This window comes from Electrona antarctica (genome assembly GCF_951216825.1).
Source record: "Electrona antarctica genome assembly, chromosome: 16".
NCBI lineage: Eukaryota > Metazoa > Chordata > Actinopteri > Myctophiformes > Myctophidae > Electrona > Electrona antarctica.
Window position 1 is genome coordinate 34,682,655 of NC_136797.1, and position 116,444 is coordinate 34,799,098.

General features: G+C 40.9%; 8 protein-coding genes and 1 long non-coding RNA gene across 14 annotated transcripts; 5 read left to right on the forward strand and 4 right to left on the reverse strand.

Moving 5' to 3' along the window:
• Positions 1-1,098: 1,098 nt before the first annotated feature.
• On the forward strand, positions 1,099-6,398 carry LOC306940028 (serine/threonine-protein phosphatase PGAM5, mitochondrial-like). Its single transcript, XM_079524933.1, has 6 exons — positions 1,099-1,530; positions 2,311-2,483; positions 2,592-2,717; positions 4,229-4,314; positions 4,578-4,708; positions 4,816-6,398. Exons 1-6 carry the CDS (start codon positions 1,307-1,309, stop codon positions 4,964-4,966), a joined length of 891 nt encoding a protein of 296 aa, XP_079381059.1. The 5' UTR covers positions 1,099-1,306; the 3' UTR covers positions 4,967-6,398.
• A 1,676-nt stretch (positions 6,399-8,074) lies between these two features.
• LOC306940020 (ankyrin repeat and LEM domain-containing protein 2-like) lies at positions 8,075-16,434 on the reverse strand. Its single transcript, XM_079524915.1, has 12 exons — positions 16,354-16,434; positions 14,587-14,991; positions 13,996-14,130; positions 13,641-13,816; positions 13,228-13,416; positions 12,947-13,069; positions 12,710-12,776; positions 12,442-12,623; positions 11,794-11,912; positions 9,885-10,496; positions 9,273-9,404; positions 8,075-9,173 (listed from the first exon to the last, which is right to left on the reverse strand). The coding sequence occupies exons 2-12, from the start codon at positions 14,951-14,953 to the stop codon at positions 9,032-9,034; spliced, it is 2,244 nt and encodes a 747-aa protein (XP_079381041.1). The 5' UTR covers positions 14,954-14,991; positions 16,354-16,434; the 3' UTR covers positions 8,075-9,031.
• Positions 16,435-20,417: 3,983 nt separating this feature from the next.
• On the forward strand, positions 20,418-45,268 carry LOC306940023 (protein FAM222A-like). Of its 2 annotated transcripts, none has more exons than XM_079524926.1 (3): positions 20,418-20,650; positions 30,611-30,785; positions 43,839-45,268. In XM_079524926.1, exons 2-3 carry the CDS (start codon positions 30,656-30,658, stop codon positions 45,248-45,250), a joined length of 1,542 nt encoding a protein of 513 aa, XP_079381052.1. In that variant the 5' UTR covers positions 20,418-20,650; positions 30,611-30,655; the 3' UTR covers positions 45,251-45,268. The 2 variants fall into 2 exon arrangements, with proteins under 2 accessions (XP_079381052.1, XP_079381053.1); XM_079524927.1 differs by having other exon boundaries at positions 30,614-30,785.
• Positions 45,269-49,021: 3,753 nt separating this feature from the next.
• LOC306940030 (glycolipid transfer protein-like) lies at positions 49,022-54,709 on the reverse strand. Of its 2 annotated transcripts, none has more exons than XM_079524936.1 (5): positions 54,475-54,709; positions 53,965-54,023; positions 53,326-53,459; positions 52,763-52,913; positions 49,022-49,610 (listed from the first exon to the last, which is right to left on the reverse strand). In XM_079524936.1, exons 1-5 carry the CDS (start codon positions 54,575-54,577, stop codon positions 49,458-49,460), a joined length of 600 nt encoding a protein of 199 aa, XP_079381062.1. In that variant the 5' UTR covers positions 54,578-54,709; the 3' UTR covers positions 49,022-49,457. The 2 variants fall into 2 exon arrangements, with proteins under 2 accessions (XP_079381062.1, XP_079381061.1); XM_079524935.1 differs by lacking the exon at positions 49,022-49,610 and adding an exon at positions 50,232-51,378.
• Positions 54,710-56,161: 1,452 nt separating this feature from the next.
• On the reverse strand, positions 56,162-74,397 carry LOC306940019 (ARF GTPase-activating protein GIT2-like). Of its 4 annotated transcripts, none has more exons than XM_079524912.1 (21): positions 74,325-74,387; positions 74,059-74,116; positions 73,239-73,372; positions 72,914-73,026; positions 72,712-72,817; positions 71,845-71,931; positions 71,595-71,725; positions 71,317-71,411; positions 71,182-71,227; positions 70,882-70,930; positions 70,318-70,390; positions 70,121-70,218; positions 69,672-69,783; positions 69,357-69,508; positions 69,118-69,270; positions 67,305-67,514; positions 67,072-67,161; positions 66,241-66,323; positions 60,568-60,720; positions 57,177-57,240; positions 56,162-56,730 (listed from the first exon to the last, which is right to left on the reverse strand). In XM_079524912.1, the coding sequence occupies exons 2-21, from the start codon at positions 74,108-74,110 to the stop codon at positions 56,524-56,526; spliced, it is 2,208 nt and encodes a 735-aa protein (XP_079381038.1). In that variant the 5' UTR covers positions 74,111-74,116; positions 74,325-74,387; the 3' UTR covers positions 56,162-56,523. The 4 variants fall into 4 exon arrangements, with proteins under 4 accessions (XP_079381038.1, XP_079381037.1, XP_079381040.1 ...); XM_079524911.1 differs by having other exon boundaries at positions 70,882-70,933; positions 74,325-74,386; XM_079524914.1 differs by lacking the exon at positions 74,059-74,116 and having other exon boundaries at positions 70,882-70,933; positions 74,325-74,397.
• On the forward strand, positions 64,908-65,884 carry LOC306940032. The gene is made up of 2 exons (XR_013791964.1): positions 64,908-65,613; positions 65,844-65,884. It is a non-coding gene; the product is annotated as an uncharacterized lncRNA (long non-coding RNA).
• A 2,540-nt stretch (positions 74,398-76,937) lies between the features above and the next one.
• On the forward strand, positions 76,938-93,502 carry sgsm1b (small G protein signaling modulator 1b; the record flags this gene model as incomplete). The annotated part of the gene is made up of 24 exons (XM_079524001.1): positions 76,938-77,000; positions 80,320-80,395; positions 81,052-81,214; positions 82,543-82,695; positions 83,054-83,121; positions 83,397-83,539; positions 83,731-83,862; positions 84,023-84,147; positions 84,250-84,317; positions 84,921-85,084; positions 86,026-86,158; positions 86,622-86,748; positions 86,845-86,909; positions 87,391-87,536; positions 88,213-88,341; positions 88,793-88,963; positions 89,480-89,548; positions 89,809-91,113; positions 91,203-91,327; positions 91,796-91,878; positions 92,322-92,431; positions 92,510-92,606; positions 92,763-92,930; positions 93,323-93,502. 24 exons carry the CDS (start codon positions 76,938-76,940, stop codon positions 93,409-93,411), a joined length of 3,972 nt encoding a protein of 1,323 aa, XP_079380127.1. The 3' UTR covers positions 93,412-93,502.
• Positions 93,503-103,333: 9,831 nt separating this feature from the next.
• srsf9 (serine and arginine rich splicing factor 9) lies at positions 103,334-108,787 on the reverse strand. Its single transcript, XM_079523870.1, has 5 exons — positions 108,482-108,787; positions 105,532-105,818; positions 104,956-105,176; positions 104,334-104,506; positions 103,334-104,240 (listed from the first exon to the last, which is right to left on the reverse strand). Exons 2-5 carry the CDS (start codon positions 105,687-105,689, stop codon positions 103,977-103,979), a joined length of 816 nt encoding a protein of 271 aa, XP_079379996.1. The 5' UTR covers positions 105,690-105,818; positions 108,482-108,787; the 3' UTR covers positions 103,334-103,976.
• Positions 108,788-112,601: 3,814 nt separating this feature from the next.
• On the forward strand, positions 112,602-114,305 carry gal3st1b (galactose-3-O-sulfotransferase 1b). The gene is made up of 2 exons (XM_079524197.1): positions 112,602-112,687; positions 112,791-114,305. The coding sequence occupies exons 1-2, from the start codon at positions 112,638-112,640 to the stop codon at positions 113,941-113,943; spliced, it is 1,203 nt and encodes a 400-aa protein (XP_079380323.1). The 5' UTR covers positions 112,602-112,637; the 3' UTR covers positions 113,944-114,305.
• The last annotated feature ends 2,139 nt before the right edge of the window (positions 114,306-116,444 follow it).

Here is a 116,444-nt window from a genome sequence, read left to right on the forward strand (position 1 = left end):
CTTTTCATACATCTGATGAAGAACCTCCGTACGGAGAAACACAGAACAAAGTGCACGCATCAGTGTAGACTAGAGCACTGTTTCCCACCCATTTGTGTGTCACGGACACATTTCTATGGGCCATGGGTTACTTAAAACAAATCAAGAAAAACAATTATGATGATTCTGAATCTTAATTTCCTGATTGATTGACAGGTGCTCAGCCCTGCAGCACTGTGAGCTAGAAAAACACAAAAAAGAAAGCCTGGAGGACTTGTTTCCATTGTAGTCCTATGTTTAAATTCAGACATTTAAACACAAAGCATGCAGGACAAAATTACATTATAGATAAGTGCTTTTTTTAAACTTTCTTGTTTACTTTAGTTGCCATTGTAGCACTGGAAAGATTGTTCTCTAAATCTTAATCTAAACCTAAACCTAATCTAATCTAATCTAAACCTAAACCTAAACCTAAACCTAAACCTAACCTAAACTTAATCTAAACATGTCTATCATTATTGTTGCTCTTTTCAGATCATTGAATTCACCAATGCGGCTCCATGATGTAGAACAACTTGTTTCATCATTTTCACACACACCAGGTTCCAAACAGGAAAAAGGCTACAAGTTCTTTATTGAACAGTACCTGTTTGATTATGAAGGTAATGTGCTTGTCTTTTATTTTATTTTCGCTCTCATGGAAGCCAAGGTGCTAGGTTATAGGACATTCTGTTGTCTTTATGTTTATCAAAATATTTATAATGAATTTATTCTTCTTCCTGCTCCTTTTCGTCATAGGTGTATCAGATACTGTATGAAAGACAAATGAATTATGAAAGATATTAATTGTTATCTATTATGATTTGTACTGTATTGTGTTACACTATGTGCGAAATAAAATGAAATGAAATGAAATGAAATGTAAACAAGTCTTAAGTGCTGTTTCTGGTTTTATCCTCTTAGCAGATTTTGTATTGACCTGGCTGTACTTGTCTTTCCTTTAAACTGTACCCATTCTACAAACTGTTAATTACCAATTTCAATCAATGTGCCTAGAGGCCGTGACGCATTTGACCACTCCTTGTTCAATATACTCCTTGCAGGAAACGTATGCAACAGTGTTGTCAAGTATTTTGTTCTTTCCATCTTTCCGTACTTGTGTTAGTTTTTGTCAGGTTTTCTGTACTGTTTAAGTGCCTTAGCATACATACACAACATACAGCATTATTTCTTGGTAGCCAAGTTAACCTGCCGATAAACCAACGAGTTTTCTTCGCCAGGTAGTGATTTGACTTACTGCTTTGTTCGCCTTTTATATCTGGTTAGGATGCGAGTCACAGTGTTATCGAAGCTGATATGTGGACTTGCTGGAGGATCAGCTTTTCTTGTGACAGTAGCAGACTCCAAAGGATATCTTGAGAGACTGTGGTCAGGAGATACAAAAGGGGCAGCATTTACTAGTGTCCTGCAAGCTGCTCGGCCACCACAAACGGCAGCGCTTGACCACGTCGTGCCGTCTACTGGAGCTGCATGGGACAACAACTGGGATAAGTAAGCCAGATGCAATGAAACCTGACACTTGCTTCAGCGCCAGCGGGTATTTTGAAAGCTCTCTCTAGTTAAAGGGGGTGTTAAGTAATTTCTTTTTTCAAAATGTTAAATAACCGTTGATATTAGCCATTGCTAGGATGTTTTCTTTTATTTTTTATAACAGGGAATAGCCTAGGGCGCGGAGGGGGAGGAGATGTGAGGTCACAATTAACGAGGCTAGCTACGTGGGTCTCCCCATTTCTCCAGCTCTTTGTCTAAAAATATATTATCTGAATGATTTGATATCATCAAATGATTTGATATCATCATATTCCACAGAATACAGAAAATTAAGTAAAAAAAAAAAAAAAAAAACTAATATTGAAGCTGATAAATGATCTTTGTAGGGTCTCACCTGATTGTATAGAATTTAGAAAATATATTTTCTGTTTAATAAAGATAATAGATGTTACTGAACACACTACAGTATAGCCTTGGGTCAAGATAGGTCATATGTCCTATATAGGCCTACTATTAACAAATCACTACACTACACGGAATGGAATGGAATGGTTGAACTTTGCTTTGGGTACCTCTGTGATCAAGACTTGAAACAACTGTGTGTGTGTGTGTGTGTGGGGGGGGGGGGTCCACATTTTACAATTATTCTTTTTGTAGATAGCCCTATTTTCACTATTTGTTGTACAAAGAAGTAGAGGGTTTCAATGGTACTGGTACCGTTAATGAAACAAAAGTTAATCTCATTTAATGGTCACTTGTCCCCTGTCCCCTGTGTGACAGACGAGATCCACTCACAGTGCTGAATGGGAAGAAGAAGATAGCCCATGAAAGTACAGAAGAAGAAGAACTGGAGAAATGCAAGGCTAAAGCTACCCGTCACATCCTCTTAATAAGACACTCCCAGTACAATCTCAGTGGGACAGTGGACAAAGAAAGAATTCTTACTACTCTTGGTATGTCCTGTAGGCTCCCTGTATGTTTCTCTGGAACTGGACAATAAAGGCAAGCACTTGATTAATGACTTGATTAATGCAATAAACCATTATTGAATTTATTTACAGGCAGGGAGCAGGCAGAACTCACTGGTCAGCGATTGGCTGCACTGGGACTGAAGTATAACATCCTTGTTCACTCCACTATGACCCGTGCCACTGAAACCTCCTCCATCATCAGCATGTACCTACCAGGTCAGCATTCAAAAGGGCGGCCATAATCACACTTAACTTGCTGTAATTGTGTTGTTCAAATTAGGCCACATTTTCTTGTGTGATGAGATTATTTCCACAATTGTAACCGCTTGAACCCTAGCATCCCTATTCTGGGGGAACGTTTGCCTCCCAAAAATCGCAGATCTATAAGCTCACAAGGCAAATGGCTTCTTGGTTAGAGTGGGTGACAATGTTATCACACGTAAAGATGAAATTACCTACCTAGGTTCCATCCTGGAGGCTAATCTTTCCGGTGATAAAATGGCCACCAACGTAATCAAAAAGGTCAACCATAGAACAAGATTCCTTTACAGGATCTCCTCACTGGTCAACAAAAACACCTTGAAGACCTTAACAGGAGCCCTTGTACAGGGTTTCTTTGACTATGCATGCACCTCCTGGTACCACAGCACCTCAAAGGCCCTTAAAACCAGGCTCCAGACTTCCCAAAACAAACTGGTCAGGCTCCTACTTGACCTAGCCCCCCGAACCCACCTCACCCCTGCCCACTTCGACAGGCTGGAATGGCTTAGGGTCGACGACAGAGTACAGCATCTTGCAATGGGTCTGGTCCACAAGATTCGATACACCACCAAGATACCCATGTACCTGTCTAGATACTTCCTTAATGTTAACGAAGTCCACACCCACAACACCAGAGGGAGTGCAACGAACCATGTACAACCCAGATTCGGCACAAACAAGGGACTAAATTCTTTTCGCTCCTATGCCACCAAAATGTGGAACGCCCTACCAACTGTCATTAAGACATGCGAATCCCTTGACTCTTTCAAAACCGCTCTCAAAGGGCACCTACGGACGGCTGCAATTCGAAACTGGCCCCTGTAAAATCGGAATCCCTCAAACACGAACGCAAGGACAACACAAGAGACGGTCGCGGCCACACAGCCAACTCAAGGTATGGCCACTGAGCCGACTTGGGGACCCAACGCAAGGACAACACAAGAGACGGTCACGGCCACACAGCCAACTCAAGGTACGGCCACGGAGCCGACTTGGGGACCCAACGCAGCTCCTCCAAGGAAAACAAACAAATTAACGGAGCTAAACGTGAATCCCCCCCACCGCCCACCCCTTTTTTTCCCCTCACTGTATATGTTTCTTTTCCCTTTTTACCTCCTTTATGATGAATTCCTGTTCTGTCTATAGAAGTGTCTATTTGTACGTCTCTAAATGTTTTGATGATTTGAACATGGTGGACCCTATTGGAAACAAGTGTAATGCTTAATTGGGTCGTCCACTCACAGTTAACAGCCTTTGTATTGAGTTTGTGCTTGAAATGTACTGTAATTCTGCAAACTGTTAATAAATTCTTCAATCAATCAATCAATCAATCGCGTTGCAACGTGTTGTGATCTTAGATTTGGGAGATTATATTTGGTGTATAGGGAAAAAATAGCATACCATGAACTGAAGTGCAGTTATCCACTTATGCCCTGTAAATGATTTTATTTTATCTCCTGCCTCAGATGTTGAATCTGTGAGCTGTGACCTATTACGAGAGGGTGCACCCATTGAGCCAGTCCCACCCATATCTCGAAAGCCTGACTGTGTGGTGAGAAATTCTTCTTCTGTTTCCTCCCTTCTTAAGCGTGACTTGGTTGTGCATTGTGTCTCGCTGCTCTCGCACCGAAAATATAAGCTCACAAGTCACGACACGTCTCTCTGCGGTGTCGATCGGTTATTTTCGATACGAGACAACAGTGTGCAACCAAGTAAGTATAAACCAGGTAGAACATAGCAACTAGAAAACACAGAAACTAAATGCCAACAAAAGTGCTATCACGTTGAACACGATTGCTTAATTTATCGTTGCAGTACCACGAGGATGGGGCACGAATAGAAGCAGCTTTCCGACGGTACATTCACCGAGCAGATGTCAAGCAAACAGAAGACAGCCATGAAATAATTGTCTGCCATGCAAATGTCATTCGCTACTTCGTGTGCAGGTCAGTGCTTTCTGTCAAGAAGGGGACAGAATGTTGTTTGCCTCTTGGCATGATTTAGAATGAAATGATAACTTTGGATTCCCAACATATTCTTTCTTGCATTTCAGGGCTCTGCAGTTCCCCCCTGAGGGCTGGCTTCGATTGTGTCTTAACAATGGCAGTATCACCTGGCTCACCATTAGACCAAGTGGTAGGGTGGGTCTGAGGATGATGGGTGACTCTGGGTTCATGCCTCCTGATAAACTTACCCGTACGTGAAAATATTTTGGCTGTGGTCCGACTGATAACCCAAGAGATTGGGATCAGATTTGTTTTTTAATCAAACAGCAAAAAACACACAGGAGCCACATCCCCCTCTAGGATGAATACAGTACCTAACTACCTACCTATTCCTAGGTGGTTTCAAATGCAAATCAAATTTCTGATATTTCATTGAGGATGATGTTGCTTGACACAAATAGCAGCTCTACAAGCTCACAATTCATTGTGACACGTTGAGCTTGTAGATCTGCTATTTACGGTGAGCAACATCTTATACGAAAGAGTATGTAGTAAATTAAGCATTACCCACAGCAACGAATCTAGATAGGTCCGCCAGGTCGGCCATGTCTGAATAGCTACACAAAATTGATCCGATCACTATAAACAGTGAAGATACTCAGTCCTAAAGATCGTATTTGAGAAACAAATTGGATTTGCTTGCAGTTTGAACAAAGCCTTTATGTCACTGTTGACTACCTAAGACAGTGGTTTTCAAACTGTGGGTTGGGACTCCCAAGGGTACCCAGATGACAATAAAGTGACAATTTAAGAATTTAATACCTCTAAAATATAAATACGACCGATAAGACCATTATTGCATCAAAGGTATTCAACAAACTATACTAAAAATCTAACATTGGCCAAATTATATTACCTAAGGCAATATTGTGAAAATAGCTAATCTACAAGCTCACAACACCTTGATCAGCTATTTTCCACGATAATTATCTGTGGAACAGATAAGAGTCAAACAAAATGTAATGTCTCAACTCCTACAATTCCAAGTGCTTGTCAGGTTGGGGGGTCCCCAGTTCAAATATCATTATTTTGGGTGGTCGTGACTTCAAAAGTTTGAGAACCAATGTCTAGGATGTCATGAAAAGCCATATTTTTCTTTTGTAATATTGTGTTTGCACTGTTATTTTGAATGTTTTGTACGGATAAGCATTTTAGAATAATATATTTTTGCACAAATCCTGTCATGAGTTAACTTTGTCATCTATATAGAATCCAGTTTCTCGATCTGTTAATATTTTTCCAAGTTCATTATTTCTAAAGCCCAGTCCACACCAATGATTTGCAATGCAACCGCTGCAATTCCAGAGAGAATTTGCAGTTATCTGAATTGCCACATTTTGTGGATTCTGTTGCAAGTGGTTGCAAGGTGCAACCCGTTGCATACTTTCATTGCAAATCATTGGTGTGGACTGGGTTTAATACTCAAGATCCAAAATAAATATTTCCTCTATTTAAGTTTGTGATAAATATTCTCATACACTTCCCATACTAATCAAAAACCTGTTTTATTGTCTGACTTCGTCCAGAATCCATTTGTTTCTTCTTCTTTACATGAATGAAATGTTGTGCATACACATTACACAGTGGTGTTCTAAAACATAGCATATTCATCTTCTAGGCATATTATTCAGTCAGAATGGAGATTTGGTGAGGAATGCTTTGAGACTTGGCTCCCATTATTATATTGTAGTTATTGTCTCCACCAGGCCGAAGGCATGGGGAGAGAGTATATTTTGCACTCCGTCCGTGTGTGTGTGTGTGTGTGTGTCCTTCCGTCCGTCCGTTACCAGCTAATCTCCGGCACCGTTAACCCGGTTGATGCCAAACTTTGCACACACACTCCCTGGATGCCAACGATGAACCTCTGCCCCACATTTTCCAGAACGGCCTGTTATAGCGCCACCATGAGGCAGCTTTTCACATTTTTCTACCTAAAACTGCACCGATCTGCGTGAAACGTTGCATGCACACTCCCTAGAGGCCAAGGACAAACATTTGATCTGCATTTTCGCATCTGCCTTTTATAGCGCCACCAGGAGGCCGACTTTTGTAAAACACATTTTTTTATATTACTCCTTCAGATTCTGTCCAAAAATCGTTACACAGCATCTCTATGGTCATGTGCTCAAGTCGGATCTGTCCGATATTTCATATTCCATCCTAATTGGCTATAATTGGCTTTCACAGTTTGCAAGATTGCCCCGTTTTGAACAAAAGCCTCAAATCATGAACGCAGCGTGCAATTTACGTTAAATCTTTCACACATTTTCTTACTAGGCTGAGGAATATATCCCACCCTTTTCACATTGGCCTGTTATAGCGCCACCAACAGGTTGATTTTTGCAAAACACTTTTTTGGAACAAAATGCCTCAAATCATCCAATTGCCATCAAAGGCGTATGAAGAAATGGCACCCTTTTCACATTGGCCTATTATAGCGCCACCAGGAGGCCACAACCTGACCTGGCTTGGTGGAGACCTGTGCCCCGAGGGGCACTTTTTCTAGTTTTGAATTGTTTTCCACTTCTTCGTTTAATGTTCACCAATTCATTTTCTTGAAGTATTTGATATATCTGCCTGCAAAACTCTGTTCTCTTCCAGTTTTTGAGGCCCAGCTAGATTCTAGTGTAGATTCTGTCTTAACACGGAGCCTGCCAGAACCGTAGAAACCGTAGGATTAAATTAATCCCCTAGCCTGCCAGAACCGTAGACTTAAATTTTCCAGGATTTATATTCTTTAATCCATGTTTTGATCGGATCGAATAGTTAGCTGCCGTTCGTTAACATAACAGTCAAAGTGGGACAGTGGCCACGGCCATTTTGAAGATGCGCACGCATCCACTTGCACTCTATGGGCTGCTTTCAATGGCCCGTATCTCCGAATTGGCGCAATGAATGTCGTTTCTGGTGAAAACAAGTTTTTTCAACGGCCAACAGCAGGCGCTGTGATACTCGCGGTCAGGTTTTTTCACCACCGACCGAGAGAACAACAACCGGTTAAGACACCACACACAGCATTTTGTCATTGTGACATCCGGTTACGGATATTTGGCTCTTCAAAATAAGGGTTGTGTGCGATAAAACCTTGGAAATGCGCGATAGAGGGATTAATTAATCCTGGCGGGCAAACGGTTGTTAACACAAACATTGGCCAATAAGGGACCACCATTCTTGGTGACGTAACTAAGGTATTTCAAGGTTGGTATAAGGTCAATAATTGATTAGAGGCTAGCGCCCCTCACTTCACATGGGTGTGATTATTTTTTTTATTCCATGAACAAATAAATGAACAAATGTGAGGTGCAAATCAGTCATTTTTTATTTATAAAAGCTGCATAGTTGAGAACTCACCAGAACATGACACATTCCAAGAGACAAAAAACATACATTATGTCAAAATTATTCTACGTGCAAATATTATGGCTTTTAGAACATTGCAATTAGAAGTGCACAAATGTTGCACTGATTACCCAGTAGTGCAAGTATTAACTCAAATAATATCTTAAACCGAACTGTGCAAAAAAGAATAGCATAAATGTATTCAATAGTGTAAGAAATCATTTCAAAATATAGCCACAAATGGTAACAGGGTTATGGGGGTATGGATCAGGGTCAAAGCAGGCTTGTTTCTTACATGAACTTTCATGAATGTGAGCTGAAATTATGAGATGGGAAGGAGGATGGGTGTTTTATACAGTGTATGTGTGTCATCTGTGCTCATTATGACTTTGTGTATGTGTGTCTACAACACACTGTCAGATTGTCAGACACGAGATAATCCCAGTCACAAAGCAATCTTGAAAAATGAAAAAGAATGCACTGCACATTCTAGCTCTAATTAAAAGATTTAATATAAAAGTCGACGTTTTGGCAGCAAGGCAAGCTAAAGGGATCAAGGGTAAATACATTTATCGTCACAACTTAAGTGTGCTGCAGAAGCATTCTTTAGATTTCAGTTGAATTCCCCTGGTTGACGCCTTCTTCACCAAAGTACACAAACATAAATCAAATATCCAAAATGTAATTAAACTTTCCCAGTAAAATATGAAATGTCTGCACACCACTATCTGTGGGATAATGAGAAGCATACAGTAGTTTCAATGTTGAGTTTTGGCTAAACACAGAAGTAAATAAGACCTGCATTATAGTTTGCAGCAGGGAGAGGGAATGATGTGGCAGATGCTTCAACAATGATGGAGTCAGACGGTCAGTAAGACACATTGATTGTACGAAGCAAAACTAGCTATTAGTTATTAATTCTGTTCACTGCTGAGCCCTGCATGGTGAGTTGAGGGATACAATGCCACTTGGGGAGCTCAGGGATCTTGGATGCCATGGCGAGGTGATCCTCTGAGAAGTGAAATCCTTTTTCTTCATTAGGTTTTTTTGTATGGGACTTGGCCAGCTGAAAGAATAACATCCACAATACACTTGTTATTTACCAATGGTAGAGACAACAATAATAAATAAACTGTTCACATATTTCACAGCAAAAACAACACACCTAAGTCTATGTGTTGATGGATAAGCTTGAACAATCTTCTTCCACTTGATGATGAATGGGTAGCTCTTTGCAATAATCTTGACACCCTTAATCGCAGACAATACCTCATTGTCCAACTTCGTGGGGGAATCCCTGCCAGAAGCAAATCAGTTAAGTTAGGCAGTTTACTGTAGAGCTTTATTTTGTAATTATGTAATTATGATTCTTTTATTTTAAAAAAAGAATATCCACAAAAATCTCATTCTGGTAACATTAACTCACGAAAACATGAAAGGCTTTCAATTTAAACAAAATTATAGGCTTTATAACAAATGGATGGAGCAAATCGACACAGCACCCTAAGCTAATTTCATCATAATCCAAAACGGATATCTATGGTACATATGAATCATAAGCCCAAAATAAATAGAGGGTATGCGCATGCATAAAGTGAGTGGCAAAGTGAGTTTAACGTTGCTTAATGCAATCAAATAGGACATTTCTGTTTGGATGTATCGGCGGTCAATGCCAGAAAGTAGTTTTTTGCCACTCAGTAGGCATTCCCGCATAAATTCCGGGTATGATGATGATGACACGTGCCTGCTGTCTATATTGTACATCAAAAAGAATTACCCTTCAATGAACAGTGTCTGATTTGGGCTAGGTTGTGGTTTGAGAGGTGTGTACTCGCCGCCACTGTCTTCTATAGACTTGCAAGATGAATATGAAGAATCAGAGTTCTTCCTGTCTCTCTCATCCTCTCTGGATTCATCAACACTGTCCTCATCAGCAGTCAGATACTCCTCTGAAGAGGTGCTGGATAGATCCTCCTCTTTCTTCTGTTTTTCCCGGCTCCTCCCCCATGCTGTCCAGAAACTGACACTTGCCAAATCCAGGCCTTCTCTCTCACTCCCAGGAACACAGGTAGCCAGCTGGCCTTCAGCATGACCTGCCTTCTCTTGGTTGTCAAGTGAGTTTGAGCCATCCAGTAAATCAACGTTCTCAAACTCTTGTAGCAGATTGCGTACTGAAGACACAGAGTCATTTTCTGTTGTGTAAGACGATACGTGTTTCTTTCCAGTTAAAAGATTAACCTCCCCGGTGTTTTGGTGAGACATACTGTTGTCCTTCTTCTCTAGGTAGTCCTCCAGTCTGTTCAGTCCTTCATCAACTGATAAATCGACAAAACTGTCCAGGAAGTCCCAGTATTCTGCCCAAGGGTGGCCCAGCTTGTGTGCAATCTCCCTACAAAAAAGGCACACAAATATACACTATGGGTTCTACTAACATAAAGACACTAAGACAGTGGTGGAAAAAGTACTCAAAGTCTTTACTTAAGTGAAAGTATCAATATTGCAATATAGAACTATTCTAACTAAGTAAAAGTCCGTAATACAAAATGTACTTGAGTAAAAGTTGTAATGGCTATTTTAGAATGCCAAATAGACTGCCAAATATTATGCATTATTGTGTATTTCTCTGCCTTCCATTCAGTCAAATTGAAGCATTCTCATCAATGTGCTCAAACTGCAGCTGTCAATCTAACAGCTGACCGGACTTCTCCATGCTTACTATCACTATGTCAGCGAATGTGTACTTGTGTAACTATTTGTGTCGCCCTTATCTTTAGCACAGACCCTTATATGACCATTCAGTATAGCATCTCTGTTAAAACAAGACTATAAGAACTGTTTGAGAATGGGGTTGGGGAGGCTTGCGCCCGGAGGGGCTGCTGGAACAGGCAAGGAGGCCTGTTCCTCACTCTCTGTATATTGTTTCTCTGCTGAATCTTCTTAATACATTCTCAATACTTCACCCTGAAGAACTTTGTCATTCCTTCATCTTTGGAAGATTATTTAATCTACAACAAAGTACAAAAGTATTGGCATCCACAAGCTCACAATTGTGAGCTTGTAGACCGGCTATTTTCAGTAAATAGTAATAGTAATGTATTTGAAATTGGGAAATACTCAAGTATATAGTACAAATACCTCAAAATTGGCATTGGGTCCCATTTTTACAGTCTTTGGTATGACCCCAACCTCCCAGTTTCAGGGCGGACACTCTAACCACAAGGCCACTGTCTGGTTAGATTTCCATATATGGAGCTGACCTGTTCTGACATTCCAGATGTTGATCCCTCCCCACCCATCTTCGATGTCTCCCTTTTGACTGATACCTGTCCATTCAAACTCTAGACGCCCAAAAGTTATTAGCGCAGCCGCTTTACTTTACGTACTTACTTACTAATACACAACATGATAGAACACGAATATTGTGTTGGGCGATAAAGCAATGTACCGTAATTTATTTTATTTTTTATGTTCCAAATCAAGGTCAATATTATTCAATTGTATGAATGAGCCATCACCAAATTAATAGTTTGATGTGAAATATTCGTACTCTTTCTCTGATCTCATCACACACAATTGACACATAAGTGTCTGTATCTCAGAGAATGTACAATTGGAAAATGTGTACACACTCTCAAGAGTTATGAACACTGAGGATTTTGCTGTGTTGCTGTGCACTGAAGACTCACCTTCCCACACACTCCATTCCCCTGTCAGGGTCTGCTTTGAGTATAGTATGGAAATCCTTTGCTGGGTTCTCTGCTGGGTTCCGGTGTGGATTCTTCCACAGTTTATAAAACGCCTCTGCCTGAAAAACAGATAAATAGTCAAAGAGCTTAACCACTTGTCTTGAACCCCAGCATCCCTATTCTGTGGGCGGAACATTAGCCAAAGAATAGCAGATCTGCAAGTTCACAACGAGTGGCAACGTGACAGAAACCTCTCATGGAGCAGAAGGGCAAAAGACCACTTGATCTAGACTTTCGGTATGAGTACAGGCTCCTTGCCAAAAATATACAAGCACAGCTTGTAGATCTGCTATTTTTGGTGAATGTTTCCACCAGAATAGGGATGAGGGGGTTCAAGTGGTTACAGGTATATACAATAAATAATCCCAGTAAAAGAGCAGAACATTTTGCACACCTATACTGTAGATCGTCAGAGAGAACACCATGGATCGACCATCATAGAAGAAAAGACTCTGCACACACACACAGACCTTCATATAACCTGATAAAGGTCTACGTACAAAATTGCAAGTGAAGAAGACGCAAGTGTGTGGGAGTCCTTTCTTCTACAGTATAAACAATTTAAAATGTTTTCAGAGGTTAAACTACCTTTGAAGGAGAAATAGGTCCCACGTATGCTCGCAATGCCAGGATAGGATCGATTGGACTGCCTTTCGATTCATTATCCAGAGGGTGAAAGTCCTCCTTTAGTTGGCTTGATGAACATGGAAATCTAAACACAGGCTGGACACTGTTGTCTGTAGCCCTCAGTAGATGTAGATAGCACCGATCTAGATAGAAAACAGTTGAAATCCCTACTAATTCAGTAATTTGTTTTTACACACATACAATGTAATGACCCCCAACTCTACCTTACCTTCAAGGTATTCTTTAATTTGTTTCTTTAATATCGATGACGTTTTGTTTTTCCTATCACAAATCACCTGCAATTGCAATAACAGAACTATTCAAGGCTCTGTGTAGTGTACTGTAGTAAGTAAGCTGTGTATTTGTGTCTTAATGTATATCTCTTGTAACTGTTATAAAGCTTATATTGCTGTAAATGTATAGTCACGTTGATGTAATAGTTGTAGGTTATTTGATACATACTTACATCACAGGGCATTTGATTGTACTTATTCCTTCGCTGTTTGTCTGTGGTGGGATGGGAACATAGTATGTTGACCACTTCGTCGCTTCCAAATTTGCAGGCAATGTGAAGAGGTGTGTCGTTGTTCTGCAAAATACATAGCAGTAACCATTGATGATTATTATTTTATTTCTCAAAAACGCGGTTCTAGTGTTTCCGTTTCAACACACTAGATCAGGACTTTTGTCACAAATAATCCAACACCCACTCTACAGTAAAATAACGGGAGTTCCCACAATACTCACTGTTCTATCTGGTATATTGAGATACAGGTCTACAATATAGCAAATGCGCTTTTGAAGGACAGTCTCCTTGTCATCAGGATACATGCGTCTCATAAATGCTGGGTTCTCCAGTGTGTCCAAGAGCTCACGGACAATCCCAGGTTGATTCTCTTTGGCTGCTACGTGTAGGGAATTATAGTGACAACCTGTCTGTACAAGACAAAAATATTGGAAGCATACAATTTCCATGATATAATGGACACAGATTACAGGACCTCAGTAAAAATGGTGAGCACAATGATGCATTCATTTATTTCTGAATGTAGGAGAACATACCTATATTTTCCTAGTGATCAACACACAACCTTTGGTGAGGTGAGGTGTTTCTCAAGTCAGAGAGACTAGATTATGGAACGCTTTTGTTAACAACTTACATGTACAATTGTAGGGTTGTCTCCAGATCCTATAAGGTAGCGTGGGTTATCCCAGACAAGTTTCATAAAGGCTTTCTCGTCACCCTCCTTAACAGCTATTCTTAGCTTGCTTGTAAGGTCCTGAATTCGAGGGTTTGGGAATTCATTGGCCTTCTCCAAACTTTTGCATGATGTTCCTAAGCAAATGAATAGATAACATAACAATTGTAATGTATGTAAAGGTCAATTGAGAAATACTATCTGGGATTTATATAGCACTTTTCAGTACTCAAATACACTTTACATGTGTGGGGGCCAGGGCAGAGAACATTCAAAAAGGACAACTTGAGAAAAAATGTGTAACAGTGCACCATACCTGATTCCAGTGTATTCATCCCTTTGGAAAAGGCCTCTGCTTCCTCTCGTGTTGAAAAGGCTTTGAACCTTGCCCCTGGCATTGCTCCCATGACTTTAAGCGCTGTCTTCCTGCCCACATAGACATGGACCTTTTCTGAAAAAACAAAACAAAAAAAACATGGCTGTATTGGCGTTTGTCGGTTCCAAACGATTCAACAAACCCACTGATGCACCCAGACTAATGGCTGTACGCAGGCGAAAGAAACACAATGTGTATTCTTTTTGGTTTGCATATTCTACTTATCCTTTGATCAAGTGCATTCATACAAACAGTTATGAATGCACTTGATGCACCGATTGCACTTGAATGCACCGATTCACAGTTCCATAATTAAGCACTGGCCTAGAGAGACATGACCTTAGGTGCCCAAAACAATAATCCATTTAACCAATGAAGTATCAAAACGAATAATGCTAAATAATAACTACAATGATTATAATAATAATCAGAACATACACAAAACAGTTAAATGGCTTCTACAATGACCATGAACACACGTAATATCTACATGGGATAATAAGCGTAACAACATTACAGGATTGCTCTTACCATCTTTTGCTAAAGGCTCCTTCTCCCTTTGAGGGCATACACCATAATAGACCACTGTTGATTCTGTTGGCTTCTCCTCTCCCTCTTTACACAAAGCTCTACTGCTATCGCCATCAGCCTCCTCCACTGACCGATTTAATTTCAGGCTCTGGTCATAAGGCTCCTCTTCACCACTGTCGCATGACACTCCTTTTGAATGTTCATTAGCAAGGCTATCATCATTCTGCATCAGGGCTTGAGCCAACTTCCTCTCATAGGTGGTCCGTGTGGTTAAAGTTATTGGGCCGCATTTCAGTCCTGCTCCAAGCAATGACTCTCGTAACTGGTCTGCTGTCATGGATTGTAGTCTGCCAATGATGGTGTCCATGTTGCTAACAAGGCCTATGGGCGTCTCCGTTGTGGTACCTGTTGATAAGTCATTTTTTAATGTTCTGATTTTATTAATGTTACAGTATTAATAAAATACAAGCATTCCTGGTATGGTTCACCAAGATAAGAATGTTGTGATTTGATTGTCTAAGCTTAATTGTCTACCTGTTGAAGCCTATCTTCTATCCTAGCATCTCAACATGTGAACATAATATCAAAAGAATAAGAGATACAGGAAATATATAGGAATCTGTATGTAAATATAGTGGTGGCACACACAATTACGTGGGTATGGACAGCACTGCCATGTATTTTATTCAATGTCCTACATTACTAAATTACAAGAAAATAATCAATTTGAAATTGGCATCTGAGTAGACCATCTGAGTAAAATGATTAGGCTATATCCAAACTAAAAGAACCAGTCTAGTCTAGCCAACTCCAACCTCAACTAATTCAATCTAGGATTTATAAGAGAATGGATTGCAACCCCAACATTAGCCTGGAATTTTCTCCCCTTGATAGTAACCAGTAAGTACTGATAAAACATGGTAACGATAAGGTAGTTACTGAGTAAGATATTAAGTAGCCTGGCTACATTACATCCTGGGATGTGTTACCAGTGCGTAACCAGAACCACTGTTATGACTATTTCACAATCTCAATACTGTTAGGTACATAAACCATTGGTTCTCAATGTGCGGTCCGAGGACCCCCAGGGTCAGGGGTTATCCTTGGTGGGGTTCCAAGAGGTTGAACCTTTGGGGAACTTCCCAGCTAAATCAAATGGACCCTGTGTCTGTACAAATTTATTTCACTCACTTTTACAGTAATCATACAGTATCAAATGGATTAATGGACAGAAATACATATAGGCCTATATCAAACTGGGGGAGGCCGGAGGGGTTAAAATTGTTGAGAATCACACAGTTCACACTGCTGTCTAAACTGTGCTTCTGATTATACTCTGTGAATAACTGTAGACTACATGCTATGCTCCGACATGCTCCGACAATGCCTTTGCTATAACTGTCTGTGGTTGCCTTTGATACTTGCTATCTAAAGTGGTAAAGACAAGTATTATACTCTAGTATTATATGGTATATAGGCGATTCCTACTTTTAAAATCTGAGTTCTTTTGAAATGATTGGATATTTGGGGATATTTTGAGGATATTGGTCGTGATTGACTTGACGTCCATTTTCAGAATGTTTCATATTATAATTGTTATTCCAAAATCAAATAGATGGCATACCTATGTTGACAATGGTTATGTCTGGCCCGTCTGAGCAATGTGAAATAGGCCAGTCAACTATTTACCTTCAGAATCAGAATAAGCGTTTATATCTTCATCGTCTTTCATCGTCATTCGTATAGCAATATGAAAAAAATACTCACACACGAAAATATGAAGCCCTTTAAGTGCAGAAGCACTTGATTTCACCCTGATTTCTCCTTAGAAGATCCAGTACGTTCTGACCATAGAGGGTTCTAAGCACAACTTTTACAGTAAAAGGCGTGGTCAGAGTGTGGTGACTGGAGGTTGGTGCGTCACACCAACACTGGACTCGACTAGAAACGTCGGGTGGTCTGTAATTGGTTATCCATATGGCATAAAACTGTCTGTGTGTGCTTGCATCGGCTTGCATGTATGTGTGCGTTGAGAACCCCGTATACAGCTTTTCTTTATGCCAGATATGGGCACTGACTGAGCAATAAATAGAAACCAGCTAGGTTGCTGACCCGGGTTGGCGGGGTTGCCCGGGTTCTGTGACACGAGCTATGGGCAGATTGGACAGGAGTCATGCGGGTGCAATCATAACATGGATACGATGAAAAACAAGGCAGTCAGCCCATTTGAAAATGTGATGTCGTCATCAACAACAGTATTTGTATACACTGACAAAAATAGCCTACCGTACGGTATTTACACTTACAGCTTGGAGCTTTGGACTCATGTGTGTAATTAATGCATGTGCATGGTTTAGCCAGAGGGTGGCAGTGCTGCAACAGCGAGGAAGCATGTAACCATTGATGTAAGTTACTTCAACAAGAATTATTCATTCATATTGAAACAAATTGTCATTAGCGTTTTTGTTATTGTCTGTGAAGACCGTATGCAAATTAAAGGTGTGATATGATATTTTTGGCTATAACAAGACTTATTATTTTGTTAAAGCTGTAATCTATAGTTATTCTGATGGTAATTACCATGTTTGTTCAGTAGGCTAACAGTTGGGTCTCTCTTTAGTAAACAAACAAAACAAAAAAATAATACTGTATAGTGTACACTACAGAAATAGACCTATAACTCTATGGTGGTAGCCTAACAGGTGGGGTTCAAATTGCATCCAATCAGGAGAGAGAACCCCACAGCTTGTGTTCGAGTTCCAATTTCATCTTCACATTTTTTTTTTATTGTTTTTTTTTTATCACTCCAAGTTTCACTTGTTTATCCTAGTATACTTTATGAATTCTCACTACTGATTGGATGAAATTGATATCATATAGGGCAGGCTATAGGCTATATTAGGCCTGTCAAATGATTAAAGATTTTAATCGGATTAATCACCATTCGAAATATGTCCAAAATATGTAATTGTTTTCCTGTATTGTGGTAATGGAATGATAGGCCTAAATGACAGAAGGCGGATATATATTTAGCCTACGTATGTGTGTATGTATTATTCTTCTTTATAACAATCCAGTGTGGCAGGATGATGCTGCCTATGTAAATTGTGCAGCTTTTTATGGCAATAACCGACTTGTGTGTGTGTGTGTGTGTGTGTGTGTGTGTGTGTGTGTGTGTGTGTGTGTGTGTGTGTGTGTGTGTGTGTGTGTGTGTGTGTGTGTGTGTGTGTGTGTGTACAGTGTATCAATTATTATATCAAAGACATTTGGCTTGGCAAAGTCCTTATTTTCTAAAAAAAAACATCAGACAGAAGCGAGAGAAGAGAGAAGCTGCAACTGCAGGCATAAATAATTATGTTTGGAGTGTTTTCAGTTCTTAACCAAAACAGTCTTGTTGTTACTGATCAACTAATGATCATAATGCACATTCCAGATGGAGTGGGTAACAACCTCAGCCCATAGGGAAAAGTGTTCAGTTAATTTACTGTTCTTTCTTCGCCTTCTGGCACTTAGGTCTTGATGTCCTCATGAAGTTCTTCTAAACTAAACCATTAAAACTTTTTATTGAAGTTCCACAGTCACAGCCATGTGCTTCACCACATGTGGATTGATTAGTGGTGTGTGGTATAGGCAAAGTGTGCTTCGTATACAGACAGAGAATATGTCCCTCTGGCACAAGATCAAAGTGAATCCCATTTGATCTGTATTAATTAATTAGCGTGCTTTGCTATGCTTTGAGGTATCGCTGTGCCACAATCTGTGATAACCATAACCAACAGTCAAGAGAACGTTTCCCTTTATACCTATTCAGTTTTCAACACTGCATGGTTGGCATGGTAACCTCTGCCATCTGTGTAGCTTTCAAACTGAGGCATGACACTCAGGGGAGCTGTCAAGAAATCCTCTAATATTCCTTGTGACAGCAACTCTTATATTCATAGAATCAAAGATATTAGGCTACTGAACTGAACAGTGTGACAAGATCACACAGTTTGGTTAACCACTTTGTCCATATTTTGGGAATGTCATAGGTGAAATTGTTCAAAACCTTTATAGTATAGATTTACAAGCTCACATTGCATTGCTATGTGTTGTTATGATGTTGTAAATCAGCTATTTTTGAAAATGTTCAAAGAAATGTGAAAATTTGGCTTAAGCGTGTTTAATTCAGTGTTTTTTTGTGTCCAATGAGTGATGTGTTCAGTATGGTGAAGTTACTGTATCTGAGGAAATTTGAGGTTTGGGTCTGGTGTGGCTAGCCTACTATTGCATGTCTTTAGGGCTGCAAATATTGATGATTTCCATAGCGATTATTCTATCGAGATACTGGATATTTGAGAAGTGTATTTAGAAAATATATTGATTGATGATTAACCACGTTATTTTATGCTTTGTTACACAACAGTACAATAACTGATCTACAAAAACTCACAATGCAACACGGCTGATCTTTTGAAACGTTTCACATATTATGTCCAATAGGGATTGATTATTAATCGATTGGTGTATTAAATTAAATGATAGATTATTGTTTTTTTATTATTATTGTTTAATATGTCTGAGTAGGCTAAATAGGATATGAATTCAGGTCACATGCAGGATGCAGAACTCGAGGTGAGTGCAGACACGAAGCAGATGTGGACCTCCCTGTGCTCTGTTCAGCCACACAATGAGAGCTGTGCCATTTGGGCTCAAAAGATTATTAGTCACTAATAGTCAGGTTTCAAGTTGGATTAGCAAACAATGGTTGCAGAAGATAAACACACACACACACACACACACACACACACAGTCACACACACACACACACACACACACACACACACACACACACACACACACACACACACACACAGGTCAGGTGTGAGTTTTGTGCTGTCAGGACATTGCTTTATTATAGACTAGGGGTGAAATTGAAAATAAATGTATAAATAAATACAATACAATACAAAGATTAAATAAAGTTTTGTATTAAAGCTTGTGGCATCTCTGTGACCCAAATACAATAACATTTTATTTTAATTCTGTCCATTTACAGTCTGTAATTTGGTCCAGAATTCCTTTACTGATGTATGAGAACAGTGCACTTGTGTTGTAATTTGTATGGTGAACATGAACTATGCTTCCTTAATCCTTTATTAGCTGTAGCTCCTGTAACTCTGGTCAGGTCAGGGTCCCTGGGAGTCCCAGGACCATGTCAGGGACCCTGGGAGTCCCAGGACCAGGTCAGGGATCCTGGGAGTCCCAGGACCAGGTCAGGGTCCCTGGGAGTCCCAGGACCAGGTCAGGGACCCTGGGAGTCCCAGGACGGCAGGACCCCACGTTGAAAACCTGAGCTGTGTTCAGCATGAGGCATAAAACATGTGCAGAGTGATAGGCAAGTCTTAAAACATATTTGGGTATGATGGCGATGCATGTTTTAGTTGTGACATGCTGCACATGCAGCAAATGTACAATGATTGTGATTAACTTCTCTCAACTGTTCACTGGCGTCTGTGGCTATCCATTCCTTTGTGAGTGATGATGAAAAATATGATTTGCGACTGGCTGCTGCTACTGTAAAGTGTAAAGGAACCATCTAACTACAGTATTCCTTTAAAATGTTCCGCGAAGTAACAACGTGCTTACTTCGACGTAATTGGCATCACCGCGGTTGACGCCTTCTCTCTCAAATGATTGGCCGAGTCGTGGGAATATGCAAGTATACTCTTGATTGATTGGCCTGAAGCCGGTTTCAACAGCGCAGAGAACGCAGCAGTTCCACTCCGACATCACACTCGCTATACCCTACCGTCCGTGGTCGGCTGCCGAGAAGAGATGGAGGGACGTAAAATATAATCGTGAACATTTGCCTATTTTTCTTTTTTTATATTCACGTCGACAAAGTACACTTGATGGAATTGACCTCATCAATGGATAGTTCCACAGAGCTTTCCATCAAGCATCGGGATATCAGCGTTGGCGAGGTTGCTTTTGCAGAGGAAATACGCCTTCCGATCAGGAGAACAACCAATCAACCGTGGCGAACCAAAGATAAACAAGCCTTATGATAAGATAAAACTCTGTAAGAAATTGCTTATGTTCTACTTTTTACTACTTAGTTGCATTTCACGTTTCATTGTCAATGTCTGTGGTCATATTGCAAAAAGAAGGGGGTAAATGTATTATAGAAATGTATCGTTTGGTTTGCTATGCATGGAGATAGCAGGTGAATTACCATTGAATTTCATTATAATTCTATGTGCTCGAATAATGATAGCCCACTGAAGGTGCATCTGCATCATGCCAATAGATGACAGATTGATTTGGGGGAATCCCATGTTTACAAAGATCATGTAGCCTACTACAGTGTTGTGCGTTAATGTCTGGGTGGACAGAGCAGAGCAGCCCAGTACGCACTAATGGGTCGTAGGAGCGTCTCGCCCTTAGCCCACATTTGTTTTGTCCTGTTGTAGTAATGCGCTCTTGTGGGTTCGCATAAACGCAATCCAGGGAATAGACATTTGGACCAGCCTGCAGAAGCGACTAGAACAAATTTGCAATTGGGTTGCACTAAAACGTCTGCCCTGAAAATAGTTGGGCATATAATTATTCCCTATATGGTAGATTTTGTTCGATTTAGAGGGATGGGACCCCCACATAATCATTCCACGTTAGCAACATTGTTGAATAGTTGTTTGCTGTTGAATCCTTTGCCCGGTTTTGAATCGGACCTAATGCAAAAGATTCAAAAGGGTGACGTCTGACATAGTCCATTTGTCTGTATAGTGAGACGTGAATGGTTTTGTGACCGAGGTGCAGCTTGCAATAAAAGGAGGGCTTGTGTGTCAGAATCTCAGTGGTTACAGGAAACGCTTTGAAGTATATTATTGGCTCTTCAAAGCTGCCTCCGAAGGCTTAGCTTCCAATTCTATTGTCTAAGCCGGAGGTGGGATCATCGCACCTCATTGCACCGATGGCAGCCGAGGTTGAAGGTTGGCTGCAGCAGAGGGCCATATAGATTATAGGCCAGGTGTGAAATTCTATCCTGCATGCTTTCCTGTCTCTGTCAGATCATTTATTAGACAGAATGACGGGATGTCACAGCTTCCCACCAGAGGTTGACCATAAAGGAGAAAAGGGCTGCAATACATTATGCACCTCCACAGGCCCATTTGCCATTAGGCTACCTGACCCAAACTATAAACAACACAGGGAACGAGGGGGCATAAACATATAAATAACGGTCTTCCCCTCTTACATAGTATTATAGGGTTGCATCAAATATCGAATCAATCGTACGTTTGCTGAATGTAGCCTGATCATCTAAATTCCAATTAGCTAATACTTTCAAACATACCGGTATGTGTCCAATCCAGAGTTGTAATAGCAGACAGAGAATGACACCTGCCATGCCAGTTATGGTAGACGTCCTGCTTGTATTTGACAAAACGGACATTAATTACTCAGTGGGGGGCAATTACTCAAAACAAATCTAGTTTTCTCTACCCTTTTTATTAGTTATTACAACAATTGATATATTCAAGCTGTTTGTGCGATATGTGCTTTGTGGATCTGAGCCATGGCTCAAAGACTAATGCAGTCTTGTTTGAGACTGGTTGATAAGGTGTAATTACAAAATGTCATGTATGCCTATAGGTATCCACTATCCAGGGTTTCCCACTGATCTCCATCAGCTCTTTATCTCCATTTCCATGTAGACGTGGCTTGTCATCTGGCTGCCTTCTCCCATCAAACCTGAGTTATTAGTGATGCTAGCCTGTGATATAGCCTCTGCAGGCTCACTCAATTCAAAGTGATATTTCGTTATGCTACCTGCCATGACTATTATGTATTTTAAACTTAGCCACTAGGAAGGTCATGTTTAATGCAACTAGAGCCGGCCTAGATGTACCCCAAAACCTGTAACTAGTACTGTGAGTTTTGTGCCATTCAATGCTAAAGTGATTGTGCCATGCAATGCAGAAGTGATCTCTGAAAGAGATAGAGCCACAATAACTCTCCTCCAAGGGATAATGTCAGGACTTTGTTGCTAAGCAGTTCCTCCTGTGCGCCCATAGTAAGCACAGTTTTATCTACTAAGGCATGTCGTGTGTAATTACAGGCAGCCTGCCATCTTTTGAAATCTGCCTAATTGGTCTTTTCATTTTAATAGGATGAGGGGGCAGAGGGACAGGGGGTTAAGGGTGGGGGGTTAAGGACTACGTCATAGAGGTCAATTGGAGAGGGGTACAGACTGGCAGTCTTATTTAAGCTCAATTCATACTTTGGCGTGTGACGCTGTCATGCGATGGAGCATAAATGTGCCATTATAGGGCGTAGGTCTAGGCTATGTCATCTATGTTGTCTATGTTATGGTGCTCTGCCTCGTCTACCTCTCATGAATGATACATACTGTCTGATTGCATTTAATGCAATATCTGCAATCTGCTCTTAATCAGTCACAGGAGGCTATTCTTTATTAGGAGCAAAGCCCTTTCTCAGAGAATACATTGGTCTTTCCATAATGCTTCATATAGAGCTTAGTTATTTTAGTGTGGAAAAGAAGTTTGCTGCTGCCATCATGTAAGAGCCCTGCAGGGAGCATTTCCCCAATCATTCCTCTTGAGTTCTCTGTTTTATTAAAATTTGTAATGACTTGAAGGAATCATTGACCCTTAACAGCATAATGAACGGCCCTGCTTGTGCAGAGGAGAGGGCTTGGTGAGTGGGGGTGGGTATAAAGACAGGGTTGGTTGATAGTGAGAATCGTTCACATAGCTATAGCAAGCTATGTTCTCTTTTATGGAATACGTTATAGTAGTAGTATAGTTTAGCCTAAGAGCAATTAAAAACATTGTGCTATAGGTCTGGTGAAGTTAGTATACTGGCTAATAGTTCTTCTGTTTATTGTCACATCACAGGTTTGCAGCTCCCATCATTTGCTGTTTCAAAGGGAAGAAGTAGAGAGATACAAAGAAAGACAAACATTAAGGAAAACATGTCGTTCAAATATTCCTGATATTGATAAAGTGAAATATACGAGCAAGATAGATTTCAGACCTTAGATACATTTAAGAGATATACCAGTCAAATTTATGTTGTTTTCGATAACTACCTCAAACCTAGATTCTATCAAATTGCTTCCCAGAAAGGATCTGTCTGTCTGTTAAATGTTTATAAAGGTATGAGAGCTGTTCTCACCAATATCTATTCTATATGAAGATATTGATTGATTGGCTGACTTGCCCTTTGTCCATTTGCACTGGCAGCAATCAAAGTGAGGCCTAAACTAAATCTAATGAATGGAGCGAGCGACACTCAATATACGTACGTACAGCTTCTCTGAAATGAAATGAAATGAAATGAAATCTATATTTACCCAGGGTATCTGGGCTAAGCTCAAGAACTTGTTTCCAGCAAGGCCCTGCTCATAGAACACATTTCATCGTAGTGGTTGATGCCTTGTTCAAGGGCATTTCAGCGGTGGTAATTTTAACCTGTCGGACGGCTGGTTCGAACTGGGAACCTTCCGGTATCTAGACCGCGCCGCTATCCGTTCGGCCACCGCTGCCACATGAACCCACATGAACCTATCAGCTCATGAACCCAAAGGTTAGTCAGGGTGCCCTAGTTCGCACACGTATGATAATGATCAGATAAGACCATGTTTACTTCTTAATACTGACTGAGTGTCGTTAGACATCAACCCATGCAGAGCAGGCAGTGTTGATCTTACCTTGTTACTGTCTGAGTGCAAGGGCACATTTGAGTGAGTACAAGTCGCCCTACTCCTGACCAATGCTGTTTTGATTGTGCCTGGCTGGTCCAAGTTAATGGCTCCACATTCTTCTGCAGGGTTTAAAGTTAAGCATAAACACTTTAGAGAGTAATGCAACTTGTTGAACGACTGTATACACGTGTATGCATTATTGAAAGAAAAAATCCTTATTTTAAAACTTTCACTAGGCTTTCTGTAAATGGGAAGATGTTGTTGCATTGCAGTTTAATACTAAAGCAAATACTAGAAAGCCAAATATTGATTTATTTTACCTTAATAATGAGAGCAAATAGAGGCAGTTCCAGTAGATTAGGGAGCAAAAGAAAGGGACAGCCACAAATTGAATTCTACTACTGACAACAGTGACAGTATTTTCAACACACAGCACAATATTCCTTTCAATGAAAAACTCAGAGTGCTCATTATCATGGGCAGTGGTTAGTACTGGAAAGACAAAGACAGCCTAGTGGCAGGTTCCAGACTGAAAAAATAAAAAATAAAAATAACACAATGACAGTGCATTGTTAGTTATGCATTCCTGAATCTTGTGCGCTAATTATTTCTGCTCTAGTCTACGGGATGTGTGATGTGTCTGTAAACGTATGGAGAGAAAACAAATTATGATGACTATAATTTGATACTCTACTCAAAATACCTGTTTTACTGAAAGTAGCACAACCAAACCTGCTTCTCAGTGATACTGCATATCCCAACTGTCGATAAAAATGAATGACCAAAGGAGACAGTGTGGTGTATCAAACGCAGAAGCATGGATTTGACCCTCATTCCCCTGCAAATCGAACCTTGAATGTTACGTCTCTGGGAGTTTAGACTTTAGAGGCATAAGAGTCATTGTATTTATTTGATGTATTTTGAGCATTTGCATGAATTGTATAGAAAGCCCTGCTTAACACTGTTGTAATACCTTTTACAGGAGCTAATCTCAATGGAAATGAGTCTCATTGTTATCAGTGGCAGGCCTTGAGCGTGGTTATTGTGTAGGGCAGAGAGGCTCTGGGATGTTTGGATGTTCTGCATTTCAACCTTTGTGCCTTTGTATTTTCAGAGAGGGAGAACATAAGAGAGAAATCTAGGTCTCTCTTATATGGTGCTCTGATACCAATTATGCAAACTAATAGAGAATTTAACCAGGCTGGCTCTTATCATCCTAATCCGAGAGTAATAGAATCTATTAAAAATGTATGAGAGGGTGGGGGTAGCTGGTGTAGGCGAGTGTGTTGAGATGAACGCAACATCTCCAGCATTACTGCCTGCTTTCTAGGTCTGTCTGTCAGACTCACTTGTCTCCTGTATTACTCAATAGTACACTTTAAATAATAACACAAAATGCAATTGGCAATTGTATGCAGTTACGTTATTGTAATTATAGTTGCCCATTTTAGCCCCACAAAGTGAATTAAATGCTTTGTGTTTTTACTGTTGCTCAATATGCATTATTTATTGAAAGGATTGATTGAGACTCACAGCAAAATGCACCTCCGGAATTAGAATCATCTTTTGGTTTTTTATCAGCGAGAAGGCCTAAACTTTTAAAGGAAAATGCTATATAGAATATGGGGAACTGGGGCTTTGTTTTTTTCCCTGAGTGGCACAGGGGTATGTTTCCTGTCCACCCCTGTGGAGACTGGGATTTGAATCCTTCACAGTGCCATCTTGGCCGGACACTCCAGTGAACACAATTGGGGTGTTCGTGGGTGGGAAGCAGTTGGGGAAGTCATTTTCTGTTACTAGCGTATCCTACAGGTTGGTGGGGGTGCTGTTTAGCAGGGAGTGGAACTAAGAAGTATAGCGTGTTCCTCTGCATGCATTACGCCCTCCCTTTGAAACTCCTCATTGTCACTTTAACTTTAAGAAGTGGCTGGTGACTCCATGTATATAATATATCGGAACAGACACGTCTACTGTCTACCCCTTCCCAAGAGTCAAGAGTGAAGACCAAACAGTAGGGGCAGGGCATACATGGGCAAAAATCGAAATATAGTTTTGCTCCAGGACCCAAACAAAATGTAAGTGCCAAATAATTTCAAACACTGTCTCCTGGGCTACTCCAGCTCATACCCATGAGGCTGTTTAGTGGTAGAAGAAAGATTGTTGAAGGTCAGGCCCATGAGTAATTTGGAGCTTTTAGGAGGGTGTCATGCTTTAGCTTTACACATTTTTATGCCCCACTTTGATATGTTTACCACTATCTAAATATGTCTCTGCTGCATTTTGGGAGGAAGAAAGAGTGCTGCACTAGCCGGGTATTAGTGCATATGGCCAACTATTTTCCTCAGAAACGTGATTCAATTTCAGCCTAGATTGTCAGCCAAGGAAAGGGGACAAGACATTTTAAAGTGAATAGAAATAAAATCTTAACCCTAGAACACTAAACACGGTTAATGTTCACCCGGACAATTATATTTTTGTAATTTTCATAATGTTGCTGATTTCTGAGGTGGGTGGGTCTTTCGGTACCTTCATGATGCTCAGTAACATCATAGAAGGTAGGTTTGTTTCCCTGCCCACATCCCTGTTTTTTTCTACAGGCAGGTTGGGTGAATTTCATCCGTGTTTTGTGATGGAGTGATAGGGAAAGATCCCATACACCCACAATAGTTTTTTTTCCACTGGACCATTCTCACATGTCACAGGAATGGGTGGACCAAAGGAGAAGTTCCCAGCTCCATTTTTTAAGGAATAGTTTTGAGGGGCGCTAGCCCCTCCTATACACAGGTTTAATGTTTGTCTTTAGTTCAATGTTTGTTTTGTAAACGCATTGACAATGAATGGAAAATGTACGTCATAATGTGTCGTTTACGTCATATTGTCTCTTTATTGTTACAGTACATCAAGTTGCCATGTATGGCTGTACTTCAATATATTTTGATGAGAACATTTTACATTGGGTAAAATATACCTGTGTTTAGTGATGGTGTGACAAAAGTTATGTTTAGTGTTCTAGGGTTAAAATCTTTTACCTGAAGCCATTTATTTTGTATTTCAAAGAGAGATATGGTTGTTTATGTCTTATCAAAAGCTGTGTCAATGGTATTCTCTGAAGGTCCTTAGGGGTAGCCATCTGCTTTCTGTTAGTCTTCAGAGGAAGGATCAGTTTCCTGCCTATTTGAACGATCACAACCATCATCTAGTCTCTTCATCACTTCCCTTGTTGCTCCTGCACTGACCTTGTTATATCTTCTCATGCCTAGTCCTGTCCTGAGCCCAAGGATGACAATGGGTTATAAAATGAGACATTTTACGTTTCATGCCATTTTCCCAGAGACCCCAGAGTCTATCACTGATGGAAAGAGCCAATTTGTCTGCCAGAGCGTCATTATCAGAAAACCTTGGGAGACAAAAGATGGACTGCAGAGTGCAGGGTCCTTATCTCTCTGGCAGACCCTCAGTGAACCACATCATGTTTGATAACGCTGCTTATCAGCCACTCTGATGTCACCCCAAACTGGCAAGGATTGAATGTCCTTGCAGCTTAAACTTTGTCCTATTTTCCTATTATCCATGACTGTGGAAACCTTGCAGATGTTAGCTTATAGGAAATGGAAATTAAAGCTTTATAACGGTCACAGAAAAGTGCTGAAAGAGCTGAACAAATGGAGATTGTATCCCATCAGGAGCAAATTAAGATTTGCTGCTGTTCGAAATGTGGAAGGCTTTTTGGGTAGTGCAACAAAATGAGATACAATGCAACATGGCTTAACAGTTGGCACATTTGTGTGTTAGTAGCCTTATTTTAATTGAGCTATGCTTGTGACTGCCAGAGAATATTATCTTCTTACCATTGCATAAAACTGTCTGTAGTTACTTCTGTAGTTACTTATCACAAGCTGAATTGAGATATCAGTTTGCCAATTACAGTGGAAGAGACAGAATATAATAAAGTACCATACATCAAGGAATATAAGGCATGGAGCTTGCTTTTGTTGTGCAACACATTTTCTGGAGGGCGCCATCCAGCTCTCCAAAAAATGTGTTGCACAACAAATATGGCATCACAGAGATCTTAGCCCTGATACTGTCATTCCACTGTCTCACATTAATTTGATCTCAGGTCCCTTTGTCATTAGTCAGGAAAGGCAATTGTAAGCCCAAAGCCAAATAAATCCCTAAGACGTGTACAGACGTCCTGGGCACCCCCTGGTATACTTCATTAGGACGTGTACAGACAGCTTGGGCACAAAATGGGTTAAACAGTGGCCTCTCTTTGTGAATTCTAATGTCCCAACCTTGATTTATTTTCATATAGGAACAAATTGGAGGATAATGGAAGGTATTTTGACTCTCGTCTCATTTTTTGCCAGTAAAATACTGAATGCTTTTCCCTAGAGATACCTTTCCACTTTCCTCTGTTCTCTTTGCTTGTTCTGCTCATACCTCTTTTTGACAAATTGTGTAGTAATGGAAGGGTCGTTGTGAAATTGGTTTGCTTTTCAAAAGTCTGACTATACCAAGGCTTTTAGGTTGCCATATGTGTGTGATCAGATGAGAAAATCTGAGCAGTTTGAAGTGAGCTTGTCACTGAGGGGCAGAAGGGGTGGAAGCGTAAAGCCTGATTTATATTTGGTTGCGTGCTGGTGTTGTGAACTGAAAATATCCGATCTACAAGCTCACCAAGTCTTGCCGTGTGAGCTTGTAGATCGGCTATTTTCGGTGGCCAAAACCTGCATGCAACTAAGTGTAACTCAGCCTTAAGAAAAAAGGAAGTGAGAATAAAATAAAAAAACACTGTTCCTTTATTCTTTTGACATGGAGGTAATCATGTTTCTGCAGCTAGTCACTGAGCACTCTATCCTGTGGTTGACTCACTTAAGCTGCCCTCTGGTCCTTGAGGGAGAAAAGAAAACACTAGAAACAGACAAAAACGAATATGAGAGATGCAAAGGCAGTCTGGCAGCTGTGTGCTGCAGGCTCCTATTAGCTTACTTCAACAGAATGAAAGTAGTTTGTTTCAATGCAAGTGTATGAATTGCTCCCCCTAAGAGATAATCTTTTGATAGCATGGGTATGGCTTTGGCTGTAATATCTTTGCATAGTTTGCAGTTAGCAGCTGTCTATCTACAAGGGGCATCAATCAGGTAGTAGTAGTAGCAGTATGCCTGGTTTGAGATGGCCCTACTGTAGGTAGTTCTTTACATTTGCCATGCTAGCACATAGAATAGCTGACTCTATCAGATGATCAAAGGGGGTGTTGTAGATGCACTTATCTATGACAGGTTCAGATAATACGCAGCTCTCTATTTAGAATGATAGTCTCTCTCAGCACTGCTGAGAAGAGCCCGCAGCTCTGTCAGACATAGCCACTCATTACCTCTGACAATACTTAACTCTGCAAATAGCACAACCCGTTTTAGAGAACCTGCCACTTTTGGCTTTCACTGCTGATCAATACAGCTATCAATTCATACAGCAATTTAAGAAGCCCAGCGCTCCAGGCTAGGGAGAGATTGAAGGGCACAGCCTTACTGTAGGCTACAGAAGGCCTTGTAAATGATCTGTGTCACAGAAACTGACAGAACAAGGTTGAAAACGGGAAATTGCCATCATAACAACTAAGCATATGGAGGAAATGGAAACTCTATTAAATGATAATTACTTTGTAGCAGCTCACAGGGGGGGCTCCTCACTTTTAATAAGGTAAGCACCCTAAGTGGGTGCTTAGTTTTATGTAAGCTGTTTAATATCTACTTAAGACCTTGTATGATGAATAGTGAAACCGAAAATATATGATCTACAAGCTCACAATGCTTTCTTTGTGTGGTTAAGTAAAAGAGAGATCTTTTCAAGAGAATCTAATTTAATGCATCTGTGCATTAAATTAGTTTGTGGTTGAGTTGCAATATCACTCTTTTTATTTTAATCAACTTTTAAGGTCAGCATTCGGATGTTGGGGCCATAAAGTAGTCTCTCAAGCCAGAACTCTTCCACAATCGTCAAAACATACAGTGTTTGTACTTCCGCCTCGTAAAAGTCCCACAAAATAATCTGTCTAAAAATATTTCGAATTTGCATTTCTGCTAAACAGCAAGGTAGATAGGGTTCGACTAATTTGGGTTCCAGTAGGACTTTATGTGACTGCAAAGGCGAAATGGAAGTGGGGGAGGGGGGCATGCACTGTATTTCCTACTTATTCTCAGCACTTCCCATGTACAGACTGTGAGGTGGAAGCGTTTGAAAATTGTGTGAGCCAACAACTCTGTCTCGAGAGACTAGACGGAAAGTAACAGTTTCTTTCCTTTTACCCAGCAGGTTCCCTAAAGCTGTCAGCAGCTAGAGCCTCAGTGAGCCACTATGCTGGCATGCATCCAGAGACAACAGAACCTGGCATCCCAGCATCTGGTCTGCACTCCCAAAATCCTGGATGTCCCATCTCTACCACTGTCGCTACCTGTACAAACACCACAGCCCTGTGCTCACAAAGGTGAGGCCATATCAGATGATTTTTATAACCTAGACAAGACAGTGTCTGTCAGCACTGTGCAGTGACATTTATAGCTGTTGCTAGAATTGCTATACTATTTAGGATCTACAGCATATATTTTGTTATGTGATGAATAGCAAACAGCGATGTGTTGTGAGCTTTTCAAATTCTCATTACTTGCGCACAAGTACTGTAATCAGCTGCGTATGACGGTGTTGTCCACCGTATGTTGGTGTTGTCCACCGGCCAATAGGGGACCACCATTCTTGATGACGTAACTAAGGTATGTTTGGTTGATCGACTGTGTGTGTGTGTGTGTGTGTGTGTGTGTGTGTGTGTGTGTGTGTGTGTGTGTGTGTGTGTGTGTGCGTACGTACGTACGTGTGTGTGTGTGTGTGTGTGTACGTACGTGTGTATGTATATATGTATGTCAGGGTAAGAATGGTGGTCCCTCATTGGCTGTTGATGGGGACGTAACTAAGGTACGTTTCAAGGTTGGTATAAGGTCTAAAGGATTTAGAACAGCAGTTGTAATAGACATTAATTAGTAGCAGTACTTGCGCGGAATGCGCGCCCTGCTTGCGCACAAGTAGGCCATGTGGCCTACTTGTTTCCATTTGTGTACAAATGTACGGTTTGTCATTTCACAGAGACACGCGAACAAGGAAAGTGTTTAGCTCGACCTGGATTATGACTGTTGTAGAAAACCCTGTGCTGGCCTTTTTCTAAGTCTATATTTGCGTGAGCTTGATCATTTGCTAGTTGTCTTAGCATCTTTAATTTTATTAGGATTAGGATTATTTTAATGGTGATTGCACTAGAGACACAAGGTAGATAGATGCCACCTAACATCATGACCTATTCAGTAGACACCCTTTAATGATGGTGATTGCACTAGAGACACAAGGTAGATAGATGCCACCTAACATCATGACCTATTCAGTAGACACCCTTTCCCCCCTGAGTACGTATTAGCAACCTACATACACAGTGTGGTTGTTACCTCCTTCACCAGGCTGAAGGCAGAGAGGGAGATTATGTTTTCACTCCTGCCTGTCTGTGTGTCTGTTTGTCATGGGATAATCCCAGTTTCTTGTCCAAAAAGTACCTCTTTGCAACAGCAGGATAAAATATGATACAGATCTATGAATTGGTATACAGTATATACCACAACATAGCTTTTGTAATAGTTAATATTTATCAACCAAATTTCAGGAATAGGTTGCATCCCCTACATACGTATAGTTTACATGGCAATTGCAAACATTTCTTTGGTTGTACTGCAGTGGGACAATTGCTTTACCAATGTCCTTTTACATTGGGCTATGGTGATACGGTATGCATATCCTGAACAACCTGATCACCCATGATGTGCTAGAATACTAATGTGAGCTTTCTGTGCTAACGTTGATAATGTTGCCTGGGGCACCGATGGCCTAGTGGTTAAGGCGCATATAGGCTCTCTTTCAGCCTGATGGCGAGTCACAAGTCCTGACGGCCTTCGCTGCGTGTCGCATCAGTTTACTTTTGTGAGAACAGAGATATAGAGATAGGTCACATACAGATCGAGAGACAGAGACACAACTCTGTTCTAAAAGACTAGGGCCCTTCAGTGCCACACTATACAAATGGATTCAGGCCTAGTCAGTGCACTTTGGCTATACCCAGGCTGGAATTGAATTCTTGGAGAACAATGCCAAGCCACTTTGACATGCATGTAAAAAGACAAAAACAGATTGAGAGATATGTTTAGGAACATTTGATATCAACCTCTATAAACACCCTGTCCTTCCTGAAAATAATTACCTTTTTTTTTTCAATTGCACTGAAATATAAAACCACATGTGCACATATGGAGTCATGGACCATGTTCATGAATCATTCTTATTTAATGTGATATTTCATATCAAACCAGTGGTTCTCATTGTGATATTCTAAATATTATTAAAGTATTCATTTTGAGTTAGCCATTAGCCATTTTGAGTTAAGCTTCATCATGTACTTTTCCTTGGGTATGCAACTTGATACATCTTAACAGTATGACATCTTTTTGTGGACCTGAATGGTAAGAATAGATTAAAGATCATAATACCTAAGCTAGAGTAACACTTTTTAGCATAACGTCATCTATGATCTTCTTGGCATTTTATGGTTAATAGTGACAGGAAGATAAATAACCAACATCTTGCCTTATATCCTCAGCTGTGCTCAAATTTCAGAGGTCGACTTTCCTACATCCATTACCCCCATCTCTTCATTTCCACCCTGGGGGGAAATGCCCTTTTGTCTCTTCTTTTATTAAATATTAATTTGGAATCAGTGGAGCACTTGTCTACTAAACGCTAGAACAGAGGGGCCTAGTTTGCCTTAGGCAGAACCAGGAGCGCTTTTCTCATCCTGTTTACCTGCAGGGCCCATTCTCCCCTGAGCTTCCTATGCAGCCACTGTGTGTTAAAGTTAAACAGCACCCATTTGCCTCCAGCATCACCCTGACAATTCAAACATTGCCAGATGGGAGAAAAAGTACTGCCAATCTACAAACTCGCAGCACTTCACAACTCACAACATGTTGTGAGCTTGAAGATCTGCTATTTTCACAGAATGTTCGCCTATATCAGGGGTTCTCAACGTTTTTGGCCAGGGACCCCCGGAAATGCTTTGGCAATGTCTCGGGACCCCCGCCCCGCCCCCTCCCGACCCCCAATATAAATTGACTGCTACAATAACCTTAAACCATTTTGGGCGGGAACCCCTTTTGGTGTTTTAAGCATTGTTATAATTTAGCTATTGAAAAATAGCAGATCTACAAGCTCATAGCGCGCCACCGAGTGGCGCGCTATGAACTTGTAGGTCTGCTATTTTTGAAAAATCGTGAAAATAAATTAAAAAAAAATATATATATATATTTTTTTAAATAATTTGGGGACCCCCTAAAATAATTTGGCGACCCCCCGAGGGGTCGCGACCCACGGGTTGAGAACCCCTGGCCTATATGACATGCCCAGAATAGGGAGGGACGCTAGGGGTCAAGTGCTGAGGAGGAAATAACAGGATTCCAGTATTTTCATTGTGCAAAGTTCTGCATACTTAGCCCTAACACTACTACTGTATATCTCTGTGCTTGAGTGTGGTGACTGGGAATGGTTTCTTCCCACGCTACTGGCCTGTGCTTCCTGCAGGCTTTCTTTTGAGACAAGCACTTTCCCCGAACTGAGTAAAGGTCAGGCGGCTGTGGCTCAGGAGGTAGAGCAGGTCGTCCAATGATCCATGGGTCAGCGGTTCGAATCCCGGCTCCTCCTGTCTACATGTCGAAGTGTCCTTGGGCAAGACACTGAACCCCAAATTGCTCCCGATGTGCTGGCTGGTACCTTGCATGGCTTCCGCTGCAATCGGTGTATGAATGTGTGTGTGAATGGGTGAATGTAATGCACAATCTATGTAAAGCGCCTTGGATAAAGGCGCTATATAAATGCACCATTTACCATTTAAAGGTCCACATAAACAAACGAGGAGTGACAAAGGTGTAAAGACGTATCTGCCTGAATCTCCTCTTAACACACATATCTAAATGCTCAATCCTGAGGCTACTCAGCTCTGCGAACCCAACACCCCCTTCGTGAAAAGATTGCTGAGATGGAGTGAGGGAAGGATAGAAAAAGGGGCGAATGAGTGTGTGTGTGTGTGTGTGTGTGTGTGTGTGTGTGTGTGTGTGTGTGTGTGTGTGTGTGTGTGTGTGTGTGTGTGTGTGTACGTGTACGTACTTGAGTGTGTTCACGGAAGGGCCGGAGTGAATGAAGTGCTTAGTGGGAGTGAGTGTTCTGGTGTTATAGTACATCCTGTATGTCTTTTTCTCTGTTCCAACATCTCTCTATCTCTCTAATGGCTACACTGGATTGCCAGGTCGAGCAGTTACCCCACTGAAAAGGACTCTCATGGATGTTTAGCAAGTAGCCTAGCACTCGAGGTCCCTCTCTCGCTCTCCCACAACCCTTCTCTTTCTCTCTTTCTGCCCCCCACCCTCCCCGGTCTCTTTTATGTTCCCCACGGAGGCTCCAGTTGGCACTAAGGCCCCGGCTAAAAGCTATAATATGACACACATGCGTCCTCAGGTCTAAATGGGTTAATGGCAATACTAACTCTGTTAGGGCACGGGCCTCTACAGGGTGAGGAGCCGCACTGCACAAAATGTTTGACTATGGAGACCTTAATGCTTGGAACATTGTCTGGGTCAGGATTTCACATAGAGATGAAATAAAACTGCTGAACGTCATTGGCTGATATTGCAAGAAATGATACAAATTAAATGAACAACCATTCCACTTTCACTGGTAGTCTGAATTGAAGTCAATAAATCTCCTTGTTCTGCCTGCTCAGTATATAACAGAACGAAGGTTGGGTCAATTAATTACATTGCTCTAATGAGTGGGTTATCAAGAACTAATGTGCTCATAGAAACCGTTGTCATGGGAACAGAGACTTTGCTTTTCACGTATTGAGTGCCATCTTGTGAAGTTGAGCCACACAAAACAATAAAACATTAGGAATATTCTTGTGGTAAATAAGAGTACAGTATATCACTGGTGTGAACAGTACCAGTAACACTACCAAGATCTCAGTAGCTGCATTCTGTGCTTTGATCATGGCTGCTGTTTCGACAGCGACGGAAGCGCGCTGTCCGACTACTAACCCTAAAGCTACCTCCACATTGCACCGACGGTCGGCTGTCGGCCAGTTTGGAGGCGTCGCGAGGTTGTCGGCAGGAGACTCCCGACGAGAAGCTCCCGTCGCTGCTTTCTGCAATTTGCATGGGGGAAAATAATGTTTCGTTGGCAGACTAGTTTTGTGCAGATAAAAAAATGCTAGTCTCTTGCAATCTGGCAGTTTTAAGTAGTCTTTGACTAGTCTGAACAAGTTTGTTTGGTCTGAAGTCACCTTAATACTAACCCTAACACTAACTGCTCAAGCCACTGAGCATGTGGAAAAGACAGTGACTGGCTGGCTGACTGAGATTTTGTTATTATATTGTAGGATTGGAAAACAAAGACAGGAATTAACATCCAATTAGAAAATAATCAGCATGAACGTAAACAGATTTGGATTAAACAACTAACACACAAACAAATGCACACAACATGCAACATAAAGGCTAAAAAGTATAGGTTTAGTTCACCTTCAATACCAACAAACTATTAACTTTTCACTCAACATTTAAATGAAGTGCCTGGTAATGTTTGTTTAAGGTGCTGTAAACAAACCACATGACATCACGTTTAGTGCTCTAAACAGACTTTAAAAGTCCATAGACTTGACTGCCATATGACGTAATTTTGACATAAGACATACGTTGGAGTAGCTCTGGCCCACATAGCCCTAATGCTCAATTCTGCCTTGCATTAAGGCTATGGGATTGATGGCTTCTAGCTCTCTCATGAAACGCAGACCACTCTCCTCTGTAGTGAAAATCTAAAGAACATTTGACCTACTCACCAATACAAAGATGGGTTGTGTCATTAGAAAGCCTACTTTCCTTAATGGACGCACTCTGAGCCCCCTACCACACGTATAAAATGCACTTTTTGGCCAGAAAGGGATTGTCTATGAGGTGGAGGGAGGTCTTGTCTACCAGTTTAGCATTTTATACGTGTGGTGGGGGGCGTGACGGTGTCAGTCAATAATAATGTGTGAACACAACTTGACAGAAATCAAAAATTGTTTGCCTACTTACCCTACAAGATCTCCCTCCACACATACCGGTATGTGTGATCAGATCAATGGCTCTGACACTTGCTCTTAGCTGTAGTGTAATGCCGGGGCTCCACTACAAAAGTAGTGGGCGCTATTACTTTTCAACCGTTACTTTTCAACGGTTTGTCGTACAGACTTGATTCGATTTAAATTCCTTGTCGTCCATGATTAGAGTCAAGTAGCCCCGCCTGCTTTTGATTGGTCAATAGTTTCTATAACTTGCCATAATTTTTCAATGGTTTGTCGTACAGACTTGTGAGCCGTGTCGCTTGATTTGATTGAAATTCCTTATCAATGATTGGAGTCACTTAGCACCTCTCCCTCTTCTGATTGGTCGATATGTCATAATTTCTATCATTTGCCATCACATTTGAACAGTTTGGTGTAGCTACTTGTGGGTCACCTCATTGGACTCGGTTTAAAGTCCTTGTCCTTTATTGGAGTTACATTGCCATGCCTCCTATTCTGATTGATCAATATTTCACAGTCTATCTTTTGCCATAACCTTTGAACAGTTTTTTGTACAGAGTCATGAGTCACCTCACTGGTCTCAGTTGAAATTGAAAATCCTTCTCCTTCATTAGAGTTACTTAGCTCTGCTCCCAGTTCTGATTGGTTGATATTTGCCCGTAACATGCACAGACACGCGAGCGCCCGGTCATCGCTGCTTGCAGCTTTAATTTATGTTTGAAAACGTTTTTGGATGGATATTGCAAAAATAGTGGTCATTGTCTCCTCATGCTGGTCTGGGTGTGTAAGGAATTTGAGGCAGGAGAGAAGTCATGGTGTGGAAATGCAATGAGCCAGTCCAACTCCTGTTTTTAGCCCATGGCTCAGGGGCTTGTTTTGCCCATAAATCAGTGATTAACTCAAACCGCTCCAAAACAATGAGGTCTCCACTCCAATCTGTGGGGAATTGCTTTAAGTGTGACCATGGGAAAAAAGATTAGCCAGCTTACCGTGACAGAAAGCGCTGTGTGGGATTGCATGGGGGTGGATTCAGGGGTTATGAAAGACCATAGATCTATGGATGGTATGATGAATGCTAGATGCTGTACTCCATCCTTCCAGTGTGTTACGGCCATTCATTACTCTCTCTCTCTCTCTCTCTCTCTCTCTCTCTCTCTCTCTCTCTATATATATATATATATATATATATATATATATATATTTATATATTTATTTATTATTTTTCATGCAGATATTCTGCATCTGCACTCTGAGAACTGTTCATATGCACTGCTTGTGCATAATTAGCCATGGGGTAATTGGAGATTGGCCCCCCACTCCCAAACTTCTTTCTCCAAGGACATCCCCTGCATGGACGGAAGAAGTCAGTTTTGGGTGTTTTGTGTGAAAGCCTGCCAGTTTTACTCAGCATGGTGCCACAACAGTTATAAGCAGCAGGTTTCTTGCTCAGGGCCGGAGGGCCCCTCCCAACCAAGAAACATTCAAGGCCAAATAGCTGAAATCTTAAATGTATTAATCTAAGTACCTAGAGGCATGCATGCATCAGTGTCATTACGCTGATACTTCAGAGAGAATATACATACTGTGCAGTACATGCCTTCGAATCAGAAGAACATAGTTGAGTGTTCATTTAAAGCTGCAATCCTCAACTTTCATCATGTCTTACCTGGAGGGTAGGACATGAAAGGAGTCATGGACGGGCACAAATGGCCGTGTTCGCGGGTGGGAAATCAGGCGACGAGGACTGCATTAGCAACTCCTCCGGGTTGGTGACATGACGGAGCAGAGCTGAGAGGAATAGCATTCCTCAGCGTGCATTACGTCCTCACGGTGAAACTCTTCCGGTGAAAAGAAGTTGCTGATGATGGCATGAGTAGGAGGAGGAGACACATGGGTTGTTTGGACCCAGCCAATAGGGGGGGGGGGGGGGGACTACAAAATGAAAGAATGAGGCTTGGGTTAAGGACTAAAATTGGGATACATTTTAAAAGGTAAAAAAAGAACACAAGAAAAAACCCTGCATATGTACATGGCACATGTACCACATCTTGGTGAGAAAAGGCCATGGGTATTGCAATGAAATTAAATTTATAAGTGCAGAATGATGCCCTCAGCCAAGGTTGACTGCTAAACAAGTGATTCTATATATAATATATAGAATCTACAATATTATTGTAAATTCAGTAATGGATTTGACTGTGGAGAGGACTTCAAGTATGAGACTGTGGTCTGTCTACAGGTGATTAACTGCTTAAGATCAGAATACTAATTACCTCCTCTGTCATGTCTTACCCAACAATACAAACCTGGTTTGTGTGTGTGTGTGTGTGTGTGTGTGTGTGTGTGTGTGTGTGTGTGTGTGTGTGTGTGTGTGTGTGTGTGTGTGTGTGCGTGTGCGCGTGTGTGCGACTTCACATTTGAAAGGTGCATTCATTTTCTTTTCTTTTCTGTAATTCCTACACCTGACTTTATAGAGAACGTTGTCATCAATATACCAAACAAAGCAGTTGTAATGCAGCAACAGTTATCTTCATTTACTGTATTGTATCTTTGCTTATGTCAAAGGTCCATACATCTTAGCACTGGAAGTAAAGGCCCGGGGCTGTTTCTAGACAGCATATTTTCCTCACTTTTGTATCATCATTCATCATTTAATTGAATTGGCGAGCGGTGCTATGCACCCTTATGTTATGAGTTATTTGAAGTTAGACTTCAGCCAAGAATTTGCCATTTCCACAGTACATTTCTTCCTGGCTTACAGAGCTGACAACTTGGCTTAAATTAAATGTAATAACTAATAATATTGTACAGTGGCTGCTGCACCTTAATTGTTTCTCATTTATGTGTAGTAAAGTGTCATATGAACTGGTGACATGACTTTCAGAAAATACAATAATTCAATGTATCTATTTGTTTTGACAGAGTGAGAAATACTGTAAGCCGGTTGAGACTGTGAGGGGGGTCATATACGCGAGTCAGAAGCCTTATCCTCAAAAACTTGTATACTGTATAATATAATGGCGACGATCTTCATATTTATTCATCATGACATTGAGAAGAGATTAGGCTTTTCTAATCAAATCGAAAAGTATTCCAGTAAATTACGCTATTGTTGATGGAGTGTTTTTGAAAATGATAAATATGTGATTGTTAAGTGGGGAAAGTGTAACCAATGAGATTTCTGTACCGCTACATTAAGCTAGCCACAGTGGGTGGTACAGCTGAGATGTGTCTCCATGGCACTGACACTGTAATCTCTGGATTTAAGGAGTGAGACACCCTTTGAAGATGAGTTAGTATTCAAACTGTTTGAAGTGTTTATGGAACATCAAGCCAATCTCACAGCTCAGGGCTAAACACTAAAACTCTAGTGAATGACGGGTGGCACGAATGACAGGATTAGTTTTAGAGTATTTATTTCTCTGTGGTAATTGGGTGAGATGATCCATGGCAGATTATGTGTGATTGTGTGTGCTGGTGGTTAGTATTGATGCAGAAATCTTAATTTTACTCCATTTAGAAATAGAGGTGGGTGATGTCACCTTCTCTTATTAAGACTAGGGGGTCTTGTAAACCAAATATCTCACATGTATGTATGGATGTATGTTATAGATGGATGGTATCATGGTATCATTGGGATGTAGAGTATGTCCCATCATGAAGTAGACAAATCAAGTCTGGCTAGTTGCTACTACATGCATGATGCCACAAAACAGAAGCACTCTGGCCATGAAAGCCTTAATTTCCCAAATAAAAGTGAAACTTAAGCAGAGGCTAATGAGTTGGGATGTAGTTGAAAATCTAGGCAAGTTACCAAGTTACTGTGGTTGTGCTGTGCAGCATGGAAATACATTATAATAATCAATTGTACCTGACCTGTACCAGTGACTCCACTGTGGCAGCGGTGGCAGCGGTGTGGCAGCGGTGGCCGAACGGATAGCGGCGCGGTCTAGATACCGGAAGGTTCCCAGTTCGAATCAGCCGTCCGACACGTTAAAATTACCACCGCTGAAATGCCCTTGAACAAGGCATCAACCACTACGATGAAATGTGTTCTATGAGCAGGGCCTGGCTGGAAACAAGTTCTTGAGCTTAGCCCAGATACCCTGGGTAAATATAGATTTCATTTCATTTCATTTCATTTCATCTGTAAATTGTGTATACAGAAAGCTAAATGGCATAGACCACACTTTATCTAAAATAATTCACTGGTTTCTTCCTGTTCCTCCTTCCCACCACTCTCTCCATTGGCAGATTAGGTGTGAGACTGTACAGTCATTTGCTTTGGTATATTAAGGTTGTGTAGACATCTGTTCTACACACTCCCAGATGCCCTTGTTTTCTGTGGCAGTGCTATATTGTGATACATAAATAAGCAGTGTTTTGCTGTGCTGTATTTCTCGGAGGAATTCACTCATGCTGCTGGCACCATGGTGCGGTTCTTCATTCTCCACTGGGAGACGGCTGGATGGCTTGAACACTCCACCTCACCTCTTTCTTCCATTTTAAACACCCAATTTATTTCCTTCATGAGATGGATCTTGTAGATTGAATCATTTTCACAGTTGGAGGCTCGTTGTGGGCCTGAAATGAAATGAACCCCCAAATCAATTTCAAACGGGAACAACAATTGAGCTCTCCCCCTGCATCGCTGAAGTACCTCTGAAGTACCCCTGCATCGCTGAAGTACCTCTTCAAATGGATTTTGTTATTGAAAACGAAATGTTGTGTTTTTTCCCACACCACATTTTCCTTTTATCCCATTCAGGCCTGACGTCGAAATAAAAAAAAAAAAGTTTTCTAAATCATGACAATTTTCGGAAAGATTTGAGGCACATTTTAACGATTTTTCAAAAATAGCAGACCTACAAGTTCATAGCGCGCCACTCGGTGGCGCGCTATGAGCTTGTAGATCTGCTATTTTTCAATAGCTAAATTATAACAATGTTTAAAACACCAAAACGGGTTCCCGCCCCAAAATGGGTTAATGGTTAATGTGGTTAAACGCTAACGTGACATGGATGCGTTCCAGGTCTCAATGGATTATTGCAGATTACTGCTTTGTTCTCTTCACTGCCATGATTTCCGCTGACTATGGTGTAATCTAGGTTAATTTCGGCACTTTTGCTTTTCATGTCAGGAATTCCATAAAAGTGTCGTTCTGAAGGGTGGTGGTAATTTCTGCCAGGTGATTTATTGCTTTTAAATGGAGCGCCTTTTCCGCCTCTCCTTTGTCGCTGTGAGTTAAGCAGCCATGAAATTGCCTGAATAATGGTGTTTAAATCCAATCTAGGTTTGTCCCCTCAGCTTTCCCGTACACTATTCAATAGCAGTTCTCCTGCTGGTCTGTTGCAACTTCTTCCTCAGCTAAAGCTCCAGGCTTTTACATTAGTGTCAATTCAGGTTCATAGAAGGATTAACCACTTAAGCTGTATTTCATACTTAGTCGTACGACGAAGTGATAATAGCAGATCCACAAGCTTACAATGCAAAGCATCAAACACGGTATGAGCTTGTACATCTGCTGTTTTCGCTGTGTATATAAATTATATATATATTTTTTTTATATATCTTCACATATGTGATATGAGTCGACATTCCCAGAATCGGGACGCCATGTTGACCATTATCAGGGGTTATAGAGGAAGAGCCGATTTGCTGTTGTGAAATCAGTTGAGAATGAGTTCCACTTTGTGTTCTATCGCATCCAAAAATATTATTTGCACTTGATGAATACTTAAGAGAAAGCTTGGTATAAGCCAGTGTTTCTCAACCTTTTTTGGGCCAGTGCCGCCAATCCAATATCCAAGCTTTATTTTGTATTGTGTTTTTTACGGTATGTAAATTAGAAAACATCTCATCGAGTTCCAAATATCAGATCTTACATTAAACTGGACTGTTAGTATTTAATTATTACACCATGATACTGACATGATACTGACCATCCTCAGTATCATGGTCAGTCCTCCAACCTTCTCTGTACGTCCCCTGGGGGTGTTGTACCACCCCGTTGAGAAACACTAGTATAAGCAAACAACATGAACATATACATTTATTTATATTTTGTTACAAATAGTTTCTTTCTTTGTGTAAATTTGGTGTAAACTGCGTTTTAAATACTTTAAATTATGTCTATCATGCAGATTTCAGTTATTGAGAAGTGAATGTAACTCTAGTATTATGTAGCCTATATGTTCTTGGTGTATCAGACTGTCTTGAATGATTATAAAATGATTGTGAATATACAATATATATGTGGATAACCTTATTGGAACTACAGCGTTTTGGTACTCTATAATATATAATAGTGCATGTCAGATGCAAGAAATTATCAGTCAAAACTATTAGCCTGCTTCAGCCAAGCTCATAATGGCTTCAGTCATGATTTAATGAATTGCAATGTTTTTCCACATATTTCATTAAGATACAAAGTTAATTACCACTTTTAGACAACATTTGCTATTTCTTCTCACGTTTAGCAGCATCAAGTTCCACTTATGCCTAATTTATACACAGTTGTACGTAAGTTGTAAGTATAAATCAGGCTTTAGGCTGCCCTATGATGAGTGGCTCGATATCTCCAAATGAATCCCACTTGAGCCAATGGTAAAATTAGCTCCTCCCTTGTTGCCTCTGCTACCCTCTCTGATTTCCCTGGATAAATCTGATTCTGGGTTGAAATGAGTCTGAATTAATTTCATAAAGTACTGATCAAACAGTGCCAGAGGTATCCCCCTCCTCCAAATGAGTTTAAAAGAGATTCAGATGTCTCCCATTCCTCTCTTAAAAGGATTTAGGGGAGCGATGGAGGTAAAAATAGAAAAGGTTCCATAACAATGATAAAGGTTTTATTGTAGTATTTATTGAGGGGCGCTAGGTTTAATGTTTGTCTTGTCTAGACAAACATTAAAAATGACAATGGACAGAGTTTAATGTTTGTTTTGTCTCCAACACAAACATTAAATGCCATTAACAATGAACACTAACAGAGTTTAATGTTTCTTTTGTCTGTCACTGAGCAAATCGGCATATGCATGTCAGAGGAAAACCTCTGCCGATAAGGGACCACGATTCTTATAAACTGCTATTTTGTGATGTTAAACGGACGTCATATAATTATATCATATGTGATGTTGGTAAAGCGCCCCTCACTTCACACGGGTGTGATTTCTTTGCTCTAAATGAGTGTTAAGTGACCGTGGCTATACATTCAAAATAAACGTATACATTGTCTTGATACAATAGGCAAGTCTATTGAATTCCTTTGTGACAAATTAATGTCAGAAATCAGAAATTTATCAGCCCAGCAATAATGATCTCCCTCTGCTTGTGTTTCAGGTGAGCCAGAATCCATGACTTCTCGGTACCCATCTCCTGCCGAATTGGATGCCTTCGCCCAGAAGACAGCCAACAGCCCTCTATCCATCAAAATCTTTCCATCCAATATCCGGGTACCCCAGCACAAACATATTAACAGGACAGTGAATGGCTTAGACACCACAGGCCAACATTACAGCCCCTATTTACAATCCTTCTCAGGAGCTCAAGGTTTGTTGGCCGTTATCAATGCTTCTGTGATGGTTAAGGGTGTGGTGAAAAATTGTGAAGGGAAGAGGACTAAACATTCCCCAGCCCAGACTGCAGCTGCACCATATAACAATCCTTTGAACAACAGCTACACAGTTACCAGACATGAGCATAAGGCCTATCATATAGGCTCCTGTAAGCGCTGTGATGTCCCTAATGAGACACTTTCCTCCAATGCTATCATGACCTCGGGAGATCAGAGCTTGGCTCCCCAATCAGAGCTAGCAGAGGTACATAGCCTAATGAGACAGATGAACCGAGTACCACACAGCCAGGCCATGCAGCCAGTTAGAGAGTCACAAGCCAGCCCCTCACTCCAAGCTGTAGCGGCGGTGGCCTGCTCAGACCCTGGCTATGTTTTGGGAGTGCCACACCAGAGCAGCCTGGCGTTCTCAGGTGCAGTGCTACCTACCCAGAGTGCCGATATGGCCAAAGCTCGGTACCTAGATGAAAGAGACTACAGACTGTGGCAGCAGAAGCCACAACATCAAATTCAGCAGCAACGACAGCAACAACAACACTATCAACAGGGGACACTGAGGATGTACAACAATGCTCAAAGGTGCAGTGGCACGGAGGCTACGGTTTGCCGCTCTCCTGAAACCTGCCTCCCTTTGGCCCTCTCCACACAGCTATCATACAGGCCACACCCCCTCAGTGCAGACACCAACGGGGCTGGGCAGGAGCGAGGCAGCTCCTCCCCTCTGAACTGTGCTGCTATGCATGGGGAGTTCTCCGTTGGACAGTACTTTGCTCCTCCATGGAACAGTGTGTTGGCCACCCCTGTCAGTGACTGTTACACTTCTCAGGAGCTGGCAACTAGTCACTCAATGGGAAGGCCTAGAGATGTAGTAGGGCTTTCCCACCCACAGCCTCATCCAAATCACCACCACCACCCACATCAGCAGCCCCAGCTCCACCCGCCTACTCATCCTCTGGCTTACAGCACAGACCAAAGCCTCTGTTGTGGGATGCCCAGCACAAGCCTGTGCCATGCCTCAGTGCTTAGCAGCAGCTTGCAGTCTCTGGAGTGCCTGATCAGTGAGATCCACCCTCCTTGCATCAAAGAGCGCATGCTGGGCCGCGGGTACGAAGTCATGGGGATACCTCGACTAATGGAGCACCACCAGCAAAACCACATTCAACTTCCTGTCTACAGATAAGACCTGGTACTGCAGCACAGAAAAAGATAAATATTTCACATACTTTATGGGCAGAATAGTATCAATTTTGGAAGACCATCCTAGAATAAGACATCCTTTTTTATTTGTGCATGTATTTGTAGAAGCTGGTTCTACAGTATGTTACAAACCTGAAAAGGTAAATGCTAATCATGACTCAAGGGACAGGTTTATTTCAAGATTTTATTCTTGTTTGTATATTTTGGATGACCATTCATATACTGTATGCCTGCTTGCATTTCCTAATCCCAGTGCTGTGCACCAAGTCAGTATGAAACTTTTTTTGTTTTGCTGTTTTCGGTCTTTAGAAACTCTATGGCTATAGATTATTTGCAGGCAATGCCTCTGTAGTTCTTCATAGGGTGCCATAATAAACATTAATTTATGGGATGAAATGGACAGAACTCCAGGCTTCAATATCTAATAAAGTATACTGCGATCAGCTGGGTATGTATGTATGTACGTACAGTATGTATGTCGGTGTCCTCTCTTGCCCAATTAGGGACCAGCATCATTTGGTTACGTCATCAAGAATGGTGCTCTCTTATTGGCTGTTGATGGTGACACAATATATCATAATATATCAAGCGGTGATGCCAGTGGTGTGCGCACCTCTTGGCATGCTCTGCTTGAACACAAGTAGCTCATACATGTTCTACTTGTGTGAAAGGCGCGAGTTGGCGTCTCCACAGAGTGCAGTTTGGTCTAGTTTGGCATATATATTCCTCATCTTTTAAACAATAATCAGTGATGGTCAATTGTGCATTTCAATGAAATTGAAACTTAACTTAAATATGGGAATTTTGTCTCGTAATTGTTTAATTTTTTTTGATAATATGAAAAATGTGAATATGCTGTTATGTTTTGACATACCGGTACGTCTTTTTATGCAGCTACTTTTAGAGGACATTTCTTTTTATTAGTAATTTAACTTTATTTTTTTTGCTACATTGTTGCATGTTGTTTATGTTTTGTTGGCTTCTCGGATTCCTGGCATACCAGTCATAAACTGCAGTCTAGTTCCTTAAATTAGCCATTGCAGAAGGTGCTGACCTTTGTAATATTTTACTTGTTTTAAGTTATTTGTGTGACATGTGAGGCTGAGCATCCAGGATTGTCATGTTTGATCAGTTATGGTCAAATTAAAGCCATTTATAATTTAAAATGACGGAGTGGTGCACAGCACAGGATATTGTAACACATCCATACTCAAATCAATGCTGTGGCATTGAGTTCATGCAGGATCTGCCATTTCATTTGATTACCGGTATCTTTTTGTTTTTGTTGAAGGTAAAAGCATGGCTAATAGGTATTTTGTCTTATTTTCCTTTCATCAGATGTATTTCACTGGATTGTTGTGACAAACTGTCTCACAACACCTTGACACACTGGAGTGCCACACTGGAGAGCTCAGGCCTTCCCAATCATTGACAATACCTTCTTTGTAGGGCTATATACGTGACAGCTAATCTGTACAATCGTCATATGACCACTTCGCTAGGGCTGGGCGATATGAACTTCAAATCAATGTCACAATTCGTTCAAACTCGATTACAATTAATTAATGACAAATAGCAGGGCTCACAACACACCCTATTGTGATGCATTGAGAGCTTGTAGATCTGCTATTTGCGCTAATAACACAGGGTGGTTAATCAGACTAGTCGATTTAGTCGATTATACTGTAACAAATCTATTAGAATGTTTTCATGTTGATATATAAGAAATAAAACATATATATTTAAAAAAACCTGTTTCTTGATTATTTGATTAGCCTACATGAGCACTATTAAGTCTGTTTTTAGTTCTAAATGCTGGTTTCTATAAATTCCCGGTTAATTGCCCAGCCCTACGCAGCCTCGCTCAATGAAAATACATTATTTTCAGCCGGAAATGTGATGTCATTGTGTCAAATTACTGATTTTCAGTTGAAGTCCAGTTATTTTCGTCGAGTGACATGGAGTATAGCAAGTATAAAATTAGACTTGATGGCTTGAACTGTATGACTGAGTAGATCTTTGTCTCTGCACTAGTTCAATAACGCTGACTATTCATCAGCCTGTTGAGCTCTGTTAAATGGCAGACTGTCTCCATGATTACAAAGTGCAATTATTATACATGGACATGTGAGCCCTCTCCATAGAGTATGTTGTTAAAATTATTACATTTGCAATGTATGACCCTAGTCCCTTACCCACTTGCCTATTCTTAATTAAGATTGTCAAATAAATACATTTTTCTAAGCTCTGTACATGTCATGTTATGGTTATTACATTATACACAACATTACATTTCAGTCAGAACAGGAATATATTTTTGAACAATTTTGTATAATGGTAGGGCATGGGGGTCAGATCAACATATGGAATTAATTCTGTACTGGCCATAATGGAGCGTGTCTTGAGTGTACAGGGTTTGATGAGGTCAGATCAACATATGTAATGTCAGAACAGGTCAGCTCCATATATGGAGATCTAAGGGTGGCATCGGGGGTAGTGTCTTGAGTGTACAGGGTTTGATGAGGCATGAGGGCCCCTCATCAAACCCTGTACACTCCAGACAGGGCCGGGCCTGTTGAGAACTTTAGTTTTCGCCGGCTGCCGGGCAGTCACGTCTAGAGTTTAAATGGACAGGTATCAGTCAAATGGGAGACACCGAAGAGGAAGGATGGATGGGGAAGGATCAACATATGGAATGCTAGAACAGGTCAGCTCCATATATGGAGATCTAAGGGTTTGAGGTCAGATGTAAAGTTCTGGCCAATATTGATGACATCAGGGACCTCCATATATGGGCTTAATATTGATGACATCAGGGATCTCCATTCCTGATGTCTTGTGTCACGAGGCATGACCTGCCTGGGGGTGATGGGGGTGACGGACTAACTAACTGAGGGGAAATGCACGTTTTCACAGTTAACGCGACCTGCGGTCCCAATAATAACTAGGCAACTCATATTACCATATGATTTGATTCTATTGACTATTTGAATCACACTGAACTCGTTCATTGAAATTTGTTTCTATTTTGATATTAGTGGGAAGGAGGAATTTATTCCCTACAGTGACTTCATTATCATAGTCTAGATGCATATTTGCTTGGGGCAGGAGCCAGTGAAACCTTGAAAGAATCATATATATGGAAATGGGAAGGCCATCTCCTCTTTCTGTGGTTTTGCATTTCTGTATGAAATCCCTCAGGATAAATGTGCAAGAATATATTACTTTTAATAATATATATCATCCCAATCCCATTATTCAGAAATGACATCTCAGCTATTGAATACTAAAACCAGATTTATGCTTTGGCGACAAAATGTCATGCAATGATTCACTCGACAAAAATACGATTTTCAACTGGAAATTAACATTTTCAATTGAAAATGTTTGAATTTTTGCTGAGTGGCACTGAAGCATAAATCAGGCTTTCAATATTGCTCATATGTGTTTGCTTCTTTTGAATGTGCTCATAAATTTACCTTCTATGATAAGCACTGGCTAAGATGCCTTTTGGATCAACAAAAACGAGAGCATGTTTAGGTAGGTGAGATATTTCCATTTGAGTTTTAGACAATACCTCTTGTCAACCGACAGTGGCCCTATACCCAACTACAGGATGTAAAGGTCTCAAAAGAGTATGGACCGCCGTGTTAGTAGCATTAGCATACTACACTATCATACAGTTAATTAACATACAGTAACATTTTATTCACACAAAGTTATGGATTGCATCTTTAATATAATAATTAGATGCACAATTTAGAATGAAATAGGGCTGTCCTCCTTGAATGCCTGACAATGTACTGTATATCTTTAGTGTGATTTGGTGTCAAGTCTCAGTTTGTCACTGAGACGTTTCTGTAATTGAATTCCTGTCTTTGGGCCTATTGTCTCCTGGCTTTGCTCGGGGGCCTCTCTTCATCCTATGTGCCAGACTGTTCAGGCCGGGCCTAGAGGCAGCTGTGCTGCTGATAAAACTGCAGGATTACAGGCCCTGCTCCTCCCGCTCAGAGTCAGTGAAGATTAAAGCCTGATATAATTCTTCGTCGTACAACGGTGTCGCAGTGCCGAACATAGACGATCTTTAAACTCACATTGTATCGCGGATGCGACGCATCGTAAGCTTGAAGATCAGCTATTTTCAGCTCGCGACACCGTGGTATGATGTGGCCTAAGGCCTTAATTAGGCATTAGCTGCCTGGATCCCTTTGGGAGGAAAACAGGAGCGGCTCTGGCCTGCAGCAAAACAGTCCCAGTGGGGCCACGCCGCCAGTGTAGATCTGCACCCCAGATAACAGGAGAAGATTGGGAAGAGAGTCAGGGGAAGGAAGAGGATTGTTGATCTGGAAGATTAGGACAGAAGAGTTGGAAGAAGTGGATGGATTTCCCCCAGTTATCTATAGTTTCTTTGAAATGTCGTCTGGTCAAATTACGTTGTGCGACACTTTTGCTGCCATTTAGCCGCAGGCCGAGGTTTAAGTCAAACTGACACACCAAAAACATTGTTCAAGCCCACCTAATATACAGTACGGTAGCAATAGTCTATTGGCACTAACTGGCACTGCTTTAAACCGGCACTATCTATGTAACTTTCATGTTCTACATCGGATTTTAACCCTTGTGTAAATGTGCAAGTGCTGAAATCTTTACCACTGATAATATAGCTTGCCTGCTTGCAGGGGATGAATTGAATCTTGACCTTCAGGTCAAAACTCATGTCAAACGAGAAATGGGATCATATCAAAGGTCATGTCTCACCTAGACACAGAAAATAAAAAGGTGCAGACAAACTGCAATCTCTTTAAACTAGGCTTGTCCAAGTTATTATGGAAACATCCATGCATTCATCCAGTGACTGGAAAACCAAGCAAATGTCTCCTCCCAGAGGATGAAAAGTGAATCGCTTGTGTTTCGGTCACTTGTTAGAGTAGACAGACTAAATTAACTACTTAATTTCACATAAATCTATTTTATTCTTAAAATTGCACAAAATATTTAATAGATTTAAAAATGACTTCGTTTTTTTATTATATCTACAAACACATAAGTGAAGTACAAGCATGTATAAAGAAAAACAAAGGCCTGTATCACACCAATAAATAAATAAATTCATTGAACATGTTTTCTATTCAACTGAGAAATGCTTTCTAGTGTAGCCGTATGTAACAGTACATTAAAGGAGCACTTCACCTATTTTTGTATAATTGGCCCCCACGCTCATATATGTATGGTACCATTTCTGTTTACTCATTCTGTCTCATTGGTGAGGTATGGACAGTTCCGAAAACCTGCCTACCAATGACATAATTGATGGTGATTCCATCCAAGCTAATAGAAGCCATTGTTCTGGCTATAATAACTAAATAATTGAACAAGTCAATTACCAAACCTGCCTACCAATGATGTCACTGGTATGCAGGTTTCTGAACTGTCCATATATAGCCCTCCTCTGAGACACAGAGCAGTGAGTAGACAGAAGTGGTTCCATCTAATAATGAGCATGAGTGAGGAGAAATTATATGAAGATAGGTTGAAAATGGGTGACATGGTCCTTTAAATGTGCATTCTGGGCTTTAAATGTGCATGATGACACTGAGCTACAACCAGTGATTAAGAACGGAGGTTATATTGCCATCTTGGCAACATATTTAGAGTTGAGGGTAAATGTAAGCAGTCTTCTCATTTAGCAAGATAACGCAAGGACTAATGGAGATAATAATAATGAAGATATTTTGTATAGGAGGGATGTGGTAAGAATAAATGAAATGTTAAAACTGAGTGGAACCAAAATAAATTCTTATGGAAACACTTTTGATCCTGACAATCCTGAACTATGCTGTGACACCTGAGAGGGGTCAAAACAAGAGGCTTGTGAGAATGAATTATGCAGGATACTCCAGTCCAGTCCAGTATGTCCGCCCGGTGACATCAAACAGTGTAGTCCAGCTCTGCATTTAGAGCTGTGTACATCCCATAAATGGCATCTACTGTGGCGGTATAGTTGATCAAGAACTGACGCACATCGGCCAAGCAGTCCTCCTCGGTCACCTCCTCACCCTTTGACAGTGCCTTGAGGAAATCTGATCTGTAGGGTGCGGCGAGCATCGCTGCCTGCAAAGCACAAACCCAGTGTTTATAGATCTTATCTAACGACTTAAAAGGTGCATGGAACCGTAGGCTGATGTTGTTAGATTGTTTTCCAGTTCAGGTTAACAAGACCGGTCACACATGCGCTTCAGATGCAGGAACTTCCCTGTTCGCTTCCATTACATGGGAGTAAAGGTCTGGAGTGTCCCGTTGCATCGAGTTCGCGGCACTGAAGCGTGTTAAGTCCAACATGGCTGCAGCTAATCAAATTAATAATGGGTGTGCCAGTGTGATTTTTAGGTGTGCCTAGAGCCATGGGTGTGCCAGTGTGGGTGTGTAGAGATAGTAGTATTGTCAATTCATATTTGCACAACTAAATCTAACCCATTATTAATCTTATTGGCTGCATTACCTGAATTGGAAAACAAACTACAAAATCTACCTTGGGTGTCATAAGGCTTATTTTTCATACAATGGTGTCTCATGACGAAAATAGAAGATTTACATTCAAACATTTACAATGACATGCCCTATATACGGACTTCAGGTTGAAAGTGGTTTACCTACAGTGAGCTATTGATAATATTACAATAGGTATATCTGAAGGTCTCTTTGGCCTGAAAGGGCAGAGGCAGAGTATGCCTTATTATATCATGTAAAAGTACAACAATAGAAGCAATACAACGAATGGATAAGAGCATACGAAACAAGAAAACTGCACGTTATGTCTGATTGGCTCCCGGTCGCTGCCCGCACAGAATACAAAACTCTGATGCTGGCATACAAAGCAAGCAAAGGTATGGCTCCCCCATATCTTGCAAGTATGATCGACAAACTCTCCCGCGCACTCAGATCAGCCAACGCAGGGAAGCTGGAAGTACCCTCACTAAAAACACTGGGACAATGATCCACACGTCCCAAACTCTTCTCCCTTCTGGCTCCAAAACTATGGAATGCACTTCCCATTACAATCAGAACTGCAACCTCACTCCCGATCTTCCGCCGTAGTCTGAAACCCACCTGTTCAGACTCCATCATGGCCCGTAGCACTTACCCTAGCCCCTTAGATAGCACTTATAGCATTTTATACAGACTTTAGCATGTGATGTAGACAGCACTAGAATTGCATTGTATGTAGTCATAGCACTTTATAGTATGTATATAAGTATAGTATAGTATAGTATTTATGTATAGTTTATATGTATAGTTTCATTATATAGAGATTCCACTGTCACGTTCCTAGCTTACGCAATACGCATGTTTTTTGAATATTACTCTTTATGTATGTGATGTATTGCCATGCTTTTTTGTTCTTACCTAATGTAAATCGCTCTGGATTAAGAGCGTCTGCTAAATGCCTAAATTGTAATTGCAAATTGTAATATGGAGTCTGGACCATGGTACTCACCTTGAAGACCTTCTGGACTATCCAGCCATGATATCTCTTCAGTGCCTGTTCATAAGCTTTGGTGATGTTGACACGGATAAGGTTTGGGTTGTTCTCATCTCTCTCTCCATCTGCTAAACTCTGCAGCAGGATCTGGATGAAACGGAGACCCCTGCAAGAGAACAGCATCTTTGGTCATAAAGTTTAGCTACAGCGAGGCATTAGGCAATACATTTACACTATCACAATTCGTGATACGACTTTCATCTGAGATTTTTGTTATCGTAATATCATATGAAATAAGTGTTGTCTTTTCCTGCTTGTAATCATGGTGTCAGGTATTATTTTAATAGCCTTATACTTTCAAAAAGTCTTCAAAAATAGCCGATGAGATTGGCTATAATTTATATTGAAGTATTATATAATATATAAAATATTGTGATAGCCTATTTGATTTTACCAGACTTGTAGAAGTCCAGACATGCTGTTTGTTTCACAGTTGATGATAATGTGCCTTTGGGAAGTGCACTCGGTTTAACATTCAACACACACCACACAGGCTCTACACACTGCAGGCTACCCACCTCTTCAGCCACATGAGGGCTAAGGTCGCTCCAACCTTTGGCCATTCTGCTCCATGGGTTTCCTTCTCGCTCTCCAGAATCTGCTGGAGAGTTGCATACTTGGCAGGATCCTTGTTGTAAACTCCCCTGATTTTCTGAAAATGTATACACCAGTACACAAACATGTATTGACTAGTACATGATTATTTTCCCCCCCAAAGTCAGAAGACATAGATATTAATGCTGCATTCAGTATCTTGTATATGTTCTATAGGCTATAGACATATGAACCCAGGTCTGCCCATGGATCTGCCATGTGAGAGACCAAATATCTACAACTCAACCAGGAGGCAAACAGAAACACTGTGCTTATAAGCTTCAGGCAGTACTGCTTGTCAACTATGTGTTCTACCTGGCACCATGGGTCTATATTTATCAATGGAAGGAAGGGTGGTGCTAGTTATATTCTATTTAAATAATCTACCATACAGATTATTTGTTATAAATAAAAAATAAAATAAATAAGTCTCAGATTGCTATCATAACAGTAGCCAACAGTAGGCTACTGTTATTACGCATGTAAGAATTAGTGTTCATATAGCAGTAGGCTACTACTATAATGAACACCGTTATTCATATGTATGCGTTCCAGGATCTTACCGTTATGTTGCCATTAATGTCTGATTTAATGGGTGCAAATACTGCTGACCCTAGACAGTCTGAAAGAGGAACAGAACAGAGACATTTGAGCCAAATACAATTAAATATGAATGAATCCTCACAATACCCAGGCCAGTGGGATGTGCCATGGGGGCTGCTGACTAGAAACCAGTGAAGAATGCAGCGAATCATCTGGGGGTCAATAAAGGGTCCTTTCACAGGCTAAAGTCACAATGACGCCAATGTGTGTACTGTAGCCTTCTGTTCAGTGCGATCATTGCGATGTTCACTACAAAAAAAAACACTCAAAGAATTCACATCTGTCTCTCCCACATGTATGTTCTGGTACCCTATGCATTGTTACGCCGCGTATATAGCAATAAACTGGTGGGAACATTTGTTCTTGTTTTTATTGAGAAATACGTTTTTAAGGCGGGGAATCAATGGCAGTGTATTATTCGCTGGAGCTGCACGGTTCGAAGGGAAAGTCGCAAGTCCAGGTGTACTTACCAAAGAAAGGTGGAAGATGAGATACCGACTCCAGAAACAACTTTGTGTCAAGTACATGATCAGCAGGCAGCTCTTTGAATTGGTTGTCCAGTAAAAGAGCCATAGTGCAACTGGAACTAAAACCTTGAAACCCTCGTAGATAAGTAACGTACAGTAGATAAATAGCTTTCGATTAGAGGAACCCGGAACTGTCGTCCCTCGTGTCTCATGGCACATAGTCCGAAAACATCCGATCTATAAGCTCACGAAGCGTCGCGATGAGACGCGCTGTGAGCTTGAAGATCGGATATTATCGGCGCGGTACACCGTCGTACGACGACATTCAGGCTGACGCGAGACGCGCCCACATCCATGGACGCGCCCCTATATCAGTTTCTTCTGTTCAGCAGGTGGGTAGTTTTTTTTTGTTTTGTTGTTTTTCCCCGTTTTTTTATTAACAAATCCATCAGTCAATCATGATATACAATACATTACAATACAATACAAGACAAACAAACACAAACAACAAAGTTATTACAACATCAGAGCCAGGTGGTATTGTGTACGCAACAGACACGCATTAAAAACACAAAATAACTACATACAGCTGGGTTATGAATTACACTTTATTTCCTAAAGGCAAGGATTGTTTTCAACCACAGTGGCAATATAGCTTACGGGGAAAATCCCAGGGTTTTGTCTGGCTCATCATGACATTCGACACCACACCACATCATCAGATAACCCCAACTTCCACAAGTAAAGTAAGTACCCCTTCTCCTAGGGTAGCCTGTAATTACTTAATTGTAGCTTCACATAACTGATGACAACTAGCAGCACAAGAGTAAACAGGGGTGAGCACCACACCAAACTAAACATTGTATCACAAAAGGTTGCTCAATAGTCTATACAACTAATTGCCAGCAGAGATGTTCCCAACAAACTAGCCTATAAGACGCTTAATGTTAAACATGTTTTATGAAAAATAAATGTTGACATTTTGTTAGAGGTATGAGTTTATAAATAGAATAGTATTGGGATTAATCGGATACACAATTTCTATTTTTACATTTGCATACATATAAAATTCACAATGGAATTAAAATTGGCCAGAAAGCCTTTCCATATGATTCCATTATATATCACAAAATCAACATGGTAGGCCTATATTAAACAAGAAGCTATGGAAGCTGAATATACATTGAACTGAACTTATGGCTTCAACATTTTACCTGCACCAGTTACACAACAAGTTAAGAGAAAAGTCTTGGAACACAAAGCCTAATTTATACACCATAGCATTTTGTCGCTTGCCAAAAAAAAAGCAACACCTTCATGCTTGGAGTATAAATCCAGCTTAGGTAGGTGATGCTCCACTGGCTGTGTTTACATGGTGTTTAGTATACGAAACGTATAGGAGAACCTGCTTACTCAACATAACGTTTCACTCTCAAGAGGGGTACAAAATACATATCAGATCAAGATAACCTTGCATTGTTTAAAAATGGCTAAATGAAAAGAGACCAACGTCAACGTTACACACCAAAGCATTACTTGGCATTACTGTTAAATACAGTATGTACTGTATAACAGAGCACTTTGGAAATTCTTATCTGAATACAACCCTCTCGTCTTTTCTGAGGCAATAATAAACAGTAAGATATTATCTCATTCGCCGTCAAAGACCAAACTTCCTTCTCCATTATCATGATACTAAACAATAAATAAAGCTTTGGATTGATGTGCCATTGTGCACTGAATTTGTCTGTCACACACACACACACACACACACACACACACACACACACACACACACACACACACACACACACACACACACACACACACACACACACACACACACACACACACACACACACACACACACACACACACACACACACACACACACACACACACACACACACACACACACACACACACACACACACACCTTGAGTGTTACATAATTCAATCAAACTAAAATGGTAACACTGATAAAAGTTGAAAAGTAGCAACAATGAATGACACATTGAATATCTGAAATAATCTTATGTCTTTGGAATTAAATCAGTTGTTTTCTTTGGTTGTTACTGTGACAAGTTGTTTGGCAGCTTTGGCAATGTCATAGGCACACTGGATGACCTGCTGCGTGACCAGCTGCATGTCAGAGGGGCAGGGGCAGTGAGGCGTGGCCTTCTGGCACTCCACATGGAGCCGGCTGGCACTTGAAGTGAGCAGGCAAAGAGACCCTCGCACCATGTCTGAGGATGGCCTCTGTAAGCAAAAGAATGTAAACGCAATAAGGGTAACGCTAAAGTAACCATCGTTGACTTCCTCTATACCTGTACCTGGTTCTCAAATTCATCAGCTGGTGTCACCATCACCTTGCATCGTTTCCTCCGCCATCAGAGTGTGAATGTAAGGGTGTATATGTGAAGGACATTTTAAAGCACCCTGGAGAAAGGCGCTAGATAAATGCACCATTTACCATTTATTTGACACAATAAATGCCATATCTTTACCCTTTGTCACCATAATGAATATAGAAACACTGTATAGCATGTGTGTGCTTGTGTGTAAACACAAAACTGAGTCGCTAATGAGGCTTTTACCATTCACACAAGTTATTTTGGATCCCCTTTGGCCGTTTACAAAACAAATGCTGAATCCCTTGAACACACAGGGTAGGGGTTCCCTGCTGTTGGTGGGAGTCAGCTTACCTTAGGAAACAGGATGGCCATCTCCTTCACAGCCACATGAATCCGTTCTGAGCATGGCAGAAAGCTGCAGAGAGGAAATGCAAAGCTTTGTTTATACTTTGTCATACAAAGGTGTTGCCTGCCAAAAAATAGCTGATGGACAATCTCACATTATGAGCTAGATCTACTATTTTTGCAAATTAAGCAATAAACTGAGATTGAGATTAATAGCAAAATAAAATAGAAAATATTGTAACTCATTTTTTCTGACCACAAACATGGTGTAGCATGTGTAGCATCGTCTCGAGTGCCGACTGTTTTTCTTGCTTTTGATCAATATCTCCACCAGGATAATAGCGTTTGTGATGGTTGGACAAAATGTGTAGGAGTAATATGAACATGTTTGTTTGTTTTTGTGCAATAATCTGTAGAGATAGTGTATAGTGATTTGCGTGATGTATGGATAAAATCTGTACGAGTAATATAAAGAAATGTGTTTAGCTAAAATCGGCCTCATGGTGGCACTATAACGGGCCATTGTGGAAAACTTGGGGCAGAGGTTCGTCGCATTCAGGGAGTGTGTGTGTGCACAGCAGCGGCCGGGCCAACGGTGCCGGAGATTAGCTGTACACAGACGGACGGACGGACGCACGCACGGACGGAGTGCAAAACATACTCTCTCCCCATGCCTTCGGCCTGGTGGAGACAACAAAGTCCTCCATAATAAAAAACAGACAGCCATTTTATTTTATAGTCACCAAAAGCAGCCCTGAAGTTCCTAAGAATGACCAAACAGAAAAGTTTTGGTATAAAATCTGTCACTTCACTTCAGTTTTGAATGAATGAAAACCATATTTCACATGACTGAATTATATATTTAACACTTTGAGCGCATAGCCCGCCATACACGACATTTATTCCATTGTCTTTCCACGTGTAATACACTAAACCCGCTATTTGTTTTATGTGTTTAATTCGCCGTTGTTAGATGGTCATTATGAAAATCCGGTTTTGTCGCGGACATTGTGACGAGGCGTTATGATGACGTAACCAGAAATAAACCAACCGCCGGCTTGCAAGGGCTTCTGGGAAACTGAGTCCAATGCAAAGGGAACGAGGGGGTATAGACGATCTTAGCCCGCTTTGCTCTTTGTCTGTGACCCGGATCACGACCAATAAATTCAAGATTTAAAGAAAAGGAGATACTAATATTTATCAATGTGAATACTTTGTGTGAGGTACACAAATAAGATCAGCCTATGATCTCCCAAATAAGTTAGGGATAATGCCAATAGTTACATAGCAAAGTAGCGTGTATTTTACAGATGAAGTTTAGCATTGTTCTTGTATTCGATTATAACTCAGATCATTTTAGGAAATAATGATAAACATCCAAAATATTAAGTATGAACATCAACATACAGGCTTAGTAGCACAACACTTCTACTACTGCTACTATTTAAAAAAAAATGTAAAAAGATCACGACAAAGATCAACAACAAGCTCACAACGCATCTTGTAGATCGGCTAACGGCCGACACAATTTACAAATGACAGATAAAAATAGTAAAGTAAAGCAGAAGTAACAGTAAGCCACAAAGTTCCTATGAGATAACCAGCATGGAGTGAGATTCAGCACATAAGTGCAAAAGCGGAACAAATACCACACTGGATTAGTAGCAAATCGTCTGAAGGCTTTATGCTAAACCATTTGAATCCAAAGGACGTTAGACTACACTTGGCCAAAAAGATGGTGACTTTTATAAAGACAGCACAAAAATGACCCTGCATTCTGTCTCAGTATTTTACTGGTATACACAGAACAAGGTGAAATGATGGAGCAACATTCTTACCTGTAAAAAGGGCCAATGACAATGAGGATTCCTTTAATGTTTTAGAGAAATAAGACAAGGCAGAGCTGCCCAGGAATATTTCTCATTTAGAAGTTAGGCAACACTAGAGACCCTAACCAACCAGAGACAAAAAAAAAACACTATAGGAAATTGTTCAGCAGCACACAGAAAAAAACAAATAAATGACTTCAATCTGGCCAATAGACCACAGTGGCGCTGAAGGCGTTTCTGACACCCCATAAGGGTTTTTTATCATCACATGCTCCGTTTTCTGCCAGCTGCATTTAATAAAATCCCACCCCCAAAACACACAAACACAGTCTGGGAAAGAGGGTCAGAGTACCAGAGGGAGCTAGTATGAGCTGGGAAGGAGGAGGGAAAACCATTTGCCCTTCTGTCAGTGTGGGGCAGTAGAACACAAAGACAGCTCTGACGGTCAGCAGCTCTGTCAGAGCTGGGCACTGAGGCTGGAGAACAATGCTGTCCAGCCTTCTCACAGCACAGGGGAGGCCAGAAAAACAGCCCTGACCAGAACAACCCAACATCTAGGAAATCATTAAGATGAGGGAGGTAAGCGCATGAGGGTGGTGGGGGGGGTATAGAAGCAAAGAGGAAACAAAGAGTGAATTCATTTCCTAATGGTAACAGAGGAGAGCAGGAACTCTGGGAAATAGGCTGGCTAAGACGCCACTTAAATAGATTCAGGTTTTATAGGACCCTGGTTCTCAATGTAGGGTCCGGGGACCCCGCGTATATGAAGGGCCGTGGCATATCAAACTGGGGGTCCTTTAACACATTTTGTGCCCAAAACGTCTGTGGACGTCCTGGGTATTACCGCACGTGCATAGCCCAAGACGTCTGTGAACGTCTTTGAAAAAAATATATATATATATATATATATATATATATTTATTTATTTTTTATTAAAAAAAAAATCAGAAAAATCAAAACACTTTTTTGTGTTTTCGCCATTGAGAATGCATTTGGCGTTTAAATTAAATAACTCAGAAACTATAAAACATTTCAAAGTAAAAAGTTCCAGCATGTGTCTCCACAGTCAGCTGAATTATAAAAAATGTGAATGGATTTTCTAGGTGAAAGTGATTTTGGGCAGTTTTGCGTGGGCTCTCAATGTGTTAAATAGATTCAGGTTTTATAGGACCCTGGTTCTCAATGTAGGGTCCGGGGACCCCACGTATATGAAGGGCCGTGGCATATCAAACTGGGGGTCCTTTAACCCATTCAGGCCCGACGTCGAAATTTAAAAAAAAAAGTTTTCTAAATCATGACAATTTTCGGAAAGATTTGAGGCACATTTTAACGATTTTTCAAAAATAGCAGACCTACAAGCTCATAGCGCGCCACTCGGTGGCGCGCTATGAGCTTGTAGATCTGCTATTTTTCAATAGCTAAATTATAACAATGTTTAAAACACCAAAAGGGGTTCCCGCCCCAAAATGGGTTAATGGTTAATGTGGTTAAACGCTAACGTGACATGGATGCGTTCCAGGTCTCAATGGATTAAATTAAAAAGGCTGAGAATCACTGTTCTAGGATACCTGTCATGTTTGTTCTCCTGGGCAGCTCTCAGAAGCTCCTGTATGTTCTTGGTAATCTGTTCCGTCTTACAGATGACGTCCTCAGTACCTGGCAGGGTGGCATCCACCTCTGCCTGTTCCTCTGGCTCCAACGTCTCTGAGGCCGAGCTCGGACTGTATGACAAAGATGAAAACAAAATGTATAATGATCTGTTTTAGGTCAATATTTCACTATGATGAATCATGAATACCAGTCATGTTGCATGAAAAGGTGAACCATAAAGCATTGCAATGTACAGTGACTTATTGGGCAATCGAAAACATTGATTTTGGACATTTTCATTTGAATGAGGACAGGTGTTTTTCTATACAATTTTGTTTTTTCTTCAAAATGTTAAACAGGTTATGCTCTGTTATATTTTTGACCTGATGAATAGACACTCATTCTCTCTTCAGTTCAACTCCAATTTATTATAGTGCTAAATCACAAGTTGTCTCAAGATACTTTACATAGAGAGCAGAGACCTGACATTGTCCCACCCTGGCCTGGGCAAGTATTTTTAGTGTCAACAAAATACTCCTCTGCCTTTAGGTGGAACTAACGTCATGCAGGCCTCTCCAAGTTTCACAGTCGTTTGCCTTAATAAAGAAAGAAATACAAAGGTGGGTAGACTACTCTTTTACAAGATGGTCATCTTTTGATTTACCGGTAACACTTTTTCCATAATGGTGTGCAGCACTAGCAGTCAATACTGCAATTTCTATATTTCGTTTGAGCTGCTAGCACCAGGGCTCTGGTGCTAGTAAGCATTAGTAAGCATTAAGCAATATATTGGTCTGTCCAACACACATTTCGATCCCAAAGAAAATATCAGAAAAACGACTGGCCATGGAATTTGCAACTTCATGCTCTCCATACAATGAATAAACCCTACTGCTTTTGGTGACCCCATTTCCTCTAGAGAGCCACCCAAATACGCTATTCTTGCAAATTCATTACAAGTCAGATCCTCTGCTTCAGACACGTGCACACTGCACATGCAGACTCATTTCCTCAGCAGAAAAATCGCTTCTACTACAACTTGCTTATTTGCTATTATTTTGTGCTGTGGTGCAGGCTCACCTGCCCTGCCCCACTTTCACTGCCACCTGGTCATTGGAGGTAGTTAAAGCTTCCGCCACGGAATAGACTATTTCTACCCATTTACATCCGGGTCTCCCAGCCTCGCAGAGCGAAAGAAGAAGCAGCTTATGTTAGCAGTAGCTTACGATGTTCATCTTTCACCATAAACTGTAATATGTCGATCGCGATGCGATGGAAAATCACGAATCACATCTGAACTCGGATGAATGGTCAAAACCACGGACAGCGCCGCATTTTTCAGAGATAACAGACAAAAAATATTCTACTTTGAATGAGTCCCTATGGCGTGCACGCACACTCGTCCTTGTGCTGGGGGTTACGAAGGCATTGCCTAGCAACTGGGACAGGACTAAAGGTTGATTTTCAGTGTAGCCGTTTCATATTGATATAAAGCTTATAAAGTTGCGATATCGCGACTTGAGCAGACACTGGGTCTTGATTACAAAGACGTGAGATATCGCGGCTTCGGCTGTTAAATAATTCACCCTTTGTCAAGTCCCGCCTGTGGTCGTGCCCCTCTTCACACCCATTGGTTGCCGTTTCGTGGTTGGACAAAAATCCTCTCTCTCCATCTGTAACGGACCCACAATGGAGGGTTCCAATTGTCACAATGTGTTGTCCCTAAGGCTTTTATTTTGAAAGGCTTTCTGTCCAAATGTCAGGTCTCAGGCCTTATTTTGATTGTTTCCTGCACAAACTGGTACTGATTACACAGATCAAGATCACCTGTGTGGTGCTGACACCCAGTATGGGGCTAGAAGGAGGCATTAGCTCATAAAACTGTCACTTGCCCACCTCGCTGGTAGAGGAACAGATATTGCCAGATTTGCCACAAGAGAGGAATGGTAATGGCAAACATGGAGAAGTTTATTTGAGGAAGGGAAGGACGGACGGACGGACCGCAAAGGAAGGAAGGACGGATGGCCCAAACGAGCCCTGGAACAGACTGTTTTGCACAAGCCACTTTAGCACCGAGCTGGAAGGGGGCAAAAGGTGATACTTTTATTGTTGGTCAATCTTGTATGAGGGATATTGGTAATTAGTCTTATTGTTTTATGTATTGTCTGAGGGTTATTTATTTCTATATTGCATGTTGATATGATGGATTAAATATTGTATAGTTTTGTGATGTATATGCTCATGGATGTTATGGAAAATGTATTATGCCTTTTGATTATGGAATGTTATATTGATATAGCCTATATGTTATGTCCTTTTTCCAGTTTCTACGTTGGGTTCTGAATAAAGAGAAACGTCAAACTCATCAGTCGGCTTTACCCAATTATTATCCAGCCGGTCCGCTACAGTAGAAACTTTACCCAAGGACTGCAACTCTTCACCACTCATCTACACTGGAGCTCAAACTATGCCATCAGGCCTACAACACATCGGACAGTCAAATGAATCTGGTGAACGGTTACATTAACACAAACACTACAACTGCAGGACAGAACATTACACTGTCAGGAGACTGAACATATATGGACATATTGTATATAAGGGTTCTTGAATTTAATTTCAGTTAATGGTTTACATGCAAAGATTATGGTGTTTTACAGTGAGATTGTAATACAGTGATTTAAGGTCCATATTTGTTTTTGTGTTGCATTTATTTATGGTTATTATATTCAAGGTCTTTATTTTCAGTCACACCCATAGCCTGTTTTTACATTTTATTTGAAATCTAATCCAAAATGGCAGACATTAGCATGATGGTGAATGAGTCAGATGACAATGCAGATCTAGAATTTGTTGAGAATAAGGTAGAGAGGCTTCTATCTATGTATGACCAGTGGAAGGCTATTGCATGGATCACAAAGACACAGTTAAAGGCCAACATTGCTGAGAGCGACCCAGGACATGTCCTTGACACTTTGGTTAAGTGTAAGGATATTTCAAAACTCTACTCTGACATCTTTAAACATGGCACCCCAGATGATTATGTGAGAAGAAGAGTAAATGCTTGTAAATTTATATCGAAGGACATTTTTGAAGTTCTTTTTGAAAGAATTGTTGATAATGAATTTGGAACGGGGATGCAGGATTGTTTTTATGAACTGCTTGGCCATGATCCTTTTCACTATCTTTTTGGGTCTTCATCACACGTTGGTACCAAGAGTAGCTATCACTCTGCATCTGTGGCAGTAGAGCGTGCCAGGAAGAGGCAGGGGAGGAGTTTATCAGAGCAGATTGAAGATGAACGGAAGGAGCAGATTGAAGCTGAACGGAAGGAGCAGATTGAAGCTGAACGGAAGGAGCAGATTGAAGCTGAACGGAAGGAGCAGAGTAAGCTCCAGGCTGCCGCACAGGAGCGGGAGCAGCAAAGGAAGCTCCAGGCTGCCGCACAGGAGCGGGAGCAGCAGAGGAAGCTCCAGGCTGCCGCACAGGAGCGGGAGCAGCAGAGGAAGCTCCAGGCTGCCGCACAGGAGCGGGAGCAGCAGAGGAAGCTCCAGGCTGCCGCACTGGAGCGGGAGCAGCAGAGGAAGCTCCAGGCTGCCGCACAGGAGCGGGAGCAGAAGAGGAAGCTCCAGGCTGCCGCACAGGAGCGGGAGCAGCAGAGGAAGCTCCAGGCTGCCGCACAGGAGCGGGAGCAGCAGAGGAAGCTCCAGGCTGCCGCACAGGAGCGGGAGCAGCAGAGGAAGCTCCAGGCTGCCGCACAGGAGCGGGAGCAGCAGAGGAAGCTCCAGGCTGCCGCACAGGAGCAGGAGCAGCAGAGGAAGCTCCAGGCTGCCGCACAGGAGCGGGAGCAGAAGAGGAAGCTCCAGGCTGCCGCACAGGAGCAGGAGCAGCAGAGGAAGCTCCAGGCTGCCGCACAGGAGCGGGAGCAGAAGAGGAAGCTCCAGGCTGTCAGAGGAGCAACAAAAGGAGATCCACCACTGCCAGAAACAACAGCTAGGTCGGGTGCTCCGGATCGCAAAGGGGAAAAGGGCATCGAGGAACAGCTGGAGGTGGATGAGGGAGAGGCAGCAGTGAAGCCCAAAGACTCAGCCCAGCAGGGTGCAACGGCCGTAGCCTCAGATCCCAAGAGGCCAGGGGATTCAGTTGGCGCTGGTGTTCTGCAGGTCGGAGGGGCCGAGCCTCATGCCATCCCTCAGAATCAAGTTCAAGCTGAGGGCCAGGCCCCCAAAGCAGTGGCTGCCAAGGAAGACACCCTGGCTGCTTTAGTAGCGACACGAGCAGCTAGAGGAGCACCACTGCAACAAAGACAGCCAGACGAAGAACGGGCATCCCTGCCCAAACAAACCAAAAGGAAACCAGCCAAGGCTGGAAGGTTCAAGGCCCAAGACACTATGCTCATCAGTCAATGCTCATCGGAAGTCAGTGCTGAGCATGTTCTCATTGGAGATGGAGTATTTAAGGTGGGAGGAAAGGTGGGAGACAGACTGCACAGCCCCTTCCTACATATTGTATTTAGAATTTTAAATGAGTATGGGGTCACGTAAATTGACAAAAAATCTTTGTGATTATGCCAAGTTTTTAAATCACTATGATTTTGGTGGGAGTGTAACGGACCCACAATGGAGGGTTCCAATTGTCACAATGTGTTGTCCCTAAGGCTTTTATTTTGAAAGGCTTTCTGTCCAAATGTCAGGTCTCAGGCCTTATTTTGATTGTTTCCTGCACAAACTGGTACTGATTACACAGATCAAGATCACCTGTGTGGTGCTGACACCCAGTATGGGGCTAGAAGGAGGCATTAGCTCATAAAACTGTCACTTGCCCACCTCGCTGGTAGAGGAACAGATATTGCCAGATTTGCCACAAGAGAGGAATGGTAATGGCAAACATGGAGAAGTTTATTTGAGGAAGGGAAGGACGGACGGACGGACCGCAAAGGAAGGAAGGACGGATGGCCCAAACGAGCCCTGGAACAGACTGTTTTGCACAAGCCACTTTAGCACCGAGCTGGAAGGGGGCAAAAGGTGATACTTTTATTGTTGGTCAATCTTGTATGAGGGATATTGGTAATTAGTCTTATTGTTTTATGTATTGTCTGAGGGTTATTTATTTCTATATTGCATGTTGATATGATGGATTAAATATTGTATAGTTTTGTGATGTATATGCTCATGGATGTTATGGAAAATGTATTATGCCTTTTGATTATGGAATGTTATATTGATATAGCCTATATGTTATGTCCTTTTTCCAGTTTCTACGTTGGGTTCTGAATAAAGAGAAACGTCAAACTCATCAGTCGGCTTTACCCAATTATTATCCAGCCGGTCCGCTACACCATCCACTACCATTGAAATAATTGTCAGTAAAAAGGAACATCACAGGTGCATTAAAGGCAACGGGAGATGATACAGATTGATTGAATTTGTTATGCCCAAAACACACCCATGATTAGTTCAGAGACCCCTTTGTGCCTTGCACCTTACTTTGCACTCAGATTATGCACCATCTAACTAGCAAAACTGGAGTTTGACACGCCCCCAAGGTGCTTGTGCCGTGCACCAGAGATCTTCTAAATAAGGCCCTTAGTCATGTTCATGCCTTGTCACATGCATGGGAACATGGGTCATTTATACTTGAGAAATTCTTACCTAGTGTCGTCCAGTTCTGTGTGATTGGGCGTATTGTCATAATCATTCTCCAGCATGCAACTCTGTCCTTCTAGACTGCAGCCCTATAATGTGTGTGTGTGTGTGGGGGGGGGGGGGGGGGGGGGGGGGCACAAAGTAAAATAGATAGATAATATTCCTTCAATTAGAAATGAGAACAGCTGATTATCTATCTTATTATATATTGACAAGGTTTACAAATAATTTTAAGTATGAGCAGCAATTACTTAATGATAGTTAATTATGATGCAAATTGAATCAGAATCATGCATTTCTGAAAAAAAAGAAAAAAAAGAAGCTATGTTGATATTGATATTATCAGACGTCATTTGGTTTCTAAGTAGTTGGGGAAGAAATGTGAAACCAGTGGCTGGATCCTTGTCGCGTAATGCAGTATGCACAGCAGTGGATGCCGTTAGTAGATCTGAAAGAATGCCAATGTCAAATTGTGCCCCAAGGCCGTGACCGATCGCCATACCATCATAATTCATTACCTTATTTTCTCTTCGTTGGATATCAGATTTCCTCGTTTCTTTCTTTTAGACAGGTTTGGGAACTATACACAAAGCAGTTCTGATATGTTTACGTGAGCCTAAAGATGTTTGGGTTAACTGTTGCTGGACAGCAGGAAGGAGTTCAGATCAGTGAGCTGCAGCAGATGCACAGTAGTGCATGCAGGCATGCAGGCTATGCTGAGAGGCAGTGAAGGCACAGTTATAAGACAGGTAAAGAGTGGAGAGAATATGGGACAAGCAAAGGGGCAGTATTTCCCATCCCCTGGGGCGGCCTCTGAGCTGAGTTTCGGTACTTAACCCTTCGAGATCTCTCATCCCACGACCAGGACAGGGAAGAGGGGAAGGTAGGGAGGGAGGAGGATGCCGTACCCAAAGGACCCCTCCCAATCTAGAAAAGGGTCAAACCAAGTTACAACATACTCTATTGGGGGAATGATTGAATGAATGAATGAACAAAAACAAAAAAACCTATGGAGGTACCGTTGGTTCCGATTGTGAGGACAGAAAAGCCATGGGGAGCTGTATACTTACGTTGCTTGGGAGGGGTTGTAAAATGAGTCCATCCTCATGGCGACGTGTTTCACCTCTGTGGGGATACTGCCTTATACCAGAACCTGTCTCATACATGGACATGGGGCGGCCTCCACGGATTGGGGGTCGAATAGAGGGTTCATGTGAGTGCTGTAGACCACTGGGGGTTTGCCATCGCAGTGTTGAGTTTTCAGTCTGCAGGGAGTTTAGCTGAAGGGAACAAAGACAAGACAAATTCCCATCAACTCTCAATGGGGGATGATCTCCTTACAAAAGCTTTAGCGAGACAGCGGCCAGGGGTTTTGAAATTGTGAGGCACAGGGAGACAGCCAGTTGGGATGATCAATCTGAAGTTACTGTAGTAGAATATAAGTTTGGCTAAATCTAGCATACAAACAATGAAAAGTAGGAGCAGTATCTTTGCATTTGTGTAAACTTAAAGTTTGCAGTGGTACATGTACATGCTATGTAGTAGCATAGCAAACTTATTTTAATTAAGAGTCAGTTTACACAATGGAGACGAGGCCTTGGCAGAGCTGTCTGACAGGTCTTTATTTTCTCTCTGTAATAATGATTTTGATTTTTAGACCGATATTGACATTAATGCTGAACTGTAGCTTCCTGCATTTTAGTAGTTATACTACTTTTTGGCATGTAGCCCGATTAAATACACAAGTAAACACATTTAAGTCTTTACATATTAGCCAGCAAAGATAGTAGGAAAGGGAGGGGAAGCCACTGTCTCAGGCTTTGAAACCTCCTGGCCTAGACTCCTGCAGAGCTATCTGCTCTATCACTGCAGCTGCACTTCCTTTTCTAATTATAGCAGTGGTCCGTTATTGAAGCACAAGTCTCTCCCATTGTTCTAATGAGAATTTAAGGCTCATTCCTTTCCAAGACAAAATGTCAACAATATACTGATAAAAATCAACAGCCACTCAAGCACAATCTCTGCAGAATAGGTTGTAGAACAGGTTCCCCTTATTTACAAAAACATGGGAGCGAGAAGCCCTGTGAGCAGTTGGACTCTCCCTTTCCCAGGTGTTCGCCCAGATGGGCGTGGTTTTGAGGATAGGTTTAGGCATATTTTCGGTGAGGTTAGTCATAGTATTTGTGAGGTTATGGTTACGTTTGGGGAAGAATCGTTCATGCCTACTGTATAACCATGCCCACCAAAGAAAAGAGTCTGTGAGCAACCGGTTTTCACTCCGGTGTTTCTGCACATGACAATTATATTATGAGATATATATATATATATATATATCTTATATCTTATATATCTTGTAGTTGAAGCTACCATCTTGTAGTTGAAGCTACCAACATGTTTACGATAGAGGGTGCTCTTCCGCAACCTGTGAGTTAATCTACGGCTTCCTCAGAGGACAACCAGAAAAAACATCAAAACAAAGTCATCACCTATCAAATCCTATGTAAAGAATGATCTGACTCTTCTTTCTAGTGGCTGCACATCTCTGTTCTAGAGAAACTCCTTAGACAGAATATAGAAATAGAATGGGTCTTCAAATATATTCTGTACTTAGGTATAAGTTTGATAGAAAGACCTGACTGTCATTAAATACGAGGAGCTCACTGGTTCTAACCAATCAGGAACTGTCACCAAATTGGTACCGGTTCTCGGTACCCATCCCTACATTACACTGCACCTTGAGATATGCACAGTTTGCACACATCACATGTATGGTTCAAGTGAGGGAAGAGGTACAGCCTTTCTGTCTTGCAATTCCTTATTAGGTTACACTTGTGACTTGACATGAATGAGGCATTCCAAAAACTCAGGTGAATAGAAGCCAACCTTGCTCTGCATCATTCGCAGCTCTTCACTCAGGTGACAGTTGACTTTAAGAAGCTGTTGTATTTTGGCTTCCGAGGCAGTGAGGGCAGTCTTCACTTCCATAAATTCCTGCACTGTGATTGGCCCATCAGAGAGGTCAGAAGACTCTGAGCTCTGCAACAGGAAAGAATGTTTGGAACGTTCTCTATTATAATAATATTATAAGATATAAGAGTTGTATCATAACAATCACCACTTGCCTTGGCCCTCCCATCATTGTAATTATCCCCAGAAGTGGCCTCCCTCTCTAGGTCTTCATCAGATGCCACACTGTCATAATCTGGCTGGTCGTTGTCCTGGCTCTCACTGTCATGGCAACTGCCGATTCCCTTCAGGATGAGTTCTATATCCTCTGTAGACAAGAGGACAAATCAGAGAATCACACAAGCTCTGCTGGCTAAAAACGGTTGTCTAACTCTACTTCAAATGGCAAAAGCTAAATTTAAATGATTAAAGTTCAAATTATGATGTAACTTAAAATGATTTGAATAAAACGTATATAATAAATATTGTACCTTTGGGATTTTCACAGGAATTACCCCACTGCCGACGTTTGGCATCAGTTAGAATATCAATGACAAGTGTGGCAAATTCATGAGCATTGAATCTTGCCAGTTTTTGACGGCCCTGAGAAATACATGTACAGGGTAAACATGGCAGCAATGTTTAAATCTTTAGATGGAAAATTACCTCAGCTAAAGCTAAATGGTAACTTTGAACTATAGTGGGGATGCTAATCATTGGCATAGAAATTTGCTTAAAATGACATCCTTTGCCAACTAAAGCGCAATACGTGCTCTTTTCGACATATTATTTTCAGACACCGAGATGTCTTGACTGTTCTGAACTAGAAAAAACATTTGAAAACCTTTTATTTTATTTTATTTTAGATGTCGGAAGGATATAGGTATAGGTATATTGACCCTAACTGAATCCTTTATAAAACAAAAACAATGCAACTTACCTGATTCCTGGTAGAAGAGTACTCTGGGTTGACAGGCAGAAAAGGCACCACTGTTGTGTCCGTTACCAGCGTGCTGTGGTTCTGAGTAGCTAACCACACTGAAACAGCAGCAAATGAGATATGACAGGATTCAATACTTACATTCATGTATTTATTTTTGTCTACACCATTTAGTTAAATTATACATATTAGTTCACCTGCATCTGTTTCTCTTCTGTCAACTTCATCATAAACGTCCATGGCCAGTTCTTCAAACTGATGGTTACTTAGCTAGAAGAAAATACAAGGAAAAAATCACACCCGTGTGAACTGAGTGGTGCAACTCCCCTCTATTGGTTCTCTGTATCGTTCCAATTTGTATCGTTCCAATTTCTTCTCTGTATCGTTCCAATTTCTTCTCTGTATTGTTCCAATTTCAGTTCCTATTAGTTCTCTGTATCGTTCCAATTTGTATCGTTCCAATTTCTTCTCTGTATCGTTCCAATTTGTATCGTTCCAATTTCAGTTCCTATTGGTTCTAACACAATCTCTCTCTCTCTGTTTCTAACACAACAGCGCCACTTTTGGTGCTCATTGGTACTGGTCACACACATAGTCACACACAAACAAACATAGTTGAACACGGACATTGCTAGTTGAACACGGACATTGCTGTTCCTTGGAGTGGTTGCACCACTCAAAAAGAGACACACTGGTGCAATTCTGAAATAATTGACACACAAACAGACCCATATTTCAGATGAAGTACAAATCTTTCTTACCGACTGGAGTTTCTTCTTTGCAGCTTTTGCAAATTCAGACAAATCCAGGCTGCTACAGAACACAATTATCTTACATGTCTGGCAGACAACCCATTTCAACATACAGTAAATACCAAGTATTATGATAATGACACAAAACAAACTTACTTATTTCTTATGCATCAGGACAATGCAGCATAGGAAAAATATTAATTTGTAATTACATTGTAGATTGTAACAAATCTATACTACCATGTACACATACAGAGCAACCACAAGTTGCAGACATATTCCTACTATGATGTAAAGTAAGACACATACCTGTCTGCCATTTGTGGAATAATAAAATGTTGTCCATTTCTATGATCTAGAAAACAAACAGCCAATGAGAGAGGACTGGTTGCAAACCACCAAAATAATTCTTATATATATACACAAAGTAATAGCTCTGCTTACCTGGCCTTCTCCCACAAAGGTAAAATGTTAGCCGGTCAGTGAGCTCATACTGGATCTCCACTAGCCTGTCTGCAAGCTCATGATGTCCAGCTTGTCTGTAAAAATTGTGAATAAACTGTTGTGATTCATGAATCGTGTCCCTGGATGGATTCGATGCAAACAATATTGCAGTTTGCAGCAAAACAAACATTAGCCAAATACGCATTTAGAAATAAAGGACACACACACACCAAAACTTCAGTAGGATGAACCAAAAGGCATGGGACCTACTATTTTACCTTGCATAATCGGTGGGGGTTTTCCCACTACTGTCCAGCGCGCCAGGGTCAGCTCCATATACTGCCAAAAGTTCAGCTTGGAGCATTTGTCCGGCTTTTGCTGCTATGTGCAATGGTGTGTTTCCTTTCTCCTGGGGAAGAAACCAAGAAGAAATACAACAGAATTATATATAGGATTACATACATCTGAGCCAAATAAATTATGGAATTCTGACAGCTACTTTTTAGTTTTATTGTTCATCCAACTTACAGGATGGAAGAAGTTGGCCTGTGCTCCCAAGGATAAGAGTCTTAGACAAGTCTCCAGGTTTCCAGTCCGAACACTCGAATGGAGTTGCTGTCAGGAAAATGAGTAAAAGTTTCACTCTACTTGATTTTTAGCCACTTAAACCCTAAAATTGTCCAGGGTCCCCCATGCTCTTATACTAGAAAATAGGCAATCTACAAGCTCACAACGTGCCCCTGTTCAGTGGGGTGGAACAAGGACCAACTGTGATTGGTTGAATGATTTATTAATTAGCAAGATTGCTAACAATACAGGCAGTACGGTCAAAAGCTATGCTAAAAGGTAGGGATGTACTGAATGAAAAGTTCTTGGCGGAAACCGAATATGATTCATATTATATATAATTATTTTTTTCTTTTACCAGTTTTTGTGGCCGTACCTTTGTTGTAGAGCTACATGATAATGGCAAAAGACATGATTACATTTTGATCACGTCATCACAATAAAACAGTAGGTTACAACTTACAAAAGGTAACCCTGGTTCTTTGACTATTCCGTTTAAGCTCTAAAATCAACCGAACCGAATATTCGGCCGAATAGTTTCGGTGGCTGAATATTCGGTGCATCCCTACTAAAAGGATAACACAAAAATCCCCAGGAGCTTCTTTCCATTGTTGAGTTAGCAGTGACAAGGCACTAGAATTTGCATGACTAAATTGCAAGAAAAAAACTATTTAAGCAAGGGGAATGCGTTACTCATTCACTTGTTTCACCTAGAAGATCTTTTCTTGTGAGCTACAAATAACACCACTTCTACAGATTTTTGACTTATTTTGACCCAATGAAATGTTTTGAAGTGAAAAACATATAGGTTTGAAAGTTATCTCTTACTTTGCTTAGGTCCTTTGTAGTGACATTATCATCTTCACGGCATGGCATACGATGAACAAACGCCAACATCTGATATTTGGCCTTGATGAATTCAGTCTTGATGGGACTGGAAACAATGTTACAAATGAATGCCATGGAAATTGAACAGGTTCATATGTACACAATGCAAACTATTTATATATATATATAAAAACACACTCACTGCACCCTATCCTGTGGGTTGGCCTTGCGTTTCCCACTCATCATAGAAGACGGATCCAGAAGGCTATGCTCCCATATGGAGTTGGCTCCATTGCCATATAATGTCTGGACCATCTACACCCAGAAGAAAAAATGAATCATGAAAAACAATTGGTACGGTCTAAAACAGTGGTTCGGTCAATTTGGATCTCCTTGACAGAAAATTTTCTAGAACCACTGTGATCTTCATTGCCAGTGACTATACAAACCAGTATCAGTATCACCCAACCAGTGACTACATCACAGTTGATTTAGAATGTAGGCTACTGTTGTATGACTCCTCTAACCTGTAATTGGGAGGGAGGCCATGGTGTATGAGTCAGATGTCGGACTTGAGAGCTGTGTCTCCCCAGACCTCGATGGATGCTGCAGCACTCATCACAGATCAACACACCGCGATTCACAGAGGCCCAGCGTGGTTCTGAAAGCAGGCACAACACCTCAATCAATTCAACCCTGATTATTATAATATCAACTGCAACTATGTGTGTGCCATCATGGTATACCAACAAACATCATTTAAGAAACAAATATTAACTCATATTATCTCTCAAGTGACAAGTCCAACACACATGATCCAATATCACACCAGAATTAATACAACTGTATGCAAGATTGCAAGTGGTTTTCTCTCTCAATTCAATGGAGCTTTGTTGGCATGAGAAAACATTTACGTTTACATTGCCAAAGCAAAAGTGGAACAAAACAATCAAGATAAAATAAACTCTCTAGAAAATATAAGCTCAAATGAAAATAATGATGTGCTATTAGCTAACTTAATTTACTTGTGTTATTAATCACATATCCTAACGAATCATGTGGAAGTAATTTAGAGGTATGGTAGAAGAATTAAACTCATTGATTCAAATTGATACTGGTGCACTGACAGATGTAGCAGCTGGATCTGACCTGGTTGACATTGTGTAACACAAATCTGTAAGCATATTTCAACAAATGAGCTCATTTTATATGTAGTCCTGTTAGCAATGCAGCTTCCTATCCGCTGCTGAATGCTGATCCGTTATTATTAGTTGGAGACAGACGACTAGTGGTGTTACTATGTTAGCCGTGTAGCTAACGCTACATGTAGCTTGTTTGACATCATACCCAGGGCGCTGCAATCAGCGCAGACCTCCCTGTTTCGCAGCCGCTTTGACATCCCTCTCTGCCGATGAAAAGCCGCACAAGTCTCCGGTCAAGACAAATATTTGCGAGATAAGTTATTTAGACAGCCATCAACAGCACAGGATATGCCCGACGCCTATAAAGTACTAGCTAGCGTTTTGGGTTTTACCAAACTAACTACCAAATCCCCTCCCCTACGCTCTGTAACAAAGCAAGGGTCTCATTCGAACACCGACAAGTTCACCTACTCCGTATCGTCCTTGTTCGCTACCTCCTTCGGTGCTTCCTTCATTTCTTCCTTCCTTCCTTCCATGACTGATTAGTTTGAGGTGGGGGGAAATAATAATCCACAATTATTTACTATATTAGCTGACAGTCAAATACACTCATGTAATAATACAAATAAAATATTAATAATAATATGAATACAAATAAAATAAGCCTAATAATTGCAATTAAACAAAAATACTTAAATAAATAAAACATCACATTTTTACAAAAAGTAGCCTACATACCGTAATAAATAGAAGCCCATTGTGGTCATCACAATACAACATGCAATAATAATGTTCCGTTTCTGGAATGCATTGTTCATTGTTCAGTAGTTGTGTTTTACTTGGACCCTGAATCATGCATCTCTGCATGTCCACGATTCCACAAGCACAACAAGAATATGTGAGCCTCCTTTTTGAGCGGTGCCTCCCTCCGCTCCATTACGCAGCTATGTGTGTCCCTACGTATGCATGTCCCGATCTGTCCCTGTGTCTGTGGACGCGGGAAAGCTCGCCGGAACAGGGCAGGCCCCCTGAGCGTGTTCCTGGGGGTCTGGATGTTCCGGGACCCCCCGAGGACAACCACCTTAACTCTGTCATTTCTCAAAGATTTTTTCCAAATATAATCAAAGTAGCCTACAGTACAGACCACAGTACACTACAATACAGTACAGATTACAGTACAGTAACTACAACAATAAATGTATAGGCCTAGTTGCACCACTCAGTTCACATGCAGGTGTGAATGTGATTTCTTTTTGCCTAATGGTGTTGCTAGCAGCTGGGGTCACCAAGAGCATTCACGTAGTAGGCCGGTAGGGGACAGCCAATCCCAATCCTGTCAGTACACTATTCTAATGCTCATCAGAGTGAGTGAGAATATATTTATGTATTTTATCAAATAATCTTTAGTTTAGGGGAGGCCTAGCTAATGTTTGGTAAACTGTGGAATGCACTCCCCGTTGCAATCAGAACTGCAGCATCACTCCCAATCTTCCGCCGTAGTCTGAAGACCCACCTTTTCAGACTCCATCATGGCCCATAGCACTTATCCTACCCCCTTAGATAGCACTTTTTAGACTTAGATAGCATTTGAAACAGACTTGTAGCATGTCATGTAGACAGCACAATAATTGCATTGTATGTAGTCATAGCACATCATAGTACATATGTATAGTATAGTATATATCCGTATGTATAGTTAATATGTATAGTGTCATTATATAGATATGTTCTAGTTACGTTCTTAGCTTACGCATGTTTCTTGTTAAATGCATTTTATATATGTGATGTATTCCCATACTTTTGTTCTTGCCTAATGTAAATCGCTCTGGATTAAGAGCGTCTGCTAAATGCCTAAATTGTAAATTGTAAACCTAAACCACGGATGGATTTGCACAGCACACCATGGGGGCCACAAGCCCACATATAGGCCTATACATTAAGCTGCTTTCAGCTTTTGAGTGGCATTAATGCCATATGCATTTTAATTCAAATTATTTAAACGTGTCTCCTTTTGGATTTGAGGAGATTATAGGCCTATACGGTTTGGATTTTAGCTCTACAACCTGCTGTTTTTAGGCTATTTAATTTAATGAATTAATCAGGGGTCACCAAGACTTGGTCTTGTCCATTTTACATTTTCACACCATTATAATGTTCTCATTTTGATCACTTATTGAATGTCAAGTCTCCAGGTTTTCTGAATATGTATGGCAATTATTCATTACAACACTATGGCACATTATGAGTCCAACTAGTACTAGTGTTTCTAAAAAATATTTTAAGGGTCCATTTGGTTCCATTTGAACACTCTCAGAGTTACAGACATGTAAGGGTCAATTTGGTTCCATTTGAACACTCTCAGAGTTACAGACCTTTAAGGGTCCATTTGGTTCCATTCAACACTCTCAGAGTTACAGACCTGTAAGGGTCCATTTGGTTCCATTCAACACTCTCAGAGTTACAGACCTGTTATGGCCATTCAGGGCTATCTATTTATGTGTTTCTGGTCATTATTATTGTCCACTCATTTTGTATGTCCGTGGCAAAAATGGAATGTTGACAAAAATGTCCACCAGACCACCACAAGCCAACATGGCGATGACCCCCGGAATTAATGAATTATTTCTTTTATTTGTTGATTAACATCTTTGGGAACTTGTTTTTATGGCAACTGTAAATGTATGGAGAATTTGGAAACAATGTCACGCTCCCATAATAAGCCAAACTAAAAAATATATAAAGCCTATAATTTACGGACGGTAGATCTGGCAATCTGTTAGCAATCTGTAGCCTATTTGGTTTTGGGCACCGGTCACTGTTGCTTTAAGGGGGGTGTTGGTCCAGAGAGGTAGTAGGTTTAGAGCTAGTCGCTAGAATACAGCAGACAATCCGCATCCTTTCCTCACGCCTTCAACCAGTCTTACCTGCTACAGTGCACAGAGGACAATCGTCAAACAAGCTGTCTTCGTTCTGATCTGCTGTAGACGGACGCAATGGGAGGTATGGCATTATTATTATTATTTTATTTCCATGGGATAATTGTTAGTTAGGCTACTAGATCCTATATGGTCATTGAATCCTCACATGTTTTCTTCTGTGACAGAGGCCGAGACACGTCAGAAATTGCTGCGCAATGTGAAGAAAGAGGTGCGTTGCGTTTCACTTTTTAATTTATTTTTCTATTCTGGTGAAATGTAGATGCCCATTTCGTTTTGTTTTGTAGCCGACTATAAGTGCACCATTACTCCGTCGGACGGTATTTGATGTTTGCAACCTGCCATAGGAAAATGCTTAAAAATGGCTAAATTTGTTTTAATCGCTATTTTATTGTCTTATAATGATGATGATGATGATGATGATGATGATGATGATGGTGATGATGATGTTGGTGGCGATGGTGGCAGTGATGATGCTGGTAGTGATGATGACGAAGACGATGATGGTATAAGGTCAGACAGAGATAATAGCAATTTAAATAGACAACCAGTGCAGATGTCCTATTCATTTGTATGCCTCCATGAGGATGCTTGTTTTCCCTGTCTATTTCATTTCCTGACGATTTTCTTCCCCTGCTGTCTGTTTAATTTCCTGGCATCTCTCTCTCTCTCTCTCTCTCTCTCTCTCTCTCACCCTCCTTCCTTGACTCCCTCCCCCCTGACTCTAGCTGTCACCCTCAGTTTGGTTGCACACGTGTGAGCTCTCTCACATAATATACCTTAGGGGCGTGACCATTATATGTACTGTACATAATATGAGGACCATAAAGGCAAAAGAATAAGCCAAAATTTGTTACAGGTTTCTCAGATTACTATCTGTTATTAAAAAAAAGAAACCTTCAAATCCTCGTCCAAAGCTCTGCTCAGTGGTTCCCTGGGGAGATAAAATAGGATGTATTATTCATTGCTGTAAAGGCTGGAGATTTTAATTCCACCTTTAATTCCTTCATGCTCTCAGTCACCTGTGATTCATTCCTTGCAAAGCGTGCTGTATTGATTTTATCAAACTGTTTGAGTTGTATCCTGTTTTTTTGTGTCTGTTTCTTACCAATCACAATATTAAAAACGTATATTGATTCAGCCAGTGAAAACTCCGATTTTAGAGAATAATTAATTTGAAGAACCTGATGCCCTTATGCTAAATAATGAAAAACATGTTTAGATCACAGTGGCAATTTTGGCGCCATAGATGGCCATTTTTCATCCTCAAATTCTGGGGACATTACTAAAATTATTGAGGGGCACTCCTATGTCCAGCTTTGAGGGTTTGTGTAAACACAAACATTGTCCAGTCCTAACACAAACATTGAATGCCATTGACAATGAATGGCCAGCATTGAGTGTTTGTGCAAACACAAACATTGAATGCCATTGACAATAAATGGCCAGCTTTGAGTGTTTGTGTAAACACAAAGATTGTGTAACACAAACATTGAAGACGAAGGTGAGGACGCAAATTGTGATTGGCCAGAATGAGATGATGTATGATGATGTATCATGATAAGAGCGCCCCTCACTTCACACGGTGTAATTTTTGAGGGGCGCTAGCCCCTCACCTCCTATATTCAGCTATTAGTGTAGATTTTCGTCACAAACACAAACATGGTCACATCTGGCTGGATGAAAACAGTTGAAACTAGAACTGCACTCTGTCGAGTGGCCTACTAGTGCGCAAGCAGAGCGTGTAAGTGCTGTAGACCGCTATAAACGTTCAAATCATAGTCTCACATATTGAATTATTAGATTTAGCTATTTGCTACGTACCTTCTAAAGGAAAAAAAGTAGTATTTTTAAGTATGGTAAAATCATCGTTACGTCACTGTCAACTATACCCTGGCATTGGTACATATATTCATCACGTCATATGCTCATATGTCCATATATGTATACATGTCTATATGTATATGTAGTTTTCTGAGTGGTTGGTGGTATAATGTGATCGGCTGGGTGGTTTGATGCGTATGTACTTGACAATGAAACGTATCATCATTACGTCACCATCGTCAACCAATTATACCCTGGCATTGGTACATAATCTTCATCACGATTCACGGAAAACATACCTGCACGGTCAGCTTCCGTATGTCCGTATGACATCATATCACGTGCATTCTAAGGGACATTGGTACATATCACGTCATGGGACATATGCTTCGTAGCATGACAAAAACACACCTGCACGGTCAGCTTGGGGCCAGCATATGACGTCATAACATGTGCTGGCCCCAAACACGTGCATCGTAGCACCTGACTGAAAACATGACTTGCACGCTCTGCTTGCGCAAGTAACTAGATGAAGTGCCCCTCAGGGCACAGGTCTCCACCAGGGCAGGTCAGGTTGTGGCCTCCTGGTGGTGCTATAATAGGCCAATGTGAAAAGGGTGCCATTTCTTCTTACGTTTTGGATGGCAATTGTATTTTTTGAGGCATTTAGTTCCAAAAATGTGTTTTGCAAAACTCCACCTCACACGGACGGAGTGCAAAACATACTCTCTCCCCATGCCTTTGGCCTGGTGGAGACAATAAAATTGTATAGTGTATTAGCCAGCAAAGGCTGTGATGGTTCAGGAATATTTCCTTGTGAATACTTGAATATATGCATGGGCACTAGACTAGACTAACCATAGACCATAGATAGTGAAAAACGTCTTCATTGTTGGCTGACCTTTAATTCTATTCACTCTTAATCAGTTTATCGTCCTTAGGCCTACTTACTTTTACCCCTCTTCACATGGTTTATTGGCCTTTCATCACAATTTACAATTTACGCTCTTAATCCAGAAAAGCATGGCAATACATCATATACATAAACAAGTAGTAATCATGAATCATACGTAAGCTAAGAACGTAATAGTGGAATATCACTTGAAACTATAAGCCAGAATGGAGAAGAGTTTGGGACGTGTGGAGCGTTGTCCCGGCGTTTTTAGTGAAGGTACTTCCAGCTGCCCTGTGTTGGCTGATCTGAGTGAATGGGAGGGTTTGTAGGGTTCAATCAGACTTGCAAGATAATGGGGGAGACATACCTTTGGTTGCCTTGAATGCCAGCATCAGAGTTTTGTATTCTGTGCGGGCAGCGACCGGGAGCCAATGGAGGGAGCGGAGAAGGGGGAAGACATGTGACGTGTGAGGCATTTTGGATCAGTTGGAGAGGCTTACTGTAAGTGCGCATGCCGATAGGCCGGTATTGGAGGGAGTTATATGTTAGGGGTTCCCAAACCCATCCATCCATAGCCTCTAGCTGCGGCACACCTATTGCGAAATGGGTTTAAAACACGTAATTAACAACATTATAACGTGTCACATTGCGATGCAAATAAGCTTGTACATCTGCCATTTACCTATTTAAAATTGCTCCGAATTGGCCAACGTGGGGGCTGTGAGGGAGCTGTGGCCCCCACTTTGAAAACCTGTGTCTTATGTCAATGTCAGATAAACTCAGATCTCACTGTATGTGTTCTGCCTCTCAGGTGAAACAGATTATGGAGGAGGCTGTGACAAGGAAATTTGTACATGCAGACAGCAGTCATATCATATCCTTCTGTGGTGAGTATTCGTGCTCCTTTCTGAAATGGGCACATTATCACATTGAAAATATGAAATTCAATTTCTAATCATCTAATTGGCACCACACTGCACTGCTTAATTTAAAGCTGCAATCTGTAACTTTCATGTCCTTCCTGGGATTCGACCCCCCAGGACCCCCCCCCCCCCCCCACACACACACACATACACACAAACCAACACACCGACACAGCTTTAGAATGATACAATAATAAATCAGTGCCAGATGTTAATGTGACGTTGATTAGATGATTGAAGTAAGTAAATCAACAAAATAGTCAATCTATAAGCTTTGAGATTTTAGATTTTAGATGAGCATTTTGGAACATTTAACGTGTTGTCGTGAGCTTGTAGATCTGCTATTTTCGACTAATGTTGTCCTCAGAATATAATTAAATAAAAAGTTCCCATCACATAAAGATTTGGCGACACCCCAGTTATATTACATTTGCAGTTCAAAGTGGCGTCTGACGACGTGATATCTCATCCTGCAGAGTTGTCAAATGTCAAGTCCCATCACCTCCATATACTGAGTGTGCAAATAAACGGTCCGTGTGTGTGTGTGTGTGTGTGTGTGCGTGCGTGCGTGCGTGCGTGCGTGCGTGCGTGCGTGCGTGCGTGCGTGCGTGCGTGCGCAGCGGTAGTGGAGGCCTGTGTGTTGCATGGACTGAAGCGGCGTGCTGCAGGACTGCTGTGCAGTAATAAGGTTGCAGCTCTCTTCATGAAGGTGGGGAAAAGCTTTCCTCCCGCTGAGGAGCTCTGCCACAAGGTCCATGAGGTGGAGCAGCTTATTGAAAACAAGTGAGATATTAACAAAATTATTATTGTATATTAGGCTACGTATTTCGGCATATATCTATATCAATTTATTATTATACCATCTTGTCGCCACTGTTTTTGTATTTCATGCATTCATGAAATACACACGTGTCTGACTTCTCAGTGCGGTCACCTGGTACATTCATTCATAATATGCTTGTAATAAATGTCAAGGTATTTTGAAAAAAGTACCGGTACTCTGGTTTAGATCTCTGAATCTACCTTTGTAGTCGGGGTGACACATTGGCTACAAAGGCTGGTTAAAGGCAACACAATTCACCCTTTGTGAAGTCCCGCCCGTGGTTGTGCCCATCTTCGCGCCCATTGGTTGCCGTTTCGTGGTTGGACAAAAATCCTTTCACTCCATCCTCTACCATTGAAATATTGCGCTTTTTCAGTTGCTTCGTATTGATAGTCTGTGTATTCAATTCTTATTTTAAACTTGGTGTCAGTAAAAAAGGAACCTCACAGGTGCAGCATGGTGACTGGCTGGGCATATCATGTTTGTTTTTATTTATTTATTTTTTTCTTAATTTTTTATCCCACGATTTTGCAACCCATTCTTTCACCCAGTGTCAATGATCTAATGTAATCCTGGGCGCTACACTTCCTCTGCCAACCTGGGGGGGCAGCGGACTGACCTCATGTTTCCTTCTATGCATGAGGAGTCCAAGCTGCTTCTTTTCACCTGACAGGGGGGAGTTTCCCCGGCCGGACGTAGCGCGTCGAAGCTCGAAGGAACGCGTTATTCCGACCAGTTCCTTTCCCCTCCATCAGGCGCCCCGGCTGGCCAGGGGGAGGTAGTTTAGAGACCAGGATTACTGCATGTTTTTTTGAGGGGACACGGGGAGAACATGCAAACTCCACACAGAAAGGCCCTTTCGCCAACCCCGCCTCGGGTATGGGCAGTTTGGGCACTGATGACGCAATGTTTTTAGTTTTTTAGTTTTTAGAAGCAAGGCAACCAAGGCAGAAAGAGCCTGCTGGTTAGTCAGTCAGGGACCAATCAGAAGGCTGACAAATGGTGAATTGAATAATTTTCCATCCCAGTGCATCAATCAATCCATCTGAGCCCAGTCCAGATTAGTCCTGATCTGCCCTGTCCAATTCAATCAATTGGATCACATGGGATGCACAGTTTGCACACGCAGATTAGACACACCAACGGACCGACATGCGGAAACAACGGTCGGACATGCGCTGCTCCGTGCTTGCGGTTAGGCTTACGTTAGGGTTTGAGGTAGGTTGTCGGTCTAATGACAGTCGGACCAATGGTATGTCTAAACTAAATGCCTTGTTTGTTTCTTCAGCAGGCAAAACAATTCTCCTATTAGTAACGACCACGGCCGGCAGTCCAAGTTTGGCAACCTCTCACCCCAGGCTTTGAAACATGTGTGGATCCGTACCGCTCTAATGGAGAAGCTTCTGGACAAGATTATCGTGTACTTGGTGGAGAACTGTTGGTGAGACATATACAGTGATTCTCAACCTTTTATTTTAAGGACCCCCAGTTTAATATGCATTAGGCCACACACCCCCTTTTGATAACTATGCTGTAAAATCCTCACTGTTAATTTAGTGTACAAATGAGTTCCAGACCCGTAAGGGTCCATTTGGTTCCTGACTATCAATTATTTAACTTAGACTGACTGGAACCCCATTAAGGATCCCTGACAGTCCACAAAACACCATGTTCATAATTAAGTGTACTTAAGTAACTAAATAACTATCTCTTCTTATTACTATACGTATCATTGGGAGACGGCCTCCTCCATTAGAAAACATGTCATGTCATTCGTTTTTATTATTTTATGCCTGCAGTACATTCTATGAGAAGGAGGCCATGCTGATGGATCCTGAGAATGGGCCGATCCTTGCATCTCTTTTAGGTACACATATTGATTTGCCTCAGTAATGTATCTGTTTAACACTGTGTGACCACAATGATGCTGGACAAGAAAGCTAGATGTTGCATTAATCAGTGTCAGTGAATATGAGTGCATCTTCTTCATATATATACATATATAGCTGAAAACAGCTGATCTACAAGCTACACTGCTAGAACTTCTGAATGTTAGCCCCAGAATATGGATGCTAGGAATCTAGGAGTTCAAGTGGTTTATTTCCAGTGACCATGTTTTGTTGAATTGTCATTATTTTACAGTTGGTCCTTGTGCTTTGGAGTACACTAAGGTTAAGACAGCAGACCATTTCTGGACAGATCCCTCTGCTGATGAGCTGGTTCAGCGACATCGCATCCACAGTGGCCACTGTCGCCAGGAATCCCCCTCAAGGCGGCCTGCCCTGGTTAGACCAGTGCTTCACAAACATTTTCATGTCAAGGACCCCCAAATTGATATGTGTATTTGGCTGCGGATCCCCATTTGAAAATATGTTGTTCCGGTGACCCCCAAGGACTGTACACGGTGTGCCTATTACAGAGTAATAGATGCAATGACAAATTCACTTTCATGTCTTGTCATCCTGACTAGTTTCAGATCCAAAAGAGACAGTCCAGCGGCAGTATGGATGATCGGCCTGTGATGTGGGCAAGGGATTACGTTGAGTCCCTCCATCAAAACTCAAGAGCCACGCTGCTATTTGGCAAGAACAATGTCCTGGTACAGCCGGTATGTATGTTTTATTTATTATAGATTATATGATTCCATTATGAAAATTATCCGTCTGTCTGTCTGTGACAGGTGTGTTTGCATGATTCATAAACTGTTATTCTGAATAGTACTGCAACAGGAAGCAGCATTAATGGTAAGCTTTGTGTTTTGTCTTCAGAGAGATGACATAGAGGCTATGCCAGGCTACCTTTCTCTGCATCAAACTGCAGATATCATGACTTTGAAATGGACACCAAATCAGCTGATGAATGGCAATGTAGGAGAGCTAGACTCAGAGAAAAGGTAATTCAAATAAAATTAATTATACATCAAATAATTACCTCCATATTTGACATGTTCTTTACATAATTCACAAGAATAATTCAGATGATTTCTTTCGCACAGTGTTTATTGGGACTTTGCTATGACTATTCGTCTCGAAGAGATCGTCTATCTTCACTGTCATCAGCAAGGTGCAGTAACCTGTCTAAGTAATCTGTTTTAGTACCTCTTGATTACAGAAATACACTGCAATTGTGTGTGGGTGTGTGTGTGTGTGTGTGTGTGTGTGTGTGTGTGTAGCCAATCAGCATCATATGTCTTATGTCATATGTCATTTATAATCACAGATCAATCGTCCTTATTAGGCTATGTGGGATATACAGTAGTTGTTCAAGAACTAGCTAATTGCAATATTACACATATATTATAGTTTTACAATTTGACATATTTGAAACAGACAACAGATAATGCTTGTTACAGTAAATGGCTGTCTCTTCCAAACCAGAGCCTACTAATGCATAGAGAGAGAGAGAGAGAGAGAGAGAGAGAGAGAGAGAGAGTTTCACTTCACCTCTTCTGGTGGTTTTTAATGATTTTTTTAATTTTACTTGTAAATAAACAAAAAAACGACAATAAAACAAATGGAGGGGAAAAATACAAAAACCTCCATTGCATCCCAAGAAAGGTACACAGCTCACATCAATCAATCAATCACAACACATGTTATTGTATGAATCTATGTGAGACCAGACCACAGTTAGAAGTTAATTATCTGTGTGCTGCTTCTGTACTAGTGGACAGTGGTGGAACAGTTGTTCTGGTGAGCCAAGATGGGATCCAGAGGCCTCCTCTGCGTTTCCCCAAAGGAGGCCACTTGCTCCAGTTTCTCACCTGTCTTGAGACGGGGCTGCTGCCGCATGGGCAGTTGGACCCTCCACTCTGGAGTCAGAGAGGAAAGGTCAGTGTTGGACACAGATTAATTTACTGCCATTTAAACTAGTGGTTCTGAAATTGGTGGTCCTTAAATGGTGCCTACTGCCTAGCATAATGAGAAACAGCGTAACTGTGAACTGCTTTATACTTTGGCTATTCGAAAATAGCCGATCCACGAGGTCACAACGCGTCACAGTGTGAGGTTGTCGATTAGCTATAGTTTCTAAACATTTTGAAGAATTGTTACATTTGGAATAATTTTCAACAATTTTGGAATATTGGGGGGGGGGAGTTTGCTGCCAAAGGTAATAGAGCATGCACCTCCACTCTGGCCCAGGTGCTGGACAAATGGCAGTACAAGAGGAAGAAATAGAGTCCGCAACACTGGTATGAAAAACTCCACTTCCGGAATTCCTGAAGAAGATCCCAGTGATCGAAACGTTGAATCAATAAACCAGTGGAGCTCTGGGCCATGGCTCAGTGGTCCAGGCACCTTGGCTGGTAATCCAGTCTGGCAGTGTGCCGCGGGTTCGACTCCCGATCCCGACGGCCTTTACTGCATGTCACCCCCCCCATCTCTCTCCCCATTTCCTGTCAGCCTACTGTCTGTCCCTCCATTAAAAATAAAATAAAGGCGAAAACCACAAAAAAAACCATTTAATAAACCAGTGGAGCTGAGTTTTTCATACTGGCGTTGCGGACTCTATTTCTTCCTCTAGTCTGCTGCCAAACACATCAATGTTGGGGTTCTTGACATGACAATGTTTGAGAACCACTGATTTAAACAGGGATAGATTTAGCTGTGAATAACATTTTGATATCCATATTTTGAAGGGTGGATAATTGATTGCTGATTATCTTGTCTCACATAACAATGAAACGATTGTGACCTGAGGGCTGAGGGCTATATATATATATATATATATATATATATATATACTGAATGCCTTTTCTCTCAATTTACAGGGGAAGGTTTTTCCTAAACTTCGGAATAGGAGTCCACAGGGATCATGTGATTCTGTATCATCAGATAAGGAGGACGATGAGGCCACAGATTATGTTTTTCGTATCCTCTTTCCGGGCAATCCGACAGAGTTTGGTATGTACTTTGAACTCCCAGCTGTTTTATCTGTGCCATTCTAATGAGTCAATTATTGATTCTCCTGAAACTCATTTCAGTAAGATGAGATTAATTGCGAGGTACAGATGTCGTTGTTGTTGTGTGACTTTAATGTTAAATTGTCACGATTCCTCATCCTTCTCTTGTCTATCCAGTCCCTGTGTGTCCATTTCACAATATACACCTGTCGACAATAAGGAGACCTTGCATGGATTTATTAAGTTGTCTACCACACCTCCATCCTCTGGCTTGGTTTGTTGTTTTCCATGTTTGTTTTATTTGGTGTTGATTTTGTACATGTACATGTATGAATGTTCATCATTTACACACAGACTCCTTCTACTGTGTTGGGTCTTGTTTTTAGTTGTTGTTAAGAATGATGATGATACTAGTGACAATGAAGAGGTGACTAATGAAGGGTTGTCAATGTCATGGCATGCAGTGGCTCCTGAACCGATGGACCAGGGAGTAAACATGTGGCACCCCACCCCCAGGAAGTCCTCCTGTTCTTCCTGCTCACAAAATGGATCATCTGATGGCTCTCTGCCTAATGGATGTAACCAAGACAGGCAAGTAATCCATACGGATATCTAGGTAATACTGTAGGTATATATACCCAGTTGTTTCTAGTAGCTGAATGAACGTGTCTTTGTTTTGTCAAGCAGGGCTCCCTTGAAGCTCCTTTGTGACACCATGAAATACCAGATAATTTCCCGCGCTTTCTATGGATGTGAGTTAAAACAACGTTTGAATTATCTCTGATTTAATTAAAATTGAAAATGAATTTAATTCAATTGAAAAGTACCATGGATTTGAGATCAGGGGGTTCGAATCCTCTGTGGTGCTTTGCCAGGCTCTGTAACAAACACAATTGGCCGCGTTCATGGGTGTCATGGGTTTAGCCAGGGCACCTGTTCAGTAGGGAGAAGAACTGCATGGTCCCATGTAACGTTCCTCCGTACGCTTCACATCCTGGTGAAGCTCCTCATGTGAAAAAACAAAGGCGGCTGTCAACTTCATGTGTACCGGTTGTCAACACTCTCCCACATGACCAACTGTAGAGGTTAGCACTGCAGTGATGGCCTACACATGAGTGTGGGGAAACTACTAAATTGGGAGAAAAGGGGAAACGGTTTGAGGAACAAAAATGTGATTGAAAATTAATGAATGCAACCTTGAGTATGAAAACCCCTTTTTAATGTGTTCTCTAGGGCTTGCATACTGCCGTCATCTGTCCACAGTTCGTACTCACCTCTCAGCTCTGGTCAACCCAAGTATAGTTGATGCTGATGTCCCATGTGATGCCCGGGGAGGGCTCACTGTAGAGGTCTGGAGCACTTTCCTCCAGGACTGCTCTGTAAGTACAGTACATACAACAGCACTGGCAAGCTAAAACTGTACTAGATTAGATTACTCACAGTCGATCTATCCCAGTATATATTTGTGACAGAGCTTATATTTTGTCACACAAAATATATACTTATTATAGATCATATAGCCTACTTATTATAATTGTATTTATTGTAAAATACTTCACATTTGTTTAATTCATAACACTTTTTTTCTTGTAAAATGTCACATTGAGTAAACCATGTAATAAAGTGATGGGTCGCACACACCAAGACTGCATTTTGTTTTTTATTTATCGAATGACAGACGTTTCGGCTATCCAGCCTTCATCAGTGTGAGTGTAGCCGAAACGTCTGTCATTCGATGTGGTAAAAAATAAAAACTATAATGCCGTCTTGGTGTGTGCGACCCATCCCCTTTAATACAATGTTGATTTGAACGGGTAACGCACCATAAATCAGAGCACGGTGGTCACAAGAACAATTACACATTGAGTAAACCAACCTTTGGTACAAATGAGTATAAGTAATGTAGTAGATTAAGAACCATCAATGAAAAAGGCAATTATAGCATTTTAAAATCAGTTAAGGGGGTGGATGGGTTGTAATAAATAATACCTTTGGAAACATAAAACAAACCTTTAATTCAGAAGCTGAGCAGAAGAAATGTCACATGTCTTTCAGAACTATGAAGAACATGAACTACAGAGGCTGGTGTATTTTGGTGGCGTGGCTCCCTCACTACGCAAGGAAGTGTGGCCTTTCCTGTTAGGACACTACCACTTCTCTATGACCCAGAAATGCAGGATGGAGGTAGCGCATACTGATTCATCATTTTAATTAATTTATACATTTGTAACTCTGAGTGTACAAAGGTAACCTAATGGGGTCCACCGATGCCCAATTTTAGGGTTAGACAAAAAAATATCTAATCAATTTGATTAAAATTGAGAACATTTCACTTCACAAAATATATAAATATTTAAAAATGCTTCATTTAATCAATTAAGCCCTATTCAAAAATGTCCTAAAGTGGCCCATCTACAAGCTAAAAATGTATCGCAGCTTGTTGAGCTATTTTTTAAAAACATTTTCTCCTATAACGGCATGCCCAAAATGGGGATGAAAGTGGTTAAAAAAGCTGGACACATAGGCTGAATAATTGCTGATGCCGGTGTCGTCCAGAAAGTAAAAATATTATAGTTTGCATGTGATAAGATATGAGGATTGCGTGAATGACCGTAAATGTAAACTTTGTCTTTAGGTTGACAAGCAGGTGCAGACCATCTATAATCAAACTATGAGGGAGTGGCAGGGCTGTGAGGCCATTGTTCATCAAAGGGAGAGCGAGAAGCATGCCGAGGCCCTGGCCAGATGCTCCTCAGGGGCCAGTGTGGAGAAAGCAGTGCAACAAGACTCCACCATCAGCACCGACGTAAGGGAATTAGTCTGATTATCGCAATAGCTGACATGGACATTTTCATTTAATTTCATTTCATTTCGCACATTCGTTAGTGTACAGTACAATTTATATCAGAGGATAATAATTCCTTTATAATTGTATTTTTAATTCATTTATCAAATTTCAAATTAAACCTCACTGAGTTAATATAGGTTATATCGTCACTGTTGGGTGGAAATCTTGCATCTACCATATTTACTTTATTTATTTTAGATCAACGCCGTTTCATTTGTCATATTTTACATCTCTCTGTGAATATTACAGATATTTAGAAACTGGAGCCATATGTTGTACTTTAAAAAACGTTACAATAATAAGATGATAATAATAATAATAGATCCATTGGAAGTTTATTTTATTTTTCTTTAATGTTTGACATACCAGGTTCCCCCGACAGCAAGGATAGCCTACCGTATGTTAATATGGTAGGCCTTAGTTGTCTCTGAATCAGTATCTTTCCTTTTTGTCATGTGACCTTTCCATCTCCAGTCCTCTCAGATCAGCACCTCGGAGCATCAGAACGTTTCCTCACAAAGTGATTCCAGCAGCAGCCCAAAGGTACTCCTCACAACTTTGGGATATTATTATACACGATTGATGTTTAACCAGTTGACCCCTAGAATCCCTCTTCTGGTGGCAACATTTGCCAAAAACAGAAGAAATTTGGTATAGAGGGGAATAAATACAGACCAATTACAGAGGTCAACTATCATACTTAAGTTTATAGAGGATTTAAGTGGTTAATTCTGTGTCATGTCAGTATTAAAGGGAATCTAAAATGTAATGATATTCTCCACATTTTCTTGTTTGGTTTTTAGGTGTTTGGCTCAGTTGAGGAAGTGGATCAAATTGAGTCAGAGCCCAGGTCTGAGGAAGGCAAGGTATTGCCCTGTAGCCCAGTTAAGGATAGCCCAAATGGCACTCCACAACCCCCCTCTTGCAACCCATCAAGCCCAGGTCATTCAGACCAGCATCTGTGTTCAGAAAACAGCTTTCATTTATCCAATTCAGCCACTGGATCTACAATCACTCAGCAGTCAGAGATCCCTGAACAAAGCTTTAATGAAGAACTTAAGGGGGTGCCACAGCCAGCAAGTGACCATTTCATTCTCAGTCAATCAGGAAATGAAGATGTAAAACAGCAATTATCCCAGGACATTGTAAAGACAGAGGAGGAAGCCGTGGTCTCAGACAGTGGAATGACTACGAGATCAGAGGTTTCGGGAGTTCAAGAAAGATTGGAATCTGGTAATTCTGACAGAGAAGGTGAAACATCTCTGAGGACAGCTGAATTGGAAGTTTCTACAAAGGAGCCGGCCAGTGTATTAAATGAAGGTGACACAGACCTCCCCATGAAAGCAACACCAGATAACACTAATGTCCTGAGGCTAGAAACAGAGGTTCATAATGAATATTTCCAAGCGCCACTGCTTGGCCAAACGTTAACTTTTAAAGCAGATGAGGACACAAATCTGGAATCGGAACCATTAAGTCTGCCTACAACAAAGGAAGACAAACACCCTCAAACTGAGAAAGAGCCTGATATGTCAGAAAAAGTAAAGTCTGAAACAATTCCTCCACAAATAACTGATGTCTGTGTTACTGACACGGAAAGTAAGGAATCTGAAGCAAAAGCTTCTGAATTGGTTGAAACCTGGAAAGACAAACCCTCTGAAATTACATACGAGAAACCTGGTTCAAATTCACCTGTCAGACAAGTGCTGAATGCTCTCCAATCAGCATCAAGGGGAAGCATTTCCTTATCATCTCATTCTAAACTGTCCCCAGACACCGCAGACTCAGATGACTCGCCTTCTGCTTTGGAAATGGAGGACATTCCCACAGGCATTATGACTGAAGACAACAGAATGAGGCCTTTGGCAGGCCTCGCTTCCCCTTCTATAACCCTGGCCCTGAGACGGAAGGCTGGATCAGAGGAGTTTATCCTGGATCACCATCTGGACACAGGCTCCAATACCAGCCCTGAGGGTACAGACCTAGGTCTCTCTGAAGAAGAGCCAGAGATGGACAGTCTCCTCCCTCGACCAGAGTCGGTGGAGGTGGGAACAGAAGCTGAACCGGAAGAAGACTCCCATAATTCCTCTGGAGAGAGTACCTACTCTGTAAGCATTAAAAAAAGGAAGACATTAAACATATATCTGTCGTTCACTTATAAATAGATTGACGATTTGTCTTTTTTTGTGTTTTAAAGCAAGAACAGTTGGACCAATATTTACTCAACTTAACTCGGATTGATAAGGATGTCAGACGATGTGACAGAACATATTGCTATTTTACCCCTGCTAACCTGGAGAAGCTGCGCAACATCATGTGCAGGTGAATACATACGTTTACGATTTCATTGAAGGAAGCAGTTATTTGTGACTCGCCTGTAACACTATGATTCTTCCTTTTGTTTCAAGCCATTAGTGCAGGGGTTCTCAACGTTTTTGGCCGGGGACCCCCGAAAATGCTTTGGCAACGTCTCGGGACCCCCGCCCCGCCCCCTCCCGACCCCCAATATAAATTGACTGCTACAATAACCTTAAACCATTTTGGGCGGGAACCCCTTTTGGTGTTTTAAGCATTGTTATAATTTAGCTATTTAAAAATAGCAGATCTACAAGCTCATAGCGCGCTACGAGCTTGTAGGTCTGCTATTTTTGAAAAATCGTGAATTATTATTATTTTTTTTTTAATAATTTGGGGACCCCCTAAAATAATTTGGTGACCCCCCCGAGGGGTCGCGACCCACGGGTTGAGAACCCCTGCATTAGTGTAAAGAATTCTCTTTAATGTCTACAGTTACGTGTGGCAGCATCTGGAAATCGGTTACGTCCAGGGCATGTGTGATCTGCTGGCTCCTCTACTTGTTATTCTGGACGATGGTCAGTGATCAGATTAACATATTTGACTTGTTGCATGGCAATATGCAAATATTAACCTGGCCTCCTATTTTGGGAATGTCTTTATAGGTGAAGATTTAAAGCGATGCGTCACTACTTTTTTCAATGAACAAAATGTAATCTTGTCCAATCTGTATGGTAGAGTATGTTGCTATACAATTGGCGCAGTTGTATTGGGTCTCCCTGCTCTTCTATTGAGACGATTGATACCTGTGTCTAGGTGAGACATAACCTTTGACACCATCCTGTTTCTGGTTTGACAAACCACCATTTTCAGCACTTGTGCATAAAAGAATAGCCAATTTAAAAAAAATTACAATCTTTATTAAATCTGCATAATTGCTTGTAGATCGGCTATTTTCACTATGGCGAAGTATACCAGGATTAATGCCGTCTGTATGTTTTTTTGTTGTGTATGTTTTCAGAGGTCATGGCATTTAGCTGTTTCACTGAGCTAATGAAGAGGATGAATCATAATTTTCCTCATGGAGGCGCTATGGACTCACACTTTGCCAATATGCGCTCCCTTATCCAGGTATGACAAACAGCCATGGGCTCCCAGGCATTAGTGGAAGAACATTTCATCACAAAATGTCTTTGTATTCCTTGACAGATCCTGGATTCCGAGTTATTTGAACTGATGCAACAGAATGGAGACTATACACACTTTTACTTCTGTTACCGCTGGTTTCTGCTGGATTTTAAAAGAGGTGATCATAAATGACTATTTGTTGAATATGAATATTTAATTCAAGTTTATATCCTACCTACAAATTCCAATTCTGGGAGTTATCCACTGTAAAGAACACATGCTTGTAGCGTTGTCATAATTTGTGATATTCTTTTCTCTTGTTTTTCCCCAACAGAAATGGTCTATGATGATGTCTTTTCTGTGTGGGAGACCATTTGGGCAGCCAAATATACCTCCTCTGATCACTTTGTGCTCTTCATTGCTCTGGCACTGGTTGAGATGTACAGAGACATCATCTTAGAGAACAACATGGACTTCACTGACATCATTAAGTTCTTCAATGGTAAGGCTGTGGAGTAAGAAACAGCGAGATAGGAGACGTAGGTGCGTCAAGGTAGTTTACTTATTTCCACATAGAATTATAACATTAAAGTGCGATCAGCATCATAACAACGAACCACTTAACCCGGAACCGGAAGTGCTACTCCTCCTAACCCTCTAACCCTATTCTGCAATACCACACTGAAATGAATGGAATCCAATTACTTCCTTGGCAATCAAACTAATGACATTGTGCTTTTATAGAATGGTCAGCAGTTATGTCAAGTCTACCGTGAGACATAGTCAATGGACTAAATGTGCCGGACTAGCGCCAAAGATTTCTTTCCCAAGTAACATAATAGTTGTGCTTGCTAACAAGCTATTTATGAAGTAATTTTTGATTTCCCTCCTCAGAAATGGCAGAACGACACAACGTCCCACAAGTTCTGATGATGGCTCGAGACTTGGTCCTGAAGGTGCAGACACTAATTGAAAACAAGTGATGCAAAATACAGCTTTTGCATTACGATTCATTCTGTATGGTAAAATTACTACTGACACAACCACATGATATTAATGTATTCTAGAAGAAACTAAAATGAAGTAACTTTTAAGTACTGAAGACTTTATTGGCATTAAAACTAATCAACTTTACATTATACAATATTGTATAACATTGTGTTTCTAAAAGCTCCCTCCTATTTTCAGGTAATACAATTGTCAACGGTAAATTTAATTATAAGCATTATTATTCACATAGTGAATGTGCCCCTGTAAAACTGCTTCAGGGTGTTATTTGTTTTGCCTTAAAGTTTGCTATTTTTTCAGGGATACGACAATAACCAAATGACTTTGTGTATTGTAGTTGTACAAGCCTATTTGTTAGAATTATAAGTATCATGGTTTATGCATATATTATTGATGCCCTCAGACACATTGACAAAAATCTAAACAACATTAAAAAAATCACACCTGTGTGAACTGAGTGGTGCAAGGTCTTATATAGTCTGATCAGCTATGTCAGTGACGTCACACACTAACCATAGTAACCATGCTCACCTTTGCACGGACACGTACACAGGTACACAAACATAGATACAGACAAAGCTGGTTGTTGGAGTGGTTTGCACCACTCAAAAAAAGGTATGAGAATCACTGTATGTATTAGATGCACATTGTGCACACTGTCCTTGGCAGACACCTGCCCAACAAGTCCTCATGCCTGGCCTTTCTGATACTCCTGGAGAATGGCCAGCTCAAGTATAATCACTGGTGCGATGCTTCAGACTGCAGCAGTCTGGTCACTGCAGCGATATATTGAATTCAGCTTCAGCTGTTAGGTTTGCACTTAATTATCCGGGGAGCACTGCAGCAGCATGCAGCAATTGGTTATTGCACAAACATGCACCTCTGACACCTTTAGTGTTTTCAGGTAACCAATATTCACGGTCACCCCCAGTGGCAGACTATACCCGCCCCCAGCGGAACGCTAGACCTGCTTGGTGAGAACAGACTACAGCCCCTAACAATAAGTTAGGAAGTAGTTAGGCAAAAAAACAGTCTGAAGCAGACTTGAGCCACAAGAGGCACCACCGAGCGAGTCGCCGTGCCGAACGTGGCGAAGTCCGCTACAGGCGATTTAGCGCCGCTCGAGTCACGTCCCGATAGGGACAGAATCGTAGATCAAATGTTCATCAAATATCGCTAGTCTTGCAGACCTTATTTAACCTGTCTGAGCTGAATTATCACTGTAAGAATTCCTTGTCAAACATTAGGTTACATTAGTCATCTTTCTTTGACACTGACCAGGAGATTATCGTGAAAACAGTGAATGCTTTTTGAGTTATCTTTTTTGGGAATTTAAGCACAGTAGTTGGAGTAATTTTGTGGTCTATTGGTACAAAGGTTTGGGACATTTCTTGTATACTATAGTCTATAGAGCACTGTGGAGTACTTACTGACCGTTTGACAGCTGATGTCTTTTTTGGATTTGTGAGCCCGCCCTAGACCGTGCTTTGTTGTTGCTTCAACAAATATATATAAATGATATATTCTAGTTGGACTGAAGCCTGTCTTTCTTTTTGCTGCACAGTGGCCTCTAAAATTGTATCATTTTGAAGCCAATGCCAAAATGAGTTCCATAATCTGGTCACTCGTGGACATATTCCAGGCCTCCTTCAGTGACTCAGCAGGGAATCCCTCTCCAAGTAGTTTATCATGGTGTGGCTGGAATTGTCTTAAATACTTAATCCATATACTTCTTTGTACAAATCTTTGAAAATTTGGCCAAAATAGAGATGCCATGTTTACTGTAGTTAAATAACTTTTTAATTAAAGTTTTAAATTGTGATATCAAAAATATCAGACAGTCTCCATTTGTATTTAATTCAGTCTGACCAGAAGCAGGGATAAAAGGTGAGATTATAAAAAAATGAAGGATCAGGGGGGTTTGGGGAGAGGATGGAGGAGGTCATGAAAAGCAGAAGCGGATTCCCCCCTCCCCAGCTAATTTAACCCTGACATCCATGCAGATCCTTGTACTTGTCTGCATCCCATTACGAATTACAATTAATTGTTTCCTGCATGGGTTGATTCCCCACACAACCTTGGAATTGTGTTATTGCCAGAAACAGAGTTTATACACCTCGATGGGACGTTTGGTTTATCTAGCTGGCCATAGTATTACTCTCTCAAAGCTTTACAGACAGGCCTCTGATGCATGGGGGGCTTATTGGTGTTTTATGCCACCCAAGTCATTGCAGGCTTTGGGAGGTCAAAGAATAGGTTGAGGAGATTATATGGGCATTGCATTGAATCTTGAGGTGGATATACTATTACGGCTTGGTCTATTGAGTACATTGTGGTAGAAACACCAGCCACTAGTAATCAGAGGCTTTGCTTTCAAAGCATCAACATTATCAAGTGGGTTCCTATACAGCAAGGTAATGTAGTCTTTGTAATATATGGGTAGAGACGAGGCCGGTGTCATGGAATTAGAAGGTCCGGTTCACCCAGTCTATGTATCAAAGTGTCCCCGACCCTGAGCAAGACACTTCCTAACTGCTCCCTGGGCACTGTAATAATAGTGTCCACTGATCCTAATAGTTCTGTAATTTCTGCAAATGTACAGTGGATACTAAATGATGTTTCAAAATATACCAAAATGTCCAAAAAAGCATTTAGAGGAACTGTGTGTGAAGATATTGTCTTGGGTGGTCAGAATATAGCAAATATATATTTGGAAGATTTATATTTTGGTCAGTGCTTGTATATTTTGAAACATACATGTGAAATATATATTTTAGTATGGGATTTCACAGACTAGGAAGGTGCCAGTGCCACAAGGTCTGTATCAACCCTTCGTTTTGTTTAGATGGGACCATTTTACCGTAACAAAATATCCAGCATACATGTTAAGTTTGGTTCACCGTGGCATAAATTCCCGTGTTTTTGTATCAGTGCCTACATGTGTCTCTCCACATTATCTTCTGAAACCTGTTTGTGTATTGCTGATCGTGATGTATTTGTGGTCAACAGACGTAAGTATACACAATGTTAACACAAAAGAAAAACAAATTAATTGTAAAAATGAATAAGTTGTTACATATTTATGAAATTGCAATAGGAAATGCACACAGGCTTTGATTATAAGGGACAGAACAGGTGAAAATGAGCCAATTGAAATAAATCTATTTTTATTTTTTCAATGTCTTCTTAAATTGTCTATTAACTGTTATTAATTTACTGTGTATTAAACAATATATTTTGTAGTCCATGTGTTGTGTGGTTTTATTTGAGACAATAAATCCAAATTTCAGATTCACAAGTTGGACATGCACGCATAGTCACACATGCCGTTTTTTATCATTGCATTTTGTTTTGTAATGTTAAGGCCAAAAGCTAGAAGAAATGTGGGATTTAACATGGAAGCATTTAACCCATTTAGACCTGAGGACGCATCTGTGTCATATTATAGCTTTTAACAGCTAAAAAAATACTCTACTCTACTCATCATTACCCCAAATGTATGTAATCTGTTTACATGCAGTGCCTACCACCTACCTGTACTGCATGGGGAAACATGAAGGCAACAGAGCCATATACTGCATCTGCCTGTTCTTCCTTAAAGGAGAATTCCATGCTAGAAGGCTTTCTTACCTTTCTTTGTAGTTGTTACGTCCCCACCAAAGAGGTCCAGGTGTTATTTTGTGCAAAAGCTCCTTATTGGCTATTTCCCTTACCAGAAGCCCTAAATGAATTGCATTGAATGGGAATTGAATGGGGTGTTGTGCTAATTCGCTTATTTCCATCGCTCAAAATTATATATTTTTTTGTATATATCCTCTCTTCATAATGTAAATAATATCCCAAGCGGCACAGTTTACTACTTATTTCGATGGAAATAAGCGAATCAGCACAACACCCCATAGCCCCATTCAATTCAATGCAATTCATTGAGCGCTTATGGTAGGGGAAATAGCCAATAAGGAGCTTTTGCACAATAAAACACCTGGACCTCTTTGGTGGGGACGTAACAACAACAAAGAAAGGTAAGAAAGGTAAGAAAGCCTTCTAGCATGGAATTCTCCTTTAAGAAAAATGAGCAAAACAGTCTAAAACTGGGCAGCACACAATGCAGGAATGATGCAGAGAATACAGTGTCTACTCTGTACCTATGCATTACCATTGAATACTGGACAACTCACCCCAGTGCTTGCCCGTTTTTCCTCACGGAAGTTTCCCCAGTGAGGGGATAACTTGTAATATGCTATTGGCTGTTTTGTATTCTTTTTGGAAAAATATAAAAAGATACTCCTATGGAAAGGCTTTATCATTTTACTCATATTGACCCTATAAAGAATTTTGTATAATTTAGTATAATGTAAGGTTTTGCCCACTCAAATGGTACCTCGTCAGATAATCCCCACATAGCCTACAACAACTTCCGTGAACCGACTTCACTGTCGTAGCCTTTTCATAAATTATATTTGTACTTAGGCTGTCTGCTGTCGTTAAAGTTTATATAGTTAGATATATTGTCCTGTTACCATACCATTGTATGACATAGTAGCCTACTGAAGACAATTCTTTTTTTTTTTTTCTATAATTTTTATCCCACGATTTTGCAACCCATCTTTTTCACCCAGTGTCAATTATCTAATGTATATGTTGTGTATATCTTAGTTATGTACTCAACCTAATGGTTTTATACCTGTATATATGTTGTGTGTATCTTAGTTATGTACTCAACTTATTGGTTTTATACCTGTGTATATATGTTGTTTGTATGTCTGGCCTCGTGGGGAAAGATGGTGGGTGGGTGGGTGGGTGGGTGGGGAGGATTGGGAAAGGAGTTGTGGGAGAAAATATAAAAACAAAGAGTTGTATTTTCTTTCTGTGAAACTTGCATATGAAAAAATAAATCCTGGGCGCTACACTTCCTCTGCCAACCGGGGAGGGCAGCGGACTGACCTCATGCTTCCTTCTATGCATGAGGAGTCCAAGCTGCTTCTTTTCACCTGGCAGGGACGTAGCATGTGGAAGGAACACGTTATAGAGAGTATGCGCATGCTTAAAGTGAATGGCACATTGAGTGGCAAATCGAGTGGCAAAGCAACAGGCAAAGTGAGTTTAACATCGTTTAATGTTGTTTAATGCAATCAGATATGACTTTTCTATGTGGATGTATGGGCTGTCAAGGCCAGAAAGTAGTTTTTTGCCACTCAGTAGGCATTCCTGCATAACTTCCTGGTTTGATGATGTCACGCGCATACCCTCTATTCCGACCAGTTCCTGCCCCGGCTGGCCAGGGGGAGGTAGTTTTGAGACCAGGATTACTGCATGTTTTTTGTGAGGGTACCTACCATAGGGGACACAGGGAGAAGATTCAAACTCCACACAGAAAGGCCCTTTCGCCAATCGGGTATGGGCACTGATGACGCGGAGGAGAGAACACGCCCCCAGCAGGAATCGAATCCAGGACCTTCTAGCTGTGAGGCGACAGCACTACAGACTGCCACTGTACCCCCTGCTGAAGAGTGAAGACAATTGTTGATATTTGTTAGGTTATTTTTGTCCTTTACTCCATATTCAGGAAAGGTCTTGTCCCACTTGTGGCACCAGTATTGAGCCTACTCAGTATCAGACAGCCTCTGCACAAATGGTTGCTTTAAGGCCAAACCGTGGACAAAACGTCTTTTAAGGTAAACCACACCAATGCAACTCATTGAGTTGCAAGTTGTATTGGTGTGGTTTACCTTAAGAACCGTTTTGTCCCAACGACCCTTTGTTGTGGTTTGGATTAAGATCCCAGGATGACCAGGAGAGGGCAGTAATCTCATTTGATAACTGAAATCTTCCAAATTTCATGATTTATATTTCCAATCTAAACCAGTTTCAGTGTTCACCTTTTAATTACCATACAGCTTACCAGCTAGAAAAAGAAAATCACAATGTCATGAGTTTTAAACACCAGCAATTAAATTAAATGATCCATGACCAGATCAGAATGTTTGTAAAAATTGGGTATGGCCTATGGGTAGATTAAGGTCTATGGACATTTACACAGTATGAATTAAAATGTCATAAAATTAAACCGTCCTGTTCTTCCAGATATAAAGTTAATGAATAATACCGCTCCAGTCCAATGTCTACCCAGAAATACATGTTTTGGTTGTTGTGATGTCATCATAGTTATACACTAACTCCTCAAACACCTCTGTAATACAGTAAAAGTTCTTAATTTCTCTGGTCTGAGGTCTGATTGGATCAACCAGAGAAAAGGTCCTCTGTGGAACAAGTCATGTCATGTTGTCAGGAAGGGCAGTTGAAAATCTTCTCTTAAGGTCGTCTCTGGCACAAAATCATATGAATTTGGGGGCCGTTGACTTGAAAATAGTTTAGTAGCCATCCTGACATTATGGACAGTTCAATGTAGGTCTGCGCAGTTAGCAGGCTTCTTCTAACAACACTCCATCTTGCTTGGCCAGGTTATTTATATGATATGTATCCTTACTTTGTACACTTCCTGATTTCAAGAGTTTTTCAGTTTGATAAAGATCAAAGTGTCTTGAGCAGGTGCTTCCTCCTCACTCCTTGCTCAAGTGTTTCCTGAAGTAGAAACTCTCGAGCACTGCAGAGCAAAGAGTGTTGTGTCTAGCAGTATATGCTGGCCTCCAGACAAAATGCCCACAATTTTCACTTGACAGTATATTTACAAGCAGAAATACCAGAAGCAGGCACATCTAAACCAAAAATCTGTTTGTTTAATTTGTTCTACACTGGAGTATGTTAATACCGAATATTATATCTTACCACTTTTTGTACCATTGATGTCATGGCCGTACCGTTGTTGTAGAGCTACATGATAATGTCAAAATACATGATTACATTTTGATAACGTCATAACAAAACAGGTTACAAAAGGTAACCCCGGTTCTTTGACTATTCGGTGTCTGCTCTAAAATCAACCAAACCGAATACAGAATATGCATTTTTGCCACTATTCGGCCGAATAGTTTCGGTGGCCGAATATTCGGTGCATCCCTAATGTAGTTATGGACTTTTGACTGTTACTCTTAAACTCAAACACCATCACTCATACAGCTCCTTCTCAAAAAAATTAAATATCTTGCAAAAGCATTTTCTTCCATAATAACTCTAATAACTTTAATATATTCTAGATTCATTGAGCATAAAGTGAAATATTTAAAACCTCGTTTTCATTTTTATGTTGACTCTGGACTTGATACAACACAGTGGACGAACATCCGCAGATGACATGGCACCCAAAATGTAGCTTATATGGATTTGGCACCTGCCCAGAGCCAAAACTACTAGTAATTGGTGTACCTTCCTGGCATTACTGTGCTTAACTGACCAGAACTGGCCTGACCTGAAACCCAGAGAATCTAGGTTGTATTGTCAAGAGGAAGGTGTGAGACATAACTCAACAATACGAGCTTATGGCTGTTAACAGGGAAAACCTGTTAACAGCCATAACCATAAGACCTCAGCAGTGCCACAGGTTGATCACCTCCATGCCACACCCCATTGATGAAATAATTTGTTCAAAAGTAGTCAAGGCCAAGTATGGACTGCATATATTATACTTTTCAGATGGCCAGGCCACCATTTCTGGATTAATATTTCTAATATTTTGTGATAGGATTTTTTGATTTTCATGAGCTGTATGCCATAATCAAAATAAAAAAAAGTTAAATATTTAACTTTATGCACAATGAATCGAGAATATAATAAAGTTTAACTTTTTGAATTATATTAAGGATGCCTGAAGGTCAGTAGACCGAAAGCTTGCAAAATAAATACTTTGTGCGCGGAACTGAGTGTGCGGAGCTTCCCTTTATTTATTTTTAAATTATAATAAAGAAAATTGACCTTTGCATGATATTCAAAAAAGTTAAGAGCTGTACACGCACATAACAGTATTAAATCGTATTCTGCAATGTTTACAGCCAGTCTGCCACTAAACCACTTTGTGTGATATAGTGGCCACTTATATACCGTATACAGTAAATGCTGTTAAATTTGAGGTTATATTTACAGGTTACAGCCTGCAACGTTGTGCTGTATGTGCAAGACAAAAGCCATGAACCTTGAAACAAAACATGCACGTCGTAACATTTTCCTGACATATTTTCTACATAAATTACACCCGTTTGAGAGCAGAGTGCAAGGCCATAGGGTTAATGAACTTAATTCATAACCACAGCAGGTGCCTTGACTCCACAAGTTGTGGACCACAACTAAGAATGTTTAACCTAAAAACCCAAACCTTGGAGAGATGTCACACCAAAGCTGGAGGGAAGAAAATACATACATTATGCTAATATTTAGTTAACATGCATGATTTGTTCTTTTTCCTGTCTCTCTCTCACACACAAACACGTTTGTTAAAGGTGGAGATTAGGCCGGGTTAATCAAATTTCAGGTCGAGGGGGAATGGCCTTCGTTTCCATGGAAACATCACGTGCTTTGCGCATGAGCTGTCGCCATCACAGACCGCAGCGATGCCATTTCCTCTGACAGCACCTGGTGACAGCAGCAATGTATGGACAGGTCTAGACTTGAGTTCAGTCTTATGACTGAGCCTTGTAGTAGGTCTGCTATTTTCAGCACACAACACCATCATGCGACGGAGCATACATTAGTGCTTGCTCAGTTAATAAGTCTGAAAGACTTGCATCACCGATTTTATCACACCTCAAGAAATGGTGCATAATAATGAAACAATGCATCAAATGTACATTCTTCCCTAAGAATCAAAATCCTCCCCACACGAAAAATGTGAGGTTTCCTTATTGGTACTACGGTTTGAGAATTGGAAACAAAAAGGATGCATTAATTCCAGTTGAATAAATCTGACCTACCTAGTTAAAACCCTGTAAGGCGCGATTCATACTCCTATTTTAGAGCCGAATAAAAGTCGGTTCGGCGCTGTAGAGCCTACAATGTGACGTCATTTGAGGTTCGGGGGGGCGGGTACCGTCCTAAAGTTGGCTCTTCGGTGCTACTGAAAATTTCTGACGAGCCGAAATCATTTCGGCACTACAGCGCCGAAACAGCGTATGTATGAATCGGCCCTAAGACCCAACGATGCTTCTCGGTAACATTTTAATTAATCACTTAATTCTTTTTTTTTTTTTTTACCTAAACATCATCATTGATGTTCATTGTTTAGTCTTGCAATGCCATTGGTCATGATATTTGCATATAAATACCCCCCACAGAGGCACAAATTTACACAAAATCTCTGGACAATTTCTAATCAAAATTGACCTATGACCTTTAATCTTTAACCCTGATAAAAGTAACTAAAATGCATGTAATACATATATTTGTGTGATCATTAGAATGTCTAGAACATGTATCATGTATTATTGTGAAAGATATCCACCGAATGTAAATTATTAATTTATTATTATTTTATTAATTATTATAAATGTGCATAACATTTATTAAACTTTTTTTTTTTTTTTTTTTTTAAACTTTTTTTTAACATAAGTCCTAGTAGTACAAAGTAGTAGTAAGGTTGAAATATATTTTTTGCAAGTAGAAATGTATCCGGGTCTTACAGGGATTTATTAAGCCAACATTCCTGACCACATTATTTTATTTAAACGTTTTCACTACAAATTTAACATTTTGCCATAACAGGCATGCAAATCTAAGTTTACACAGGGGACTCCATAGGACCACAATGGAATAAAGTCTCCAGGAATTCGTTTTACTGCACTTCTGTGCAGTTTACATTTTTGACTATAATGCTGAAAAGTATGTTTTGGATGTACCGTATGAGGTTCCCTTCCCACCCTACAGAGAAGATATATAGCCAAAATCTAAAAAGGACAGATGCTTCCCAAGTTTTAATGGGTTAAATCAAAACATAACTAGGGCAAGATGAAGTAGAGTAAAATTTCGTTTCATTTATTTCAAAAAAGGCGAAGAAATGAAAAGAAAACATTTAATCATACAGTTTGATGAAATTAACATAAGCCAAATGATGACGCTCAGTTATTGTGTCACTATTCTAACAGCAACACAGCCAGACATAAAAAAGGAAGTATTATTGTGTAGCTCCTTTTGGCTCAATTACAAAAAAGGCCTCACCATAATTTAAAACAGCACTTTGACACAAACGGAAGGTTCTGTTAAGCATTTAACATTTCAAGTTGCAGAATCACAATTAGTTAAATGGAAGTGTATATTTTGACTATTTTACTAATTTCATAATAATAGAGACCAATCGACGAGCAGTTATCATTTCTTTAAAGAAAATGTCATCGGTTATGCAACTAAATGTTTTGACATTTGTCTTGATAAATGCATAATAGTGCATCTTGAACTTACCATGGAAGTGACTCAAAAATCCTAACCTTTAAGGCGTAGAAATGATGTGTGGGAGGAAATCCTAATCATGGAATGTAAATCACAAGCAAAGGGTGGGAATTGGTGTAACATAGGGGAGGCCTGGGATAAAGTCAAATTAAAAAATAAAAGTAGAATATCATTACAAAAATTCAACTCCTTCACTGCCCATATATAGTTTCTACCGGTAGTGGCGTGGGGGTGGGCTGTGGCGTGGGGGTGGGCTGTGGCGTGGGGGTGGGCTATGCTGTCTCCTGGAGGGTGGACTATGGCGGGACATACGTGGTGGTGGCGATTGGTAGCGCTGAGGGGGGGACCCTCTGGGGGACCCTCTGCTCTGGTAGGGCGGTGGAGAATAACGCCCTCTAGATCTGGAACGGGAACGTGAACGACCAAAGCTGGGAGTAACTCTCTCTTCATAGACTCGGATGTATGCCGTTTCACCCTGCAAGGAGTTGACAAGAGAAATCATCAATTGTTACTACTAGGACACTACATATGAATAAGAGTAAGAATGATGTGCAAGACGTGTACTCACTTGATGAGAACGGAACTCGGTCCGGTCCAGTCTACGCAGAGCATACTCCATGTCTTCCCTACGAAGGAATTCCACAACGCCTTCACCATCTCGCTGCACATCCGCAAAGCACACGTCACCAGCTTCACGCATGTGGTCCTTGAGATCTTGCCAGCTCCCAGTTGGAGGTAATCCTGGAAGTGAATGTGACAAGACAAAATGGCAGCCCGGTGAAAAAGACAAAACCTTGCATTGTGTGAAGACAAGAATAAGGCTACGACTATAAATACAACACATTTAAATAACATATAGACTATAAACTTAAAGGAATGGCATAAAGGGTCAAAATACAAAACTTTAATATTTTGCCTTATATAAGCAATGCTATTCTGAGAACATTCATAAATATGGGTGATGCAGGCCATACAAGTCCTTAAAAACATTGACAAAAAACACACCTACCAGTCACTATGGCCGGTGTTTGATGTTATGAAGCCAACATGACCAGTGAGTTTAGTGATTGTTTTTTTTCTTTCATGACTTAAGCAGCTGACTCGACGTCATCCACTTAGTCCCCTTGACATCCAGTCCGCCATGAGAGAGAAAACAAAAAAACGGTCTACAACTCATAACGTCCACCTACCAGTCACTATGACTCGGAATTCAGATCTTCGAGTTGGGGGTCCAAACCTTCCCCTAGGCCCTCCAGGCCCCCCTCCTCTTTCTCCTCCTCCACCTCCTCCTCCTCTTCCCCCTTCCATAGGTCCGCCAAATTTAGCACCAGAGGAGCGAGGGTATTCCACACGTAGCTTGGAATCCCCATATCCATATCCGTTCCTTCCATAGACGGCATCATCAGCATCCCTAAGAGAAGAGAGCACAGAACTCCTTACAGTACTCCTGTCTGACTAACTAAAGGACATACACGTCGAAAATCCTTCTCCATCCAATTCCCTGATGGCAGCTCACGGAGACGTTATTAAAGCCTAAGCGTAATCCCCATATCCATCCCTGTTCCTTCCTTCCATAGAGAGCACCGTCATCATCCCTAGGAGGACAGAACTCCTTACAGTACACCTGTCTGACTAAAGGAAAGGCGTTTTCCATCCAATCCCTGCTGCCAGCTCCTGGAGACGTTATTAAAGCCTAGGAGTTAGATGTATCCAACAAGAGGAATGCGATTTTTTTTAACGTTCCCAAGATTATCCCAGAAACTCACCGTGGGTCTTCAAAGCGGACGAAGGCAAACGGAATAGTGCCTCTATTGTTCTTCAATTCGATGTCCCGTATTTTTCCATATTTGAAGAAGAGGTCTTCTATGTCTCTCTCCGCGACATCCATTGGAAGATTCCCCACATAGATCCGTCCATCCGCCATGGTGGTGTAATAACAGGCTCTGCTAACACAGAATGGAGGTACTGCAGGCTTTAAGCTCACTTCTGGTTCACAAATAGATGTAGTGGTCCTTATCCTAATCCAAATTTTTTGTCCATCCGGATCCAACTCCTTAATTTAGACAAAAACAAAAAGTTTTAACCAGGGTTGCAGCCGTAGTAAATTATGAGTTCAGACAATCACCACAGGACACAGGACCTTGGATCCAAGCCTGAAATCTTTAAAAACACAGGGTAATGAATGCCGGACATCCTTAACAGTGGTAAAAGCATTCTGTTGGCTGAGCTTTAAAAAGGGGGCAAAGGGTGGAAAGGAACAGAGCAATTGTACACAAAATAAGCTTTGTTTTTTTGGAAGCATTTTTCTCCCACTTTAGACTTTATGCCAATTCTGCATGTATTTTGGTTCCTAGTTCCTGCCTGGGTGGGTATAGTCAAGTGAAGTCAAGCAACACCAAGGCCACTTCTTTTCACCCGATAGTGAGGACTGAAGAGTTTCCTAGTTCCACACCACACTGGACAGATGCCCTGACAAAACCTATGAGTTGCTGGTGCAGATGACATTTCCCACTCAGCTTCTGTCCTAGCCTCGTTACCCAGGCTTTTATTTTCGTTTGCATTCGTCTCAAAAAGAAAAGCCTGGGGAAACCCACTGGAAAATCTGCATAGCAAGTGGGAGTCAACTTGTATTTCGCTAACCAATAACAGTGCAGATGGGCGTCGCTCCAAATTTGGTGATGTGATGTCAGAGTTTTCCGCTGTTTTCTACCAGGGAGGGGATTTCGCTAACCAATAACAGTGCAGAGGGGCGTCGCTCCAAATTTGGTGATGTGATGTCAGTGTTGTCTGTGTTGTCCGCCGTTTTCTACCGGGGAGGGGAGGGCGAGCACTCATATCGGTGAACCAATAGGATCCACCGGCTGTTTTTCCCAGCATACGCCCCTCTAGATCAGAAATCACACAGGCTGGGGCAGGCTACTTCTGTCCAGAACCCGGCCGAATGTATCCAGAGGCTTAGAACTCCTTAACTCCGGCATTGGGTTAGGAACTTGACCCCTGTGTTACCTGAGCACCCAACATTATTTGTTTTAAAATGACAATGCATGCATTAAATAGGCACACTGCATCATTCACTTGTCCCCCTTTAACATATAGACAAAGTACAGATTTAAAGCAGCTAAGCTATAAGTAATTCAAAGAAGCTTTTTCTAGAAGCTTTGTCCAGCTTTGCTGGCAAATGACTAACCAATCAGGAAGTGGACAGTCAAATTCAATGCATTGTTCCTCATCTTTGAAGGCAGACCGAGGCCCCTAGAGGCTAGGGCAAGGCGAGAGCCTAGTATGGAGATTCAACACACTGCGTTATGTACGACAGCAAACAACCTTTACAATAGTTTCCTTAGGTTCAAGATTCATAATTTATAATATAAGCATTGAAATATGCTATATTTGGCCGTTTGTCTTCTTTTTGGAAAAATATAAAAAGATACTACTATGGAAAGGCTATCACTGTAGTAGCCTTTTCATAAATTATATTTGTACTTGGGCTGTCTGCTGTCGTGAAAGTTTATAGTTAGAGAAATTCATTCGTTTAACCCATTGCTGGCTGTCTGAATACAAAAACACAGCACTAAAATGTTGATATATTACTTATAGCTGCTATAAAACCTGTTGCTATGGATTTGAACATGCCATGCAATTTGCATAAACAATTAATGTTGTAAGTGGCCATATGAAGACAGAAAAAACTGTAATAAAGCATTTGATTTCTATCCATCTAGGCATCTACCGTATACAGACAGACAATCTTTTCTAGACACTTCTGCGGAAGTTCTGTCAGTACAGAGAAAGGGGAGACAGTTCTTGAGTCTTGACATGAAATTGCTACAGACAATAGGGAACCTGGGAGGATCTTTGATTTAAAATACATACATTTTACTCTACTGGATTCGAATTTCAGGTTTATGATGGGGTCGCCCGAATATCTGCCCAATGCATTAACACGCTAAATGTCGGTAAGGTCGATCTCGAACGGCAGGTTTGCGTTGGAATCACCACTTCCTTATTGTGCACACTATGCCAACTATTAAGCTAATGGTTAAGATTACACATACCACTTGGTAACATAATGTAGGACGGCATGTAAAAAGCCAGATGTGCAAAGATGGCCGTAGTGGACATGCAATGCACCAGGAGAAGTGTTTAATGCGGAAGTTACTTGATTATAAACAGTCTGGCCCATGCCATGGTACATGTCAAGTCGACTTACAGGTTCACATCTTGTCGCAGGCTTGTGGGTCTACACAACGAACTGTGGAGTCTGGACGTTGTGCAATCGGAATGTAATGTGTACGGGTCAAAGGTTTGAATTGATTTAGCTAACCCGGATTAGCTGTGTTAGCTACGAAGCTAGAGCCTCTACTAGGCCTCGTAGCTAGCTGCAGATAACTGAAGAGACTCCGCTGCCCTAGCCAGCGCTTCATTTTATTTAACATACTTTAATTAAAACAAACGCTTCAACTAAAATAAACGTCGGCTCAAAAAACACCGTATTCTACCTTCCAGCAACGATGCAACAACAACGCCGACTCTAAATCCCTTTGTTGATAATGTATCAAGCTAACGCTAACAAGCAAGCGGCACTTTACGTAACGCGCCATTATTAACTGGAATAACCGCACATGTATTAAATATATATTGGTACAACGGGAGAAGAAAGCAGTCAATGAACAATAAGCACAACAATGCGACGACATATCGTATGATTCAAGTTACCTTTTCACGTAACTAGGTAGTTTGTACAAGGCAGTGTCAGTACTTCACACGCCGTACCCTTGCCCCCTTCCGCGGTAGTAGTTATCGTTGTACCGTACGACTGTGTTGCGTGGTGGTGAACATAGTACTGATCTACAACTCGTACAAGCCCACAACACGTAACGGATGCGATGAGTTGTGTGGGCTTGTAGATCGGCTATTTTCACCGCGCGACACCGTCGTACGACGAAGCGTGCAATAAATCAGGCTCCTCCTCCCGTCTTCTTTTTTTCCGTCCTACAGGCGAGGCGTTGCACTAAAAGTCCAACACTGCCCTCCACAGGTGAGATCTTTTTTGAACCCCTTTATGAGTAGCCAACAATTGATTGGTTGATTGATTTAATCAATGAATGACCGACTGAGTGAATCAATCAACCAATCAATCTAGCCTAGATTTAGACTAGATTTATTTATCGATTCTGACATTTTCAATCTACGAGAGTCTAAGGTATCATTCCCCATGGTCCTGAGCGCAGAACCCACTGCCTCGTATACTCTGAACATGTACAAATGCAAAATCTAAACTTTTTACTTGGGCCAGTTCCGAATTGCAGCCACGGAGCAACCTGACCTGTAGGTGTTCTTTTAGAAATTTAGAGGGTAGGGATTCACACTTCCTTATGGCTGTTGGTAGGGCATGGCATTCCACATTTTTGGTGTTATACCAGGAGAACAAATTGAAACCCTTGTTCGTGCCAAATCGTGGGTATGATTGAGGTGTAGTAGTATATCTTGTAGAACAGGCCCATTGCAAGTCTTCTACCCTGAGCCATTCTACATTAATACAAATGAGCAGGGGTTAAGTGGGTTCTCGATGGAAGGCCAAGCAGTAGCCTGACCAGTTTGTTTTGGGATGTCTGAAGCCTAGTTTTTAAGGCCTTTGAAGTGGTGTGGTACCATGAGGTGTATGCATATACTATTCAATATATGATACTGTATAGTCAGAGTGCTCCTGCAAGAGTCCTCCTCAATGTATTCTTACTGACCAATGAGGAGATCTTGTGCAAAAATCGTGTTCTTTACTAGTCTAGATGCCATTATGATTTTTTTCCACTGGAAAGCTTAGCCTCTAAAATGCAATCTATATAGGTAATTTCCCCTTTTCTTGATCACATTGTCACTCACTTTTACTGTGAAACTGTCACCTGTCAGCCATGCTAAGTTTTATTTGGGATCCAAAGTCAAGAGAACACGCTTGATGTATTTGAAAGGCTTTTGTTTAGCATAATAATCGTGTTATGGAGTGAAACTAAATGAAAATTCAGGCTAGAATGGTCAGGTAGATTGAATGTTAGGCTCAGGCTAGTGTTGTTTTCCAAATTCAGATGATATATGCTCAGCTCAGATTTCTTCTGAAGAACAACTGAACTTTGGATAGCCTACATGTATCCTACGCATGCACGCACACACGCATATCTATTTGACTTGCGCTACTATGTGATGTATTGTGTACTAGTAGTAGCCTACTGTAGGTTTACTTAAAATAAAGTTTTGGCTACCATGGCAACTTGGCAAGAACTTTACAGATTGCACAGATTGTATTATAGAACATGCCTCATTCATTCATTCATTCATTCATTCATTCATTCTCTATTTATGTATTTATTTATTACCAGTTTCTGCCTCACGACTAAGTATTTGGCAGCTCTCAATAAGCACATGAAGTATACATTTCTGCCCCATTCCTTTTTAGCTTTTAAAATTATTCAACTTCTGTTTCAGATAGTCGCCATGGCAGTGGCATGTACACAGAATATTAAAGTCTCCAGACTTTTTGGTCTTTTTTTTTAGGTGTCCAGTTTGAAAGCATGCATCTCCTTGAACAATATGGGTCAGCCATGCTAGACTGGCAGTGGAAGGATGAACAACATGTTTGAGTAGCAATATTTCTTGCTTCTCCTTCAGGCAAAGACAGCTATGTCAGTTTTCTCCTGAAAGGTGCTATGAAGCAGACTCCACTAAATATCCAGAAGTCATGAAAGCATTCCTAGCAGTTGGGAAAGATATCCGATCTGCAATTGTAAGCAGACCCCCTGCATGGAGTGAAGTCATGGGTGAGTAGAGACTACAGTTTCACAGACATTTCCGGTTTCACAGGATCGTACACTTTTCCCATGGGTGAGAAATGAATCCACAGCCAATGTCTTGTCTTAATGTGGCAAATGAAAATAAAATGGTTACCATTTACCACATGGAATATACTGCAGATTACACTCTAGTACGCTTGAGTCGTTTTAGAACTCTGATGACCAAACAGGTCACCACAACGTGGAATTATTTTTAGTTTTTTTGTAATAATATTTCAACAGTGATGTTTTCGAATGCATTGTATTTATTGCTCAATGACACTACAAATGAGTTTAACTTCTCAGTGTAAATTTGAGAATAAATACATCTTGAATTAATTAATTAATGCTCTGTAGTACACACACACACACACACACACACACACACACACACACACACACACACACACACACACACACACACACACACACACACACACACACACACACACACACACATTATCATCGAGATAAGTGCATTGTGCATTGTTTTATTACCTTTATAATAATGAGATTATAGCATACTGTCATTGGGTTTTGTGCACACCTGTGCAGCTGTTTTCTCAAATCTGAGGAGACTTATTAGTTTAACTTTAGGGGATCAACTCGTTGATGTGTTAGAGACCAAAAGGACACAAATGGCCTTTTCGTTGGCCAATTGGAATTTATATCGAGCTTCTGCCAGTTTTCATCACAGCCAATGAGAGGTAACTTTGGTCAGTATGTATATAGTGTACCCAGGCTAGGGGTTGGTTTTCAGCCTGCATTGATAACATACCTGCACTGTGATGCTCCTGATGCAGCTGTCTCTACCTCGCAACAGGTAAATCAAACAACTAACTTCTTTTGAACAACTGCTTTAAATAACTTTTCAGTTCGTTGAGTTCACAAAGATGTTCACAAAGATTTGAAAACTAATTTGGCTGATTTCTATAGTATTTTTCTTCTGAAACACATTCTAATCAGATACCTCAAGATGACAATGGAGCAGTATTCATAAGATAAATACAGTGAAACAGAGTAGATCATTGCATATGAACTTGAAGACATCTGTTCAGAATCAGGGGCTTATTCTTGAACAATTAATTGTTGATCAAAATGCAGTCAGTAAAATGGGATGGAGAGCATAATAATATAGTCATAATAAATCATGAGTAGTTATGAATCATGGAGTAAAATCACTATCAGTCTTTATCAGAAAAAAATGAAAACATTACTGCCGTAAACAAAACAATACAACAACAACAACATCACATTATATAAACAGTAAACTAATCAATATACTGTAGATTACAGGATGACCCCTGGTTACCAAGGAGCAGCACTGCCTCTAGGGGCTGCTACCAGGCCGGAACTTTCATAGTATTGTCTGTTGAAATTGAAGAACCATAAACATGTTTGCTATGTAAACATAGGGGCTCTTTGGTCTGAAAAAACTTGAGGCAGCATTTTCATGCTTATCAGTTATTTGCGTTCTTTTCCATGACACTTTATTACCTAGCGTTGTTTATCATAGCTTAATCCTTAAATTGCAATTTTAAACTCCAAATACATTTATAGCCCAATCAACAGAATAACAAACAGAAATTCCCATCTTGTCACTGACTGTAGCTCTTGATTAACAATTAACTAAACAAAAAAGATGAGACAAAGATGAGTTTTAAGCTGTTGCCTGGTGCCTGTAATACGATTGTTTAGTTACATTGGTAATAGTCTATGTAAACATTAGCATACAATGTATCTGTGTGAGTATAACCATATATGACAAATGACAAATTGGGACGTCAAATAGACTTTCTCAAGACCTGCATTTTACGCCATTGTGTCACTGTTTCTCACTACAGTGAGTGCAACAGAGTTACATTATAACAGTGGAATAAGATAACATTTTAGCTATACGATTTTGTGTAAATGACCCATTGCATGTTATGTGTCAGCCTAACTGGTCAAGTTAATTTGTCCTTTTCAGATACCTTTTTATAAACATGTTTGGAATGAGTGGGAGGAAGCTGATCCGAGGGGTGGTTCTATGGACTGTATTGACTGGCATCATGCTGGTACTGTACTGCCTATCTAGCCCAACCCAAGTCAACATGCAAGAGTAGGTACATTAAGGAAGAAATAAATATTTTGAGAAGGCAAAATCACGCAGATTTTTATTTATATGTATATTTATCCTTTGAATTTATATACTTTGTTCACAGGGGCTCATTTGCTCCCTCGTGCGTGCTAAGCATGACACAAGCATTGCAGAAGAATTTGACCATCCCACTGCAGAGCGCAAACATCCAGTCAGAAGAGTGCCATCCCAAAGTGAACATCATGTTCATGAAGACCCATAAGACTGCTAGCAGCACATTACTCAATATCCTCTTCCGCTTTGGAGAGAGACACAAGTTAAAGTTTGCCTTCCCTGATGGTCGCAATGACTTCTCTTACCCATCTCCATTCCTCTGTTCTCAGGTCAAGGACTACCAGCCTGGGCAGTGTTTCAATATTGTTTGTAACCATATGCGCTTTGATGCTCACGAGGTGGCCAAGCTTCTGCCTGTGGATGCTGTGTACATTACCATCTTACGTGACCCAGCTGAACTCTTTGACTCATCATTCCATTACTATCGCAGAGCAATCCCCCTCACATGGAGGATCCGTGGAGATGACAAACTGGCAGAGTTTCTGCACAGCCCTTGGGCCTTCTACACCCCAGATGGCTACAATTCATTCTACCTGAGGAATCTGCTCCTTTTTGATTTGGGATTTGATAATAACATGGAGGAAGATGACCCTAATGTTCTGAGAGTTATTCATACTCTGTCCAAACGTTTTCATCTGGTCCTAATAGCAGAATATTTCGAGGAGTCTCTAATCCTGCTCAAGGACACTCTCTGCTGGACCATGGAGGACCTGTTGTTTTTCAAACTCAATGCCCGCAAGGCTTCATCTACATCTCGACTGACCCCTGAGTTGAGAGCTAAAGCTTTGCAGTGGAATGGGGCTGATTGGAGACTCTATCAACATTTTAATATCACATTCTGGAACAGAGTGGAAGCATATGGCAAACAAAGAATGGAGAAGGAGGTTGATGAGCTGAAGAGATGGAATGCTAAGATGATGGCCATCTGTGTTGAGGGTGAGGGTGCAGTTGAAGCCAGCATGATTCAGGATAAAAGTTTGCTGCCCTGGCAGCCATTTGGAGAATCTTCTATCCTGGGATACAATATGAGAAAAGATGTCGACCCCAATTATAGGACACTCTGTCGAAAAATGCTCACACCTGAAATACAGTACTTATCAGATCTAGGAGTCAACCTTTGGCTCACAACATTATGGGGCTGGCTAAAAGATGCCATTAGCTGAATACAGGGCCTTACTGTCATTAAGACATGTGGAACAGGATTTTTTTATTGACAATTTGATTGAGTGGAAGGAAATATTTCAGAGTAATGTCTAGTGTGTGTGTGTGTGTGTGTGTGTGTGTGTGTGTGTGTGTGTGTGTGTGTGTGTGTGTGTGTGTGTGTGTGTGTGTGTGTGTGTGTGTGAATGTGTGTGTGTGTGTGTGTGTGTGTGTGTGTGTGTGTGTGTGTGTGTGTGTGTGTGGGTGTGTGTGTGTGTGTGTGTGTGTGTGTGTGTGTGTGTGTGTGTGTGTGTGTGTGTGTGTGTGTGTGTGTGTGTGTGTGTGTGTGTGTGTGTGTGTGTGTGTGTGTGTGTGTGTGTGTGTGTGTGTGAGAGAGAGAGAGAGAGAGAGAGAGAGAGAGAGAGAGAGACTTGTGTAACACTGATAAAAAATGATAAAAAATCGTAGTCCTTGTTTGTTTCAAATTGTTTGTTTTCCCGTTTTTGCAGGCAGTGTGCATGCGTTTTTAAAATGCACGTAAAGGCTATTGTAGCTATGTATGCCAATCTTATGTATAATGCATGCATGATGCATGCATATGGATGCATGTAGCCAACATGACTATGCACAGAACAGACGTTGTTGAGTTTAACGTCTGTTCTGTTGTCCCGACCTCTTCTAATCAAATTGACCGACTGTTCAGTGTTTACGTAATGTTACCTACCGCGAGTGCTATCCATGGTGCTGAATTCTACCATTACCAATGCAACCAGTGGTTCTCAATTTTCGTCAATTGGACCCCCAAATTGACATCGATTTGACCACGGACCGCCATCTGAAAACCCACGCGTGTGTGTGTAAATATATTTAATAGTATGTATAGTAATATAGTATTATATATGTATAGTATGTGAAAGGGGATATTATATAGGCATATGTCAGAGGAGAATGTGTATGCGAGAGTGAAACTGTGAAAAAAGAATGTATGTGAGAGTGAAAATGTAAAAGGAGACATGCGTGCAAGTGGAGAATGTGAAGGGAGGGTGCTTGTATGTGATGAGAGTGCCAGAATGAATTATGTCTTGTACGGTCATACAAAACGTTTTATTTTACAGGAGTAAACACTTTTCCCCCGATTTTGGGAGGGTGTTACTGTTGTAATGTTTCCAAACTATTAAAACCATATCAGGGATGGCTATGACTTGACTGCCATCTTGTGGCTGAATTTGATCCAACTTTGTTTCATGCACGCCAGTTGGACAGGCCACAGGTGTTGTGTTCATTGACAGTGATAGCAAATGTGTATAATATTTCCTTTAAATCAATAACAGAATAGGTAAGGTTAATGTATTTACATCTCTATACTTTTCCTTGCTTTTCACGGATTGTTCCTAACACACTGCCCTGCACTTTGGCTTTGTAGGGCAGCACAGTATGCTTGCTGATCTAGCCAACAAGCAATCTGCAAGTATAACCCAGAAATCTGAACTTTTTGTCAGTAATATTTTTTGTAGATCACAGCAATAGATATACATTTATATATATATATAATACCCACCCTTATTGCAATGAACTAAAATCAGTGTTCTATAATATTACCGTGTATTGCTATACAATGTCAAACAAAAACATAAATAGCAAGAAAAGGATAAATTGCAATGAAATATGTATGTATTGCAGTTATTTAACGCACTGAACTCTGTAATGCATCTTACTGTTACTGAGTCCCCCAGGGGACAGGGCTCTATACTTGGTCTGTTCAAAAATAGTCATAATCTACTAGCTCACAGTGTGTGATGTATTGTAAGCTTGTAGATCTGCTCGTTTCTCAGAATCATCCAAGATTTTGAAGCTTGTAATATAATACGAAAGCGTTTGAAATTTGAGCCTTTAATTCAAAGGAAATGGACTGGAAGGTTCAGAGGAGCTGTGAGCCTGTGAGAATGAACTAATGGCCCATCATCACTTTGGACTCCAGGTGCATCTTGTGTAACAGTGCAGGAGGGAGTTGTTGGGTACATTTCCTCTTAACTAAACATTAAACAATGCTGACGTGCCTAGGATAAATTTGTAACTCGAGCATGGAACATGTTTGTGTGTATAGCCTGTACCATCTGCTGCTAAGACACAGCTTGACTGTTGCAATGGGGAATATGAAATGTCTGACAAACACAAGATTGTGAGACACACTCATGTGGTGGCCAACTCCACCTACATTTTGTTCTTAGGCATGTCAGTTCGCTATATCCGTAAGCCCTATATGTTCTTTTTTTATTTTATCTTTCACAAATCTAATACAAAAAATAAACTTATAATGACGCCACAAAATAGGGACGGCAGGTTGAACATGGTTAAAACCTACTGAAATAATAGACATAATTTTTATGTCCCTGTCTACTATTACACCAGAATGCATTTCTTGAATACAGTTGGTTTCTGTTGAAGTCACAATGTCCTCGAGTACTACATAGTATACTGATTTAGACAATGCTGCTTAATGTTTTATAATACAGTGTGAGGTTGG

What these genes read in the sequence shown, in the direction of transcription:
- LOC306940019 (XM_079524911.1), bottom strand. Translation starts at nt 74,110, where the DNA reads ATGTCAAAGCGGCTGCGAAACAGGGAGGTCTGCGCTGATTGCAGCGCC. An exon ending in CTACAAAGGACCTAAGCAAA is followed by an intron (nt 71,932 to 72,711) that starts GTAAGAGATAAC and finishes TTTTCCTGACAG; the next exon opens with CAACTCCATTCGAGTGTTCG. An exon ending in TGCGAATGATGCAGAGCAAG is followed by an intron (nt 67,515 to 69,117) that starts GTTGGCTTCTAT and finishes TGTTCCCTTCAG; the next exon opens with CTAAACTCCCTGCAGACTGA.
- LOC306940028 (XM_079524933.1), top strand. Translation starts at nt 1,307, where the DNA reads ATGCGAGTCACAGTGTTATCGAAGCTGATATGTGGACTTGCTGGAGGA. An exon ending in AAGAATTCTTACTACTCTTG is followed by an intron (nt 2,484 to 2,591) that starts GTATGTCCTGTA and finishes ATTTATTTACAG; the next exon opens with GCAGGGAGCAGGCAGAACTC. An exon ending in CTCGAAAGCCTGACTGTGTG is followed by an intron (nt 4,315 to 4,577) that starts GTGAGAAATTCT and finishes TTATCGTTGCAG; the next exon opens with TACCACGAGGATGGGGCACG.
- gal3st1b (XM_079524197.1), top strand. Translation starts at nt 112,638, where the DNA reads ATGCTGGTACTGTACTGCCTATCTAGCCCAACCCAAGTCAACATGCAA. An exon ending in ACCCAAGTCAACATGCAAGA is followed by an intron (nt 112,688 to 112,790) that starts GTAGGTACATTA and finishes CTTTGTTCACAG; the next exon opens with GGGCTCATTTGCTCCCTCGT.
- srsf9 (XM_079523870.1), bottom strand. Translation starts at nt 105,689, where the DNA reads ATGGCGGATGGACGGATCTATGTGGGGAATCTTCCAATGGATGTCGCG. An exon ending in ATTCCGAGTCATAGTGACTG is followed by an intron (nt 104,507 to 104,955) that starts GTAGGTGGACGT and finishes ATTCACTTCCAG; the next exon opens with GATTACCTCCAACTGGGAGC. An exon ending in CCGAGTTCCGTTCTCATCAA is followed by an intron (nt 104,241 to 104,333) that starts GTGAGTACACGT and finishes AACTCCTTGCAG; the next exon opens with GGTGAAACGGCATACATCCG.
- LOC306940030 (XM_079524935.1), bottom strand. Translation starts at nt 54,577, where the DNA reads ATGGCTCTTTTACTGGACAACCAATTCAAAGAGCTGCCTGCTGATCAT. An exon ending in TCATCTTCCACCTTTCTTTG is followed by an intron (nt 54,024 to 54,474) that starts GTAAGTACACCT and finishes TTCCTCTTTCAG; the next exon opens with ACTGTCTAGGGTCAGCAGTA. An exon ending in GCCCTCATGTGGCTGAAGAG is followed by an intron (nt 52,914 to 53,325) that starts GTGGGTAGCCTG and finishes GTTCTCTTGCAG; the next exon opens with GGGTCTCCGTTTCATCCAGA.
- LOC306940020 (XM_079524915.1), bottom strand. Translation starts at nt 14,953, where the DNA reads ATGGACACCATCATTGGCAGACTACAATCCATGACAGCAGACCAGTTA. An exon ending in ACAATCAAATGCCCTGTGAT is followed by an intron (nt 12,777 to 12,946) that starts GTAAGTATGTAT and finishes TTGCAATTGCAG; the next exon opens with GTGATTTGTGATAGGAAAAA. An exon ending in GGAATGGAGTGTGTGGGAAG is followed by an intron (nt 10,497 to 11,793) that starts GTGAGTCTTCAG and finishes CCTTTTTTGTAG; the next exon opens with GGAGATTGCACACAAGCTGG.
- LOC306940023 (XM_079524926.1), top strand. Translation starts at nt 30,656, where the DNA reads ATGCTGGCATGCATCCAGAGACAACAGAACCTGGCATCCCAGCATCTG. An exon ending in ACAGCCCTGTGCTCACAAAG is followed by an intron (nt 30,786 to 43,838) that starts GTGAGGCCATAT and finishes CTTGTGTTTCAG; the next exon opens with GTGAGCCAGAATCCATGACT.